Raw genomic sequence first — 121,896 nt, 5'->3', positions numbered from 1 at the left:
AAGAGATGACACAGAGAATTGGAAAAGCCCAAGAGAAAAAGCTCATAATTATACAATGGAAGAGAGGGGAAATGGAAAGGAGATGTTCATAAAAGAATTGCAAGGCTGTACTCACTTCTTGGACTAGGGTTTGTAGAAAAACTTGGTACCTTAGCTTGATAAGAAAAAGAGTCTTATAACTCTGATAAGAACAATACTCAAGTTTCGGCCGCTTTCGTTTTGTCAAGATACTTCTTTAAGGTTTAAGTTATTTCAGTTCCATGCTCTTGAGAGAATGCTAAAGATATAATAGCCACAAGAGGAAAGCCTAGAAAAACCATGTAGCAGGATAAGGGTGAATCAATCACTTGTTTCTTGTTTCTTGTTTCTTTATCTCACCAGAATATGATGGTCCAATTTGTTGAAAGTAAAATCCCAGAAATAAAGTAACGGTTCAGACTAAATCACATTAAAGATATAAAGAAGCACATAAATTCCATACTATCATATGGCAATCAGCACCATTACTATAATATATAAAAGCTCATGATGCTAGTTACATTGTTCTCCACAAGCCAGTTAATTACTAGTGACGGATACAACAACAGCAGTAATGGTTCAGACTAAATCACGTCAAAGATATAAAGAAGCACATAAATTCCATACTATCATATGGCAATCAGCACAATTACCAGTGACATACATGTATATTATTGAAAACACACATTCGATTGAAAAATCTATAGCTGAATGCCCCATACCAGTAGCCGCATTACAAACCATTCGTTTACACTCTAGAAACGACATGAATGTTTGTTAGCACAACCCACTAAAACAAAAGAGCCAGCAATCTTCTCAACTTAAAGATAATCCATCTTGAAAGCCATTTTCAGTTCCGTAAATTGTACTCCTGCATTTAGCATAACCAAAATGAAGAATCAATTACAATTTTCTTTCCTTGAAAATTAAAAAAACAAATAGATATGTGGAAATTTTGATTCATTAGAAAGCTAACACAGATGTCAGAACAAATAAAAGAAATCCTCCAGTCAAATGGTACAACTTAAAAGATATACAGTCATACAGCAACAATTAAAAACTGGACAACAAAACAGCATACATGCAAACATTTCACAGAAAGATTTTATCTTTAGATAGTTAAATTCTAAATCATTTTTTAAGGAACCTTTCAAAAGGAACAAGCATAATAGATAGTAAGTTAGAACTAAGAACTCAATTATGATTTGGATGGATAACTTACAGTAGGGAATGATCTTCCATCGCTGGTTATCACCTTTGTTCCATTGCCAGAGGACTATAGTAGTGCCATCATGCACACCTCCAGAATTCTTATCACCATGATAAGCATCCATATTAAGATGAATATTATTCACCATCCTTACAGATCTGTAGCTATCACCCAGGTCCTTGCTTTCAGTCCACAGAATAGACTCATCGAGATAGTCTGGCTTGTAGGGTATCAGCCGAACCTACACAAGAATTATGAAAATTCTAATGTAAATAACCAATTACCAAAAGGGAGAAAGGAAGAGAATGGTAGAGAGGGGGTGTTATTTTCTTCCAACCAAATGATCTCTCCTATCAAATAGTTTCCACTAATGAAACACATTACAGGGAAAACTTCACTCTGACACACACCATACATCTGAATCATAAAATTAGAGAATCCATAATATGGAAAGCACATTTATAAGATCAAACTGTAAAATTATAAAAAGAAAAGAAGAGATACTGGCAAACATTATTTTTGGTATAAGGAAGTTCAGGGGTTGGGAAGGTTGTCCCACGGCTTACAATGATAATTAAAGATGACTTACAAAAGAAAGACCAGTAACAGCAATTGATCGAAATACTGTTTAACTGTTTCACTTGATAACATTTTGAAAAGTTGAACTCACTTTTTTCTTTATTATGGAGGAAAGGCAATAGACAAACTATCCCAATAAAGCTTCAAGAAATTCATCATTAAGCAATGGAGAAAAAGTATTGAGAGTAGAGTTCACCATTACATTTTATTTGAAACAGAAAAGTTTGCAGCATCATTCTTTTTATAAGATGCAAGCCGAAAGTAACTAACTAAACATTAAAGATTACAGATTGACAGCCACTTCCTATAAAAGGCAGCACATTCAATCCAATCATGTTTCACCTACAGAAGAGTTGACATCATGGCAGTTCACATATTGAAATTTCACTAAATTTGATCTAAGTGAAATTTTATGTCTACATCTCTTTTTATAGACATTAAACATAAGATCTTATCAAAACTTGTGAATACTTATGAAACAAAATAGACACAAATTTTAACACGATGAAATCACATAAGACATCAACATAAAAGATTGCAAGCACATTAAAGCATTAAGATCATTAAAATAATTACAACTTTAAGAATTGACAATTTGTTATTCCTGCATCCTAAATCCTAATTGTATAATCAGCACAACAATCATAAGCATCCAATTTACTCACACATACACTATGAGTTGCAGGTTCAAACTAAAAAAAGAAAGTAACACTTTGCAGCCTAATCAAATGTGAGTAAAACAGAAGCAGAGATTTTACAGGATGACTTTCACCAATGGAATGCTTAATGGCCTCCCCAGTGGCCTTGTTGACCAAAGAAAATGCAGGGCAACGCTCTGCATCCTTCACCCGGGTACTGTACTTCTCATCCTTGTACCAGAGCTGCAACAAGAAAAATCAGAAATATAAATTAAAAAAGAAGATAAATCAATTACAAGTACAAGAAACATTATTCAAAAGATCAAGTGAATGGTCAAATTGGTCACGAAAGTGTTGGGCGCTGACAACTTGGTAGTTCTTACCAGCATCCAACCCTTTGAGTGAACAATTTGACCATTCACCCGAAACAAAATACCACATTTTCGCATTACCTGGTGCTCATTGTTGGGATTGAACGGTGCTAGAATGACCTGCCCGTGACGAACAGTGAGAGCATAATCAGGGTTTGCCTTGGTGACAACCCGGTAAGTGGGTTTCCCAGAGAGAGCAGTGGGACCCTGATGGCCGACATGGTGAACAGAGTTTGGAAACTGATTAGTCTCGTGAGAAACATGGAGCACGTTGGTGTTGGAAGGTGGATGAACCTCGTGAGAAACATGGTGCACGGTGGCAGCGTTGGGAGGTGGAGGGGCGGAGTAACTTGAAAAGGGTGGTTGTTGTGCTGGTGGTACAGGGTAACCATAGTTGGGTGAGTGATCAGGGTGATGAGATTGAGGAGGATGGGACACGTGTCCATATGTGACGTCGTGAGATGTGTGGAACACGTTGGTTTCTGGCTGAGATGGTGGTGGACGGTGAGGCTCGCCGTAGAAGGGTGGTTGTTGTGGCGGTGGACGGTGAGGTTCGCCGTAAAAGGGTGGTTGTTGTTGTGGTGGTGGGTAAGGGTTGTTGAAGGAGGAGTAAGGGCTGCCGGTGCTGCCTGGTGGAGGAGGGTAGTTGGGGTGTTGTTCTTCGTCGTCGTCTCTGCGGTTGTTGTGGTGGTGGGTGTGGGTGGCGTGAGAGTTGTTACGGCCTTGGTTGAAGGGGAACTCCATGGTTGATGATGAAGCGAGAGGGTTTGAGTTTGAGTTCACTGGTTAAACTAAGTTTGCATTTCTCTGTGTTATTTTATAGAATCGATGTTTACTTGAAAAAGTAGTAATAATAGGGTGCGGGCCAACCACTGCGTAAGAATTTAATCATGATTAATTAATGGGGTGTGGGGTCTGCTCCAACACGTGGCGTTGGTTTGTTTCGTGAGGAGGTGGGGTTTTTCTTTTCTCAGTTCATCGACATCAGAAATCAGAGAAATAAAGGTTTGAAAAAGACTCAGGTATTATTTATAGTATTTTAAAATTAACAGTTCAGACACGTTTCATAGAAGTTTATAGCATCAAAATTTATTGTTTAATGCATTTGTTAGATTAGGGAGAATTCTCAGGTCTAGAATAACAATATGAAAAAATATGATTAAGCTTGTATATAGAGGTTGAAATTAATAATTTGTGCATTTAAATTTGGTTAGTTCGTAGAGATGGCAAGAAAACTCACACCTGTGGACCCAACCCAAACTCAACCTGAAACGTCGGATGAAACTTGATTTCTTTGAGTTTGAATTTCACCTAAATTTTAAAACCTGTTTGGGTTCGAGTGTGCCTAAACCCAGACTCGAACTAAAGCCTTATGCATGTAATTACTAACCCTTATATATATTACGGAAGATGGTCTATTAGATTTTTTTGTTAATTTGTTATATTATTTGTGGTTTTTGTTGTTTGTTGAAGACTTCGACTAAAAGTTTAATTAGAATAATATTGAAGAATGAAGTTTAATTAGACATTTAGAATTGTGATGTTTGTAAATTTATGAATTATGTTGTTTATCAGCTTATGTTCATAATTATATTTTTTTCCTTTGTATTGGAAAGATGGTGAGGTTTAATGAGCTTATGTTCATGTTATTCTCTTATATACATGTTGTTTCCGGTCGGATTTTGAGTTTTATGCGGGTTCGGTGCTCACATTGGGTTTTTAGTAACCCGAAACCCAAGGGTTTGGGTTTAACTTTTGCACCCATATTGAGTTTGGATTCGCATGCTAAGTTCGGGTTCGAGTGTGAGAATGACCAAACCCACATCCACGGGACCGTTACCAACCCTAGTTTGTTAGAATGTAGAAGTCTTTAGTTTGGTAGTCCTAGTCGGCCATCTTGGCAATCACATTGTCGTGTTACTATTTGGATAGGCCAGAACGGTGATGGACATAGGAGCCATTTGGCTCGACCAAAACAATTCTTAAATAAATTTAAGGGTCCCGCTACGGTGGAGCCCTATTTTTCGGGCTCCAATTTTGGAGCCTTGTTTTTAAACTGCTATCACTCTTCACTTTTTTTTTTAAAAAAATTAATTATAAAATTATAATAAACGGTTTAAGTTAATAAAAATTTAATCTTCTTCCCTAACTCAAATTCAGAAATTCATTCTCATGATTCACCTTATCATCTTCTTAATCAGTTTCAAACATAGATCTTCTTCTTTATCAGATTCAAACACAGATCTTGGCCTTAGAAGAAGAAAGGTTCAACCTTTTGAGGCTTGAGATCTGAAATGCAGTAGCGGCGCGTGATTTGAAACAAGGGAGAGTGTGGTGGTGGCGTGAGGTGGTGGCCCGGGTGGAGAGCGAGCGGTCGGAGGGGATGGCGGGGAGGAAAGAGAGGGCGGTAGCGGCGAAGGAAAGAGAGGGTAGGAGTAGTGGTTTAAGTGGAGAGGGAGCGATCTCCATGTTTTTCTTCTCCCTCTTCTTGTAATCAACAGAATAAGCAAGTCTAATGCTTGGCTTTTAATATCTCTTGTTGGGTTTGCTCATAATCAAAATGCCACTTATTGGTTAACAATGATTTGGCTTTTGATGATTTATGAGCGGCGGAGGTTGAACAAAAAGGAATCCAACCTTCCAGAAGAATGGCTTTTGATGGGTATTCTACGATTTAAAAAAGAAGAAATTCCATGGTTGAGTCATGAGTGAGATAAATTGAGTTGTGAATGAGGATGAACAAAGTAAAATGAAAAAGTAGATCTGGAGATGGACTCTTGAATGGGTAGTTAATGGGCAGTTGAATGAAGTTGGTGAGATCCAGATTTGTATGTTTGTTTAACCCAGATTTATTTTCCTAAATGAAAGAAAGTAGAAAGGTTTTTTCTGTTATTGGTCGGAGCACCGGAGCCGCCGCGACGGAGGTAAGGCGGTGAATGTGCGATAATGAAATGAGCTTCAACAACTGATTAATTAAATTAAATTGAGATCTATTCATTAATTAAGTTTTAATGTAAATTTATAATTTTTAGAAAAAAAATTGAAAAATAAAATTAAGGTTGATCACCGGTCAAACACAGAGCTCTAAATTTAAATGTAAACACACCTCAAAGTCTCAAACCTTTATGGTATACAGTTTTTTTTTCAGTCAAAGGATATAATTGTCATTAAACAAAGGGCCTTAGGCCCAAAGTACAAGTTAGGATAAGACTAAGAGCAACTCCAATGGAGGTTGCTTAACCTAGTTGCTTAAAATAAGATGTGTTCCTTATTTTTTCTTCCATTGGAGCTTGCTGAGGTGGCGTTGCTAACAGCTCAAAGCTAATAAGCAATGTTGCTTAAATAAGCAACGCTCCTTAACTTGTAGCCTGATTTAAAAAATTATTTTCTCACTCATTCAGCAACAGAATGAATTGCAGTTAAAACAAGATGGAAAGAAATATCAGTGAAGATGCAGAAGCAAGAAACAGAGAAAATCCGGAAAATTCACAAACAAAAGTCAAAAAAATCAGAATTTATTACGGACGAGAAGGGAGATGAGTACAAAATTAATAAAATTAAAATACAAATTGTTGAAAGCCCCAAACAGAAAAAAAAAACCAAAAAAATTAGAAAATTATTACAATAGAGAAGGGGGAACAGCAAGGACGGAGATGTGGATATGAGCATTGACGGCGATGGTGTAACATCGACTCCGGCAACGGCGATGGCCTATTGCATGTCTCCGATCTGTTCTTTAAACCCACAATCTCGAGATTGAACCTCCGATATGGGTGGGGGAAGCTTTGATCTGTTGCTGGAAGCGTTGATTTGAATCTCAGAGAGAGATGAGGGACGTGAGACAGACGAGGGACGTGAACGGTGGTGAAAAGAGATGAAGGTGTGAGGTTGAAGAGAGAAAGAGATGCTTGGATGGTCGGTGAGTTCTGCTAGGGATAGGAAATTGATTTGGGAGAATGAATAAAAAAGAGAGGCTAGGGTGGGGAAAAGAAATTGGGGTTGTGTCGTTTTGACACATTTTGGGCCGTTTGGCCATATTGCCCATATATAAGTTTTTTTTAACTTTGATCACATTTAAAAAAAACCTTTGATCACAAAATCAATGCCAATGGCCTATCACAAAAATCAATCCGACCGTTTAAGCATCACTTTGGTCTAAAAAAATTACAAGATCAATCACCAATCATTTTTATTATTGTTTCTATCTGATTTTTTTCATTAATATTTAAATTTAAATCATGCTTAGGTGGAAATATAAAATATAAATATATGAGGTATGGTGGTGCCCAACTAAAAGTAAAATAAGCAACTGTCACTAGAGCGAATTCTGCATGGGTTGCTTATGAGTTACTTAAATCCTATATGGCAGTCTGGACCCACCGAAATAGTGTTTAAGCAACCCAACTAGTAACCATGCATTGGAGATGCTCTAATAAGCACAGTTTCTGAAAAGTAGATTCTCGGCTACTGACTCTCTGGTAAGCCACACAACGAATCTATCTCTAGAGAAAAAGAAGATCTAGCAAATACACACAAGTCACAACGGTGACAAATAAGACTAAAGAGGAAGACATTTATTTGTTTTTTTTTTTGGTCAAACATTTATTTGTTTTTGGTCGACATAACTTTTCTATTCTTTAAATAATTTTTGGTCATGGCCCAATCTTCCTTTTTATCAAAGGTCAATGAACATTTATTGATTATTGAGACAAGCCCAAAATAGAGGGACGAAACCCAAGTTCACAACCATTCAACAAGACTATTTATCATTGACCAAAATAAAAAGACTACTTATCTAAATAAGCCTTTCTTCACCATCCTCATTTTATCAAAATGACTAAAATAACTTCGTAGAGAGATTCAAAAACACCTTTAATTAACGGATGTTGTACTCTTTTTCATTAACTAGATTTTTATCTCATTTGATTTTTCCTATGATCGTTTTAACGAGGCACGTTCGGTGTGATATTTGGGATGGTTTGATTTGATTGGTTTATGTTGTTTTATCATATTCGTGAGAGATTTGTTCTCTTGAAATCTACTTATCCAATAATATATATATATATAGAGGAGGACTCAGTTTACACTCTTATAAATCTTACACTTTTACACTAATTTTCCATCATTGATCTAATTTAATCTAACGGATCAAATATGTTGAGATTAGTGAGTCACGTGACCTTCTTCCCTTGTTAATGAGCGTGAGCTGCCACCCTTCACTTCAGTAGGGGGAGTGGTGGGTCACTTGAACATAGAACCAATAAGCACTGATATCCAATAAAGACAAAATCAAGACATTCATTCCCCAATTTAATCTTCAAAAACTGACGTTCATGTAGTCACAGGCAATGGGCGTGACAACCTTATTGCTTAAAAGTGGTTTAAAATTGGAGTAACAAGTTTACATTTTTAATGATTGAAATGTTCTTCTCATAGGAAAACCTTTAATCAGTTCATCTAATAACTGGAGAAAAGCAAATCAGGATGTGCCTACTTCACAGATTAATTAATAAGATCGAACAATTCTTTGACCACTTGCCATCACCGTTTCCTTCTAATAGTATTGAAACATAGACCTTGGGATAAAAATCACGACGGTCAACGACGAGCTTCCGGCAGCGAGAAATCCTCAGTGAGGGGTTTTGGGAGACAAATGCAGCGATGAATAAAGCTCGAGTCAGAATCAAGAAAGGAGGACGCAGCGATGAACATGGTCGAGAAAAAGCACCTGTTGGCGGCGCGCCGCTGGTGTTGGCGTCCAAGAGAGGGGACTTGGAAAAAGGAATCAGAACGACCAAGCAGTAGCCAGTTGCTATGAGGGGTTTCAGGAAAGGGAAAAGGAGTAGTTGTTTGTCACGTGACTCACTAATCTCAACATATTAGATCCGTTAGATTAAATTAGATCAATGGTGGAAAATTAGTGTAAGAGTGTAAGATTTATAAGAGTGTAAACTGAGCCCTCCTCATATATATATATATATATTGATGTCGGGAAAAAAAATTCTCTCACAATATATCACAACTTAATTTGCAAAGTTAAATAACTAGCTACCGCAAGCTATAATAAATTTTTTATTTAAGTTACATTAAACTATGTTATTTTAGTGCGCGGTATGTTGCTTTCAGAAAAAAAAGAAAAGTGCGCGGTATGTTGAATCAAGAGGGGGCAACTACCCCCCATCAATTTCATTTTTATTAATATCATACTATATATTACTATAATATAATGTATTTAACTTCCCTGCGCCAATGACTTTATAATTTTGTTTACAATATTGTATATAAATTGATATGTTTGTTTTTAAATTTGACTTTAATTAGTACTACCAGTTGCAATTATAATAGTTGAAATAATTTTTTTCTGAATATTATCAAGAGTCAGATGTGAAATTGTATGAAAGACAAGTGGTTGAATGAGTATTTAGCCATTTATATATAATATTAAAAATATAAATTTGGGGAATTTTTTCATTATAATTTGAAAAAACCGACGCGGTTTGAGAGACGGGGTGAAGACAGGTATGAGGTGCGAATACCTGCCCTTACCTTGACTGTGAACTAGTTGTGATCTAATAATTTGACCATACAAAATATAATAGTAGTTAAATTATAATTTTTAACTAATATATTTTGCTAAAAAATTAATTTTTTAATTTTCTAATTATACTTATTACGTAATATTGTTTCCATATATTTTTGTAAATTATTTTAATTGAAATATATTTTCTATTTTTTAATCTTAACTTAGGTATCATCTCACATTGCGCACAAAGTGACGGGGCCGCTCAGTTAGTTTTTTTTTTATTCACAAGAGTTGAGAATTAAACTCTTAACCACTTACTTAACGGTTGAAGTGTTGAACTATTATATCAACTCATTTAGTTAATATGTTTTCTATATGATTTATTAAAGAATATAATTAAGTGAAAAACACTAAATAAATAAAATTTATAAATATTGAAGTTATGGGTTTCCTCCGTGTTCTCACAACCCAATGGGGATGGATTTGGGGAGTTATATTTATGGAAAATTATGTGTTCACGTCAAATACACTCAAACTAATAGAAATAACTTTCATCTTAAAACCAAAAAGAAACTAATAGAGAAGTGAGAAAAAAAAGAGAAAAAAAAATATAATATGCGATATAAGTGAAAATGTGATATGTATTTATCAAAATCAAATTTTATCCACGCCTTCCTTAAGTTTTATTTTGTCAATAAGTGGAAAATAATATGTAGAAAAATTGGACTTGGGTGGGCATTACATGAGGTTCCCAAGGAAGTGGGGAAAAACCAAAATTGGACTTGGCATCTAAAGTTTGGAGTCAGTTCACATTTTGGAGGAATAACAATGGAATAAACGAAGATGCCGGGAAAAATAATAGAAAGAAAATTAAATTCACATGTATTCAGTTTTTTACCCTGTTGATGTATCATTCCTATTTTTATTAATTAACGGGTATTTTAATTTATTTATAGGTTCAATGTGACTTCCATAATGCATGACATGGTTCAAAGCATCTGAATGAATAATCACACCAGGATAAGAAAGATGTAAAGGTGCACTATTGGAAAATACTGAAATAGCAAAAGGTTTCAATCCAAATCCGAAAGTAAAATTGCAAGCTAACCTTTCCAGGAAAAAGAATGAGAACTATGACAAGAAACAATCATCAGTATTCAGTACAATAATGCCTTATCTACAAGAGTATATCATAAAGCTACCCTGCCAAACCAAAGAAGTACAAATTCACATTTTGTACACTATTTGTTTCTGATTGGTCACCAAGCTTAGATATTTTTGTATGTTCGCAGTTTATTGAGTCTTCGAATGGTGGAATCTTTCTTTTCACTTCCTACCAAACAGTTTCCTCCTTCCAACCTAACCTCTTCTTAATTCTTCAACACAAATTAAGGTAAATAAATAAATAAAAATAAAGCCAATTTTTTCTGTGTACTAATCCAAACCTATGATCAAATTGGTGGTGTTCTTTGTGGGTTCCTAATCCCAGTTCTAGATATTTTCTTTTCCTAGTTTCAAGTCTTTTTTTAAGACTTCAATTTTTTTTTAGGTTTTTGATCTTTACTGCTAAGAAAATGTTCCCGGTAGTGCTGTATAGTATATGTCACATTTAGACAATCACTTATGTAACAGTTTTTACCGTCACAAAGTAGAAAATTACTATGTTTTCTACTTTCAACTTAGCAATAGTAAAAAACTGTTATGAATGTGACTGTCTAAACGCGGTCGTTACTATGCAGCCATACACATATTGGGATTGTTTGGACTATCCTTGAAAATGCAGATGAGGACCAAGTAGCAATTGCTGATTCAGCAAAGACTGCTTCATGAGGTGGTTCCATTGTGGATTCTTCTCAAGTTGGGCATTGATGTTAGTGAAGTTGCAAGAAGAATTCAGGTATTTCTTCGATGGATAAACCGTTTCCTCATCAATGTTTGAAAGCTCACGCTTTGGCCTGGTGTTTTCAGTGTTGGAAGCTGAATGGTTCAATTGGGTGTTCTTCATCTGAAACATGTACCCATTGGTGGTGTTGATTGTGGAGGATTGCTGATCCAAATTGTTGAAACCCGCACTTGATCCAGTCCCTGTTTGGTTGTAATGATTCTCTGATAAGAAACTGCTCAGCATGGAGTAGTCCATTGCATCCAACAGATTGGAGAAGGACACAGATTTCTGAGAAATCAGTGTGTTTGGGAAAACAGTGTCGTTGAGTAGTTGCTCTTCTGCTTGATCCACCTCACCTACACCAGTTCCTGCCTCTGTTGGTGATAGAGCACATTTAGACTTCTTGTAAATGCGGCACAGCACCCAATCGTCTAACTGCACGATCACAATAGATTCTAAAGTCAAAATCAATCTTGAAAAAAAAATCAACAAACAAATTCTTGAATTGATTTTGAGAAAAAATAAGCTAACAAAGTGTGTTTGGACTTTGGAGTTGGGATGGGACTCACCCTCATGGATGTGTCTTTGAGCTTAATGGGCTTGTTGTGGTCAACAAGGCGATACTCATGCATGATCCAATTGGTCTTGACACCCTTTGGGGGTTTTCCTTTGTAGAACACAAGAGCCTTCTTCACACCAATGCTATCTTGGGCTCTTCCTCCTCCTGGCAGTGAAGCCACTATGGTCTTGTCTGTCCCAGTGGCCTTCCAATACCCTGAAGCTGCAGCCCTGTTTGGCCTGGCACCATTTGGGTACTTTCTGTCTCTAGGACTGAAAAAATACCATTCTTTCTCTCCAAACAAAGCCTTGCCTGATCAAGAAACCACAACAAAACAAAAAGTTAATATTCCACATCACACAATAGGTTGTAATATATTATAAGTGGGGTTGAAACCAAATTTGCTATTATATTGCAAAATTGTGGAAAAAAAATGCATATTGCGGCTACAATTGAGGTTGGTGACTGCAATTTAAAACAATATTCAAAGGATACACATCACTTACCATGACTTGACAAGGTATCAATTATCATACATATCTTAATTTGTTACAAAATTGCACAATTACTAACCTGGTAATTCCCATGGATCCAACTTGTATATATCAACCTCAGCAATGATGGAAACTGGCAAGGGTATGGAAGCAACCTTCTTCCTGAGGTAGTGAAGGATGAGTTCTTCATCAGTTGGGTGGAACCTAAAACCTGGTGGCAAATTGGACTCTGCCATGTGCTTAGTTGGGTATAGCTAGTAGCAAAATGTGGAGAGTTTGGTGAGGGTGGATGGAGAGAAAGACAAAAGGCCAATGGAATAGGGGGGAATAGAGAGGATTGAAATTTTTGGGATGGCAAGAAGGGATGGCATTTTATGGTTGTGGGAATTTGTCGCCATGCGGAAAGAGATTAGGACAAGAGGGGCAAGGGGGTATGTATGGATGAATGAGAAAGAGATCAGTTTCAATATTGAATATATTTTCCAAAAGTGGGGTCCATCTGAAGCCAGCAATGCAATGTGAATGAGAACCGGTGATGGCTAACCATACAGTAATGATATATACACACCTCATTTTTAAAACACTTCATTTCCACCTTTTTTTGTTTCTATCTCTCTCCTCTTATCATCTATCACATCTCATACTTTCTCTCTCTTACTTTTTTCTTTCTTCCTATCTCTCTTCTCATTCCACCTCTTACACCTCAAAGAGAGGTGTGTATGTAACATTATTCCTAACCATATCCACGTAGAGAAAGAGATTGGGAAAATGGCTTACTAGAGTGATTTTCTATGAATTTATTGCCTACAAGTATAATCAAGTTTTTTTTTTTCACTATTAATCAAGTTTTTATCTTTGGATATATGTGGATTTCCATATTTTCAATTCTTCAACTACAATATTCGTCCTTATATATAGAAAGGTGTCTTCTTTTTTAAAGTACACTCATAACCGTGAGATTAATTCAATTGAGTCTATTAATGAGTAAGTCTTTCTTAACAACTCATTTTTCTTATGCACAATCCAAAAATTGAAATTTGAACTAAATGTTTAAGGAGCTCAATTATCTACCCACTATACTAGATTTTGTTGGTATAGAAAAGTGTCTCTGAATGAGAATTCTTTCATTTTATTGCATGTTAACTTTATAACATACGCTAACCAGTAGTTTAGAGGCCTGTTCAAAAACACCCAACCTGGTCTGAAAACCGAAAAAACCAAGTTTTTTTTTGCGCTATCGCATGGGTCAGTTCGGGTGACGAGTGTTGCAGGTGATGAAAGCTTGTTTTCTGTGGTCTGGTTTGGTCGGTTTCAATTTGGAATAAAACCGACCGAAATAGCAATAGAAAAAAAATTTGGGCCAGGACAGCGAGAGAGCATATTCACTTAACCTTTCCTTAGACATTAACCTTAATAAACAAAATGCTAGCCTCTCACTCTTTCTATAGACACCTCTTCTCTCCCTCTTATCCCATTCGAACCCTGGATTCACCACCATCACCACCAGTCCATGTCTCTTCTCTAATCCCCTCCTCGACCATTGCAAACCCTAGCCATTGCAACATTCTTCTTCTTTTCTCTTCTCGTTCTCCACCAACACCTTACTGATACTCTCAAACCCTAGTCTCTGATCTTCTCAATTCCTAGTCGCACTGAGCCCCATCTCCTTCTTGTGATGCAATTCCAATTTTTGGTGGTGTGATTCCTATCTAAATGGGTGTGATTCTAGTTTATGGAGGCACGATAAAGTCTCTCCAGCAACTCGACCCACCAATATCAAGTGTCTCATTTGCTGACTCCTTCGTCGAAGAAGATGAAGCCTGTTGCATGACATTCCAGATCGAAGAACCTATGGTGGATGTGCATGAAATCTTCGTTCTCGCCTCCGATCACGTTGTTGTCATCCCAAGTTTTTAACTTTCTCTTGTTTCTCACTCTCATTTACTTTTTTGTTGGTTCTGGATATTGTAATATTGTTTTCTTATGTCCAAATTTCTAGATCTTTGTTTTGGAATTGATGGCTTAGACTTTAATTGTTTGTTAATGTTTTTTTTTTGGGTTGATTTACTTGAACTCATTCTCTCATATTCTCTGTTTGTGATTTTTTTTTGGATGAATAACCTGCAAGAACCCACCCGGTAAAATTGAATCTGAACAACTTGTAAATTGTAATCACTAAATGAAGAGTAACAAGACTGATGATTTGTACTCTTCACCTGAAGTAACCAACATTCGTGGTTCAAATCCGACTGGTGGAAACCCAATTTAGAACTTTGATTCATCACAATTTATCTCGGAAACCTTAAATTAATTGTAATTTTACATATCGTTTCATAGACAAGCTGGTAAATATCATATCAATATTTAAAAAATATGACCGATCAGGTAAATGTAGAGATTCATGAATCTTAATTTAAAATGTGTTTGGTGTGATGTTCCGTTGAGTAAAATGCTAAAAGTTATTACCTCCTTTCACATTTTCTACATGAGAAAGTGGGATGATTGAGGCTGTCAACAGATTAATTAACCAAAAAAAATTCAAACACGCATTTTTAATGATTCAACTACTATTGTAGAACCTCAGTCAAACTGCAAAGTAATTATATATTTTAATTTCATATATTAAGTAATGAATTAAGATATGATATAAAAAAGCTTGAGAAACTAACTTTTTAATCACTATAAAATGATTATATTACATATTAATTTTTTTATGATACAAATAATGATAAATAAAAAACTCATGTATATCTAGACAATATTAAAATATAAGTTGTCATTAAAATTTTCTTGATTAAAACAATATTTTAAAATACATTTTTAAGTAAATTTTGGTTTTTAAGCAAGACATTACTGTATGTGAGATTGATGAGAATAAAGTGTAGTTTTTAGATTTGATTGAGTCAAGATTAAAACATAACTTGTATGATTTTTTTTTTAAGTTACATAATATTTTTAAGTGGTAATGTAACAAAAAATTATTTTAATCTTGACCGTTTATAATTAGATGTAATAGTCATTATTTATTCCTACTATTCAGCCATAAAAAATATCTTGAGCTGGTCATGTGAAAATGTAAATGTATTTTTTGTCGTTTTCTGACCTTAGATATCTCTCATGCTGATAGTTGTGAGACTAACTCCTCATCCCTTAGTCAGTAAACTAAGTGGTGGAGGTGGAGCATGTTTTTTTTTCATTTACAAAAGTTGTTATGATTTGGAGATTTTCCTTGATGATGTTTTACGTTCAAATTAAATAAATAAAAACAATTCCACCTCGTTTTTTCTCTCAACACTTTGATTAATATTTTTTCCTGATTAGCACCAATTTTAGAGCACATGTTCTCATTCCAACAAGTTTGGGTACGATATTAAATAGTACTATGATATAAAGACTTCCCCTTTAATTTGTCGTTTCTCACAAATCGTGGTCCATCTCTAAGATTATCGTTGTGTAACTAACGGCGGCTGCTCAGTGACATAATCGTCATTCAGATAAGGTGGTAGCACGTGTCATGCAAGCCCCACAAAATATAATAATTGACCACATTTTGTTGGCAACAATGTATTTCTGCCGACAGATATGAGACTAATATTATCGAAACTTTGAAAGGTATTCTTCATATACGTTATTCATATATCGAATCATTAACTAAATACTTAAAAAATTAAGGTATTTTTCAATTGTGCTGAGTTTTGATTGGCGAATAATTGACGGTGTTAACTGGGGAATTAAGAAAGATGCTGGTTTTGTGCTTGTGCTTGTTATTGGTCCAGTTCCAGTCCTAGGAAATGCAATAAAAAAATAATTTCGAAAGATAGAACAGGATCGATCTCATTCTCAACAGAAAATGTATATATTTTAATGTTAGTTGCCGTTGTCATCGTCGTGGATTGTGGCCTAGGATTATCATTCATGCGTGTGCCTTTGACACTTTGACTGGATCCCCAATGTTTTATACTATAGGACCGGTCCCACTTTCTAGCATTAACAATAACCACTAAAGGAGCCAAATTTTATACAACTATTTTTAAGTTTGTTTTAAAGAAATCTCAAATTTCATTAAAATAATCCGGAACATAGAAACCAATACATGAGTAGAACTAGGGACTCTATTTTCGGCAGTACCTCTTTCACCCAAACCGAGTTTAGGTAGCAAAAAGTATGCCTAATTAAATAGTATGCAACAGAGTTATCAGTATGACAAACAATATTTTTTTACCTTTTACATTTTATTGGATGCTTGACATTATTTTAAAAGATTTTTTTGCCAAATAAAATAATCGATCAATGGATAAGTTCATCTAGTTTTTTACTAATGATGCATTATCAGTTACTAAAACAATTAATAATTAATTCCATCTAGTAAATTGGATATGCACCATTTTACCAACATTTTTTTCCCACAACAATTTAATGTAAGAAAAAGGATTAATGGTTTAAATATGTTTTTAGTCCCTTTAAAATCAAGGTTCTTTGATTTAGACTCTACAATATTTTTTGGAAAACACCTCTAAGTAAAAAATAATATTGGGGTTTCAGCCTTTGCCATCACCTCCCGTCCTTTAGAGGGACCCAAACTAAATAATCATAATTTTAGAGGGACCTAAGACTGTGATATAAATTGAGTTTTAGGTCCCTAAAATCATGACTCTTTGGTTTAGGTTCCTCTAAAGTTATGATTCTTTGGTTTACGTCACTCTAAAATCATGTCACGTCAGTGTCCATTCGGTGATTCAGTAGATAATAGACGGAAGGTGACGGCAAGGGCTTAAACCTCAGTATTATTTTTCATTTAAGAGTGTTTTCCAAAATAAAATAAAATAAATAAAATTAGAGATGTCTAAACCAAATAACCCTAAATTTAGAGAACATATTTAAGCCTATATTATATGGATTTAATTTATATGCATGAGCGTGGAAAGTTTTCTCTATACATACAACAAATCGATCAATTTTAACATTTTTAATTGTAAATTTCGTTAAAAAAATTTGTAACTTTTTAAAATATTTATGCTCATTTTCCTTAAGTAAAATTTTAAGCATGAGTCTTGTGGAAGGAAAAATATTTGATGAGAGAGTTAGCCCCCACTAAGATGTGACTGCATGTTCTCTGCTCGAACATGATTGCACATGTCTAATATCAAAAAATTATGATATGACAAATTGATAAGTTCTAATTTAATAACTATGTAAAATTAAACCTTTTAAAATTTTATTGATTTAATTTATATGTAAACATTTTTTTTTGTTTTTGACAATTGTTACCACCCGTTCGAAAAAGATGACATAGTCTCTTCCAACAAATATTTTTCTCAAAATCACATAAAATGCTTACAACAACTTATTAATTAGTATATTTTTTTACACACGTAGCCATATTAATCTTTATGAGACCTAATTCAAGAAACGGCCCTGAGAAGTGAATAAGTGTAACAAAATGTCTTGTGACTTGTGAGATTCATGAAATATATTTTCTTCGTAACTGAATATTACACAAAAAAAATCAAAAAACTAGTATAATAATAGCACAGTGGTACTACAACTTAACTCGTGGACCCAGTTAACTGGCCCATATGTCAATCGCAAAACTAAAGGGAAAGAAATGTGTAATAATCCAAACTTTTGGAGAACTTTGTTATCGTCATCTTTATTGGAAAATTGTAGCGTCCGAACTCCAAAGTATACTTTGTTGACCGAAACTATCCTTAACTATAATAAAGGAAACTTTTATAAATGGGAGAATTTTTCGGTGCGCAATAGGATGAGCAACTTTAAAATTGATCCATCGGTGAACCATTAAGTAAATACCATTAGATTCAAGATTCCTAGAATATTCTTCAAGTGAATGACTAAGATTGAATCAATAAGAAAAGGGTAAAAATGTAAATGGATCACCCCTCCTTCAACCAACAGGCCCCACTGCCATCACTGTAGAGTCGTTGTAGAACCAGAACTGGGCATGCTCAAGAGCAACTCTGCTTCCTTCTGAGACTGAAATCTTCAAGCATGCAGCAGATCAGCCCATCACCACCACCTCCATCACAGATCCTCAACTTCTCCTACATCTCTGCTCCCAGATCCTCCATCTCGTCGCCTCCCTGAAGACTCCGAGACCAAGCGTCTGCGGTCTGTCGTTGTCATCACTCACCGCTGCGATGGTGGGTTTTAAATCACGGCGAGCAAGTCGATCTGGAGAAATAGAAACCCTAGCCGATCCTGAGTCTCCACCAATGGTTGAAATCTTGACTGAGCTCCCACAAAGTTTCGATCTTTATCATTTTGTGGTCAAGTTCCAGAGTCCTGTGTCCTTCCCACAACCCCGTTTGGATCTCCTGCCCTAGAAACTGGGGAGTACGCGTGGTGTGAAGATGGTAGACAATGTCCTCATAGAGACCCAGAACAACGTCAGATCAGAGCAGGGTCTGGGTTTGTTGGTCGTTAAGGGAAGCGGCAGAACCGTTGTAGGTGTAGAGAAGTGGATCATCGGAATCGGTGGAGTCTGAGTCGGTTGTGAGAGAAAGGGATCGAAGACTGACGTTTTTCCCTTGTAAAAATCTGATCTTTTTTTAATCTCTTTTCAATTTTTCTGTTATGTTTTTTATGATGGGGAAAATCAGCGTTCTTTGTCTACTGGGGAAAATTGAATTGGAAAATCTAGCAATGATTTTCAATGTAATACTTTAAATAATAAATGGTAGTAAGTAATTTGATTTTGTATAAGTCTATTTTTATGCGATTTCACTAAATTATCCTATCTTTTTTTATTGAGTATTGAGGAATGTCATCTCTAGTTCTGGAAGCCTCAACCTATTTGCTATTGGAAAATGTTGATTTTTGTTGATGATATGATATATTGCTTTGTGCTTTGTTCTTTTCAAAAAAGAAATGGAAGGAAAATCACCATCGAAAGAGAAATTAAAGAGGAAGGAGAGAAAGGAAGGTGAAAACTCATATTGGTTATGGAGGTTGAGAGGCGAGAGAGAGAGTGGGATGGAGAAGGTGAGACAGGGATAAAGTCTAAAATATCCCTTATACAAGGTCTGTAATGCCGTTGGTGCACCGGTGGACCAATTTGAAAGTTGTCCACCCTAGTGGGCACCAGTAACCAAATTTTTCATATATATATATATATATAGATATATTATACTGTATTTCCATTAGGTTGGTTGCTAACTACCTCAATATATAACTTATTAATATACTTTGTTAGTTAATTTATAACTTTAAGATACTTTCATGATTTTTGTTTTTTTTTTAACTTATATCTATCTACCATGTCCTTTTTCTTTTTTCCTGAGGTCCAGTAGGTCTGGTTTGCTTTCCCCCTCGGACTGCTTTGGGATCCTGAAGGTAATTTTTTTAATTTCTTGCTATTGTTTTTGGAGGAGGGAGATATTGTCGTGGTTGGCTTGCTCGTGTATATATTGTAATTAATGTGGTTGGGAAGCCAAGAATGCTTGCTTATTTTGTGGCGACCCTTTCACTCTTGGGAGGGTTCTCACCCAAGTCCAGTCTATGTTGCCTTTGTTAGAATATAATATAAAACCATTAAAGTGGCCCTTACCCAACAGCTTAAGCTTTTGGGTTAAGTGGTTATTTGACATGGTATCAGAGTCTCTATGACCGAGAGGTCTAGAGTTCGATCCTTGCTCCCCTCACTTTCTAATTAAAAAGTGGAATTTAATTAAGCACATGGTAGGTGGGCCTGTGCATTTATCCACGCTTCAAGCCCAAAGGGCTCTTGCGTGAGGGGGCGTGTTAGAATATAATATAAAACCATTAAAGTGGCCCTTACCCAACAGCTTAAGCTTTTGGGTTAAGTGGTTATTTGACAGCCTTCGGCGATGACACATGCAACAATGGTTGCCCCTACCGTCCTACGTCTTCTCTCCTTAGTGTTTAGTCTCGCCCGGATGATGATGTCGTGAAGATCAACTTTGACGCTTCGCTCCTTTCTTCAGGGATGGTGGGGATGTGTTTTATTGCTCTTGATGGATGTGGTTTGGTTTGACTGCAACAACCTCTTCCCCAATGGAAGCCCTCTCTTTGGTGGTGCGAAGGCTATGGAGTTGCGATTGGCTTTTACTCTGTCCTCATAGTTGGTTTTTCATTCAGTTTGTTTTGAGAATGGTTGTCTCCAGTTGTTTGAGAGGTGTTGTCGTCTTTTCTTTTGTGTGAGGTATTGGTAATGTAGTTGCCAATAGCTTGGCAAAACTTTCATTTTCTATTGGTTTTAAGGTGTAGACTGAGGAGGTCTTTGATGAAATCGTTCCGTTGGTCCATAAAAATGTAATGGTCTTTGCGCTCGTCTCTTCTTCTTAATATATGCAATTTGCTTCTTATATACTATTTCCAAATGCTGCATCTCTTTTCATTCTAACGGAAATGCACACCATTAAACCATAATGAATATTATGTTAAAAGTCATTCAAAACTAAGTAACCGTACACTAAATGGACCAAAACCAAAATTGAAAAACAATAGTTAAATGACAATAACTCTATTGTTTTAGTGACTAATAGCATAAATAAGATTTTAAGAACTTCTTAAATGCCATTATTCCAACAATTACTAAGAGATTTTTGGAGTATTTTAAGAACTTGATTTGAGAAAGATCTCTTCCTTAAATAATTGCTTAATTAGAAAGTCATTACATTAAATCAACTATTACGACAACTCTAGATCTAATATATATCTATTTGAAGCAGCTAAATTTCTCCCGAAAAATCAATTGCTCAAAACATAATACATGCACACTTCAATAATATTTACGTACACCTGGCATTGTGGTCACTGGTCAGCACCCCAATTGATTTGCTCGATCAAGATAGGTTAGACCTATTCCCAATAAGGGACAAGAAACCATAATAAACACAATAATTTTAAAAGGTAATAATTAGCCAAGAAATTAGTCACGCCACCTCCTCTGATTTCCTCCATATATCATTAACTTATAAAATCAACAACGTTATGTACTAATCTTTTATTCTTAACCATAGACTTGGCAGAGTATAATTATCACACACCAATACCATACTTCAACTATATATATGTGTCACTCCCACAACGACCCAAATGGCTAACAAAAACTAGTTCCCTCTGCTGCCATGTGGTCCAGGTCCTGAGGAAGGGTGATATTGCTCTTCAAACTAAAAATCAACATTTTATCGGGTAAATGGTCACATTGGTCCCTGGATGTTCGCACCGACTTCAGAATCGTCCCTGGATGAATTTTATTAGGCTCGCGGTCCCCAGATGTGGCAAAAAATAGTCATATTAGTCCCTGACGTTAAAATCCTTTAACGTCCGTTAACCCAATTAATAAAAGTAAACATTATCTTTCTAATTTTCTTTCACTTTGGTCCCTTTCTTCTTTCTTCCACCCACTTCACCCCCCTTCCATCATTTTCACCAAAACCCACCCCCCATCATGCTTCAGAAACCCAGAACGTAAACCCACAATCTTCACCTCCTTCATCTTCATCTTGTTCATCTTCACTTTATTCATCTTCATCCCCTTCTTCCATCATCTTCACCAAAAACTCCTCTCCTTCTTCATCAACCCATTCCCTTTTTTTTTTCTTTTTTTTCATATCATCATCATCAACACTCTTCTTCTCCTTCTTCAACCAACCATGCCCAAACCTTCTCTCCCAGATTTAACACAAACCCAACTCAGATTTAACACCAAATTTACCCTCCATAAGTAAAATCTCCACCTCAGCTATTGCTATAAAATGTCAAGGGTGACAAGTTCCTATGGTCCTTTGGCTTCATCATCCAGTAAAACTAAAGTGATTTGAGTGCTTTGGTTCATGGTAAAGATCCGAACTTTGATTGACCCTGTCTTTTATTTTCTTTGTCATCACTCTTCTTATTCTAATATCCATATATAACACACACTCTGCATCTTCTTCCACCTCTTCCCATTTTATGGATCTCAGATTCAGTGTCCTTCTTCTGGGGTCCCCAAAAATTGTTTACAGTTACACCCCAGTTAATTTTCTTTCTGTTTTCTTCAAATCATGGACCAAAGCTACCAGCTTTGTAGTCAAAGACTGAGGAACACACATCAAGCTAGTTTTCACCATTGAAAAGCACCCTTTGTATATTGCTTTGGAAGATTTTCTGTAATTTACAGATACCCTTTGGATCACTTTGATTGAATCTTCTTTCTTATTGAGAAGTTTTTTGCTTTCAATTTTCAAATCTCATTTTGATTCAAAAGGGTGCTATAAAGTTCTGATTTTTTTCTGTTGGGTTTTGGAGATTCTGTGTTGAACATGGAGTGCAGGATCAGAAAGAAGGAATCTCCAGAACCAAACATCTTGAACCAAGCTTCACCTTTTCCTGATGAGGTGTTGGAACGAGTTCTTGGCATGGTGAAATCACGCAAGGATCGAAGCTCGGTTTCTCTGGTTTGCAAAGAGTGGTACAACGCTGAGAGATGGTCAAGGAGGAGTGTGTTCATTGGAAACTGTTACTCTGTCTCTCCTGAGATCTTGACCCGCAGGTCCTCTAACATTCGTAGTGTTACACTGAAAGGGAAGCCTCTGAAGCATGATGGAGGGTGGGTTTTGGTGAAAATGATGGAAGGAGGGGGTGAAGAGGGTGGAAGAAAGAAGAAAGGGACCAAAGTGAAAGAAAATTAGAAAGATAATGTTGACTTTTATTAATTAGGTTAACGGACGTTAGAGGATTTTAACGTCAGGGACTAATATGACTATTTTTTGCCACATCTGGGGACCGCGAGCCTAATAAAATTCATCCAGGGACGATTCTGAAGTCGGTGCGAACATCCAGGGACCAATGTGACCATTTACCCACATTTTATCTCTTTTTTATGAAATTGGTATGTACCTAATGTTCGAGGCTTTTCTTTTGTGATAGAAAGAGAGCCAAAAGTAGTAATATGCAGGTCAAATCTCTTCTGGGTTTGATATATATGTCTATCCATGATTGAATTACTTGTTGGGTACGTTCTAATTTGTAGGGTTTGATTTTTTAATGATTGTAAGTACAACATGTCAGTATTTAGAATTGGGACTTCATTTGAACTCCTTTTTACCCCCGAAGTTTGCTTATAATAACTGAGAGTCTTAACTCTTTAATTTAGGGGTGAACATGGTCGGGTAGATCCAATGAATCCGTCCAACCCAATCCGATCCAATAGAAAAAATATAGGTTGGATCGGGCAATCGGGTTAAACTAAGTTCGGATCGGATTTCGGATTCAGTTCAAATTCATCCAACCCAACCCTGAATCCATACATATAATAATAATTTTTTTGTAATTTTACTCATACTTTGAGTGCTACTGTTGGAGTGATGACTTTTGAAACTTTGAGACTTAAGTATTTGTAGTTATTTGTCATATTAGAACTTAGAGAATTTGTTTGTAGTTATTTGTTACATGTTTATATATAGTTATTTGGCATGTTTGAGACATCTATTATTTAAGTTCTAAGTATCATGTCATGACATTTAGTGTTGTTTTTCATTTTTTAGGTACTATTTACGTTAGATTGTTTCATGTCATTTGGTAATGAAGTTTTTTATTTTCATGATATTTGGCTATATGTCATTTATGTGATACTATTTCATGCTATTTGATATGAATTTTTGTGTCTTTTTCATGTTATTTAGTATTATAACATATTTAGTATTTTTTATAACTTTTTCTGAATTTAAAATAATTTTTGCAAGATTTTTTAATATTTCAGATATATTATTATTATAATATAGTGACCCAATCAATCCATCCAACTCAATCCGAACTTCGTCGGATTGGTTCGGATCGGGTCCGAAGAAGAAATTCGTGAAATCCAACCCAACCCAACCCAGACAATTTTGATCGGTTCAAATTTTATTTTGACAAAAATTCATCCAACCCAACCCATGTGCACCCCTACTTTAATTGGTGTATTACAAGGGAAATTGAGTACATCAAATTTTGCTTCTTCTTTAACTAGAAATAACCTTCAATTCACCTAAGGGCCTGTTTGGTGGTCAGGATAGGATATGATAGGATATGATATGTGAACAGGATATCAACAGGATATGATAAGAGCAGGATAGACTCTTATCATATCCTGTGTTTGAGGTGCACATGATAAGGACAGGATATGATAAGGAAAAATGTATCAGATTTATATTTGAATAAAAAATACATTTAAAATTGATCATTCTATTAAATTTAATTTATTTACATTTTCATGAATGAGTCTATATTTTAAAATAAATAAAATTAATTTAAATTTTATTAATTAGCCTATTTTATTGTTTTGAAGATGCCCTATATTTTAAATAAAACTATGCAGTTAACCGATTGGTTTTCACTTAGTTGTGACACGTGATAATTAACAATAAAAGTTAATTAAATTAAGAATATTATTATTTCAAAAGTACTTTATATTTGAATTATAAATTGTTATATAAGTAGATAAGTAGTTTTAAATAATAGGAGATGAAAATAAAAAATTAATCTATTACTATTAAAAAAATCAATATTTGTAATCAATGTTTTTCACTTAGTTGTGACACGTGATAAACAATAAAAATTAACTAAATTAAAAATATTATTATTTCAAAAATACTTTATATTTAAATTATTATATAAGTAGATAAATAATTTTTAAATAATAGGAGATGAATTTTTTTTTTTTGAAAGATAGGAGATGAAAATATTGAATTAGTCTATTATTATTAATAAATCAATATTTGTAAGTAAGTAGTCTATTTTACTATTTATGAATAATAATTTTATTTATTTTTTATTTTAGTTAAATTAATATTTTTATATTTATTAATTAATATTATTATAAATTATAAATTATATAATATTAAAATAAATTAATTTGGAGTTAGGATACTGAAAGAAAATATATAACTGGTATCCTATCCTGCTCTATCCTAGCTCCCCCCTCAGGATAACTTTTACACATGATTGACAGGATAGGATAGGAGACAGGATAGTGTTATCATATCCTGCTGGCGCAACAAACAACAGATAACAACATGATATGATTATTATCCTGTCCTATCCTATCCTGTCCTGGCTACCAAACGGGCCCTAAGATATGAGTGTGAGATAAGATTAGAAAGTTGGTCGCCAAAAAGAGAATAAAGAGCAAAACTTCGGCAACAATTGACCAAGCTCTTCAAAGCAACTTTATCTCTTTTTTTTTTTTTGAACTTATAATAACTTTATCTTTAAAATAAGAAAATAAATGTACTATTATTATTTTAATTTTGATCCATGAACATTTAAAGATATATAGAGACTTATATATTTACTTAGTTGCACATTTTTTTTTCCTTCTAGCTTGTATTGATGTAAACTCATTCAGAAATTACAGCAGTTTCTTCATTACCGTTATAATTAAAGATTCAACTTACCTACGATTGGCCAAATCTTGTCGGTACTTTACTCATAGAATTTATTTTATGTATTAAATTCCTAAATTTTAACTCGGGTGTAATAAAGATTAAACATCTCCCTAAAAGTGCGGTATACAAATGAAACTTTCAATCTAAAGATTAAACAAACACATACCATTGTGACCACACTCATTACATACTTTACTCATAGGTCTAATACGTACTAGAATATATGAGATTTTCCTAGAACAATAAAGAAATGGCTCAAAACTTTGAATTAAATTAAATAATATTTCCTACTTGGGTAAGGTAAAAACTAAAAAAGACCTGGGAAAATTTTTACTAATAATTAATATGGTTGAACTAAGGGTAATTGCACGTGAAGGGCTAGAGTTCGAACCCTGATGAGAGATAATTAATATAATTTACCAACAACTAATATTTGCCTATAAAAAAATAAATATTTTAAAAATTATACTTTAATTAAATTATACTACAATTTATATGTTGTATAAAAAATAAAAGTATCTATTTTGTATAATAATTTCATATATGTAAAATATGATTTAAATGCCTGAATGCAATAAATCATGTTAATTAACTATAGTGAAAAAAGTACTCTTAATATGTGCGGTGGGGGCGAGCTAGTCATATATGCCAAAAGAACTAAAGTAAGTACTGTGAACATATATATAAAAGGTTGATGATTATCCAGAACTCAAAGACTTCAATAATTATCCTTCAAAGATGCTTTTATTCGATCGAGATACCGGTGAAAGAAAGTTGCATCCATACCAGTTTGGTTTTTCATACATGAATGAATACGTTTGCTTCCTTGTCGACGTGTGGTGTCAGCTATGATGTAAGAAAAAGTAACGGGTTGATTTGGCAAAAATTAAGAAATGACAGTAAATATTGGTCAGGTAAAATTATAATAGAATAATGGGTTTAATTTTCATTTTTTATATTTTGACATATGTAGTGCCCACTAGCCACTAGGGTAGGCATTTTATTTTTTGGTCCACCCATGGATCAAGACTGTTTAAGTAATTTACCATTATACAAAAAAAAAAGTTAAACCCTAATTTCACACCTTCCACTATTGGAGATCAGACCCCAATCTATTCATCATCCTGTATCCCAACCCTTTTTATTCCTAGCCAACCAACCATAGCAGAGATTGAAGATGAGATTGAGTTCATCCAAATTGGTAGCTCCCATTACACATGGGTACTCATTCAATTCCTATAATCCTTTAAATATAAACACAAGGGAGGGAGAAAAGAATCAACCATGTGAGAGTAAAGGTGGTGGTGCTGAAACGAGATGGAAGAAGAAAGAAAACTCCTTGCCTTCTAGATGTTGACTTGTAAGTGCTACACGACCTGGAACAAGAACTAGGCTTCCCTCAGCCCTCATCAAGGTCACGGAAATTCCATTCCCATGACAGAGACGGTCCCAAAAATCCCAATTCTGAAAACTTGCAGGTGAAGCGTCGCCAGAGAAGACGCCGATGTTTACACTTTAGCCTTTGCATTTCCTATTTTTTCTATTTAGCTTTTGTTGTTCTGTCTACTTTCTTTGCTTTTTCCTTTTGTATTCCCTTTAGGGAGTTTGAACATTTGCCTATTGCATGACAAGGTTGTTCCCATGTTTTTTCTCATTAATAATATTTCTATTCTCTCGGAAAAAATATCATTATTAAAAATTTAAATGTGAAAATATAATAAAATATAACATTAAGTTAACCACATTAATAGTTATTAACCATTTGTACCAGTAAAATGTTGACTAATTACTTCTAGAGTTTAAATATTTCATATACATACACCAACTTCCATGCACCATTTCTCATCGTGTCTTGGTTTTCTTCAATAGAGAATAAATTATGACTTAAGTTAAAAGTTTTAACTTCATAGATATATATATATATATATCATTATAAATTTTTAAATGAAAAAATATGTTTATAATATAATTAAATATAATGTAATTGGAGAAGATTTTGCTCCATTTACTTTTAAAAAAAATTATATTTTTTTAATTGTATTTTTGAATGGGTTCTATAGTATCTCCTATCATCAATATCAATCAATATATATTAGAAAAGAAGAACTTCTATTAGGCTGATTTAGTGACGTGACGTGACACTCCTAAAAAATTTGTTTGATTGAAAATAATCCTTATAATATCCTCAAGTATTTTTAAATATTTTTTATCCAATTAACCGTCCACGTGGCAGTCCTAGTTAAATATGGGCGTCGACATATACTTTTCGCATCGAATTTAATCCTTTCAAATTATATTTCATTTAATTTAGTCGTTTTCCATTTTCCGAGGAACTACCATACTCAAAGCTTCCCTCTGCTATCCCCCAAACTCCTCTCTCTCCTCTCCTCCCCCATCTTCCCTCAACACAAAAGAGCCTTAAAGAAGCTAGTTTCCACCCCTACGTAAAAATCATTTCCGCCTCTCTTCTCATACATTTTTTCTTCTTCATTTTCTTTAATAACCTAGATCGATGTTTTTTTTAAATCACATCAATGTTATACCCTCCAAAAAATATTCAAAAAAATCTCTATGCTTGGTAGAAAGATCCAAAAAAGCTTTCAGCAGTAAGATTTTGAAATCAACCCTAATTCTCTACTTTCTCAATGTAATGAAATTATACAGACACTTCTGAAACAAGGAGCATAATGCAATGACAGAACAAGGGGGGGGGGGGGGATAATATGCATTGAAAAATGCATGCTTTGGACAATTTGAATGAAAAAAAAAAACAGAGCCTAAAGAAATTTACTGAGAATAAAGAAGAATCCAATTTCATATTATCCAAATGGGCTTTAACCAATTAAATATAAAAACTTTAACAAAGTAATCTTCCTTCATTTGGTGTAGAATCATCAACTTCAGACAGCTTACCAGATGCCCTTTCAGCCAGTGTCTCAAGGTCTACCATGATGTTTTCTATATCAGTGCGCCAGAATGTTAGGAATGTACCTTGTCTCCTCCTAGAATTTCATTTGAAGTAACAATTATTCCACTTCATAGTCATACACTTCATCAATTATTTTAGGAAAAAAAAAACCAATACCAGATTTCCCTGCACTGGGAGTAGCTTCATTCCCTATCAAGCCATGGTCATGGTTAGCCAGGAGTTCATCTACAAGCTCATTATCTCATGTTGGAGGTGGTGAAGATGATGGTTTTGAAAAAAGTTCTTCTGCATAAAATGATGTTTGTTTTTCAATAGAGAGGTGAAGTAGGTTCTCAATCTTAAGTTGTTAACTAATATTATTTTAAAAAACTTTACCGGCACTTTCAGTCCATAAGTCAAGAAGAGGTGCTGGAAAATGTACATCCTTCTGACCTCTAAAAAAATTCTCACAACGCACAACCGATGGTAGCTTCATGAGGTCAGGTATCTTTGATGAACCAGCCTTCTAGGACAAAGTATATAAGTAATTTCAGTCACTTTTCTTTTTCTGATTTTTATGACATTAAGCTCTCCATAAATATCATTGGTTCAGAGATAGATGCACGCTTTAAATGAAAAAAAACTAGTCCGGAGTTGGACACTTAAAATTTGAGGGGTGATAAGTGAACAAGATATACAAAACCTGTTGTTTTCGCTTTCTTATAGTTGAAGGGTGAGGCTTTCTAATCCAGCTGTTGTATACATGATCAGGAATTTCAGTGTGCTTATCAATTATAGTTGGAACTGGTTTCCTTTTCTTTTTGTGTATAGCTTTCATGTCTTGGTGTTCTTGATCTTGCTCCTTATCAATATCATCTGCAATGCATGTAAATATTTGGAATTTATTGATTAACAATGTTGAGGAAGAGTCGAATATAGAATAACAAGAAACCGTTTAATTAGAAGGGAGAGAAAAACAAGTGTTTACCTTCCTCGTAGGAAGAGGCCATGGCTAGCTTGATTGGAGGACGTGTTCGTCGGGTGAATAGAGACGATCAAGCTTCTGGAGACCGGAGAGACTAGGGTTGAGATCAGGTGTTTTGGACAAAGATATAGTTGAGGGCTTGAGGCTTCATTTCAAAAGGGCCAAGCCCAAAAAGAAACAAGCAAAGGGCAGAGCCCAAATAACATCAGCTATTACACATGGCCTAAGCAATAAACAACAGCTGTAATGGGAAAGAGTCCCGTCGGTTGGAGCATGCCTAGAAGGAATCTCTAGGACCACCCACTAGTCAAAAAGACTAATTAATATTACCAATGCATGTTCCACTTTCCTTCTGCACACAGAGAAGACGAGCTGCTAAGCATGAAAGACAGCACCGACTTGAAGGAAACTTCAGGTGTTGTATTAGGTTGGAACTTGGAAACTCTCCTGGGCCATCTCCAATAGCATATAGCACATTGTTTTTTATGGGCCCAAAATGTCATGCACATACATATAATATAACCGACCCATTAAGCAATTGTGTTTTGAAAAAAGAAAACCTATTGGGGTAACCCTGATTTGTTATTTTATTTTCTACTTCTCAAATATTCCTCCTAGAATTGAGAACGGAATCGAGCGCCACTCTTCTTTGTTAGAAGTTTTGCTGTAAGTGATGTTTTGCTGTAGAATGACTTTTTTAAATTAAATTTTAAGACTTCCTTCTTTGAATTTGCGCAATTCAATTTCATGGCTGATTCCATTTGTATTCTATCTCTACTGTAAGGTGTTTTTCTTTTAGTGACCTAAATTTCAAAAAATAAAATTGTTCACAGTTCACACCTATTAAGTGAATCAATCATAGTTATTCTTGTAAATTTAATTTGTGACTGCAAGTTTTGTAATTTTCTTGACCAATTTCAATATCTTTAGGTTCACGCAAATGGTTCGTCCAAAATTAATTTTGTCACGTATCTCAAATGAGAGAGAACGTAACCTAGCTTTTGACAGGAGAAAGAAGGAATTACTGAAAATGATTTCTGAATTTTCTGAAATGTGTGGCGGGGAAGCTTGTTTGATTATCTATGATGGTGACAATATTGGCAATGCTCCACCAGTGACATGGCCCCAAGACCCTAATGTGGTGCAGCAATATCTCATTGAAAAGTATGAGCAAGCTAAGGAAAAGAATCAAACTCGTGTTAAGATCTTTGATCTTGAAGAATTTTTTGAGACGAAGAAGCACTTGGTGGAATCTAAGATTTCCAATGTGAGAAAGGACACCTTCAACACCAATTGTCCAATTTGGCATCAAAGTCTCAATGGTCTAGGACAAGAGCAGCTGAAGAATTTAATTGTTGTTTTGGATACAAAGATTGAAGCTTGTGATCAAAGTATTAAGATGTTGAAGGAGGACAAGCTAAAAGCTGCACAAGCCAATTTTCTTATGATGCAATACTTATCTCAAAATCAAGCTATCCATGGTTATAATCAGCTAGCAATAGCATCTTCCCTGTTTGAGAATGGTGAGGGTTCTTCTCAATCTCAAATGCTTCAATTTGATCCAAATCCTATGAAGATGGCAATGAATAATAATGGGTTGGAGGAAGATATGACTAATCAATTTGATTTCCCTATGGATTGTGCAAACCAAACCTTTGGCATATCACCAAATCAAGTACTTGATGTGCCAATGTTGATCAGTGAGAACAATTGGGTTGTGGTTGGTACAAATCATGAAGCACTTGGGGTGCCTTTGAATTGTGCAAGCCAAATCAACACCTTTGGGGATTCAACCAATCATCTTGATGTGCCTGTTTTGATGGAAGAGGATAATGGGAATATTGTGGATGTTAGCTATGATCAACATGATGTGCATGTGGATTGCACAAATCAAATTGTTCACTATGAAAATTCAACAGATGATCAATCTGACATGCCAGTGTTGATGGAAAATAATCAAGGTATGATGAATATTACTACTCAAGCTGATTTTGTTTCTGTGGATGGTACAAATTCAACTAATCAACTTGATGAGACAATATATTGGAGTACTTTAATTGACGAGGCTGTGGATGGGGCTGGTCTAAGTGATGAGGATTGGGCAAATTTTTTTGATGATGATGAGTATATAACTGATGAATTTTGTTTGCCAGAGATAGGGACTAACCACATTAGCAGTTCTACCACATCCATGAATGGAGCTTCTAGTTCTAGTTATTGTACAGATTTTCATGTGTTAGAAAATCCTGGATCTTCTTCACTTTGCAATTATGATGGAGATGCACAACCACGGCAATGCTTCAACTTGGTCCCTGCATTGCAAAATATTGCTTCTCAAACTGAAAATTTTCATCAAGGAGCAGACTTGCATTCCTTGCCACCATATATATGCAGGGACGGAACTAGGTACTTGGAAAATGGGGCAGTGACATCGCGGAAGAGGAAAATCATGTTCCGATAGAATAATATTCAAATATTTATTTGACTATCTAAATAGATATTGTTGATTTTGCTTAATATGTTAACTTTTTTTTTTGTCCCCTTGCCTATTTTTTATGAAAAAGAGAATGTCTTTTTTATTTTTGGAAGGTGCCCACTAGGGTGGGGAATTAACATTTTGGTCCACCGGTGCACCAGAGGGATAATTTAGACTTTTCTCCAACCTTTCCTTCTCCCTTCCACTTTACCCTGGTACCCTCCCTCAACAATCCCAGGTTTCTCTACCACCAAGCAAGGGATACGATGAAGATTGTGTTTCAGATCTAGGTTTTTAGGTGTCGGAGATGTCATCGGCGATTAGATATGCCGCGGTGGTTGCTAGTGTTTGCAGATCTGGGATTTTTCCATTGCTGTTCATGAATGTTGACTTCTCGGTTTCTAACTCATGGGCCTTACAAATATGTATTTGCTCCAGAATGATTTTTTGATTTTCTTTCTCACCTGGTTAATTGTTGATCATCTTGTGAAGAAGAGTGATTGAGCTTGCAAATCTGGGATCTTTCCATTGATTTGAGATTTATTTTATTTTCTGCAGTGGCAACCCAAACCCTCTTTTTCCTACATCCGCTCAACCACCACAGTTGGTGTAGCATTCAATCCATTGACTCTTCCATCGTTTTTCAATCTCATTTCTCTGAAATTCCTGATTTCAATTGAATGGCTTCTTCTTCTTCTCTAGCCACCGATTCCGTTTTCTCCGCCTTCCCTCCCCTCAGTCCCACTCCTCCGTCTACCTCCGCCCTCGCTTCCCCAAGAAACTCCGTCAGTTCTCTCCCCCTCCCTCTGTTAATCGCTTGTTTTTCTTTTAAACTATTGCTTTGCATTATCTTTATGTGTTCTCTGATTATTACTATTATGGAATTTGTCGCAATATGAGCGCTTTCTGCTACTAGATATGAATTTGTAACTTAAAATCATGAATGCATTGTTCAGAGTTCTGCAATTGCTGGTGTTGTGTGATTGATGTAAGAATTTTTGGAAGTGCATAGTCATAGATCATGATGTATGAAATTGGATGCTCACTGTTTCTCAAACCAGGAAGAAAGTAAAGATGCTTCTGAATAGAGAAGACACCAGGAACAGGGAACGAAGAAAGAGGAGGGGTTGTCAATTTTCATTTTTGCCCTTTTAATCATCTTCGAATCCTAACCGTTCAATTAAAGAATATTTCAAGATTCTTAGATCTAATGGTGTTTAACCCTGGTGCACCGGTGGACCAAAAAAAAAGGTTGCCCACCTTAGTGGGCACCTTTTTGGGAAAGGTGTTTTTTTTAATTTTTCAACAAAAAATAAACTTGCTTTGATTGTTTTTTATATCTAGCTTCTTATTTAGTTCATACTAATATGTCATGCTCCTGTTCCTATGTAAAAAAAAATACTAATCCGTCACACTGCATTTTAGGCAAAGCTAAATGGTAACCAAACAACTTCGACAGTAAATGAAAGCTAATTTTTACTGGACTTATTGAAGTACATTTGGGCCCAAAAGTCATGTTGGTTTACTTGGGCTTATTAAAATACATTTTGGGGATTTTCTTTTCTCACCATCAGCCACCTAAAATACTCCTGAGACTACACACTAAAATGCCCCTTTGTTGTTTTTACACCAAGCAAGCATTTACAGCTTTTTACTACAAACATTTTAATTGTTTGATACATATAGATTTTTATTATATGCCACAAAACTCTATCTCAAAAACATAGTTACTTTATGTATTTGTAAAATCATCTTCTCAAAATCTTTGCGGTCAGCACAGATCGGAGCACTTCCCCAGCATACTTTATTTTGTCGGATTTTACTCATCTTGAATGAGTCATAAACCCAATTATTACAATGGTTAAATGAAAAATCATCAGTTGTGATTATGATCACATACTTGCACATGTATAGAATATTATAATGTTCTTTAAATCTAAATAACTTATTTTATATTTTAGAGTGAATCTCTCACTTTAGATGAGTTGATGAGTTGAGTTGAGTAAATGTTTTCTTTAGTTTTTAACAACGGATTTTGTAGTCTAACTTACTCATATACATTCAAACTAACAAAAACTTCTCATATACAACATAAATTTTTTAAACCTTTTTATTTTTCAGGTAAATCACCGGTCACCACCCTTTCTATATTCTTAGTTTCAGTTACATGTGTACAAATTTCTTTCATAGTAAACAACTACATTTCTTTATTGGGTTATGCGTCACATTTGGGTTTGAAATGGATTGCTTCCATGTACCAAATTTGAAACCAAACCAACCTAACTTGTGAACTAATGTGAAGGGCAGTTGTAAAGACACAAGAAAAACATTGCAAGTAATTTGCTGACTCTGTGCTATTCTATAGTTGGTCGTTAACTAAGTCTCATAACTGAAAACTTTAGAATAAGGCCTTTAATAGTTATTTTGAGGTTATGGGCTTAATGTGGTAGCTTCACGTTAGATATATTTGTATTGGGAAGTAACCAAGAGTTCCATACCTTACATATGATTAGTTTTTTCATCCACAAATCACATTACGGCAAGGTTTGGGATCATAAATATTTCACTTGCTTCAATTTTCACCCATTAATCGCATGCAAATCACATTCTCATATTGCCACAACATGCTTTCTTTCCCATTTTCAGAAACTCCTCTGTTTCAAATGATTAAGTCTAGCTTTATAGTTAAGATTCTTATGTATATTATTAATTACATCTATAAGAAGTCATAGACCTGCAACTAATGGATAAGGAGGTTGTTGTTCCTTATAAGGGAAAATATTTAAGTTAATGCATGTTTGGATACATAGTAAAAAATCACGGCAAAGCCATAATTACGATAGACAAAAACAATTACTCTTAACTTTTTGTGACAATTTGCCATGATTTTGATCTCACCGTGATGATTTTCCACCATGTAAATATGCACTTACCCTTATTAGTGGACAACTACTAGTTCCATATATTTTCTAAATTTATCTTAAAATCAATTCTTATACACAAAAGTTACTGATATAAATTTCTCTTATAATCAATTTATGTTTACAATATGTAATCAATTTCTCTTGACAAATACTCAATTAATCCGTGTACAGCATGAGTTTACATCTAGTTACATGTGTTTACTTAAGCTCTTTCAAAACCATGTCATTGGCATGCGGGTGTTGGCAGGATAAATGATGGGAGAAAATGACTGCAATTAATTGACCGTGATTACTAGAGTCTAGAAGTGTGGCACCTAATGCAAGTGATCTATAGTTAGGCAATTTCTGTGGTGCAGGAAATTTTTTATGGGTATGATACAAAAATGACATGTACCAATTACATATTTACATCTGTAAATATTCTTTTGATCAGTAATTAAGGTCACAAACTTATTATAACTTTAAATCAGCCCCATAGTATTATTATTATTATTATCATTTCAATCCTCTTTTGAAATCACTGGCACATGCAACAAAAGCCAAATGAAATCTGGGTTGTCACGCTGCTGAACATGATTCAGTTTTTCTTGGAAGAGAAGATGATTGATTTAAAATGGGAAACTATACCAAAAAGGGGAATTCAAAGCTCAAATAAAAAATCGCCAATAACGTCCAATATCATCCAATATCAAACTGAAAACTTTAAGAGTGCAGGAAATTGCTATAACATATAGGATGAATCACAACAACACAAACACAATCCAACTAAGAACGAATGATAAAAGCCGATAGAAATCCTGGGAGCAAAGCTAAAATCATCAACAATTTCTTTTTTCAGGGAATTCCGAAGAAAAAAAAACAGAATCTGAAAAGAACCAACTTTAAAGAGAAAATCAAGAAACATGTTACATGAAATAACAAAGAGTGAGTTTCTAGGGTTGAAGGTACTGAGATCTGTTTTGGGTGAGGGCTTTTGGGTTTAAATGTGTTTTTGTTAAAGGGTTTCTGGGTTTGAAAAGTTTTTGGGTTTCGTTTTGAGTGAGATTGAGAAAAGAGAGAGAAAGTGGAAATGGAAGAGATTGAGTGTGTGGGTTTTGATAATGGGTGCTTGAAGAAGATGAAGAACATTTGAATCACGTGTTTGAAATAAAAGTGGGGTCTTATTGAGTTAGTTCAATAAAATTAGGGTTATTAAGTAAATACTGAAAAGAAGGGGTACAAATTAAAAATGGGGCCAGGTCATCACTCATTTATTAAGTGTAATCATTTAATTGGTACAAGTCACTCCTGTACAATACACTCACCTGAATTTTTGGGCACCAGAGCAAGCACCCTATAGTTATACTACGTAGTTATTTTTAGCAAGAGGTTGATTCCAAGGGTTGGTCTCTTGAATAGGAAAAGTAATGTGATCTAATACTAGAAGAGAGATAATTAAAGTGAACAATTAGGAAGATGATGGTGGAGATACTGTTTGGATAATCTAGAAATCAAAGATGTATACAGTATTTACACAGCAGGAACTTCATCCAATATTGCCCTTATAGTAATGTTAAGTTAATTCGGATAGAGAGAAAAAAGTGTCTCAAGATGTATGCACTATTTGATATGATGTATCATTAGTGTATTCCAAATGAGTTAAGCAACTATGTACATAGGAGTGCCCATGCATTGTAGCTACTAGACTCGTTGAAAAGAAAGATAATTCTGAAGTACATTTTGCCTCTAACTCACAGTTATTATTCCCTCTCTAGAAAAGCAGCTCTACGTTTTTCTATAAGTACATAGCATTACCTCTTCATTTGGCACTTTACCACAAATCTCTTCGACTGCCCTCCATTCATTTATTTCTTTTCAGTTTTCTCACAAAGTGAAACATCAAAATGTCTCCACAAACACCAATTATCTCACTTCTCATCATCCTCACCTCATTACTCTTATGTAACGGTTATTACATAGAGGAACCACTTCATGAAACAAAATATGAACAATTTGGTCACTACTACAACCCTGTGCATGATGAGAGGTTGATCAAAAGAGAAAATGGACATAATTTTGGTCACTACTACCACCCTTTGATCAGAGAAAAGCATGAACATTTTGGTCATGTAACAAGGGCCAATAATAGAGCTACCCCTCTTTCTTCAAGGCCTGGTGGAACAGTTAGTGTTGATGATTTTGGAGCCAAAGCAGATGGAAGAGATGATACCCAGGTAAATATATCTTATCAACAAAAAGGTGAAACTTTTTTTCCATGTGAATTTAATCCATTTTTAATGTCTATCAATTATCTTTTCTTTGAACATTTTCTCATGCACTTCAGGCATTTAAGAAGGCATGGAATGAAGCATGTTCTACTGGGGCTGTCCTTGTGGTACCTGAAAAAAGGGTCTATCATCTTAAGCCAATCACTTTTTCAGGTCCATGCCAACCAAACACTGCCTTTATGGTGAGATACATATTCACAAGTAAATTTCCGTACATGTTTGCATATACTTCTATAATTGATTAATCAATATTTGAGAGAAGCTTATGCGAATAGCTTTTGTGTGCCATAATTGATTCTGGACAAAGAGAAGTTGTTTCAAACATGCTATTAATGAAAAGTAGCTAATTTTAACTTTTTTTTAACTTTCATGTTCATGAGAAATTCATTGTAATTGTTTCTGTTTCCCTAATCCATCATATTAGCTCCATGGGACAATGGAGGCATGGACTCAAATGTCAGCATATGAAGGAGATAGACAACACTGGATAGTGTTTGACAGTGTCACAAATTTCAAAGTTGACGGTGGTGGCACTTTCAATGGAAATGGGAAAAACTGGTGGCAAAAATCCTGCAAAACCAATAACAACCTTGTAAGTGGATGTTTAATTTCACAATTTGCACATAATCCGATGCAAATTTACTCAGAAGCTGAGACACTTAGCTTTTAATGAGAAGTGATTCCAAACTATTTCATCGTAGAGCTTGTTTTTCTTCCAATTCTATTTATTTTAAGCTTTGTTCTTGTGATTCTGAATATTGACCTTCATTCCATTCCTTTTCTTTCATTGATTCACAGCCATGCAATAATGAACCAAGACCAACAGTAAGCTAACATTCTTCAAACCATGAAGTTTTATTTACCTCATAGTAATATGTTACAATGAGCTGATGCAGAGTGTTCTGTTTTTTTAACTGACTTTTTCTTGCTTTTATGGTAAACTTGTTATATAGGCTGTGACTTTCTATCATTGCAACAACTTGAGAGTGAAGAATCTGAGGTTCAAAGATGCACAACAAATGCATGTAACCTTTCAGGAATGCTTCGATGTTGATGTTTCCAATCTTGTCATCAAAGCACCAGGGGATAGCCCTAACACTGATGGAATCCATGTCGCAGAAACACAAAATATTGTCATAAGAAACAGTGTAATTGGGACAGGTAAAATCCAAGAATATCAAAGAAAAAATAGTCAATTGGGTTTAGATTTAGATTTTTAATTTTTTTGTCATGTTGTTTTGAAGGTGATGATTGTATTTCAATAGTCAGTGGGTCAAGAAATGTTAGAGCCACAGATATCACATGTGGACCTGGACATGGAATCAGGTTTATATTCTAAGTTAAGAAATTAGTTTAGATAAATTTGAAATAAATTGGTTAAAATGCTGATATAATAATGTCTTGTTGGTTAAAATGCTGATATAATAATGTCTTGCAGCATTGGAAGCTTAGGAGCTGATAACTCAGAAGCTGAAGTTTCCAATGTGATGGTGAATGGAGCCACCCTAAGAGGAACAACTAATGGGGTGAGAATAAAGACTTGGCAGGTAAGAGTTGGTCTTGAGGTTTTGAAATTTGGTCTGTTAGGCACTCTACAACTTTGACACAGTTGAAAGAATGAAATGGACTAGTGGAGGTTAAGAATAAAATTTGCAAAAAGAAGAATTTCAACTTATCAACTCAATTTATCATTTTGGCTTTGTTTAGAATAACCTAGTTAAACTATTGCCCCATGAACAGCAATTGCCAAATTTTAGGTGCAACACTGATTATACAAACATTGAGAAGTTGACAAATGAAATTGGAATGTGAGGAAAATAGTGCACTCAAGTTTGACAAATTTCCACTTTGTTGGTTGATGTTTTCTTAACCACCCTTTGGGTTAACAAGCCCTATTAAATGCTTTATCTAATTATAGCGTGTATGTTTATGCAGCAGAAAGTCACGTGATCAATTTTAGGGAGAAGTTACAAAGAGTGGGGCATCTAGGATTATCATGTTTTCATTTGTGTGTCCATCAGCAATCCAAACGTGCTAGTAGTAAAATAAGGGAAAATTTAGTGCTATTAAGCTCCCACCATGCTATTTAGTGCTATCATGTGTAAAATAACACTGCTCACTTTGTGTATCTAATGTAGCAGTGTTATTTTACATTTTTGCAAGAGGCAAATTCTGCAGCGCTTGAACTTGTGACTGCAAAATCACATGATAGTAACCTTATTGTTAAGCCAGAGCTCGCCCTCCCAAACATGCTATTAGTATTGCTTTTAATTGGCTCAGAGCTAAAAGATTCTTCATATAACTACTACATAATACATTATTATATGTGAAAAAGTATATAACCAAAGAAAGTTGTGATTTTTATTATGATATCTCATGTACTTTGACTCTATCTCAACACAGGGAGGTTCTGGCTATGCAAAAAACATCAAATTCTTGAACATAAAAATGCAAAATGTAACAAATCCCATAATCATAGATCAGAACTACTGTGATCAAGCAGAGCCATGCCAAGAGCAGGTAACAACCAATTTCTCAACCTCCAATCATGACCCTTTAAAGAGTGCAACCTTTTCATTAATTGTGTGATAATCATAAATAACCATCTTTGATCAAAACTGCAGGACTCAGCAGTGAAATTAAGCAATGTTTTGTATCAAAACATCATAGGAACAAGTGCTTCAGAAGTGGCTATCAAATTTGACTGCAGCAGAACTGTTCCTTGCAGAGGAATCTACCTGCAGGATGTGATTCTGGAACCAGAAGGAAGTGGTGGCACCACTGCTTCATGTGAGAATGTTAGATATGTGAATAGAGGAAAGTTTTTTCCTCAATGCTCTCCTTGAAGAAATTAAGAAAAGGAAGAGTTTAAGTTACTACCCTTCAAAAAAGGTTACAACAAAATATAAGTTACTTAGAATTTTCCATAAAGGTATGTTTCATTTCTACAAATAAACAAGCTATGTTCTTAGTCTTTTACACACTTGTATATTATTATATTTATAGGTCGGTAACTGAGAAATAGTTGAGCAGACTTTTGTGGATGCTGCCATTCCTAACGACAGTTTTGCAATGAATGGAGGCAAAATAGGTGAACCAAATAAACATGTAACAAACATAAAAGTGATGTCTAATGTGTAATCATATCTCAACTACTACCAGTTACTAACAGCACATGAAGAGTTGATTTTCGTATATACTACCATAACTAACTGGACTTTGACTGTTTGAAAAAAACAAGCATAGACTTTTGGGTTCTGCTTGCTATAAATTGGTCAATCTTAATTGTTCATTTTGAAAGGTATTCAACCCTTAAATTGGCATTGCCCTGCTGCAGATGTCAGCACCCAAAAAAATTAAGACTGCATAATTTGATTTTCCAAATTAACAATCTGTAATAATAAGAATGCATAATTTTTCCACAGGGGAAATTATGATATGCTGTTGTATGGAATGCAAGTAATTCACAAGAACTAAGTTCATCTGCAGCCATATGTAAGTGTGCATACAAGTCAATTGAGCATAATGGGGACAATACCAAGGATTAAAACTATCAGCGCAATATTAATAATATTATTCTACCAAATATCCATAAAAAATGCAAAAATTATATACTCTTATATGAGTACAAGTTTGTCTAATTCAATCCCTTCATCTTAAAGCTTTTCAAGGATTCTTTCAGGACCATTCTGATTTCTGAGACCATGTTGAATCGCACTTCCGGTCTTCATTGGACAATTTATCTATCTAATATAGGTGCCCACTAGGGTGCGCACTTTGCATTTTGGTCCACCGGTGGACCAGACTTAAACACTGTTGGATTTAAGAATCTTGAAATATTCTTTATTTAAATGGCTAGGATTTGATGGATGATCAAAGGGCAAAAGAGTAAAAATACCCTTTTTTTTCTGGTTGTTTTGCTACCTAGGTATTGCGTGACTAGTTCAGAGAAAGTGCATTGAGGGTGTGCCTTTGCTGGCCTTACATAATACCAGTTATCCAAGAGAATCAGAACGAAAGTGCGATTGAAATCATTTGAGAACGAGATTATAGAGAAATTTAACACAGACAAACATAACAGAGATTGAAATCATTTGAGATCGAGGAGTAGAAATAATAATTAAGTAATGGAAATTTCAATTTCAATGTCTAGTATATTAAAGCAGCTTAATAATTAGAATTATAGTAAGAGGGCGTTTCATTCTGTTGAGAATTCAAGTGTGAATTGAAGTCACACATTATTTAAGAATGAGTGAATTGAAAACTTTATAAGAGGCGTGAATCATAAAATCAATGTGTTAAGGTGTGTTTGCAGTAGTGTATAATCTTTCACAACATAAAAGAATTGTGATATCGTGAAGGTGTTAAAGAAGAGTGATATTGTGAAAGTATTATTTAGAAATGTTATGACTAGGGAAAACTTGCTATTTAAGTGTGTCGGAACGCTGACATTGGTTGAGATGGATGTAAGTTGTGTGGTGATAGCGCACGAGCATTGGTTAGTGGTGATTCAAGGTGCGTGATTATGTCTAACAGAAGGACTTCAAGAGAAAGCCAACATGGAAGTTGCCCCATAACTATTCAGAATGGTTTCAACATGGATAAATTCTTTGGATGGTTTAGTTCCTAGTGAAATGGAATTCTTGGGATTGTTTAATTTCAAGTGAAATGTACTCTATGTGATAGAGTGTGATAACTTTTTTTGCGATTTAAACAATGAGAATTATGACTGTCGGTTAAGACAATGATAACTATGGTTGTCGGCGTAGATGATGAAGGTTGAGGACCCTTAAAATCAATGGTTTTCTCACATTGCTAATGTTGATTAAGGAAGAAAGAGGTCAAGGAAAGCATCTTGGAGAAGTCTCACATTTCCTAGCCTGGTGAAAGGTGAAGGAGTCCAAGACCGAGACCGGGAAACACACTTTAAGTTTATATTTGTGTTTTCTTGTTCTCTCATGCTCTTGTTTTAGATGGGTGGTTGAGAGTGAAGTTTATATGTCGTAACAATTTTCACAAAGTGTTTATTCTTTGGTTGTCGATTTTGTCAGCGACCATGATTTTTTTTTTGACTTTGAAGTTTTCCACGTCATATTCTCGTGTTGTTGTTGATTGCGCTCCTGCTTAATTATTTTAGTTTTTCAACTGTGTTATTTCTTAGCAATGAGATCATAGCCAATGGTTGGTATAGCCATGCTGATAACTTGTATTAAAAGTATACCTAGCTGACGATGTGATGAAGCAAACAACGGTGCAAGTGTGGATAGCTTCCGCTGAGGAAAAGCACAATAATGTGGTAGTGACTCTCACTTCACGGGGAGAATGGTGAGAATTCAAGTGAGTTTGAGTCCCTCATTAGTTAATAATGAGTGAAGTGAAGATTTTACAAGAGACGTGACCCATAAACTTAGAGCCTTAAGGTTTCGGGTAAAGATTTGGTGTCGTGTTCTCTTGGTGGTCTTCAATGTTGGCCTATGAGCTCCCATGTCTCCTTTATTTAAACTAATGCATTACAAGAAGATGCTCTTTACTGAAAAACCAACATTGCAAATGATTTAGCTTTAGCGTAGCGTTAGGTTCGGGGCAGACGTTAAAGACTTGAAGTTGGGTCGAGCAGGAGGCCGATGCTAAGTATTACCATCGGTTTGGATGACTCTAGATTGAAGCAACACGCTGGAGACGCTGATCGACACAAATTCCTCAAAGTTAGAGTCAGTTGTATATGTCGACGTACTCTATTGAGCGTCCGCCACATCACACGCTAATGTTTATCGTGAATGCAAAAATGGTGACAACTTACACCATTTGATCACAATTTATAGGACTATAAATTGGTCACTTTCGAACATACCAAACACCAAGGTCGTGTATTGGTATTTTGAGGCTTAAGATGAAAATGTTAAAAGTGACTTTCTTTTGACAAGAATTTAATCATATAAATTATCAATTTTTATATTAATCTAAGCTTCTAATTTTATCCTATTTGTCATTTTTCTCTTCAAAGAATAATAATAAAAAAATTATGAAGAAATATAAATAAATAGTAAATAAAATTGATGAATAGAACCTAAAGAATACAAGGAATGAAACTATAAGAGATTTTACAACAGTTTGATATCAAGGCAAATTAGAAACAATGAATACTTTCATTTTTTGGGAGAAGAAACAATTAGTGAAGATCAAACTTATACAATACCATAAATATATAAGTCATAAAAAACTAACTGTTATATGGGTAAGCACAAATTAATTTTTCAATTTTGAGAGTGTAAAAATAATAGATATTTTATTTATTAGTATTTTAGAAAATATAAATTTGTTAATACAAAACACTAATAGAGATAACTGTTAAAGTTACACTTCCCACTTCTCATGTTGTATTGCTCATTATGGCATAATTTTTCATGTTGTTTCTCATAATTTAATAGTAAACACAATAAACGTACTAATTTTTTGGGGGCCTAAGACAATTGTCTCAATTGCGCCCCAATTGCCTTAGGCAAATAACTACCTATAACTTGGAGTTACTATGTTAATATCTCCAAATCAATGATAATGTTTGGCCTGCTCGAGGGCTTCAACTTATGGACATGTAAACCGTTAACAAATGATGTAAATAATCACGGAATTTGCATTGATAATCACAACAAACAATAGCATGCACAACATCAAGCAAGAAATAAAAACAGAAGCTTTAAGCATCCGCAAACCTAGACCATCATGTTGCTTCATTTTTGCTAGTCTTTTCCACTTCATTTGATTTAAATTTCTTTTAGCCACATCTTCTCCCCAATGAAATTTATACAATTTCAAGAAGAGAAATTCAAATCATAAGGGCTTAGCTCAACTTTATTTGTTTGAAAGAAAAATATTTATATTGATAATGAAAATGTTCAGGAGATACAACCCTCCTCAAAAAACCATCAAAGTCGGCGACAATCCAGCCAAAAAAGGGGAGCAACCAAACCTGGCAACACCAACTGAGGACCCAACAACACCAAGACAAGCCCCCTGGTACACCACAAGATACCCAAAGAAACCACCAATACCCACGAAAACTGCCTCAACCCCTCCTAGTAGACCTGCGTGAATTAATCTGACCCCAATCTGGTAGAGGGCAACGCGTCATTTGTGCAGTCATACTTCATGTCGCAACGCTTTCCCATCAAAATGACACTCCTCGCTCTTGTAAGAACGCCATAAGGCTCGAGAACTCCATTGAAAAAACCATCATCTCCCTTCTGCTTGAATCCGCATCAGCATCCAGGTGAAAAAGAACCCCCAAGCTTTATATCACTAGCCCTGGTCTTCTACTTCCTAGGTCGCCCTCGGGGACGAGTAGCTTTCTCAATAGGACAAAGGCCCCTAACAATCCCGTCTCCTGACTCCACAGAAGCGCCGCACCCATCAAACCCTCTCTTGATCTTCTTTGGATGGCCCTGCCTCTAAGGAAAACCAAGAACCCCATCAGCAACATCATACAATTCCTTTTCTACCACCGCTTCACGAGACAAAAAAAAAACATAACAACATCCCCCACCAGCGAAGGAGAACCCCGTATGCAAATCAACTATCCCTTAAGAAAACTGAGAACAAGGATTTGCACTGTCCAAAACAACTCGTGCAATCTCCTGCCCTCGATTCCGTAGAGCCGAGACCTCCAACATCCAAGCGCTACCAGAGAAAACATAATTGAGGGCGACTCTTGCTAAAGGAAGCAAATAATTGCACACCAAAACCTTAACTTCTCTGCTTAAATCTTTAGAACTTCAAACTTCTTGGATATAAGCTCTATAGACTTAGTGAGATTTTATGTTAACAGTTTCCTTCTTCAGTTTCCTCTTTTAGCTTTATATAGTTTCTTTGTTTAATTCACAATGCATATATAAGATCAATTCCTCTTTAATGTTCTTTCAAGTAGTGGATTAATAGTATTTTTCTTCACTCTTCTCTCCGGATCACAGAAGCTGTGTATCAGCTTCTTCTAGTTTTTCCTTCTAGGATCTTTGTTTCATAAGAAATTGAAGACCGAAACCATATAAAATTAAATTTTCTAACAATGTAAGCAAGGAAGAAAGATGCGGCTTTTATTTCATTTTATTTCTTCAGGTAATCCAGGCTTAAGCAGGTACTAGTAGTTTAAATAAAATACATTAATCTCTCAAATTTAGGCAATGATGATATTGCTTCTATGGCAGTGCCTAGAGGCCATGCGGCTTCCACAAGAGCATCCTGATATTCAATTTCATTCGCCACTGTAACCTCTTGAAATGGATCAAGACCTGCCAACAAATTGAAACATTCAATTCAGTGTTAATACACATGCCAACATTTTTACTTTTTGGAGAATAATACGATCAAGCTCATATTAATTGCAATCCTACCAAATCCATCAACAAGCAATGTGTACACGTAGACAAGATCCAAGCACACATATTCAACACTGTCTTTCTCATAAAGATCTGGGTATTTGGATTTTGCATCCTCAAGATTTGTTTTACAAGCTAGTTTAGCTGCAGTCTTCAAATCAACTGGACGAATTTTGGCATTGGGTTTATTCACAAAGATCCCAACCTAAATGAAGAAACAAGATCATTAGCAAGGCCTAAGAAGAGAGTGATATATAACTTCAAAATAAGAAAATTATTTAGTGATTGATAAAATGTTACATACATCTTCAGAGAGGTAATAGAAAGATGAAGTAAGGAAAAGATTTTTTTGACCACTTCCACCTCCACCATTCCATATCCCACCAAAAGTGCAATTCTGATAGGGACAAGGTGCATTCACTTTAAGAGCCTTAAGAGCTATCTTTCTGCATTGATTCAAGTTAGATCCTGAAGCTGGGGCCGAGACCTTATACTCTGCTCCGGAATATGTATATGCCCCTGTAAAGAGAAAAAAAAACTATCAAAAAAACACATGAAATTTAAAGCTTTTTCACCGTTATTGTAGACATTTGCATAGTGTAGACATGCGACAAACGCTCAGAATGAAAAAAGGAAGATATGAGAGAGAAGTTATTGATGTGTGTGTTGTTTGTAGTCTCTTTGTATGTTCAAGCATTATTACTATATTAATTTAGACTACATTTGAATCCGTATCTCTTTCCTCAAATCAATTTTGGTATTCATAATTAAGCTATTCATAAGCTTTTTCTCACTATTCCAAACAACATTGACTAATTACAAGATCCAGGGAATAAAGGGGATAAAAGTTCAAATGATTAACAAGCTAGATGTTCATTACCATCAAAGCCAGCTAAAATGCAAGGATTAGCAGAACCACCAGCGACCTTGAAAATCTCTGCACGAAATGCTTCTCTTCCATAGCGCAAGTAACTGAAATATAGATGTTAAAACCTACATATTAGCCTTGGTGGGAGACAGACACATATATAACATCGATATCTAACTTCAAATTCAAGAATAAGAAGGAAATTGACACCTTTTCATACTGGTAAAGTATATCAAGAGAATAAGAAGGAAATTAACCTGTGAACATAAAGGTCATATTTCTTTCCCTGGAGTACAAGCTTCTTTATGTATGGATCCTCTCCTTCAGGTACTTTTGGAGCATTTTTAGCTGTGTTCCTTGAGACTGCATATGTCATTTGCACTGACCCACCTCCTAGATCAACTACTCCCACTGTCTTTGTAAATCTTTTTCCCAACTTCCCCAAGAGATAGTTAATTGTCACCTAGAGAAATGTTGAAAAAGTTTAAAGTTACTCTTGTACCTAACCCCAAAGGGTGGGTGTAAAGATTCAGTATAGTGATAGTGGTGGTTTAGTGAGGTGTTGTTACTATGTTGTTTCTTTCATAGTTTCATACTTTCATTTATGTTAACATCTTGAGTTCACTTTATTAATCTAGCTTCTAGGTACATCATGAAAAGTAAGTGTACTTAATTTCAGCTTCTATTGGCAAATGAGTAACTGCTATTAAGTCAGTGATCGGACACTTCCCAGTATTGGTAAAACAAGGTGTGAAATGCACACAACCACCACATAAATAAAAGTGCAAGATGTAAGATGTGATAACTATGTGTGACTGTGTGAGGTAGACAATGCTATTTATAATAAAAAAAGTAAAGAATATTATGAGACATATTATAAAATATATCAAATAATAATAAAGGAATATCATGTAGGTTATTATGTCTATTTATCTCTAACACTCCCTGTCAATAGAGGTGGAAATAAGCCAAGTCAAACTAGGCTTTGTGTGGCCCAAGCCTGACCTACATTCTCTTTTCGTGGCCCAAGTCTGGCATGTGGTCTTTCAACAAGCCAAATTTTAACAAACAATTTCAAATAAAGAAAGACTAATTAACAAATAATTTCAAATAAAGAAGACCAATAGGTCGGCAGGTTAATAGGCCACAGGCTAAAGAGATAAGCAGACTAATATGTCTTTTTATATATCGTTGCATTGACTTTTCAAATAATAAAACTTGTATATCATTGCTCTCTAATAATATTATCTATATTATTAGTAAAAATAATATTACATAAACAAGTCAGCTTATTAAGTTAAATAAGATTTTTTGATTGGATGAGTCTGACCTTTTTAGTGAATCAAGCATTTTAAAAAGCCTAGGCCCAACCTTTTTAATAAACAAGCCAAACGAGACCTCTGACGAACAAAGTAACAATAGCAACCAACTCACAAACAAAGTGACAATCCAAGTCAATGTGTTTGACATGCTTATGAGCAATAGGATTTAGATCCATAAATAAAGCACTCTGGTTGTCACTGAAAAGAGGAGTCGCCGACAATAGAAAACGAAGCTCATGAAGAAGATTAAGCAACTAAACCAGCTTAGAAGCAGTATTGGCCATAGCTCGGTACCCAGATTCACAACTAGAGCGAGCAAAAGTAGGTTATTTCTTGGCACTCCAAGACAAGAGACTATCACCAAGAAAAATAGTGTAGCCATAAGTAGAGCGGTGAGTGTCCGTGTTGCGAGCCCAATCAGCATCACTATAACCAAGAATAGCGGGGGAAGAGGTATGAAGAAACGTAAGACCGAAATGTTGCGTTCCACAGACATAATGAAGAATACGTTTGACAACATGAAAATGATCCACGACAGGAGTCTGAAGGAACTTACTCACCATGTTAACAACACATGACAAGTCAAGACGAGTAATAGTCAAGTACTACAAGGCCTCACCCAAAGAGCGGTAGTGTGCAGGATTTGAGTAAGCCTCACCAGAACTGACAAGATGACTATCAGCAACCAAGGGTGTCGAAACAGGACTGACTCAAGCATCAAAGCAGGAGAATCAAATCATTAGCATATTTGGCATGTCCCAAGAACAAGTCATCAACAATATAAGTGATCTCAAGACCAAGGAAGTAGTCAAGCATACCTAGATATTTAATGGCGAAAACATTGAGACGAGCAATAAACTGAGTCAGAAGAGAGGTAGAGGTATCTGATCAAGATGATCCGTGGAAAAATTTGCATATGAGGGGTCAAAACCACAAAGAAACTAGTGAACTTTGTCATCACTAGCCACAAGGGAACAAATAGCCGCCAACTGATCACAAATGGTGCCGAATTTTCGTCCATACTCAGAAACAAAGAGAGAACCACGACGCATGAGTTGGATTTCATCACAGAGACGTAGTTCACTTGCCTTACTTCGTGAAGCATAAGCAGAGTGTAGAGCAGTCCAAACATCACCAACAGTGGTTGCACTGAGCATCATGATATTGCAATCGCAAGCCTGCCAATGAGCAAAAGGAGGGTTTGGAATGGGATCACCATTACGCAAAGCTGGGGAGACAATTTGTGCAAAATTCTGCTGCACAAACTCTGGTGGAGGATCAACAATATCAAACAGATTCAGATTCAGATTATGAAGTAGAGCAGTAACCTGTTTACGCCAGGGAAGAAAAGTATTTGGTTTAAATTTCAGTGTGATCATGTGCTCCAAGACGGAAAATGGTAGAGACGGGGGAGTAGAGTAGTGTCAAGCTGCTAGCCATGCTGAAAAGTCAACTACTGAAAAGTCAATAGCCCAGAATAATAGGCAATGATCAACTATGACCGTTAAGTCATCGGTTAGCGTTTTCTGAAGATGGTTAAAGTCAATGTTGACTCAAGAAGGTCAAGGTCATCGTTGACTGCACAAAGAACTAGGGCTAGAACGGATCCCGAGTGGCGGCTAGCTGCGCACAGAATCTGACACGACTGTTTGCCGGTGCCTGGATCCTTATGGGAATATGTCTAACGGCGCACGGAATTAGGGGCGACTATTTGGCGGCGTGCGGATTCTGAGGGAATTTGTCTAGCGGCGCACAAGGGACAAATACTGATAGCTGTCGGCGGCGGGACGGACAAGACTGACGACTGCCAATTGCACGAGGATAATGATGTTTGGTTTTTGGGTTGCTATCGGTGGCACAGGGGACATGGTCTATCAGCCTGTCGGGTGGCTGTCGGCTCCACGGGGGACAAGATCTATAGGCCTGTCTGACGACGCGACAAGGATTTTTAGGCAGCAACGAAAGAGGAGAAGAGAACGGTGGCGACACAAGGTTTGGAGGATAGGGTTTGGAACCTAAACCTGACACCATGTAAGATGTGATAACTCTCACCATGAATTGTATGTGAGATAGACAATGTTATTTATAATAAAAGAAGTACAAAACATGCTAAGGAATATTCTGAGATATATTACAAAATATATCAAATAATAATAAATGAACATCCCATATGATATTATGTATATTTATTTCTAACAGAAATCAACTACGTGCAAAATGCAGTGGTCTAGGATTTTCTAACAAAAATAGATCTATAGCCATGAAAAATCAGTTATTCCTTCGTTGAATAAGACTTCCTTATTTTCTAAGAGGCTGAAATTAAGTATACTTATTTTTCATGATGATAATGCTATCTAAGATTTTCTAAAAAAATATATATGCAGCTGATTCACTTAAGTATAGCTCACTAGATACCACGTAACTCATTTGAGAATGGTGAGATAAATCATGTAACAATTTAAATCTAATTCAAGATTAAAATTATTTAATAGTCGCGTGATCATTTATAAATATTATGTTACTTTCTTAAAAAAGACAAAAGTACATGACTTAGTGTGTTTTAATCTTGATTAGCCATACCCAAAGATAAGAACCTTCTTGGGTTCCATCAAGAATAGATACTGCATCTGATTGAACATTAAGGGCACTTCTGTTGCTGAGCATATCCCTGACCTAATTAAGGTAAGAAAACGAAAGCTTTAATCATCAACTGAAACCATATGATCTATAGCTGCAAAAACAGTGAAATAGATAACAAATTATTAGTTACCGCTTGCAATATATTTTCAGCAGCATTCCCCTCCAAAAGCCTTAAACCTGCAGTTGCCTACATTTGCATAGAGAAATATATCGGAAAGACATTATTATGTACTAAAGCCGTTTACACATTGATAGTACAAACAAAAGTGATGATAAATTAGTACTTTTTTTAAAAAGTTTATGTGCATCTTTAAAATCCACATATAACTAATTCTGAAAACATAATCAAACTTGATTTTCATAATAGAAAAACTAATTGAAACATGACACTTCCTAATTATAAAATTTCATTGAGACAATTACGTTTATTAAGAAAATATATAATGAAGTTATTAATGTACTGGACTTTAAAAAATCTTCCACAATTTTTGCTTAAATGCAAAATCACTTATCATAAACCAATGGGCTCATTACCTTAGCCATATAGGATAAGATACACATAAGACCCCGATGCATATTTCGCTTTAGTGGTTAAGATCTTATTTTAAATTTAGTTGGACCCACAATACCTATATTTACATTATTTATTTTCACCTGATATTAAATTAAACTTAATTTTGAATTCAATACAGCTTAATTAATATTTAAAACAGATATAAATATAATAAAAATTCACATGTTTTGTGGTGAAAAGGGACAAAAAAAGAAGGAAAAATAGGCTTCAAAAAGGGGGAAAATTCAAAACCTAGCAGAAAAGACAAAAATTTGACTGGATCACAAAAAAAAGACCCAAACGGGCGAAAAATGACCACCGTTCAACGACCTCTCACCCCAACTCGCATCCTCTCTCCATCTTCTCTCTTTCTCGCGACCTCTCTCAATTCCAACTCGCAAGCTCCGCGTTTTGCTCCTCCCAACCATTCTCCTCTCTTTCTCTCGGCCCCACCTCTTCTTCATGTGGCAAATCTAACACTTTAAGGGAGTGGAGGTGGCAGATCTGCGACGGTAAAGAGTGGTCGACCTATGAGAGTTTTGGCGTCTTCTCTCTTTGCCCGTGGCAGATCTTGAGCTTCTAGTGGTGTTTGATGTTAATTTTTCTAGGTTCGTTGTAAATTTTTGGGTTCTGATTTGGTTGTAATTTGCTGGATCTGTGACATATCTTTTTGTTGCTGAAATTCACATCCTTCTTCACATTCATTTCTTCCTCTCCCTATTTTCACTTGGATTTTAGTATTGAATGAGAGAGAAGCAATGATTATTTTACTTAAAATCCCACTTTTGATAGTTGTTGAGCTAAAGAGCAAATCTAAGTTCTCATTTCATATATATCAACCAACTCTAATGGTGAGATCTTGTTAGGTTCAGATCTTATTTTTATACCTCAAATTTAGATCCCCATTAGAGATGCTCTTATGCGTTACCGAACATCTCAAACAGTAAAACACATTTTGAGCAAAGAGAAATGCCACTAAATACACTTTTTGACTGTCATTTTCAAACACGTACACTCTCTCTCACTCTTTGATTTGTCAAATTCAACAAAGAATCTACTAAATTATATGAATCTCACTCCCAATTTGGTTGAACCTACATGAATTTTAACTAATTAAAGAGGGGTTAAAAAGATAGTGGTGGTACGAGATCAATTGTAAAAAAAAAACAAGAGCAAATAAGTAAGAGAGTAGTCCCACCCCAAGCTTAACGGGTGTGTTGGGTTGCTGGCTCACAGGAACCACATTTTCTGCTTCTTTTAGAAGTGGAATCAGAGATTCTGCAGCTTCTTCAGGATTAGCAGCGTATGAACTCAAACCGGGTTTAACCTTCATGCATCAAAACAATTGATATTAATATCTCTCTATATATGAAGGATGATTGAAATTAATTCAAAGCAAGTTATATAAGCCAAACAGATCATCATGTCTCACTCACCGAATCATAAAACTCAAGTTCGTTTTCAACGGGAAGGAGATCTAAGTTCTGATCAAAATTGTAGACATGGACTCTGCTTCCAGTGCTACCAGCATCAAATATAACAGCGTATGATGTAACTGGTTCCTGATTTTTGGGGAGTAATATCTTACGATTCATGAGAATGTTGTTTCCGAGATATTGGGAGGAAGAGATAGCAGGCATTAACATGAACACAAAGGTCATGAGACTAATTAAGAAGTCCATGGCTTTAGTCCAATGCAACTAACTACAGAGAGAAGAGCACTTTGATTTTGATACACTAGACTAGACCTACATATAACCAGACTGCCAGACATGATGTTTTGTATTTTTATAATGTCACGTTAACCATGTGCGTTGTAGGGCTTCCGAAAGATGTCCTAACTTCTAACAAAGTCTAATAACTATAGTAGCAATAATTATTTATTCACACCACAAAATGAGGTGGAATGAGGTGGAGCAAGAGAGAGATAGGAAGAAAAGAAAAAAGTAAGAGTGAGAAAGTATAAGATGTGATAGATGATAAAAGGAGAGAAATAAAAATAAAAATAGGTGGAAATGAAGTGTATAAAAAAAGAGGTATGTATATATCATTACCCATTGTAGTAGTAATTTTTAAAATATTTGTTATTTATTATTTAATGATTTTGGTACAATTTTTATTATTAATGTAATGAAACGAACCCTTAAACCAGTGGTTTGGAGTTCATTTCCTTATGGACAAAAAACTTATGAGACACTTCTATACTGTTTTATGCATTGACTGTGGAATAAAGATAAATTTGATGAACATCGAATATTAGAATACATTAGGATCATTAGATTTGACACCCTACTCATTAGAAATGACACCCCACTTATGGAAACTTAGTAAGTTTCCGAAATATTTCGGAAATAAGATTTCCGAAGCATTTTTTCACTCAAAAGTTGGGTGTTACATGTATTTTGCACTACAAATCACGAATTAATTTTGAAATCTAAGATTCCGAAATAATTCGGAACTTGAAAATCAAAAAATAGGGGGTGTGAAATCTAATGGTTACGGTGGCAAATCCAGCTCTCATACATTAGGGGTCACCAATCCACACAGCTGCTTACCCTATATTTAATTTAATTATTATGCCTCGGTCATGATCATTTTCTATAAATATTTCCTACTTTTATTTTATTACTCTCTCTATTTATTTATTCTATCTACAACATGGTGGCATGCCACATCCACCATTTCTTGAGTTTTTTTTAGTGTATATTCCTTTTCTTGTTCTCTATTACATGTGAAAACGCACAAGATAGAGTCCCCTATTAAGCTACTGTGATTATCTTACTCCACAATAATTGTACGTAATGTAAAATTGGTAACATCAACAACTATTTCCTTTTCCTTAATTGTGGTTTCTATTCCTAATATTAGATATATACTCTATCATCAAAATGGAGCAATTTTAAAAATATCGTAATGATATGTACTTTTGCGCACCGCGTCTACACGTTCATGATTACCAGGTAGCATCAATTAATTACTTGTTGGACGAATTAAAAAATGCAACTAAAGTGAAAGCAACATGTATTAGACAGTGTTATTAAACTTGGACCGGATCGATTCGGTCGAGGTACTGGGTCATTGAGTCAATGGTTCAACCACTGAGTCATTAGTTCGATTGTTTGACTCGGTTCACATAAAAAAATTATATAATTTATAATACTAACCTTAGCATAGCATATATATAAGATCATATAAAATAATATGCATTTTTTGTTATAAGAAGCAAAGTGGCGTAGTGAAAATTTAGAAAGTGACCATGAAATTCGAAATTTTACAGTTTGTTTGTTTTCCATTTATATTTATACATTATTAATAATTTAATGTGTACAAGATTCACCATAGAGCAACTTGGTCAAGTGGTTATGTATCTTGCCTACATTCTCATGCGACTGAGTTTGAATCTCATCTGTGATACTTTTTGTTAAATTATATTTATCACAAGGAAAAACAGTTTTGACAAAAAAAAAAGCAAAAACAGAAAGAAAAAAAAAAAAACTCATCGGTCCAAACAAAAACCGGCCGAGTTGTCGGTTTACACCTTGAACCGGCCGGTCCAAACCGGTTTATACCAGTTGAATTGCATGGCCGATCCATTTAATGGCTCGGACCGGTCAGGTTCCCGGTTCAATCGCTCGAATCGGCCGGTCCGGTCCGAGTTTAATAACACTGGTATTAGAAATTGAGAGGTTTATATTCAACCATAAAAACTAGCTCAAGAGTTGAGGTTTACAACAAATGGATCTAGGATAGACTCTAATATCATATTAGAAATTGAGAGCTGAGACCTATACTCAACTACAAAAGCTAACTCAAGAGTTGAGGTTTGCATTCTCCTTATAAAGACTATCTATACTCTATCTCTAATCAATGTGAGACTTCTAATAAATGTGATACTTTTAATAAAATAACAAATTTCGATTGCTCCGGATTAGATTTTTAAGAATAGATGAATGTGAACCTCTCAACTTTTTGAGTTTAAACATTATTTTTAAACTTTTTTAAAAAAAACTGCTTGGAAGAATTATTTTGAGAAGTTTTCTTTTTTCAAACCAAAGTTTTCAAACCAGAGTAAGGAGAATCCCTCAAGTTATGTTACAGGATTAAAAACATCAGCATTGATTTACGCACCACTTTTTTTTATCACAAAATGAAAAGTTTTATAAAATACGGTTTGTGGTGATCTAAAACTGCCACAAAAAGAGGTGTCGCGATGTGATTTTTACTGTACCTTAGTATTAGCTTGAAATTTTACCAAATTTAAGTTCAGGATAAAAAAAACAAATTCAAGAGTGCTGAAGGAGATTGTGTCTACTCCTGCTACTTCGAAGGAGAATCGGTTGATGGTTATTTCCTCGGAGCTTCATGAACCTCAGGGTATTATGACAAGAGCAATGAGAGCCTTAGTGACTAGTATTACATTGGGGCTAATCTATGATTGTTCAGATGAAATGACGGTTCAAGGCATAACAACTAACATTGCTGCTCGAAGATTAAAGTAAATCTCGCATAACTCTTCTTCTCTGCCTCACAGGTTTTTTGGAGGGTAGTAAGAGGTTGTCTCCTTTGGTTTGTTTCGGCGGGTCGATCTTTGTTCTTTAGTTTTCTTAGCTTTTAAGCTTGCCTCATTTAGTTGTTGGGTTGGTTTTGGGTTTGGTAGGTTTTTTTCGTATATTTATGGTAATATTGTTTTGTTGGCTTTCTTTCATGGTTCTTTGAGGACTAATTTTCACTGGTTGGTGGTTAACTTTTTGTTGGCTTTCTCTCATTGTATCTTTTTTAGCTTTATTCCCAAAGTTTGTGATTAATATATTTTTCTGCTTTCTAAAAAAAATCATGGAATTGAATGATATTTCAATAAAAAAGGTTATAAGTGACCCTAAGATGTGCTAAATCTTGCTAAGTGTTGAGTGAGTTGATAGTCTCATATTTTTCGACTTTATGGTGTTAGGTCTGAGTTATGGATTATAAATTAGCCAAAAATTGGTTTGTTAAGAACCATTTGATGTTGATCACGAAATCATATTTCGACCAACAATTATACAGTTGGAGCGGTTGAAGGTAATAACACTGGAAGACGAGAAGTTTTTTCACAGAGACACGCCAAATAGGATATGGGTCATCTCCAGCGGATGCACGGTCCAGCAGTGGAAAATGGTAAATGGAGAATAAAGTAACAAGTTGGTCTCTCACCTTAAGTTAATCATAGCCCTTAAATACATAAATCAATGGACCAGATTTTGCTGGAGGGATGATGGAGAGGGATCTGTTGGAGAGGATCCATTTCCCGCCAAATATTACGTGTTTTCGTTATGTTAGCTAGCCATTAGAGACAGTTAGGAATTTTGCATATAAATAGAATATATGACAATGTAATCGAGGTTCACAAGTTGTTGCTTGAAAAACTCATTATATGCTTAAAAGGTCCAAGCGAACGTGACTAACACCACAATTTCGTGTTCCTTTTATTTGCTTAAACTTTTTTGGTTTTTCTTTCATGTTGTCTTTATCTTAATTTCTAGTTTGAAATCATTTTCTCCCTTTCGTAAATTTTTTTTGTTAGAGACAACATTATGACATTTTTTTATTGTTTTCTTATGCTTCACTTCATATATCTTTGTCCACCAGTCGGTATCATTACGTCCTTTATTACTACCTACGTCCTCACGTTTTCCACGAGGGCGAAGCTAAAAGGACAGAAACAAAGGTATGAACAATAATGCTTTGTTTGGATAGGAACAGAGATTGTCAAGAGAAGATGAGAAGATAGAGAACCAAAATATTCATATGCTTAAAAAAAAACTATTCTACCCACATGTTACCCTCATAATTATATATTTTCGAAGGTTAGCTTAAGTGGTAAGAGATAGATGACATAAAATATTTGGGAGGGTGAAGGGTCCAGGATTCGATTCTTGAGGAAGACTGATTTACTAACATTATTAACAACTAACATTTGACTATAAAAAAAATCATCATAATTGTTAGTAAATAAGTACAAATTATCTCTCTTCAGGGTACGAACCCTGACCTTTCTTCTGCAATTACCCTTAACTCAACCATGTGAGCTACTCACCCCACCCACATGATGTCATGTGTGATATTTATCTTGAAAAAGATGTCATGTGATAGAAAGAAAATAGAGAAAATTAAGTATATGAAAGGTATCACGATTGTTGAGTGATTCACGTATCAACTTTCGGGAGATTAATCTCCTATTTTTAGGGTGTGTTTAGATGAGCATTTGTAGAATTGAGTATGAGAGAATTGGATCTAGTAGAATTAAGTCTGATAAACGTGAGTTAAAAGTGATGTGATTTATGTTTGGATACACCTAAAAAACATTGTTTGAATAACTTAGTTTTGGGTGTGTAAAGACCAAAATGGGTATAAATTATTAATCATATAAAATAAAGACGAAGGATGCATATAACCACCCTTTGAGATAATTGGGTGTAATACATGGTTGGTTGCATGTTGGTGGGGTGCGTGCTCATTCTCTACCACTACCACTTATCAGTTTTTTTTAATATGCAAATGTTGGTGCCCACTAGGGTTGTTTTTGGTCCACCGGTGATCCACACTTGCATACCGTTGGATTTAAGCATCTAAGAATATACTTTAATTGAATGGGTAGGATTAAGTGAATGATTAAAGGGTATAGATGTAAATTAACAATCCCTAGTCCCCTCTTCTTCTCCATCTTCTGGCTTCCAAGTTACACTTCTCTTCTCTCTCTCCGTCGCCGGTGCTGATACTAATGGTTGCCCTCTTATGTTTGTTGATGCCTTCGTTCCTGGTCCTGGTCCCGTCGTGAGCGACTCCGATTCTCTGTTGAGGACAACGAGCGGATCCTAGATCCAGATCCGTTCCTCCGCCAGAGAGAGAGAGAGAGAGAGAAAACGTGAGAACTTCGCCTTCATCGCCAAGCTCGCCACACTGCTCACGAACCACAACGATGTTCTCGACCAAATTGCATCTTCGCCACCTGCTACTCTGCACTTCACCACCTTCTATCGTTGATGGACAAAGGGGTTAAGGTCGATGCTGGTTGCTTTGATCTTCTATTTAATTTGTACGGAGGGCGTTTGATGAGGTGGTTAACAATTCGTTCTTGTTTATGTACTACAAGTTTGGGGCTGATTTTACAATTTTGGGACTTGGCTGGGCATTGTGTTGGGGCTGATTTTACAATTCTGTTTTGCCTTCTTTTTTTTTCTATCTTTTGATGTAATTGTCTTGTTTCTTGTTTTTGCTTTTCTCTTACCCCGCTTGTATTCCCTATAATGCAAGCTTTGTTCTATAAAAAAAAAAATGCAAGTTTGGTATGTTAAGTTTTGAGGCTTTTTCACAGGTGTTAACAGAGCATAGAGTGTTGGAACTTCATGGTTTCTGGATGTGGTATAATAGCAGGGAGATGCAATATTTAGGTATTCATTCTGAATTAATCAGTGTAGGTTGGGCAATTGCTTCATGTGCCCAGTTAGAAGCAACCAACTTAGGAAGGTGAAGGTCAATTTATTGCAATGTGATAAAGGGATTTATGGATCACAATATCTCAGTTAGCAATTCACGCCTAGAAATGTATGGAAAATGTGATATGATGACCATTGCTTGGAGCCAATATTTAATAGGTTGGAGAGGGATGCTGGTTAACTAATGCACGGAGGGAGGGCGTTTGAAGAGGTTGGAGGGTGTAAGTTATAGAATTAGTAGAGGGTGATTTCAGATTCAGATATGTGGTGAGGGTCAGAGATTGGTTGGTGATGAAGGAGATAAACCAGACAGAATTATTTTGGAGTTTTTTTAATATATTTTTATCTATCATAATTTACTAATATAACCCTAGGTCCACCGGTGGACCAATAATGAAAGTGTCCACCCTAGTGGGCACCCAAATGTTAATTGTTAGAAAATTAGTTCCTTCGGCAGGGTATGAACCTTGGCCCTTCACCCTGCAAATCTCTTAATTTCCCTTAGCTCACCAAGTAAGCTATCCCCCACCACTACCACTTATTAGAAATCACAATTTTTTTCCGTTTTTTACTGGTTAAATGAACAAATGGATGGGGATCAAAGTCGGTTGAGAAGGTAAAGGTCACCCCGACCCATATTGGTTTCACCATCGATCGCCAGGTAGTATTTTAACAACAATTCCTCCAAAATCCTTTCTGTCATCCGAAACGCGATCTACCTTCATCGTCAACAAGCTTTCTCCCTCATCGCAGAACCAACAATCTTTTAGCGAAAACATGGAAGAAATTGGAAGATGATGGGGTATAGAGGGAAAAGTGAAAACTCTTGAGAGAAAACGAATTCTCTCAAACGAAGAAGCTACTCGCACCTGCTTCATTGAAATGTGAGTCTAGTGCCAAAATCAATCTTGGAAACAGATTCAAACACCTTAAATTTGCTGCAAACTCACGTTTGAAGGCCTTGATCCGATTCTGCTGGGAGGGAACGCAGAACCAAACACACTTAGATCTATAGATTTGTAAATAAAAAATACATTTATTTGAGAGAAAAAATTGCAATAGTTTTGAAATTTTATGAATAAGTTCCTATACTTATTTCTAAACATATTAAGATATTTATCAACTAGAAGAAAAATAAACTATATAGATAATAAAATAAAATAAGAAGAAATTAGGTAAAAATTTACCTTGAAGACGTTCACAACCGCGCAGACCTCCTAAGAAAAAATTACCATATACTTGAGTATTCATTAACGTCCTCGAATAATAGCTCAAGTGATAAGAGCTAAGACATAAGGATTGTGTGGGATAAAGGGTGAATGGTTCGAACCCTGAGGATGACTAATTTACTAACATTACTAACAACCAACATTTACCTATAAACAAAACTTCATTACCTGGATCTTTATCAATGTTAGCATAAATTACATCTAGGTTTCACGGCATAGTTCTGGACTCCACCTAGCGATTGTGCGTTCTTCAACAGAATAGTTTGCCAAACATGATGGAGACTCATCACTGCTACCATTTTTATTCACATACATAACCAATAAGATTTTTGCAACACTTCCTAGAAGCCGAGTTATGCAATGAGCATCAGACCATACTCCCAATCTTCCATTTAGATCTTTTTTATCCTCATCTGATAGAACAAGTATGCCATACTCAGAATGGATGCGAGCCGGATGATGACGATAGACTACAAAGTCTACACCATACTGAGCCCCTGATTTCACTACCCAATTTTTCATTCGAAGGTGAGAGTAAGCCTTGTAGAAACAAGGGAATGCTTCTTTCTTGGACTTCATGTAATGCCATAGCTCTTCATCATTTTGAGGACCCAAATCGCCACGAATAATCTTGAGGCATTTTAAGGAACAGCATAGGAAGAATGCTTCCTCGAAGCTTAATTGAAACAAGTGTTGATCCTTTTCAACTGTTCTCACCGGTTGACCAAAGCATGCTTTATCGAATAGGTCAATTTGTTCTGCTCCCACTGCTAAGTGTACACTGTTATCAGAGAGAAATCCACAAGCATCTGATTGAACTAGAGAAGATTGGAGATGAGATATTGTCTTTGACATGGGTTCTTTAAGAGCTTCAGCTTCTGCGTCCTTTTTAGATTTTGCATCTTTTCCTTTCCATCTTGGCGCCATTTGGCCTTACAAAATGAGTGAACAGATGAGTGAATTCCAAGTCCATGTAGATATACCAAAGCTCAACCATAAAGTTAATGAAAGAATAAAGGAAAATTCTTGCAAGAAAAGGGGGCAAATTCAACTTCCCACCAATAAATACCCAAATTGTATTTGAAAATGTCCATGGTATTTGTGTGCCCAACTCAGAGACTACAAACCCCAAAAATGAGAAATTTTGGGCATTTACTATTACGTATGCAATAATCAAATAGATTATAAGACTCAAGGGCCTCATAAGAATTACAGTGATCTTAAATTATGCTAATGTCTCTGAAAAGTATCAAATATTATACAGAGGAACAAGTAAATGCAAAAATTATATCTAATCATAAGCATACTACAGATAAAAGTCACAGAACTAATTCTTCAAATAAAATTACAAGCTTAACTAGTACAGAGCACTTTTAATATATATGCTGACATTGATATTATAATATCTCATTTGTCTTTTAAAAGAGCCAATTGGTGTCAATTGTACCATATGGTCCAGCAACAAGTGAGTGAATCGAAAAAAGGAAAGCAGTCACCCCCAACTTCTAATACTTCTAGCTTTATCATTATAATACCAGGTTCATTTCATTCATTCCAGGGATTCCCAACCAAACAGTTGAACTCCTACTTTTCCAAATTTTTTGCCAAACATATTTGGAAATAGAAGCAGTGTTAAACAGACTATTGAAACCATTCTCATGTGTTACTCACGACTATTGGCTCATATAAGAAAGTAATTAGGGGAGAGGAGGAAAAGAACTGACAGAACTGCAAACACTAATAACAGGTTCAAAAGACCTGTGCAAGTTTATTTTCACAGACCCAAGAAGCACAAAGGAGGGGGTTAACAGCCATGGAGACCGTTATGACAAGAACCATGGTAGAAATATAATATAAAATCATTCACGTAAATGGTTTTTTTTGTGTGGAGGACAGCTCAAATAGTGTGGTTAGTCGTGGGAAGGGGGTACAGATTTGTTTTCATCTTCGTGCCTTTTTTACGAAAATGTGCTTGCATCTCCTTCTTCAGTCATATAAAACTACATTAATTGATCACCATATCAAACTTGAACTTCTATTAATCCTGTAATTATCTTGTTGCAGTCAAATTGGTGAAGAAGTTGAATTTCCAGCATATAGCCTATGTAACCAGACAAAGGTGAAAAAGCACAATTGTTCTACTCTTATGCAAGAATGCTTGTTTTCTTGCACCTATGAAATCAGGTATAATTTCACAAGCACATAAGGATTCTCAGGAAGTCATTCTATCAAGAATGTCAAATTAACTGTTTTATTATCCTCAGACTAATTAAAAGCCATTAGCTATCTATTTTACTGAATTTAGTTTCCATTTTCCACAACTAATGAGCTAAACAATCAACAGCCAACACAAGAGCGGTGCAGAAAGGGATTCAACCAGTCAACAATGTCAATTGCCGCCAGCTGACATACTCAAGGTTTCAAATCGCAGTTGCGATTGCCGCTGCATCGCAGAATTACGACAAATGCATGGTGATGAGGCGGTCACAATGCTTATGCAGGGACTCCAAACCCCGTTACATTGCGGACTGCAATTTGAAACCCTAAACACACTAGGCACCAATTTCAGAGCCAAAGTTTCATCATTTTCATCTCTAAATTGCCTATCAGTCTCAAATGAGCATAATTTAGCCAAATAACAGTAGCAGCAGTGACATCACATGCATGTTCCCCCACAATTTAAAACAATATCACTCAACGAATCTTCAATTAACAATACAACTCATCCAAAAGCTAAAAGTCAACAAATTCCTAACTTGGGGGAATTCCCAAATTGGGGAGTCGTGGATTTCAGTTAGGAACTCATTCCTCTTACCTGAATCGAAGCTTGCTTGCGGTCTCTTCCTTCTACAATTGTTTTGCAGCAAAACAAAGTGAACAAAGCAGTGACTATAATTGAAGCAGTGATGATGAGAGGGGGCGATAGCAGCAGGTAAATAGGGGCAGGAGAGGGAGCCGAAAAAGCGAGACTGAGAGAATGGAAGAGCGACGGTGAGGTTTTTCTTTTTTTATAGGCAAATGTTAGTGGTCGGAAATGCCAGTAAATTAATCCCTCCTTCTGGGTTCGAACCAGGGACCCTTCACCCTCACTCACCCAACTTTTATGTCTTTAACTCTTACCATTTGAGCTATCCTTTGGGATGAGCGACGGTGAGGTACTCTTATACCATGTGATTTTTTTTCTTCCTACATGTTAGAATTATTATTAGGGATTTTTAGTTATTATCTTCTCTTCATCATTTCTCCAATAGTATGTGGTAAAACAGGTATTTCCTCTACTTATTGAGAAGTATTTCTCTTGAGGAACAGGCATCCTTAGTTTGGCAGTCCTGTGAATATGATGGCAGAGTTTCTTCCATGGCTTTCAACATCTATTCCGCCTGATGAATCTCAGGATTTACGAAATTGCTTGATCAAGATAGTGCCAGAGATAAAGCTTCTTCAGAAGGTGTAATTTTAAAATGCTGTTTTAGACCATTGTTTCATTTTCTTGTTAATGATATTTAATGGGTTGAAGCTGATGACCCAATTTATTGTAAGCTGACCACCAATAAGGAGAGTTTACATTTGGAAGAGTAAGAGGAAGGGTAGTGAATGAGAGCCTTAAGCTCCTATTAATACAAATAACACAAGTTGTTCCTAATAGATGTATTAGAATAGCTGTAGTACCTGCTTGGTTGGTCACTATGAAGAGACAGTATCTATAAGGCAGTTAGTGAGCATAATTTGGGGGTATCCATTGTTTTGAGAGAGTGCAAAGAGGCCAGGAGGTTTCTCAAGTACCAAGTGAAGGGAGAGGGGGGGTATCCTTCTATGTTCATATTGATGCTATTGCAGAGATTGATTGCTTGCTATGAAGTTATTTGTCTCATACTAGAATTTTACCCGTGCGATGCACGAAACCTGCTCATTTTATTTATTTAAATGTTTTGTTCTTAATACATCTTTGACTATGATATAAATCATTAAAAACATTGGAGCATCAGTTGAATATTAATCAATAAACGATTATCAAATATTAAAGACGACTTAATATATTCCCTTACGTCCATTCTTCAAGAGCATTAAGAAAATAATTCTCTGATGTATAAAAAAATGAGCATTTAGCATAATAAAACCCCCATGAGTGGCATCTTCATTAACATAATATATTTAGAAAATAAAATTTCATGTGATAAATTTATGCAAAAGAGGAGTAATTGTTAATGAAATTCTGGAAAATAAATGTGGAACATTGCAACCGCCATAGTTTAAACGATACATAAGAGGTCCAGTAGCTCAAATACATCAAACTTAACAGCAAAATCTTGAAATTTAACACTAAAATTTTTTATTCAATTTTTTTTGGGTGTTTTCTTTTTTTAATTCGTGTTATTAATTTAAAGATATTTTACAAATTAAAAGAAAAAAATTTATTTTAAATATAAGAAATCATAAATTTTTAAGTTTTTTTTGTACTATATGTTTTTTTTGTTTTTTGAGTTGCTATTTTTTTTTTATCTTTTATATTCGTTTTTGTTTGTCACATGAATTCGTTAAAAATCTGTGTTATTTTTGTTATGTTTATTAAAAGATAAGTTATGAATTAAGATAATAAAATAAATTTTAGATATAGGAAAACAAAAATTTGTAAGTGTTTTTGCTTGATTGATGGTCATGTCAAGTATAACACTTTTTTGCATCTGGAACATTGAGAATAATGATTGCCCTGATGATTTTTCTGAAATAAAGAAAATAAACTGTGAAAAATAATATGAAGTCATAATATGTAACCACTAAGTTTTCTAAATGCATAAATAATCATTCAAATTCTGACATAAAGTAGGTTAAAGTGTGTTGAATTCACCTCTTTATTTAAAATTGTGTAACTGGTAACCAACTATTCAAAACAATTTAGAGTAAAGTATACTCACCCCCCTCAAGGTTTATTAGAATTACACTCCACCCCATTCTTATCTAAAATCTACACCCCACCCCATTTTATATAGAGGCAAATTTAGTGACGAAAAATATTCTTCATTAATAATTAGTTATTATTTAAATTGTTAATCAATAATTTCAAAAAATATTTTCATTATAATCCAATAAATTTAAAAATGTAAACATTACAGTCCCCCTCACTCTCTCAATCATGTTCTTCTTCCGCAAATTCACAATGCAAATTTTTGCAATAGCACACCTGACCGGTTGACAAACCATATCTCAAACACAGTGAAACATGCTTGTGTTTTCATATTTGGTAATAATTCAATTTGAATTAAAATAATCTCTTTATACCTCTAATTTTCAAAATTGGATTGTAGACCCTAAAAGCAACACAAATGGGTGAAGAAAATTGAGAAACAAAATTAAGAAATATGAAGTGGATCAGAGGTTATTAGAACCCTCAACGGTGCGGTGGAGCACCGTTTTTAACAAAATCCAACAACATCTTAAACCAGCAGAGCGTTCACTCACAACTTAAAGGGGTGAAGTTCACAAGAAGTAGTTGAACAAGTGACTTTGGGGATGTGCGATTCACGTTCTGGGGTTCAGGTCGCAACAAAACTTTGAGGCATGGTGGTGCCATGGGGTTTCACATTCTGGGACGGTGGCCACCGTGTTAAAGGGAGCAAAGGCTTGGTGGTGAGCGTTTGTGGTGAGAAATATGATTTGGAGATAGATGAGACGTGGACTCAACAGACAGAGTTGATGGTTTTTTTAAATTTAATTCAGTAAAATTATTTTCATAAATTAATGTATGATAGTGTATATGCATTAAATTTATTTAAATTTTAACTAATTAGTAATTATTTTTTATTAGTGACGAATTTGTTTTCATCACTAAATTTTGCCTTTATAAAAAATAGGGTGGAGTGTAGATTTTAAAAAAGAATGGGGTGGAGTGTCATTTTTGCAAACCTTGAGGGGGGTGAGTGTATTTTACTCAACAATTTAATATCCACTTGCGTGTTTTTCTGAAATTCTATGGCAGTCATTTGCTCTTACTTTTTATAACATATTAATGGATAATAAGAACCAAGGGAGATAGTTTTGAAAAATCCGGCAGGTTCTAAATGCATAATAACAATCTTTCAAATTCTGTCTTAAATTGGCTTGAAGTGTATTGAATTCACCTCTTCAACTGAAATTCTGTAATTGGTAAATAACTATCCAAAATAATTAATTCTCCACTTGCATGAGTTTACTGATAGTAGTGTGATCTATACATTCACATTTCATATGGCCAGCGGTCACAACTTAGGCATTTGTCTGCTGCAACGGTTCCTCTCATCTGAACAGCCATGCTTGCCAAGAGGAGTGTTTACTTGGAGAAGCTTTCGCATGCAAAGTCCATCTAACATATACAGTATTTCTCGGGCTACGGTCAAAGAAGGGATTTGATAATGTGCATGTTGAGGAGTTTCAATTATGTCATCTTTCTTTTCCTGCAGAAGAAAAAATAGAAAGCTTAAACTACTAAAGGTAGGTTTGTAGTAAAAAGCTTATTTAGTTTGCTAGAGATTATATGTTCAAACTATGCTTTAGTTGTAGCTATTGAAAAAGAAAAGGTGAAAGAAAGTCACTAAACGGGATAGATCACATTCTGCCAATTGTGAATATTCACTGTAATTAGCTTCTGATTTGTATAGTTCCTAATCTTCAAATTATGGCAAGTGTAAGAGAAAAAGTGATAGACCAAATGTATGAAACTTTGACAGAGAACTCATCATTTTTCCAATTCAAATAATTAGATTACAAAAACCCTTCAAGCGCTATGTGAAGGGTCAGACTCGTATCTTTGTGTGATGGAATTTAGAGGAAAAACAGGAAAATTGTTATAAATAGATATAACATAAAATGGACATCACAACAAAAAATATTTCAAGTTAGAAGTGACTTATCTACGAAAGCAAATAATACAAAATAATACAAAGCTCAGTACTTAAAATTGAAAGAAGAAAATACCCTACAACTCAAAAGCTTACTACCCAAGCACTCTGTTATAGATTACAACTAATAGAATTTACTTAACAAAAGTATGTAAACAATAGCAATGACATCAAAATATTATAGCAAAGAGAAAGAATAGAAATGATAGCATAATCTTGATAAAAATTTATACATTGTATGTTACCTAGCAATAATAGCAACAACCAAGGATCCCAATTACCCCTCCAACCCACTGATTCATGCTGGCCATTAAGCCAAAAGCAGAGAACCTGTAAGTGTAAACAGTGAAAATATGCTTGATAGTGTGTAAGGAAAAGTTTGGTTTACATTTTATGATTTTTCAGCTGGATTCTTGACTTTTATGTTTTCTGCAGCTTCACTCAGAGGAGCAAGGCATGGGTTCTCCTGCAAATTCAATAGGTTCATTTTTCTCACTTAGACAAAGCATTTCTTTTATCTATTTGTGTCAGTTCATTTGTTCAGTGATTAGTATGGTCTATATTGTCGCGTCAAGTAAGGGGAAGAAAGGAGAAATCCTTTTGCTTTTAATAATTGGTTGAATTTAATTTTCTGATGCTCAACATATTTAGGCTACTCTTGAAGTCCTTATGTTCTTGCTATGCAGAGATAGACTATCCTGGTTAGACTGTCTAGTTCAAGATGTTTCAACCAGTGCACCATCTCCAACTGCAACTTCATATTTTCAGTCTTTTACCCCTCATAAGTCTATACAACCAAGAACTTATGGGATGCCGAGGCATCTTTTGAGGGTATTAGTACAGAGATCAAATATCATAGGAAGACATGGTCTTCTGGGAAACTGGCTACCTGCCAGATACATTATCAATGCATCAGTTGAACTGAAGACTGGCAATGGTGTTGTTTGATTCTCTCTGGATAAGCCTGATGGTGTTATTCTACTAAGGATGGCCAGACAAAAAAGACTAAAAAGGCTAAAGTTAATGAACTCAGATTCAATCGTTTGAAGGCAAAGAAAAAGATGAATTCTCTAAATCCCGAAGTTAGAATTCGATATAAGCTTGAAAAGGTTGGAATTTCATGGTAATTTGTACTTTGCTTCAGCTGCTTGGTTGTTATTGATGATTTACTTTTGTGATTTTTCTTCCTTCTGGTCGGGGTTCATACTTTCATGATTTGATCACTTAGTTTTTCTTCATGTTTCAGTTCTCTATTAAATGTATAAGTATTGTTCTGTTACGTCCTGCATATATTGGCATTGAAATAAACAGAACATTGCCTTATGTGGATTTGTATTTGAAACACCTCTGTTAAGTTTTACTCTGCATTTGGGAAGCTTATGTGAAATCATTTTTTCATGAAGACATTAATATTAATATTTCTCAGTTACCTAGCTTATTAGACATTAGTATAACATCACATTATACATAATAGATATTTTTCTGTTTTTAACTTTTAACAACTTGGCTTTGGCATCTTCACCTCAGTTTACAGGAATAATTTAGTGCCTCAAATAGGCTCGAAAGAGGCATTTTTCCTTTCTTCCTCAATATTTCCTTTTCTTAAACTTGTTAATTTACAGGCTAAGCGAAAGGAGGTATGGTTGATTGAAAAGCTAAGGAAATTTGATATCCCAAAATCCCCAGCAGAAACATTTGATCCTGAAATTTTAACTGAGGAGGAGAGACATTACCTGAAGCATATTGATTGAAAGTTCGAGTATATCTAAATGACATACTAATGTCTAATAAAGTCTACATGAAGATAAATAACATGGAATGTTTGATGAAAAGTAAGGTTTTGTGCACTACAACAAAGTACAAACCAAGCATATTGATTGGAAGTTCGAGTCTATCTAAATGGACAGCCAATCATAGAACATCCCAAGCCAATATGAAATACCCCAAACAACTACACTTGAAAGTGGTGGCAAGTTAATGTTACCTTTCACCAAGCAGAGAAGTAGAGGGTGTCTACTCTTTGGAATCTTCTCCCAATTGATAGAATCTTGAACTCTCTACATGACATAATTAGTTCAATAGTTAAATCTTCCACATACTTCTGATGTGGCAACAACCTCTTCATTTTCATAATAGGTACATCTGAATCAGTCACCAAGCATATCACCTTAAGCAATTCTTCCAATCCTCTACAGTTATCTACAGTTATTTCATCTGAATCTGAGCCTTGAGTGCAACACTTGATTCATCTGCAATACCATGATCCATCTCTTCCACTCTGAGCTATGCAAGTTCAATTTGAAAAGTAGTTTTACTCCCTACAATTTCAAAAAGTTGAGAGACAAATATAGTTATACTGTAAAAAGAAAGACAATTTGTGATGTAAGATCAAGCAACAAAATACCATAATAGTAAGACAATTTATATATACATCATATGTAAATGCAAGTTGATATGCTATAGACAGTAGTGCTGAGGGACTATATAGAAAGAAAAGAAATATGTCAAGTATCTCGTGGAATGATTATGTACTTGATGTTAGACATTGAACCATAGCATTAATAGAAATTGATTTCCTTCAATTTACTGGGGCTGCATCTGAATCTCTAAACCGAGGGAACATATATATCAAAATTCATTCCTTGTGGCTGGCTCTCAGATGAACCTAAAGATTTTCTTAGAGAATACATGACAATGGGAATAAAAACCAACTATAAAGTGAAATTTGATTTGGACATAATTTGGGACTAATTTAGGATACTGAATTAACAGCTTTACATCATCACCAAGGAGATCTGAATGCTTGCAATGACTTTCAGCAGGACTTGGGGGACAATAGCTAAATGGGCATTGGTCTCTCCAATAAACCAAAACTGTTCATTTATCAGCCATGAAATTGCAGTGTCCGGTCCACGCCATAGCTTGATCCATAACCTGTGAAGATTCAGAAAAAGGAATCATGTCAAACTGTAGAAAAGAAGCAAACGGGATGGAACTTTGTAGCAGAAACGTATGAACATCAAAGCACACGATTGTTAAATTTATAGAAATGAATGGAGAATTGAAAATGCTTTGGATCAAATCAAACAACAAATCACACAAGCTGTAAATCAATAAGATTAGATTAGATGATAAGGTAGGTAATAGGCAAACAACCTGTAAAGCATACTCCACAGCTGTTTAGAAGGCTCGATGTAGGTCGACAGTACCATCGTTCAGGGGTACCGCTGGGTGTGGATCGATAATAGATGAGCTACGTAGGGTTCAAAGATCGAAGAATGAACACACTAACAGCTGGCCAACGTACAACTGGGCAGAGCAGAGAAGAGAAAACCGAATAGCCCAGGGAAGGAGTAGAGGATTGTTGCAGAGGCTACACGGTAGAGGCAATGAAGGGGGACGAGCGTTCGTACAAGGGAGACCGCCATGGTGCAGAGGCTACACGGTAGAGGGAGCAGAGGGTCGAGCGTTCGTCCAAGAGAGAAAGCCATCGATAAGTGAATGATGTGACAGCTGGCCGGTGAGAGGGGTCAGCTCCTACCTCTAAGCCTGACGGAGAAACGGCGGCCGGAAAACACGGTAAGAGGGAGGTAGGTTACTGAACACCCTAAACCCTAACCCTAACTGAAGTTGAGATGCTCCAATCAGCCCAAGACTCCAACAGGCCCAAAAGCAAGAGATCTGTAAAAAAAACAAAATTGGCTCTGATGAACAGTGAAATTTCATCTTGCTTTTTAAGTTAGTAGATTCTGCCCAGTTATATTATTCATATACATTTGATATGTGACAGTAATATATATCTTATCCTATTCTTGCTTATTAAAGGTAATTTTCACCTGGATGGAAGGGAGAAGTTGTATTAACAAACTTGAAAGTTGTAAAGATCATTCTTAAGTTAAATGTGGTTCTAGCCCATTAGCCCATCAAGTTGGGAAAGTAAGCTGCATATGTGACCAGTCCACAACAACTGGAAAAAGGAAATTATTTTTTTGACTGGTTACATAGAAATTACTCAGAAAGTTGTACATTAAAACTTAAAATGAATATCAAAATAACTGTTAACCCACAATTAACTCTACAGGACTACAACATTTTACAAGTCATGGACTCAAATAATATGAGCAGGCGTAATGATGACTCATGCTGAACATGAAGTGGAGTCAAGCTCACCAAGAAGCTCCTGAGTGCAGAAAATGAGATGACAGAGTTGTGAGGGTGTCAACCATATCCAAATAATTTTGAAATGCCTGTGCGATAAAAATAGTCACCTACTAATGGTAATACAAAAAGTAAAAGCAAATTCACATGGCTTGGAAGCACAACTTACCAAAACCAAGATAAATATTATAGCTAGCTATTCCAGGCTGACCAAGCCAAAACTTTCCCGGCTTTGAAACTAAGCCTCTGTGATGGGATACTCAAACACAACATCTTTGCCAGGCAGATTCATGTACACTGCGGCAAAAGTCTCCAACTTGTACTCGTTGTTCTTCGTTCCTTTGGGTCCAAGAAAACCTATTCACAGAAGGACAAACATACAAGGAACAAGGAATGAATAAAAACTATTGCAAAGGTAAATTAGTAGCATGTTTGGATCAACTTCTCCCCAAAATTGATTCTAACATAAAATCAACTGTCGAAGGATTTACAAACATGCAATAAGTTGCAAACTTCATAAGCAAATGACAACAAGTTTCACAGACACATGTTTAAACATTGGGATTCATTTTCCAATATAACATGCACATTCATTTACATGGTAAAGAGACATTTTATCCTATAAGAAAAACTTCTGATAGTTGATTGAACTACACGATAACTTTGGAAGTTGATAGGAAACAATAGCTCTACCTTCATAATTTTGGATCCATCAACTCGATACCTCACGCGCTTCCCAACAATCTCAGCAGGAAATACCACATCCTCTAACATTGCTTCATGAACAGCACTAAGGGTACGGGTGTGGGAACATTGCAGAACCTTTCTTTGGTGGTCTCAATATCCTCCGGGTGGCAATCAAGATGGCATCCTACATGTTTAATAGGATTTAGACAGGTCAGTGACAAAAAAACAAAGCTGCTCCAAAGTAAAGATTAATCAATATGAGATTGTTCAACAAGAATTTTCATTCAGGGGTAAATACTTAGTATGAGCTAATACGGAAGGGTCATATTGAAATTTCTCAGGAAAGAGGAATAACAGAAATAATCATGCCAACATGTAGTAAATGAATTGCACTCTCAACTCAAGATGAAGCAATCATGTATTGTGGTTTGTGGACATAAATCACTACTATTTCGTTACCAGGAGGTTTCACCAGTGCACTTCTTCATGATTAGTGTGTTTGAATTTCTGTTGGCAATGGTTAAAAGAACTTTTAACATAAATCCATGCCTCGCAATGGATTGCAGAAAAAGTATTTGGAAGTAACAGAAATTAAAACACACATGGAGTCAGGTTTGATAAAAGATTTTTCAAATTACAACATCAGAGTGAGTGACCGATGCAATGAGCACCAATACAGTACAAAAATGTATTCAAACTAACAAAAAACAATGTCAATGCCAAAAAAGTTAACTGCAATTCTACACAACAAAAATAAATTAAACTGAACTTACCTTCCCACTAAACTTATTTACAAGCTCCCTGACAAGTCTAACATGAATCTTCAGCAAAGATTTCCTGACTTACCAGGATTTATTGACTTACCATTTCAAATGGAGATCCTGAGCAATTTATACTGCCTCTGAATCTGGTGCCATGACAGCAGCTATATTTGGCGACACCCTGCACAATGCTAACAATTTAAAGGAGCAGAAATGGTATGAATACAAAGAAATTGATGTTGACAACACATTCCATAAGATTCCCTAAATAGCTCTCGTTTTCCACGTCTTGAAACTAATTGTCTCTTGTTTGAACTACAACAGAGTCACGTCAGTGTCATTCATACAAAGATTGTGCATATCCAAGTAAACCAACATTTCCATCAGTATATCGTAACCAATTTTTTATAAGCATAATTACATGCTAAGCCATACATGGTAGAATGGATTGAAAATTAGAAAAATAAAAAATAAAAGTTACTTTTGTTGATTCTTCAACTGACATCAGACGGCTGTGCTCTCTCTCACAAAATGTTCAAAAGCTGTAGAGGCAAAGATCTTCCAAACTATCAACATTGTTGAAAATAGACGACGCGCTATATATGTATGGCAACCAATTATCATGAACATCATACAAATTTTTTAACGTACTATTATATGTATCCCAACCAAGTATTGTATGTATCATACAAATTATTCCTATGGTGTTTAAAATTTGACATTAATTAGAAAAATAAGGGAAGTGATTGATGGAACGATTGAAGATAAAAAACATGGTAACCTTTTTTATTCACTTCCACTCCTCTATCGTCAGCAGCATTCCTCCTACTTTTACTCACACATAGACACATAGTTACATTTGCTAATTTTTCAACTAATTTCACATAGTTGTGCTCTCTCTCTCTCTAAATGTCCAAAAGAAGCAGAAACAATATTTCCCACTTATCATGTGCGTCCAATTGATAAGAAGAAACGTCTTAAGGAGTTCTTCTGATACTTCAAAGTCTGCTACAAAATTCAAAATCAATTGAAGATTCAAGCTATATTAAAAAAACTTAAAATGGATTTCAAATTAATTGTCAAAGCTAGTGCATGTTTGGTTTTCTTTTGAAAGTCTAGTGCATTGGAAATCAAAATTGCACATTACGAGGTGCCCGTGAAAGGAAGAAAGGACCTCTATTGGCATTCTGTTGGCATCAACAAAAAAACAAAACGTGCTCGCTAGCATGTCTAAAACATTTGCAAATCATGGACTCAAATAAATATGAGCAGGCTCAGTGTGTTCAACTTGAAACAGAGACAAGCTAGGTAATCAGGACACACCTTGAAATGACACGACAGAGTTGTGGGGTACGGTGTCCACCAAATCTAAATGAATTTGAAATGTCTGCAATAAAAATAATATACTATTAATTAATTAATACATAAAGAAAAACACAAAATAAACAGGAAAGTAGCTTGGAAGCACAACATACCCAAACCAAGGTAATAAGAAATAACATCTTATCATTAGCTGTTCCAGGTTCCCCGAGAAAAAAACTTATCTGGTTTTAAGTATGGTCGTGGCTCACAGAAAAACCATATGACAGCATGTTTCACCTTAGACACGGCTTTTTCCAGTGTGTTCTTCAAGTTCATTATTTGAAACTCTCAGAGCGCTGGAATAGTCATTAACATGCACCATCACCATTATCATCTTTTTCTTTGTTATAAAGAGGGCATATTCCGCACATCTCGGGATATACTTTTAAACCAAGCCACTTCGGAAAAAAGTCAAACGTGAAGTTGAGGGCATGAAAGGTCACTTTGTCAATGCTTGCAAAGTCCATTAAGTAATGTTTCCATAGGAATGTGTGCTTGACATGTCCCATTCGATAACAACTCAAACTCAAAGAATCGTTTAACTGAACATCGTTGGGAATGATATATTTGAAGCCATCAGATTCAAGTGTTAATCTGTATCGAAAACCACGACATCTAAGTTTCAAGAGAGGCATGTCTTCATGACGTAAAACGACACACACAGCAAATCCAATGAGCCTATTATAATTGCATTGATCTAGAGAGCTCTTATTCACAGTAACTGAATTTCCCTCGCCACGATAAGGGAACCAATCAGGAACTGCACTCCCTGGAAAGCAATAGAACACAAACCTATATGCATCCTCAATGATCCTCAGCCTTGCATCGGCCAAAACATCACTACAAGCACTTGGATATTTTTCTTCTTCATAATTGGTGAAATAAAGTTTGAAGGTACCCTCTTTCCTTGGATTTGGCATCATCAATCTTCTAATGGATGGGCAATTAAATGCCAATAGCTGTTTCATAAATGGTGGAAGCTGTGGGATACATTCAAGCATTCTGCAACCACTTACATCAAGTGATTCCAACCTTGAAAGATGAGCAATACTCTCTGGAAGGTTCACAATTGCGGTGTCTTGCAGTGACAGTTTACTTAATGATATCAAGCGACCTATGTCATTTGGGATTTCTGTTAACTTACAGCAAAATGAAAAGTCAAGCTCAGTGAGAAGGTTTAGATTACCAATGCTGCTTGGAAGTGACTCCAGATTACGGCACTCGTTCAGACACAGGGTTTGAATGCCCACCAAAAAATCCAACGATGAAGGCAGTTTTTTAATTGCTGTTTCTGTTAAGCTAATGTGAGCAAAACTTTCTGCAGGCTCAAAGATCTGTGGGAAGGTCTTTAGCTTTGAGCAACCCTTAAAATCAAGTCCTGTCAGCTTCAATTTGAAAATGCTGCTTGGACAAGTTTCAAGTGATTCACAGTCGGTAAGGTCTAACTTGCAGAGTTTGGTGAGTCGTCCAATCCATGAGGGAATAATCTTAAGCCTTCGGCATTTGTTCAAGCTCAGTTCTTCAAGCCCCACCAAACGCTGCAAGGATGAAGGTAGTTCTTGTATTGCTGTTCCATCTAAGACAAGCACAGCTAAATTTTCCATTGTCTTCTCAATTTCAGGGAATTTTTCCAAATTTGAGCAACCACTAAGAATAAGTCCTCTTAGCAATTTCAACTTATAAAGGTCGTTTGGAAGGCTTGTAAGGGATCTACAATTACCAAGATTTAACCAACAAAGCTCATATGAAACTCGTGAGGGCTGAATTTCTCTAAAAGAAAGATTTTTTAAATATTTTTCGTCTAGACCTTTTCCATTCATCTCCTGATAGCCAGAGGGACCTTTTGCATCATCACAAATTTCTATAGCCATTCCATCAAAATGTGGACCACGTGATTTAACCACCTCGGTTCTATTGATTGAAAACGTTTCGAGCTTCCAACAATCACAGAGCCATACTACTCCAGAAGATCTTGATAGAATATTGCTACGAAGATTTAAACTCGTGAGCTGAAAACAACCTATCAACCATACAAAATTGAGCCTGTTGAGGAGCCTCGAGGAGTAAACTTGAGTCAAGCTTTCACAACCACTAAGAGTTATTTCCTCAATATTTGGAAACTTAGAAAGGTCTGGTATTCGAATAAGGTCTGAAGAAAAACTAAGATTTAGCCTTTTCAAATTTGGTAATTCCTGGTGTAAAAAGTAAATGATTAGGTGACAAAAAATGTATGTATACTTAACTCTATATGCAGGGCATAATGAACAAGAGTACCATATTCTTATACAAAACATAAAGAACTAAGTTGTAGCATTCAATTCTATAGTGATAAGATTAAAAATTAAAGACTATTCATAACTAAAAGAAAAAGGTTAATGGTCAAATTAGTCTCTAAGTTTGTAAGCGAGTTTGATTTTAGTCTTTCAATCTGAGGAAAAATAACGTTTAGTGGCGGTTAAAAACCGTCTATAATTGTAAAAATGACTACCACTAAACGTCGTTTTTCCTTAGTGAGACTAAAATCATACTTGTTTACAAACTCGGGGATTAATTTGACTATTAACTCAAAGAAAAATTCTAGTAACACTCACTTTAACGCTCCCCTAGCCTCTTCAACGCTCTCTCATTGTTTGGTTAAAATCCATGTGGAGTCTACTAAAAATATGGACAACCCTTCCAATTAAGTGGATTCACATGAATTTCAACCAATCAATGAAAGAGTTTTAAAAAGAGTGTTGCAAATGAACATAGCATAAAGCTTGAATTACCTGATCATCCTCCCAAAGTTGTTCAAGAGAGCTTTTAAACAACACAATTTCAACAAGATTTTCTGGACAAAAGTCCAACGGCAAAGATCGTAGAGGAAATTCATCCCAATGAAGAACTTTTAAACCATCCGGAAGACTTCCAAAACTTGCAGGAAGGATCACATTCGATTGACCTTCGAAGAACGAAGAATATTTATGAAAATGGAGTATTCTCATATTTGGCATATGTTTGAAAGTTTCTGGATGTAGTTGAACTTCTTTTATTTTGTATATTTCAAGGAATATACATTGTATTGCATGCGTCCCCTATAAGTAAATGCAGGGTGTTATGGATAAATAAACATAAAGGGTGTATAGTTGCAGGAAATTTAATAATTGCTAAGTGCTTCGCAGTATGTGAGAAGTAAATCCATGAGATTATGTGAGTTATCAAGTGGGGGTTGAAGTGCAGAAGAAAATACCTTGTTATTTCTTAAAACATGATAAATTTCTTCATGGTCCCATAAATGACTACGTTTTCCAGGATCATTGACACATTGTCGACGAACAATTTCTAATCCCATTTCCACCATTAGACCATGCACAACGATTCGATCTCTCCAAATTGATATAAAACCCCTATCTTTGAGAACATCCATTCCAATTTGAGCAGAGAAACCACAATTATCTAGTGTGTGTTCTACAATATGCTCCAAATGTCCTCTATAGAAACAAGCTATGTCAAGAAATATTTCCTTCTGTTCATTATCCAGTCCATCATAGCTTAATTTCAACACATTGAAAATTTTATCATCGGGAAACTTTTCCAACTTTTGCAGCCCACTTTCCCATGCTTTCTTTGCTTTACCATAAAGCAATGAGCCCAAAACTTCGAGAGCTAATGGAACCCCTTTAGCATATTCTAATACCTTTTCTACCAAGGCCGTATAACCTTCTATGGGATAGTTTTGTTTAAAGGCCTTCAAACTGAAGAGCTTTAGAGAATCTTGGGAATCCATCTCTTTTACCTTATATATTCCATCAGCTTCAGCATTCCAAAGCACTTGGATGTCTCTGCTAGTCACAATGATCCTACTTCCCTGGCCAAAGTTTCCACGCCCTCCAAATAATTTTTGAACTTGACTCGAATCTTTCACATCATCAAGAATAAGGAGAACCTTTGCTCGTTTGACCCTTTCAATTGCAAAATGTAATCCATTGGACGAGATCTCTTCCTCCAGAAGTTCTGATAAGTATTTTTTACGTAGAGAGTCCACTCCAATTCTTTCAATTTCTTGCTGAGCATTTATAATGCAGCTCCTGGAACTGAATTGTATAGCCAGCTTGTTATGTAATGCTCGAGCAAGTGTAGATTTACCTATTCCTCCCATGCCCCAAATTCCTATGATCCGAACACCTGCTGACTCAAGGTGCAGCAAGGATTGGACTTGTGCAATATGCTTGTCAATTCCAACCACTCCTTGATTATCACTTGAGAAAGAACGATCCAATTTTCTTAAAATATCTTCCACAATATTCTTGACAAGCATAGATTCTGGTCTGGAACACATAAAAGGAACAAAAGCATTAGTCTTTAATTCTCCATAGGAGTTTATATGAACCAACAATCGAATATTATTTGGTAGGGAAACATAATGGTGTCATATTTATTGCTTTTAATCTGTAAAACATAGTTTGTCATATTAGTTCCATTCTAAGGGCTCGTTTGGTGGTCAGGATATGATAAGAATAGAATATGATAAATGATTGGATAAGGAGAGGATATGATAAGATCATGATACACTGTTATGTCTCATCCTATCATGCATTTGAGGTGAACATGATATTGATAGGATATGATAGAAATAATGAAAAATGTATCAAATTTTCCTTTGAAATAAAAAATTCATAATATTCATAAACTGATATCTTATCATGTCAGGATAATTTTTATCATAACTCCCCCTCATGATAACTTTTACGTATGATAGACAAGATAAGATGAGGGACAAGATAGTGCTATCTTATCCTGCTAGCGTAACAAACAACATATTACAATAGGATATGATTATAGATAAGGGACAAGATATGATTATTGCTATCATATCATATCTTCTTATCCTGTCCACCAAACAGACCCTAATTTTATTAATTGACATAGGATATAATTTATTAATATGGAGGTGCCAATTCCAATAATATATTATTTTTTTTACACCAAGAAGATAAATTGCACTTGTCCGGAATCGATTCTTGAACCTCTCCCTTTTTTTTTCTTGAATATCTCCCTACCCAACTCATATGTTCCAGCTCCTACCATTTAAACTATCAGAGCCTCTATGACTTAGCGGTCTAGAGTTCGATCCCTGCTCCCCTCACTTTCTAATTAAAAAAATGGAATTTAATTAAGCACATGGTAGGCGGGCCTGTGCATTATCCACGCTTCAAGCCAAAAGGGCTCTTGCGTGAGGGGCGTGTTAGAATAATATAAAACCAATTGAATTTACCCTACCTTCTTACAGTACGGGACAATTCCAAAAATATATTGATTCAAATGAAAAACATTTATCAACGCATGTATAATTTCAACAGAAAAAAAAAACATGATTAATGGTGTGGAATCAATCAATCAACACAAAAATTACTAAATTAGTCACCTGGTGGTGCGTGAATTCCAGCCAGAAATTCCAGCTGCTTCGGTTAGAGAAACCTTCCACCTCCGTGTTACTTCATCCTTAAACCGGTTTTCATGGTTAACAAATGCATCTGCATAGCTTTCTTTTTGTTGCCTTACACTGGATGGATCCACCTTGTAGAAAACTGGTATCACATCCCTTCCATATCTTTTCCTGCATTCCAGAATCTTTGCAAGCTCATCCAAACACCACGAAGAAGAAGCATATTGTTGTGAGAAAATGATGACATAAATAGTGGACTGTTCAATTGCTTTGTAGAGTTCAGATGAGATCTCATCGCCTCTCTCTAATTTGTAATCAATGAACGTATTGATGTTTTTCCTGCCAAGTTCAGCATAAAGATGACTAGTGAAGTTCTCACGCGTGTCTTCCCCTCTAAAGCTCAAAAACACATCATACTTTGGAGGAGGAGGGGACATAACAGCAGCAGTAGCAAAAGAAGAAGATGAAGAACTCCCCAACATTGGAATAAAAAAAATTCTTCCCTTCTGGTTGGATTGTCTTTGCATTTGGCATTAATATGTCATTATATCATATATATTATTGACCATAAACCTCTGATAGATCAACTATATACTTTGGAAACTTCCACGCGCCATCCAATAATTTGACCAGTCAACTATAGACCTTTGTGATTCATTTTTATGTACTTGCAACTGAAAGTTCTAAATATTTGGCAGGCAATTTCAAATGCAAGTAGCTCAATTATTTACTGCTGGTCACTCTTCCTTGATAATTCAAGTCATTTTTTATTTGTGATCCACCAAGTAGGCTAAGAAACTTCTCGGTTTTTTATTTGTAATTTTTAAACTTCAAGATATAGATTTAAAAACAAGGGTTCCTAAAAACAAATTAACAAACATACCAAAATTTGTCTTGGGGTATATTCAGCAGTCTATGCTTCCTCTATTCCTAACCAGTGGGAAATTCTTGGGAATCATCTCTTCTCGTTACGTGACGTTGTTACTGTCCCATGGCTAGTGGCTGGAGACTTCAATGAAATATTCCTCCCCTCAGAGGTCAGAGGCGGAGCCTTCCTTGCTAATCGGGCCACTCGTGTTGCTTAAGTGCTAGATTCTTGTAGATTGGTGGATCTAGGTGTAGTGGGTAGTCAGTTCACATGGCACATGAAATGAAGGTCAACAACATAATAGTTATGTCAAAGAGATTAGATAGAGTCCTCGGAGATATTAATTGGCGATTGGAGTCCCCGGAAGCCTATGTAGAAGTGCTTCACAAGATTCATTCGGATCATTATCCTTTGATGATTAATTGTGGGGTGGCTCGCCATCAACCATCCTCTAGATCTTTCAAATTCATGGCTGCTTGGGCGGAGCATCCAAATTCGCTGCCACTTGAGGCTTCTCCCAAGCTGACAGAGGTAGCGAAGTTCCTTCTAGTGCAACCGATGACAAAAGAGGAGGTGAGGACAGCCTTGATGTCCATGAAGTCATTTACAGCACCAGGGCCGGATGACTTCCAACCTTTCTTCTACAATAAATATTGAGATCATGTGGGCGAGGATCTTTGGAAACTTGTGTGTGTCACCTTTGAGGAAGGGGGAGTTGATGTGAAGCTCCTGGAAATTTTGGTGGTCCTCATCCCCGAAGTGGACTGACTATCCAACGACGATTAAGAGTTCTGTCCCATCAGCTTATGTTATGTCACCTTGAAACTTATTACCAAAGTCATGGTTAATAGAGTGAGACCATTCCTAGACAATGTGGTCGGCCTGATGCAGAATAGCTTCCTGCCAGGCAGAGGAACAATGGACAATGCCTTCTTGAGGGATTGCATTCCATGGAGGTATTACTTGTTGTTTTGTGCAGAGGGATGTGAACCAGGTAGCTGATTGGCTAGCTAGCGTCGCGTTGCAGTTTCCGCTTGGAATTCACGTGCTCCCTTCCCCGTTTGGAGACTGTCATCGGTTGTTGTCATTGGACTTGGCTACTGGTGGGCGTGTTGCCTAGTTGTTTTCTTGGGGCTTAGCCAGTTAGCCCCCTCCATGTTTCCAAAAAAAAAAGTTGTCTTACTTGTCTTTATTGTATAGAACTCGTGCATAGAGTTTCTTTAATTTAAAATCAAAAGAAGTCCTAAACCTTATATAATCACCTTAGTTGTATATTATTAATATTAGTATTTCTCATATACGTATATTATTTAACAGTGGTAAATTTATAATCATTTTGGTGAATATGATAAATTGGCAATGTAAAATCAGTTTGGAATTTAGATAGTAACTTGACTTTTATCCCAATCTATAAGAAGAAGAATTGTACAATCCTAACGTTAGTTTACACTCGTGTTACGATTATCTAAACATGGGCTCAATTGGTGGCATAATACTCAATTTACAAACTATGCTTTCCATTCTCAAAGAACGTGTGAAAAATGAACATTGTAATTTTTTATTTGAGTAAAATACACTCCCCTCCCTTGAGGTTTGCCAATATAACACTCAGCCCCATTCTTAATCAAAATCTACACTCCACCCCACTTACTTTACCAAGTTAAGTATATCTTAAAAGATGCTCACGGAATATTCTTTTTCATTCCAAACTAATAGATTTAAATTTTCAAATAATATAAAAAATATTTTAATGTTATTTTTATTTAAAAAAGTTTAAGAAATTTACGATTAATATTTTTGTAATAATCTATTTGAAACTATTTACTGTATTATATGTATGTTGAGGAAAGCTACAAATATTCTCACAATATAATTTATAATATTAGATGACTTTTTTCTTCATAAAATTCATCTTGGATTATATAATTTTAAGATATATAAATTATATTTTAATTTTTTATTGGTAAATTGAAAAGATAAATTGTATCATCTAAGACTTCCCACACCCAATTCATATATCTCAAAGCTTTTACCACTTGAGCTATCATTCGAGGACATACAACATCATGTGATTGAGATTATTAAGAATTTAAATCCATTTTTTTTGAGATATGAAACTATACCTTATTCAGTTATTCTAGTAGACCAAACAGTTCAAGTAACAACCATCTCTTATTTGTTGCATTTTCCATTTTATTTGCTAAGATAATATTGCATGTTGCAAGTGCAACCAATCTATGAAGCTAATAATATACTAATTGAGAAGGTGACCAGAACAACATAATTTTTTTTCGGGCTTTTAATTGGAATCAATGTCATCTAATTAATCATGGAATTTTGTTAGTACAATTAATCATGAAAATAGGTTAAAAGAAAAATAGAAGTATTTGTTTAGTCTAAATTTATATTTGTAAACTTAAATGTTATTGATATTCCTATACAATATTGTGAAAATATTTAATTGTAAATATCTTAAACTTCTTGAAATAAAAAATAATAAAGGGATTTTTTTTAATTTATAATTATTTAAATATTTAAATTTATTAGTTTGGAATTAAAGAGAATATTCCGTTAACATCTTTTAACATGTAGTTAACTTGTTAGATTTAGTGGGGTGGAGTGTAGAATTTGGTTAAGAATGGGGTTGGGTGTCATTTTGACAAACCTAAAGGGAGAGGAGTGTATTTTACTCTTTTTATTTTTTTTTATGAAACTATGAACATTGCTATTTGCTACTTGATACTATTTAACATTCATAATATATAGCACTGAAAATGTGTATATATGCCCCGTAAACTAAAAACCAAAGTCAAAGAGTTTGTTTTCAACTCCATAGGGGCATACGGATACCAAGTATGACGCATATGGTTACTCTAAAATCAAATGGGGAAATACCATCTAGCACTCCTTTTGCCCATGTATTGTACAAAGAATGGCCTTCCCAAATGCATTGATAGATACTTTTCACTCAATGAAGGCCTACAAATTGACTGCATTGCTTAGGCCTCCTCAATTAAAATCATCAAAGCATGAGTAGAATCCCTATTCTACCAATTTGAAATGAAATTTTTGTTTAGCTAGGAAAAACAAAGCCAGCCGTTAAATTCAAAGCATGAGTGCATGACAGCAACGACATACAAGTCCAGCTCGTCTAAGCAGCTCCCCTCTCCCTTTAGCTTCTCTAATCCGTACAAGAATCGGTCATTTAGTGAAGCTGCCTCACATACTTCATAGGAAACTTAGGTCGAACATATTAATTTAACTCATTCTGTGCTAATTTTACTTCTGGACTAGATTCTGTGATAATAGGTCCCAGCCAGCAAGCAACTATGAATTCATTTTTCTCTGCAATTGAAGAGATCAAAACAGTTGTTCAAGTTTCTACTAGCTTCACCTGCTCGGAATTTATCCAAAGCTGGTGAACATATACAAGCACCTAAGTTTAGCTCCAGCATTACAACATTCGCCAAGGTTAACCAGTAGCAAAGGAGCAATCAATGACATTTAGATCAGTAAAGATTTCAACCCAAAGTTTCCAACTGTGTTGCAACTAACAAACCTGGTTTCCTAGCTTTAAGAATGGCACCAAGGCTCTTGAAGTCTGGATAAGTTCCAAGAAAAGAGCATGGCAAGCACCTATTTGGAGTACACAATCAAATTTGAAAAGGGTACCGAGAGTCAAGCGTATGTTCATAGTCCATAGATAAAGGAAGTGACATTGGACCTCTTGTTATATAAAAGGATTTACTGATCCCAGAAAGAAAAGCCCCGATCTCTTGTTACTCTTCTGGTCTCGGGTTCGCGAAGAAAAGCTTTTTCCTTATCAAATTTACTGGGTGTGGCCTTGACTTTCTTTTCAACAGTATCATCTTCCAATTGATTGTGTTCTAAATCTGTCACCTGGCCTTCTGTTCCCTGTCTCCCAGAAAGCCATGCCTGCAGCATCTGTTCTGTCTTTGGTTCAGGGAGGAACCCTTTCCTTTGCATCTCTATGTAATAATCGTGTGCTTCCTTCACCTTTCCATTCAGAAACAGCCCATGAATCAGTACAATATAAGAGCTGCGATCATGGCTGACTCCGTCTTCCCTCATCATATTCCATATCTTAAAGACTTCATCCAGCTTGCGCCAGCGGCAAAACTTTCTTATCAACATTATGTAAGTCTCAATAGTTGGGTAGCACCCTAGCTCTCTCATTTTGTCCAGAAGCTCAAATACTTCTTCCTCAACCCTTAATATTCGGAAGAAAGCATGAAAAGTCCGAATTGTTGGGGTTATGTTCCGCTTCATCATATCATTAAAAACTTCTTTGGCTTCATCAATTTTGCGGTTTTTGCAGAGGGGCTTGATCAGCGAGTTGTAAGTAACAACATCAGGAGTAACATTGTTTTTCTCCATTGTTTGAAGGAGATTGACAGCTTCTTTCACAAGCCTACCCTTCGCAAGAGCATGAATGACAGCATTATAAACCTTCCTATCTGGAGTAATCTTCTTGTTCTTCATCTGATCAAACAGCTGGAACACCTTGTAAAGTTTGGAAGATTTTGAATAGCAAGACATGATGCTTGCATAGGACACAACATCATGTTGGATTCCTCTCTTGCTCATCTCATGCCAAACCCTTTCTGCTTCTCGCGCGCTAACAATCAAGTTGCACCATCCATTCAGAATGATGTTAAAGCTCTTGATTTCAAGAGGGAATACATTTTTATTGCAGAAAAGTAAGTGCTCAGCATCCTGCACATTCTTGTACCGGCAAAGGGCAGAAAGAAGGCCTTGAAATTCGTCTATCCCAACTTGAAAGCCAAACCGCTTAAAAGCATAGAAAGTGTTTATAGCCCTCCCAACATCACGCACAGCACAGTATTTCCTGATCATGATCAAGAGAGTTTGCGGGGTGACAAGAGACGGACCAGTTCCACCTCCTCTCATCACCTCAATCAAGTTCCAAGCAGTATCAAACTTCCTCATTTTCCCAAGGATGGAGATCATGGAATGGTACTCACGAACCGAATGAGCATACCCCGGTTGCTTCCCAGCCCACAAGAAAAACGTGAACGCGGCTTCCCAATCGTTGCGAATTCTCGAAAGGACCTCCACAACCAGCTCTGACGACACCCTAACACAGCAAAGCTCAAGCTTATGCTTAATCTCAGATGGTCGAGAACCCGGTTCGTGCATTATATCCAAAATGGTTTTAACATCTTGGGCAAGAACAACATCCCTTATATGTAATCTAGTACCATTCTTATCATTGCCATCAACATAATCATCATCATCATCATCATCGCCATCATCGTTATCCTCATCTGATCCTAGAGCAGGGGAATCAGTTGACACCCCAAGGCTTCTGATTGAAGATGAACTTGAAAAGAGCCTCGGTAAGTAACCAAAATTTAGTGGAGGAGCTAAAGCAGTGTCAAAAACATTGGGATTAACTAAACGACGACGAAAGTGATTCGCGCCTTGTTTGGTCTGGCTGATGCGTTGCAGCACAGAAGATAGCTTAGATCGGATTCTGATCATGATTGAAGAATGTGCAAATCAATCTTTGGAAATTTGTATAGAGCGCTAAAGCAAGATGAGCCAATTTCTTGGGTTCTCAAAACTTGAGCGGAAGGTGTTTGAGAAAATGACTCAGAGAAATGCAAAGCGAATTGATTACATACTTAACTTGCACATCAAAAGCAGTGTGTGACAAGAATCGCAAGTTGTTGTTATACGGAGTGATTTGGAGAAAGTAACTTCAAATTTCGCGGGAATGGAGACAGAGAGAGAAATGACATACCAAATCCTTGTCGACGTTAACTAAAGCAAACACAATGCTACTGATTGAAGTTGGGGCGTTGGGCCATTTATAAAGCTTCCAGAGGAAAAATGTGCCTCTTGTGAAAAAATTATATAAAATTGCTACTAGCAAGCAACTCATGGTATTTAAGAGTCAAACCCACATAATTTAGCCGGTGGTTTATTCAAGTGGTACCTAGTTAAATTTCTTAGGTTCGAATCTCATGCATATAAAAATTTCTTAGGCTCAGAGAGTATAGGATTGAATGACAAAAAAAATTATTCAAATGATTATAATATATATTTATTTCATCTCATTCCATTTCACCCTTTATTTTTTATTTTTATTTTTTTTGTATTTCAGTTCACTTTCAAAAAAAAACAAAAAAAAAAACAATCGCTAAAATAAAAAAAGTTGTCACATAGAAATACTACTTAAAGAATATATCAAAATATGAATGTGTTATACATAAAATCTTTTGCACAAATTTGATTAGCGTCACTAGCCTTTATTATGCTTGGAGGGTTTGTAGGTATTGGTTTTGCATTTATGTGGTTCTGGTACAGTAAGGTGGATCTCGTAGTGTTGCTGGAAGCTAGATTTGGTCATGCTTCAATTTTATACTGTTGGCCAATGTGTATACTATGTGGATTGCAACGTCCTGATACTGATATATTGTGGTGGGCTGCGGTGTGGAATGCATGTGGTGATCATATTGCCATTACTGGTTTAAGTTTGGTGGCTTTTATTTCACTAGTTTTATTTTGATGTATTTTGACTTGTAACTGAATTCTTTCTTGTATTAAGGGTTAGTGTACCCCTTGTACCCCTTTTAATACAAAGTTTTGTCTAAAAAAAAAATGCAATTCACAAACACATTACTTTTTTAAGTACTCTTGTAGTTCGTATTTATGATAAGTGTCTTGAATTTTTTTTTTTAATAATTGTATTGTGAGAGAGATGTACCTTAGGATGAAAACGAAGAGTAACTCAAGCCTTTAGAGTTTAGACCCAAACACTGCATGTGGCATGCTAGGTTTGAGTCAAGAAGAAATGAGAAAAATTAAAGGAGTAGCTTTTGCTGCGAATGTAACCATTTAGAGACAAAAATGAAATGGTGCAAGTATCACCATTTTTGTTCCTTAGACGCACTTAATGAATCGAATGAATCAACCAGAGCCGCAAATCAGATATTTTGTGAATTACTTACATAAGAAAAATAATGAAACTATAATCTCCCCTTATTCCTGAAAAGTAGACCCCGATCCAATTTCAATATAGCCTGAAAGTAATTTCTGATTATCGATAGTATTTCACTGCAAAAATCCTTGTGATAGAACTCATACCCTGAGATTTCGGATGAGGGATCTAAGTGAAGATAACTGTTGCCTTACGAAGATGACACAGCTTCTATGGCGCTTCCTAGAGGCCATGCTGCCTCAACAAGGGCATCATCGTACTTAACTTTCTTCACCAATGTAACCTCTTGCCATGGATATATACCTGTCAACAAGTAAAAGCAATCAGTACAAAAGTAACACCATAACTAAGTGGGTAGTTAGAAATTCTTCTACAATTATTCTTAAGCCAAAATCAATTTTCGGGAGAAGCTCTGTGAGTAGCTTCTAGGTGACAAAATTGATTCTGAGAAAAGAAAGTTGAACCAAAAGTGCCAAGACTTAGTAGAAACATCATTATCATGTATAACTATTCCAACATGGGAATGAAACCTACCAAACCCATCAACAAGCAGTGTATACTGGTATACAAGATCCATGCAAATATATGGAAGGTTCCCATCTTCAATATGTGGATATGTGGATTTGGCATCCCCAAGTTTTGTTTGACAAGCTTGCTTAGCTGCATCCTCAAAATCTGCAGGACGAACTATAGCAACTGGTGCGTTTGGATCAGCAAAACCGGCCTATGAATGAAGAATGTGATTAGGATGGCAAAGCATCAGAGCACTAGAAGTAGAAGCCATCGACACTTGTTCCAAGGGAGAATAAAATGAATAAATAAATACCTCGGCAGCCCGGTCAAAGAAAAATGAGGCAACAAAAAGATTTTTCTGCCCATCCCCCCCTCCACCATTCCATATACCACCAAAAGTGCACTTCATATGTGTGCATGTTGACTCATTTACTTTGAGAGCCTTAAGGGCTATGCTTTTGCATTCGTTTAAGCTTGACCCAGAAGGGTTGGACGAAGCCTTAAATGGCTTTCCTCCATATTTGTATGTTCCTAAAAAGAATTTAAGAAAAAAAAAATCACTTGGTATCAGAATCATAAGGCTGGAAGAAAAAGTATATGGAAGGCTATATTATATTCACTTTAAAATTCAGAACTCTTTCCCTTCAACTGATGCAAGGCTTAATCCTTCAAAATAGCACCAGGCGAAAGTACAAATAAGCACCAAATAGCACTTGGCATACAGAAAGGAAAAGCTATATTTACCATCATAGCCAGATAAGATACAAGGGTTTACAGCATCACCAGAAACCTTTAACATCTCAGCACGAGCAGCTAGTAAACCATAGCGCAAGTAACTGAAAGCAAGATGTAGAAATATATTAGACACAGAAAATAATATTACAGAATATCTATCTATTATCTAACTGAACACTGACTAGTATCATGAAAATGACTACAATGTGGAAGTACTCAACTTCATGAGTTAATATTCCTAAAAGAAAAGATGACATTCATACTGGCTTATAAAGTGCAAGAAGAAAAACCTGTGAACATAGAGGTAATATTTCCTTCCCCTCAGGAACATCTCCTTGACATATGGGTCCTGTCCATCTGTTACTTTTGGAGCCTGGGCAGCCTCAGTCTCTGAGATGGCATATGCCATTTGAACAGATCCACCTCCAAGATCAACTACCCCAACTGTCTTTGAATAATCTTTTCCCAAGTTTCCCAATAGATAGTTAATTGTAACCTTCAATAAAACAAATGACAATAAGAAGGTAAGACAAACAAAACACTGCATCAGTTCTTTAGAGGAGAGATTACACGAAGTTCTTAATTCCCTTCTACTAGTAGTTCATATTGATGTCTTTAATTAACATACACTTGAACGAAACAAAGGTTTTCTTGCAGTGTGTGTGACATTAGTGGGCAAGGAGAAGCTATCCGAGCACACGTTCAGTGTATTAACTTACAGAAAATATCAGATCTGTAACTTTCTAGTGTTCCAAAATCATCCATTTTTAGATTTGAGTTCTAACGAAATTGTATTTTTCTGATACATCTAAGCATTGTTCATAAAACAATCATGTCAAAGAAAACTGTAGATGAAGGAGTTTCATTTATGCCAGGGAACCTAGAAGCTTTTTATGGTTCGCTTGATTCAACTAAAATTTATCCTGTGGAACAATTACTTATGTTTACATTAGTCAGTTCACCAATCAACTATGCTAAAAGCTTAAGCAGGTATGTGAAGAAATATAAATAATTTTATACTATATTTCTAACATGCTCCCTCTTGCAAGAGCCTATTGGGCTTGAAGCGTGGACAATGCACATGCTCACCTACTTTGTGCTGAAATACAACTCCTTATTAGAATAGTGTAGGGCAATAATAATCAAGCTCTAGACCATTTGATTATAGAGGCTCTGGTATCATGTTATGAACCAACTACCCCAAAAAACTTACATTGTTGTGTGAAGACAAGAATGATTTTATATCAAATTTCTAACAGTCAAAATGAGCCATAATTTGAACCGTGTTGACCTTTTTGCATTATGGTGGAATTATAAGCAATTTTTTGGAATCTACCAATTCGATAAAAGAATCAAGCCCCCATTTCTCATATCATTCTTTAGAGTTCAGATCCATCCATACATTAGAACTCTGATAACAATGCCCAATCCTAATTTTAAACTTTATAAATCTTATAATATTGTCCATGTCCATTACTATTAAAACTCTTATATTACTACAAATCATTATTTTAAAGCTATTACAAGAAGAAACTACAAATGTTAACCATCCTTCTCCAGCCTAGAATATTGCTGTTAAGGAACTGTTTCATTCTGATTTTGGCATGTTGCTAGAATTACGATTAGAAAGAAAAATGAAGATATGCAAACATTATATTTTTAGTAACAAATTCTGCGGATGAAGACTACATCTTTTTCTGTGAGTAAAATATCCATGTTTTTCATTCTACTAAATTACGAACTTTTATGTATTTTTGTGAATCGACATATATACAGAGAACAAATTTACCAAGACTATTTGAATGGTTAAATCATAAATCACATATTTTACATGCAAAATCTCATTTCATTATTTATATAAAATGCATTATCCTTTAGAAGTACGTCAAAATTTAAAACATATTCAACCAATTAAATAAAAAGAAGCAAAACACCTGTCAGTACAGAATTCATTATTTGGGAGCATATGCAAGAGGTACAGGGCTACAGGCATTACATTTCCCACCCCATGATACCGGGATGAAAGGCCATGTGATTATAATCCCGTAGCAATCAGAGGTTGAAGTATCATGTAAAAAGTGTAACCAAGATTTTCGCATTATTAACTATATATACCAGTAGAACTTGCAATTATGCAATATATGTACACCAACAATCTCTATGATCAGTCCTTCAACCAAGAGCAGATTCTCATGATCATGAAGCAGACTATAATAATTCAAACTTCACTAAATTGCCCCAAAATTTTAAAGAAACTAAACCCTCCACCCCCATATTTTCTACTAACTTCCCCAAGGAAATCAATAACAAAAGTAATCATAGATCAATTTAATTTTTGACACAACTAGAGATGTTAAGTTGGGGGAACCTGTCCTATGTCACTTTTATGAAATGCAGTTTCAGAAATCCAGCACATCATATGATTTGCTAGCTATGTTCTTGAAAATTTTGAAAGGCATATAGACATTATATATTAAAAGTACAGTAAAGACTAAACAATCATGGTCTCCAATTGTTGTAACTTCACACCACTATGAAATTAGCTAATTTGACATTCCTCAAACTAGAATAGCACAACTAACAAGAGAAGTACTACTAATGATCGTAACTCGGAAACTAGAATGAAATAAATCTGTGTAAGCAAGTTGGTTTTTTGTCCTGTCTTGAATGAAATAACTGTAGTAACTAGTAACTCAGAAAACAGACTAAGAAAGCTGGGTAGTAGCAAATGTAAGAATAAGGAAGTACTCCACTTATGTGTTTACAATAGTCAATTAACAATAGGCACATTTCATCTTGAGTAGTGCCAAACAGCCAGCATGATAGGACTCCACTATGAATCTAGTATGCAAGGAAAGGATCTCATAAAAGAATAAAGATAAGAAGGAGTAAGACTATAAGAACAAGCATACTACTTCGAGCTAACTCCATTTAATAGAAGATAGTTTGTTTGGCCCTATTTGCATAAGCCACCTCCACCCCCTCCCCACCAAAAGAATGGAGAAAAATAAAAACCAATGTAAAATTTCCATATTCCTTAATCACCATAGACTATCATGTTATCTAATAATGGGCAGTTTAAACAATCAGATCAGTAAGTAAAAGCTATTCTCCTTGAGTCCCTACCAATATGTATTCAGTATTCCAATCTGCATATACAGTTTTAACAATTCAATCTATGCTGGTAAAAGATTGTCAATTCTCTTCTAGTCAAGATGTATTATATACTTGATGTATTAACAGTAAAAGCATGTTTGGAACCGAGTTGTTCCGGCGTCCCAATGCGCACTACACTAATGAAGAAACTGTTATCTGTTGGTTTAGTATGAATGCACTTTCAATGGCTACGTGACGCAGCTCCAAAAAATACTAAATGACACAAATCTATAGCCACGCCTTAAAGAAAGGTTCATAAATCATACCCATTGGAAAGCACCTTCTTGTACCCCATCCAGCACAGTAACCGCATCAGCCTCGGATTTCAATGAGCTTCTTTTCTTGAGCAAATCTCTTACCTTAATTTAACCAAGTTCAAAGCAAACAAAAAGTTCAGACAAAACAAAAATAGCACATAGCTGCTAAAACCACTGAAATTGAGAAAGACGTAGCAATACTCACCGCTTGCAAAATCCTATCAGATGCATCCCCTTCCAAAGCCCTCAACCCCGCAGTTGCCTGCATTAGCACACAAATTCAATTCAATTTTCCTTCACAGAAACCCCAACATAGAAATTACGTAAATGCTAACCAATACCTTAAGGACTTCAAATATCATTTAAGATACCAAAACCAGTAAGTTTTCAAGAATATTGATTCTTTAGGTACTTATGTATTCAATACTGTGTGTGTTAGTAGTTTAAGTGTATGTTTGGATTTTTGCTGAACTCAACGCCGATTCACGTGTGAGTCAACGAGGCAAAACCTTGCTTCTCCGTTGATGCGTTAAGATGTGTGTTTTTCTGTTTGTATCACTAAGTAATTCCTTAATCGCTTTTCATCCCACAAAAACTACATTAAGTAATTTCTCCCCAAATCACTTTTTCTCCTAATATGAAAAGCTACCTTATTTTCAAATATACACAGAAAACAATACACACATACACAGACCAATGGAGAGAAAAACACAACCACATACCCCAACTCTAACTTGTGTCTTGGATCGCAATTCGCGAGGAACAACACTCTCCGCTTTATCCAAAAGTGAAACCAGAGATTCAGCTGCCTGCTGTGGATTCTGAGCGTACGCACTCAAACCCGGTTTAAGCTGCAAAACACAAACCAACACTATAAGATTCATATCTATAGCTATATGAACACAATTTTCACAAATATATGTGTAATTGTGTATGTGTGTGTATGAATAATTTGAATGTACCTGCACGAAAAGCTCGAGATCTTTGCCAATGTGAAGGAGATCTAGGTTCTGATCGAAATGGAAGACATGGACGCGGCTGCCAGAGCTGCCAGCATCGAAGATAACGGCGTAGGAGCCACCGGATTTTTTATCGGGAGAAATTTTCCGGTTGACAAGGGCGTAGTCTCCAACGGACTCCGTGGTGGAGCTCGAAGGCATCATGTAGAGGACGAAGGTGATGAGAACGAGCGGGATCGAGATCACAAGCAGAGTCCCTCGAAACCGGTAGATCTTATCGGAGAGAGACTCCTGGCGACCGGGACGCTTCAGCATTTTGCTGGACTCGAACTCCGATGCGTGTTGATCAGCGGCGTGCGACGGCGGGGAGTTGTTGCTGGTGGCCTGACCGTCGAAAAGCTCGGCGGAGGAGGGAGATCGGTATCGGATCTGACCGTTGGTGGCGGCAGCGGCGGGCGGAGCCTTCAATTGCTTGGGATCTTGTAGCGGCTCCAGCTCTATGTCTTGGGATTGTCAATCACCAACTGGTGTTTAAAACGACGACGGCGGCGGAGGATCTGTGAGTGACGGCGGCGTGGTGGTGTTCCGTCGTGTTGCGCCGATGAGGAAATGCACGTTGAGAGTGTCAGTGTGTTGTTGTTGTGTGCGGGAAAAATGGTTATATGGAGTAACTGTTAATTGTGAAGGAAGGAAAGGGAGATAGATTGATTATTACTGAGTTGGACGAACTCACCTGCCGAGTCGGAATCGGTCTCGACTCGGGGAAGAGATAAATAAAGAGTAAAATACACTCACCCCCCTCAAGGTTTGTAAGAATGACACTCCACCCCATTCTTTTTTTAAATCTACACTCCACTCCATTTTTTATAAAGGCAAAATTTAGTGACGAAAACAAATTCGTCACTAATAAAAAATAATTACTAATTAGTTAAAATTTAAATAAGTTTAATGCATATACACTATCATACATTAATTTATGAAAATAATTTTACTGAATTAAATTTAAAAAAACAATCCACTCTGTCTGTTAAGTCCACGTCCCATCTGTCTCCAAATCATATTTCTCACCACAAACGGTCACCACCAAGCCTTTGCTCCCTTTAACACGACGGCCACTGTCCCAGAATGTGAAACCCCATGGCACCACCATGCATCAAAGTTTTGTTGCGACGTGAATCGCACATTCCCAAAGCTACCTGTTCAACTACTTCTTGTGAACTTCACCCCCTTTAAGTTGCGAGCGAACGCTCTGTTGGTTTAAGATGTCGTTGGATTTTGTTAAAAGCGGTGCTCCACCGCATCGTTGGGTTCTAATAACCTCCGATCCACTTCATATTTCTTAATTTTGTTTCTCTATTTTCTTCACCCATTTGTCTTGCTTTTTGGGTATACAATCCAATTTTCAAAATTTGAGGTATAAAGAGATTATTTTGATTAAAATTGAATTATTACCAAATATGAAAACACAAGCATGTTTCCCTATGTTCGAGATATGGTTTGTAAACCGGTCGGGTGTGCTATTGCAGAATTTGCATTGTGAATTTATGGAGGAAGACCGCGATTGAGAGAATGAGGAGGACTGTGATGTTTTCATTTTTAAATTTGTTGGATTATATTGAAAATATTTTTTGAAATTATTGATTAACAATTTAAATAATAACTTATTATTAATGAAGAATATTTTTCGTCACTAAATTTGCATCTATATAAAATGGGGTGGGGTGTAGATTTTAGACAAGAATGGGGTGGAGTGTAATTCTAACAAACCTTGAGAGGGGTGAGTGTACTTTACTCATAAATAAATAAAAACGAGTCGTTCTGTTTCTGAATATTTCCGCGTAGTCGTTGTTGTCGTGTATGTATTAAGTTACGTATAATGTACGGTTTCGAGGAAAAAATGCTTGCAATTGTAAGTTACAAATAATGAACTTTCCACTTTACTTTAGGTGCGAGTTACACTTGTTATACATAGAGAAAGAACTACATCAGTGATAAACGAAAAAAAAATTAAGAAAGTGTGTTAATTGGCTAATTGGATTAATCTAATTTAATTAGAGATTTAGAGATCTTGAGTTCGGATTCAAGTTCGGTTACAAGTTCTTGAGATTGTCAAGTCAAAGTCGTGGACAGCATCATTAGACCTCGATGACCTTAGACTGGTTCGATGTGAAATGAGTGTTGGAATTTTAAGAGATTGGCTTGAATGTATGATGGAACCTTTGAGGATATCTCGGATAATGTTGTAACCTCCATTGTTTCCTAACCCCTACCACCCTCCACCGCCAATTTGCTACCCTCCACACCTTGATACCCTCCATCGCTTTTCATGGAAGATCTTGGGAAATTACTTCTTTGATTGAAGGTGTAGGTAGGGTGGCAAATTGATGTAGGTTGTTGGGTGGTTGAAGGCTTCAAAGTCAGACAATGGTGGAAACTGAGGGTGTCGGAAAACGGGGGGTGGGCATCATGGTTGGAGCAAAGGTGGTGGTGGTAGTGAGGGGTAGAGGATGTTAGGTGGCAATGTCCATGATGGAGAGTGACAACAATAGTGGTGGTGGGTGTGAGAAAGGGGTGACGGTGGGGGTGTTAAGTAGTCAGAAGTGGTGTTAGAATAGTGGGTGACGACGATAGTAGAGGGTGCAGGCAATGGTGGTGATGATGCGTGCAATATGGAGACTATAATTGAGGGTGTTGTGTGGCAATTGGGGGTGGGGGCGAGGTAAAGGGTAGTGTTGGTAGAGTGGCAGTGGTGAGGGTGGTGGAGGGTGGAAGCGACGACAATGAAGAGTATCAACGGTGATGGTAAATGAGGTTGAGTAGAGGTGTGGACAGCAAGGCAATGGTGGTGATGATTAAGGGGTGGTATGCAACAATGGAGGATGAGGACGATGAATAGTGCAACGTGGTGGTAGCGGTAGCAATGGTAGAGGTTGTTTGACAATGGTAGTGGGTGAAGGTACCAGACTACCAGACGACGACGACAATGAATGTTCTTAGGTTATTTGTTGTGCTTTTAAAATAGTGGGTGAAGGTACCAGACGACAACGACAAAGAATGTTCTCATGTTGTGCTTTTAAAATTCAACTAAAATCATTTTATAATATAAGTAAAATACTATTTTAAGTTTATTTTCGCCGAACCTTTTATTTTCAAATTTATTGAAAACCAAAAACTAAAAACTCCCAACAAACTAAACGCACTAAGTTAATTAGTTGCACCTTACTATTAAACTTGAATTGGATTATATGTGTAATCGTGGCGTGGCCTCTTCTCACGTTGAGAAAGACCACAGCTAATAAACCTCTTTATTGATCTTGTGTTGCGCCTGACTAAACATGTTCCATTATAAGCTGAAGGATTGGAGTCTCCAACAGATATAAAGGAGAAAAAACATCTTAATACACTAATATGGAGTAACAGTTGACATAAAGAAATAAATCTAGTGTTATGTTGTCTCTTCATGCTTTCTTCTGTTTTACTTCTACTGGTGGTGGGGGAAAGATAGCACGGAATAGCCAAGCAGCCAATATTGCTCCAGTGAAGGGGCAAATCCAGTATACATAGAACTGGTCCCATGTGTTGTGAATGTTGTTTAAGTATGCCCAACCAAAGGCCTGCACAGATAACACAACCCATCAGAGTTATCTATCAAAGGAATAGATGATGGATAAATCAAATTTCTGTTTTTCTCAACCAGTATAACAGAATTCTGCTGCACAATATTCAGAAAAATGGGATAACGAGGCAAATTATGCTGACAAAATATTTGAGGTATTGCGTGTTGAAAGGTTCGATATGGGTTTTGGTATGGTTCACTGGGTACGGGGTTAAGTCCTCTCTCAATGAAGAAGGGGCTGCAACTCAACTCCTAAAGAAATCCAAAAGTTGCCTTCGTGAACCAGCAAGAAATAAGGCCCAATCAAGAGCCAGGGAGCACTAATTTAAAATGACAGGAGAGTTAAGAGTACATGAATCTGACACTAGCTATCTCTCACTGTAAAAATAAACGACCAAAAATGGGATAAGTAGGCAAATTGTGCTAGCAAAAATATTCAACACAAACAACCCCATCAAGAGGAGTGCATGGATCTGGCATTAGCTATTTTCTATAATACAAACTCGTTAACTGTAAAAATGAATGAACCACTTGCAGTTACTTTGCATTACTGGTTAGTGTTCAGTCAACATATGAACAACAGCATGCATTCTAGGAAAAAGAAAAATTGGTAATGTCTTTTGCATCATTGTGACACAACCAGAACATAAAAAAGGGGACTGACCATTTCAATCACAGCAAGGTATTATAATAAACTTCAGTTACTCCAATTTACTAACTCTGTTTGTCTAATCCTTTTTTGTTGAGAACAGGAGGCAAGAGCTCCAGTATCAGGTACAGATCAACCATAACGATCATACTCAATTAAATGATATGAGCCTATGAAGTTGTAAGCAAACTGTTAATGCTGAGCAATCAATTATAAGTTATACTAAACTCAAAAAAATGTGGAGTAAGCCAGCAAAGAGTATCCATTACAGATAGCCGTTGAACTGAAGGTGATAACAATTGTTCAGACCACGATGCGTTGTGCTCAGGCCGGTAAAATAAAAGGAGGTTGATACATAGTACTAGATAGTGTTATCAAAAGCAGCAAAGCCAGTTAGATCGTTTTTAGTGTGAAATGGGCAGTGGACTTTAAACCCATGGTCTCATTCTATATCTTTCACAATTAAAGAGTGCTATTACGAATCAAAGTATAGAGGAACAGAAGGTCACATTAAAGCCAAACTGTAATGGAGGAGTAACTGCCACAAAAGTGAAGGAACTTTCACATTATCCCCGGATAAATATAAAATATTGCAATTACACAAGGTAACAAAATGAAATATGGAATGACAACACATAAGGGTGAATTGTGATCATACCACCACTAATGTATCATATCCCACCAAAACTCTACATTTAAGCATGATTGAGCAGGAGTAATTCTAGTTGGACTTGAAAATGATTTATGCAAGGCCATTAATCGTGTCATTAGATCAATGGAGCATACCCAATCTAGGAGAAGAAGGTTTCAACTGGTATGGAATGATGACATGCACAAAATGAGAAAATGGTCCAAACTTTTTATATGAAGGCTGAAGAGGATTTGATCATGGAACGAGATATCATGATGGACAATTATTTTCACAAGTTACTTGGTGAAAGAGAGGAAGAGGGATAGGATGACAAAAACCATGCCATTATTGTAGAATTGAGAAATTTGAAGTATACGAAACACTAAGATATGGACAGTGGGAAAGTGATTGGATCACGTAATACCTATTAAAATATGGACGAGCCTAGGGAGAAAGGTATAACTTGGCTTACATAGCTGTTTAACTGGATACCTAGGTCTAAGAAAATAACAAATGAATGGAGAAAAAGCACTTTGATCCATATTTATAAGAACAAGAGGTATATACATAATTGAGCTAACTACAAAGTGGTTAAAGCCATGAACAAGCTAAGACACAGTGAGAAAGAATAACTAAAATGGAGATTAAGATAAGATAATCACATTTCAGAGCACCTATTTGGCTCTGTCTAACGATGGAAGTAATAAACGCTTTAGATCTAAATAACCGATAGAAACAATTTTTTTTGATAAAACATAATGATGTCATTTGATTTATGTAGTTGATCACACCTTGTAAGAAAAGCTTATGTTGGTTTTTCAAATGTAATTAAAATCACTAAACTTTGAAGTGCTCATTTTGCAGTAACTTTGAATGAGTTTAAACTTCAAAGTAGTTGTTTTACATCTCTTCTTATGGGAGGTGGTGACAAGATCTGTTTCATGAGGACCCTGATAGTATTCTATCCTTAAATAGATATCATAGGTACGTAATTACCTATCCTAGTTAATCAACCTCTCCTTGAGAGCATGAAAATATCATGATTGGCTTGGATGTGTACAAAGTATTTAAGTATTGTACTCCAACTTTCATCTATGTAGCTAACAGAAATGTTAATAAAGGTAAACTCTAAGTCTCTAACATGACAAACAAGTAACACAAATTTCTGGATTAAGCATAAATAAGTTCATGAGTTTGCGAGAGGTTCTCGAAACACTTTTTGAAGGGTTTTCCTGTTTAGCCACTTTTTCCTGATTTCACATCCTTTCTCTGTCTCTTATTTAAGACAAATGTTCCTTCCTCTCTCTCACCACAAACACAGAAGAACCTTTTTATCATCCTTATCAACATTTTAAAGAAAATAAGTAAGAATGCCTGAATTCACAAAAAGCAGATGATTTGAACTCTCCTTACCAATAAGATCTCAGGGATACCTCAAACAAAAATTATTTTGGCCAGTGACCACTAATATTCTTCATCGTTACAGTTCTTTGGCTCATCAGACATATAATAAGTCTGTATTTGAAACAACTTGATGCAGTATTTAACATAGAGCTTATCAAAAATAAAAATTAACATAGAGTTTGATATAACTGGCATGTGGAAGAAAACAAAATTAGAGGACCAGAAGAGGAATAGAAGAGACAGCACCTCAGATTGCCATGGACTCATTTGTGATTAATTATCATAAAGAAGAAAACAATTTTAAACTCTAATATCTAAGAACCTACCAGGCTGCTCTCTGCTTCTAACAATTTCCAACAAGTGCCACTTAATTGTATAGGCAACACTTCCAACAACATAGATGAAAGAAAACAATTTATAAACTAAAATGTATTAATGAACTTGTCTTATTCCAGGAATGTTGAGAAATACAAAAGCATATGATATCAGAGAGCAAGATAAAAATTCATATCTAACAGAATAATTATTATTTTAAAGGTCAGCAGCATGAATCATGTCAGCAGCATGAATCATGGTAGACATAATAAATTACTATTATTTATTTGAATGTTGTGGTATTATCATCTATTAATATAAAATTGAAGAAAAAATTATAATACAACTACATGTGTACATCAAGTACTCAACACAGGTGCATCCAGCATAAAACACCACGCCAAAACAATTTTTATTGCATGTGTTCACTTGGATGCAAGTAACATACATTTCATACATGAAAGAATAATGATAAATACAAAAAAGAAAGAAAAGCATAGAGTAACTTACATTGGCAGGATTCATGGCTGGCCCGGTGTAAGCAGATCCAACCATGACCAAAGTGACAGTTGACATAGCCAGCAACCAAGTCTTCATCAAACCACTACGAGGTCCCTTGAGGATTATAAAGAGGACAGCAAAAGTGATCACAAATGTCAACAACCCTTCAGCCAAGGCCCCAGTATGCAAGTCCACTTTCAAAGAAGGACCCCTTATCATGTGCTTGTATTTCAATGGAATCACCTCCATAATGGCCATTGCACCACCTGCAGCACCAAGCGCCTGCAACAAACAACCATTCACCAAACAAACACCCCTTAGCCAATTCACATTGACCCACCAAAAATTTCCTCAAAAATTTCAAACTTGATGAAGGCTTGCCTACAACAAACAAGCATTCACCAAACAAACACCCCATTAGCTAATTTACATTGACCCCCCACCAAAAAAATTCCCAAAAGTTTCAAACTTCATGAATGCTTGCCTACAACATTCAAGCATTCATCAAACACCCTATTAGCTAGTTCACATTGACCCACCAAAAATTTCCCCAAAAGATTCAAACTTGATCAATCACAACAAGAAATTTCAAAAAATAAACAAAAGGGCACCCCCAAAAATGCCATATTGGACAGTGAAAGCATCAAAGCAAGCAAGGGCGTAACCAGAACGAACCTGGGCAGGAAAACGGAGAGCCATTGAGATGAGGGTATCGGAGCCGAGACCAACAGCGTAGAAGGCAGCAGTGCCAGTGGGGTTGAAGCTGGCGCCGCCAATGGCATTGCCGATAGCGGTGAAGAGGAAGACGAGGAGGAAAACAAGGGTGGTGGTAACAAGGAAGGAAGCGTAAGGGAAGCCATTGTAGGAGAGGTTTTGAAGGTCAAGGGCTCTGGTTATGGAGCGAGAAGCTATTCCAAGCGTGGAAGAGCAGAACACCCACATGAAAGTCAACACTGCATCCCCAATTGCTGACTTTATAGCACGAAGCATGTTTGCTTGTTGACCAAAGAAGCAGAAGATTGAAAAGATTGTTGACTTGAAATTCTCACTGGTGAGTCTCTCTATCTTGATGGGTTGTTATAGATGGATCATGGTGACAAGAGAGGGAGAGGGAGGAAGACAGAGAGTTCTTGGTATGAAGAAACTAAGAAAAAATAGAGCACGAGTCTTTGGTGTTGAATAGACAATGAGGAAGAGAATGCGAATGATTCACCTAGTTGATAGCTGACAGGTAGGTGTCAGCATCCACTATACAAAAAGAAAAACACAACAAAACAAAACTATTAAGTGTGTCTTTGGATTAGCGTTAGCAGAATTGGATCTGATCAGAATCGGATCTTGTCAGAATTGGATCTGGTAATGTGAGTTTATGTGACGTGATTTATGTTTGGATACATTTACCCATAATTGATTTTCGTAACTAAATTATAGTACAAATACTCAAATCGGATCAGCCAGATGGAGAAGCTACTCCAAGTCAATTCTGCCTGATCCGGATCAAACTCGTAGAATCAATTCTAAAAACTGGTTTCCAAACATCTTCAAAGCATGGAAGATCCACGTTTTGGACTCAGATCCAATTTTGTGACCCAGATCCACGTTTCAGAAAATGAACCAAACACACACTAAATACCACACATTTATAAATCATTGCCCAATCGCCATCTACCGACCAATGTGTGGTTGTTTGAAGTCCTACATGCTTAATTCTCATTAAATAAAGTTTCGGGCTCGAGTCTTTTGGATGGAAAAAACTTCGCTGGAAGAGTTAGCCCCCGCCAGATGATGTCCTCAACCCAAATGGAATTGCCTCCAAAAAAATACACTTGTATTACACCCAAAAAAAAATCATCGTCGTCCTCTTTTTAATTTTTCCAACAAAAACACCCAACAACCCTACCATTCTAACCCTTTCACCCTCATTCTTCTCAACCATACCATCTTTCAACCCTTTCATCATCTTCTACACACAATCTCCATCGGTCGCCATCCTCACATTTCTCATCATCCTTCTCATCTTCCTTGAAGTGGAGACGAACATGAGCGTCCGCACGTGACAAAGTTCTAAGCTATTTTGGTCAAGTATGAGTTTTACACTTTCCGCCTCATGGTTAGAGATATTTTCTAATCTCATCTCGATCTTCTCAATTGTTTTCTTACTATCATGCTTATTGTGTATAGGATTCCAATACTTGAAATGACGGGTGTCACATCAATCGATGTCACTTTCTCTATAGCTTCTGCTTAGACCACTTACAATGGTTGTTGAATGTTTGTTGAAAATTTGTGTTGAGGATTGTTTAGACCTTGTAGTGGTTGTTGAAGAATGTTGAGGGTGATGTGGAGGAGAGAGGGAGGGGAGAAATGTTGAGGAAGCTCAACAATGTTGAGAGACCTACCGGACGCCACGTGGCGCGCTCCGGTTGGGCACCTACAGGCGCGTGGCCTGCACGCGGGGACAAGGCGCGTGACGCGCCTGGGATAAGGAGAGAGAATCTGACGGAATTCCTTGGACTGCCACGTGTTAGGATCTGATTGGGTCGCCAGATTTCTTTTACCCTTATCTTTTGAACTCAATTATTTCATTCAAAAAAAAATTTCTGAAAAAAAAATTTATACCAAAATTCATGATTTTTTTTTCTCTATAAATAGAGACTTAATTCGTTTGATTTGGACACAAAAAAAAAACCAAGTTTTTCACCATGTTATTATCTCTCTCACCATCTTAAATTATTGTCTATATTTAAAAAAAATTAAATTGTTAAGTGTTTATTGCTTTAATTTAATTTAAAATAATAATTGTAATTTTATGTAAATAATAAAAAAAATAAAATTAAATAAAAATATGAAATAAAAAAGTGGTAGGGTAGGGTGTTGAATGAAAACCATTGGAGTTGGTAATTGTTGAGAGTTTGTTGAATTGGAGAGAGAAGATGATGTGGAGTGTTGGGAAGAGAAAAAATTGTGTTGAGAGGGGGTAAACTAAACAAACCATTGTAGATGGTCTTACATGTCCACGGAGCATAGAGATGACGTGCTTTAACCATTGAATTAAATGAAATTGTTGACGGATAGAAACGGTGCATTGATAATTGTTGTAGAAGAGGTTTTCCTATGTCAAAAGACTTGTTATGTCAATTACACATTAAAAATGTGAAGGCAGAATGCAAGTTGCATGTCCATCCAAAGGACTTTTGAGATATAGTTATGGAAGCATGAAATGTTGTTATGAATTCTCCAACTGAGGACGAGTATGGTAGCCGACCGAAACGCTTGCAACTAATGTGTCGGCGTTTTCCCTTTACATGACATATCTTAACAACACTTGGACTGATTCAGCCATGTATCTAGGGAACACAACAACAAATTGCTTAAGATAAATTTTATGAATTGCTACTGACAAAACTTTTTGTTATTCTCACAGCGTTGAAGGCGCACATGCAATTGAAGATGTTGTTTACAACAGCAATGATGACTTGTATGGTTCTTTGAGATATCATGAACAAGTTAATAATTTTGCAACACACAAAAATTTCTGTAACCTTAAAAAAGTTTAAAATAACTTCACAGTAACCTTGGATAAGGATACTTGAATAGACATCACCCAAAATGTATAGTCTAACTTGGATCCAAAGCGTACAAAAAAACGAAGAAAAGATATGTGTGCTCTTGCTATATACTCATTGCCCATCACATTCAAAGTCTCTCGTTTCATATGGGATAGGCAGCTATATATATAAATAAAAGTTTCTAAAATCTTCACCGGGGCCACTACACCAGCTGGCCCCTGCTGTGGCTCTGCCACTACACTCAACTAGTATCTAAACACACTCAATTAGTTATAACTTATAATATTATGTATACAACAATAATATTGGACTACCTAAACATTAGTTGATTAGAGAAGCGTGAGCTAACTTGTTAAGAGATTTGAATCACGAGTCACTACTTTATATGAGTTTTACCTAATCATCATTCTCAATTAGAGAGTTTATCCCAAAGCTATGTATTTAGAGATACCCCATGTGAAATTAGACTCCAAAAGCAGTAAGTTAAAGACTTGGTTTACAAGCGAAAATCTAGTTGCTGATTCAAACAAATGATAAAAAATGTAAATGATCTGAACGTAGAAAAATTTGCTTGGATTTGTCATTCTCAAGGCACTCTTAATCACTTTAAGTCTTTTCTAACTATAGTAAACTTTCAAATTACTTTAAGTGCTTCTAGTTAGAGTGTTAAGAGAGTTTTAAATCTTTATGTAGCCCTATATATACCCTGTCTAGTTATATCTCTTCAGCAAACAAAATCTTCGCACAGAAATGGCTATCCCTGTCATAGATTTCAGCACTCTCAACAAAAGGGGTGAAACCATGGCACTTCTGCATGAGGCTTGTAAAAACTGGGGGTGTTTTCTGGTAAAGAGAATAAGTTTTTTTATTGTAATCTCTTCCAAGTTCAAACCCCATTCCCTCCTTTCTATCTAGACTTAGTTAAGTTTTCTACTTAACACATTGTTTATGCAGATTGAAAACCATGGAATTGACAAGAACCTGATGGGGAAGGTGAAGCAGCTGATTAACACTCACTATGAGGAAAACCTGAAGCAAAAGCTTCTACGAGTCTGAGAAAGCAAAGAGCTTGGAGAAAAAACAGAATGCTTCTGATATAGATTGGGAAAGTGCTTTCTTCATTTGGCATCTTCCTACCTCTAACATTAAGCCGATTTCAAACCTCTGAGGAGCTTCGGTTAGTCAACTCAAAATCTCTATCTCTTTCTCTCAAACAAACACACAAACATAGTAGAATGCACAACTCTCAATATTAAGATGCACATGCACATAACCTGATACAAGGATATGTAAATGCATGTAGGCAAACAATGGAAAGTAAATTGAAAAACTCATTCAACTGGCAGAGGACTTATCTGGGCTTATGAGTGAAAACCTTGGTTTGGAGAAGGATTACATCAAGAAAGCATTTTCTGGAAGTGATGGTCCTGCAATGGGAGCAAAAGTAGCCAAGTACCCTCACTGTCCAAACCCAGAACTGGTGAGAGGACTCAGAGAGCACACAAATGCTGGTGGTATCATCTTTTGCTCCAGGATGATCAAGTTCCTGGATTGGAGTTTTCCAAAGATGGCAAATGGGTGGACATCCCACCTTCAAAGAACAATGCCATTTTTGTCAACACAGGTGACCAAATTGAAGTGTTGAGCAATGGATTGTATAAGAGTGTTGTACACAGGGTCATGGCTGATAAGAATGGAAGCAGACTTTCCAATGCATCCAAGTAATTACCGCTATGGAGATTATTTGGAGCTTTATGGAAAAAACAAGTTTGGTGATAAGGGTCCCAGATTTAAGTCCATCAAGAATATGGTAAATGGGAGCTGTAATCTTGTACCTTGATCCTTAAGAATAAAGAGTATACCACAAAAAAAAAAGGCAAGAAAGGAAAAAGTAAGAGGAGGACATGTTTCATTTTTGCTTTCCCTATTATGTTTTTAAGTTTTTACAAATAACAAACACATGTTTTTCATTTGATTCCTGGAAGGAAAATTATATATGATCCTCTTTCTTGATCATCTCTTTCCCTTCTTATTCTTTCCTTTTTTTATTTATTTGACTCTGCTTTCAATTTTTCATTAAAGTGGTACAGGCATTACACCAAACAGCAGTTAAAATCTTCCTTCTAATCTGATATTCTGATAGCACAAACCAGGAGTATAATAGCATTGGAAATCCCATTAAGGAACCAATCAGTTTAGGGTTAGAGGAAAATTGGAGAGGACAAATAAAACTGGGAGGCAACCTCATTTTTTGATATTTTCCTCATTCATCAGAAATTACACTTTATTGTTAGGGTAAACCCATAGTCTAAGGAGAGTCATACAAGAGACATCATTCTACTAGTAGGAACATTCTGGAATATAAAACATCAAAATAAAAAGGCTTAATCCTCAAATTAATCCTTGTCTTTGTCTCGCCGTCTGATTTAAGTCCCTCACCGGAAACATTTGTGGAAAACGTCCTCACCTTTGCAAAATGTCTGGAGCAGGTCCTCGCCGGAGCCCCGAGCTCCGGCGAGTGATGATTTGGATGGCTGACTGTGGTAATGATGCTTATGTGGATTTTAAAAATAAATAAAAATTATAAATAAATTACACATCAGATATTTTAATTTAATTAAAAAATATAATAAAATAAAATTAATTGAAATCCCAAAAGATTTCTTCTCTTTCCACAATCATCTTCATCTTCTGTATCCCAGCCCAGAAACAAAGAACTAATACTTTGTAACATCCAAACTTATGAGTACATGATTTGAAAAATTCAACACTGCAACCGTGGGATGGAAAAAGACTAGGCAAATAGCTTCCAACATAATAGGACCAACATCCATCTTCAATAAACCCAGCAACCCCAACCTCACCCTCCCACCATCTTCTTCTTTATCTTTCTAAACAAAAAAACCACCGAGGAACCCAAGCAAAAGAACGAAAATCTAGAGAAAGAAATAGAGATTTGAGAGAAAGATAATCATAACCCAGATCTTACACAAGAACCCAGATCGCTGGAGAACCCAAATCGCGAAAAGAACCCATATCCTTTGCAAACGGCGGTGCCTTTCTTGCGATCGGTTGCAGGTGGTGGTGGGGTTGGGGTTCTGTGGTGCGAAAACGGTGTTCGCAGATCCAATCACAGATCCACTCTCTCACCCTTTTTTCCTTCTCCTTCTCTCATAAACTGAGATTTAGGGGTTTGTGGTTAAGGGTGGCGGTGGGGAGTGGGTGGGTATGGTGGGAGAGGAAGGAAGATGAGAAGACGGAAAAAAATTGTTTCTCAGAAAAGAATCTATGAAGATGGTAGAAGATAATGATAATGAAGAGGGTAGAAAAGTGATGATGATGATGGTGGGGTTGAGGTTGAGGGCTCCATGGGTTCTGTTGATGATGATTTAGATTTTTGGCCAACAATGGTGGTATGTGACACCATGAAAGAAATTGAAGATGGGTTGCAGAGGAAAGGAATTGATTGTGGTTAATTGCAGTGACTGATGATGAATGGGTTTAGTTGATTTTTTGGTAACAATGGGTTTAGTTGATTTGTGGTAGTTTATGTTGCCATGTCCTTTGATTTTAATTTGTAAATAGGTCGAGATTCTCTGGACAAATGGCAATGTATAGATCCCATCATATATGAAAAAAGATTAAGTAATACTGGTTTTTTAATTTGAGTATTGAGAAAAGAGGATGAAGATGATTGGATGGAGAAGATGAAGATGTTTGTGAGATGATAAAGATGATGAAGAAGGAGATGAAGATGTTTTGATTTTCTGGAAATAGAAAAAATTTTATGATGTGCAATTTAATTTAATGTAGTTTGGATTTTTAATTGAATTTAATTTTCTTAATTTAATTTAATTATCTTATGTGTAATTTTTGTTTTTATTTTTAAATTCCACGTAGGCTTCATTAACATAGTCAGCATGCCAAATCATCACTCGTCGGAGCTCCGGGCTCCGGCGAGGACCTGCTCCAGACGTTTTGCAAAGGTGAGGACGTTTTCCACAAATTTTTCCGGTGAGGGACTTAGATCAGACGGCGAGACAAAGACAAGGACTAATTTGAGGATTAAGCCAAATAAAAATTACTAAACATAAATAACAAGACATATTGGTCCATCCACTTAGGCCAAGTAGAAATCACATAAGGTGGCCCAGTAGTTGCTGGTATATCAGATTAACCCAGATAACATAAGTGTGTGTTTGCTTTTACATTCAATAAATTAACACTCCGAGCCACATCAACCCAAATCTACACTATGGAGCCTTCAAGTTAACCTTTTCCACCATTAACTAAGTGCTTTAGAAACGTAGTGAAGAGTATTAAAGAATATGAAACATATTGTTCTCACAAATTAAAGACTATATGGTGTCTTGTTTACCAAGGAAGCATAAAATTCAAATAGAATTCCACCATTAACTTAGTGCTTTAGAAACGTACTGAAGAGTAGTTAAAGAATATGAAACATATTATCCTCACAAATTAAAGACTAAGAACGGTGTGTTGTTTACCCTCCCCCTCCCCACAACCCACTTTTCCTTTCTGATGTAAACTTCTTTAGAAAATTGAAGACCAAAATGCTAACAAAACAATCAATTTATCAAGTACAAACTTGTATTTAAAGAGACTACCAACGTTATATAGAAACAATATACTCTGCATCAGATCGCTAAGGTGGAATCACCTTCAAACCGCCATATGAGCCAGTATTCAGCAGCCTTCTCTTAATAGAGCTCTGCAACAATGTTTGTATTTGTCAGTAAAAAAAAACATAGTGTTAAATGATGTGACCGAGAATTTGCTTGCCCTCACCTCAAGAATAACAATAAAATCTGCAGAGGTGTTTGCACAAGCTCTACTCACTCATTTATCTAAATTTCTACTGCACCATATTCCTTTGCCTTCTTCAAAAGTAAGACACCTTTCATTCGACTTAGTAAAACCAAAAGAAACCCCATCAATTACAATTATACAATTCAAACGGTAAAAGACTGAAATCTCACAAGCACACATGCCATGTCCAGATGTAGGTTTGATTTTTGATCCTAAAACCAAAATATTCTAAGCAACAGAAGTATGAAAACACTAGTTACAGATATCAAAAGTTTAAAAGTGATGTCAAGTTAATGTAAGTAGGTCTGAACAACCTTTCAGCAAAAGCATACACAACACAATCATGTTAAAGAAAACAAAGGCAACAAGGGTCCACAATCGAAATTAGCATTCTCGCAACTTTAGGGTCATCGTTCACATGATTAATTGTCTCGTTTTAGGGACTTGCATAATCAAAAAGGGGAAGCCTTTTCGAACCCCAAAAAGGCACAACCCTCAAATTACTATCATCCGAAAGTATAAAAAGCAGGGACAGAAACAAAGGCAACAACAGTCCATAATCAGAATTAGCAATCTCGCAACTTTAGGGTCTTCATTCACATGATTAACCATCTCTTTTTACGGACTTGCATTGATGATATCAGTCAAATGTTAAATGTCATTATTCAAACAATTTACTGGAAAAAGGGAAGCCTTTAGGCACCCCAAGAAGGCTCATCCCTCAAATTATCATCATCATCCGAAATGATAAAAAGCAGAGGCCGGGACAAAGGCAACAAGGGTCCATAATCGAAATTAGCATTCTCGCGACTTTAGGGTCATCGTTCACATTAATAACCGTCTCATTTTAGGGACTAGCATACTCAAAAAGGGGAAGCCTTTAGGCACCCCAAGAAGGCTCAGCCCTCAAATTACCATCATCCAAAAGTATAAAAACACAGGGACAAAAACATAGGAAACAAGGGTCCACAATTGAAATTAACATTCTCGCGATCTTAGGGTCATCGTTCACATGATTAACTATCTCGTTTTAGGCACTTGCATTCTCAAAAAGGGAAAGCTTTTAGGCACCCCAAGAAAGCTCAGCACTCAAATTACCATCATCCGAAAGTATAGAAAGCAAGGACATGAACAAAAGCAAAACATTAACTTCAATAACATAATTCCACATACTAATAGAAAGTAGTAATCTTTCACATTTAAGTCATGTTTCATTACCTAAATTCTACAATATTGATATAACAGAGATTGTAAACCCATTATAGTTGATAGTAACTTTAGTAATTGATAACGATCATATACAGATAAAGGAAATAGAAAGATCTGTTTAGTTCAGAATCATAACTTCCTTAAGGAAAGAAATTTTAAAGATAAAACGCATGCCAACATGTCTTTCCCGGTAACAAGGAATCGTACTGCATAATCCATAAATTGCTAGGCCAAGATTCCATAATGTGCACAAAATTCAATTACGACACAGGGTTAGTTGTTCTTTATGTATGATACAGGAGTTGTTCATCTGTCAGAAGCTTCTTATTTTGCACAAACAAATTTACAACACACTGAGGATATTAAAGCAAGTTAATTGCTTTGAGGGGGAAATGTAATCATAATTCTTCAATCAACTTACTCATGATATCGCTGAAAATCCTCCTCCTTGAAGGGGAACTGCTCTGGCCATTCCACATTTTTAAGTATCTGCAAAATGTGAATATGGTGCAAAGAATTAGAAAATAAAAATACAATTAAATATTCATCAAATTTCAAGCAACAAGTGGAACACAAGACTTTAGCCATCATGTTGACAACATAGCAGATGGATCAGTTGAGCAAAAAGAGTGCAGCACTAGACAAAATAACTCTTTTGCATTGCTTGAATTGTTCTAAACACCAGTCCATATCAACCTTATTTCAGAGCTTGAATAATGAGGCAAACATCACCTCTGTACTGAGTATATGACCTATTCATTATCCAGTTATCAACACCCAAAGACCATCAAACTTCTAATTAAGGGCAATGAGGCAAGATTTTTAATTATATAATAAATACTGCCAGTTGATTAAAGGAGCATAAACATCATTGGGTTTGAGTTAATAACATTTTTTCTTAAGTGGAGGAAGATAAACACAAAGAAAAGTCTACCAAACTCATATTTAAAGGGGGAATTTTGAAGAAAAGCAATAAAGGTAAAATATTCCAGAAAGATAAGAACTTGATATATCACCTCATCCACAGAGGGACCACCCGTTATCCTTGCAGAAGCAATGAAGGACTTGCCACCCACATCACCAGACATGTTCATAGACTGAGACAGGAATGAAGCAGCCCCAAATCCCAAAAGCATGCGGCGAGGAGCTCTTCGGTTCTACTTCTACACTAGATTAGCGGCAGTGCACGAAATTCTATTACAACATATAGCACGCTGTTATTTATGTATGATCCAGGAGATGCTCAACTGTCAGAAAATCCCTATTTAACACAAAAATGGGATACACAGTGAGGAAAGAAATTTTCTGGCCATTTACACATTTTTCAGTATCTGCAAAATGGGGATATGGTGAAAAAATTTAGAAAAACAAATACAATCAAGTTTTCAGCAAATTTCAAGCAAAAGTGGAACACAAGACTTGAACCCATGAGAGTCATGTTGGAATCAGTTGAGAAGTGTAGCACCAGACAAAATAACTCTTTTGCGTTGCTTGAATTGTTCTAAAACATTAACAATATCCCCTATTTCAGAGCTTGAATAATGAGGCAAACATCATCTCTGTACACAACCTATTCATTATACAGATATGCAGAATTTCATATTTTAAATTTCTTGAACTTGCTACTTCTATATTTAAACCAAGAGTATGAATATGTTTGAATCATTCAACTTCAAAACATCATTTAGGAACATAAAGCCCCCCCCAGCGCTTTCCAGTGAAACAGGTACCCCCTATCCCCGAAAAATATTCATTTATGGAAAAAGAAAGGGTTGCCATTGCACAAAATATCATATAAATCTTTGGTACTGCTTCACAGTTCTCAACATACTGTATCAATTCAGAAAGTCAGCAATCAGTATTCCCAAACCCTCTTACAAGTTACAATTAGGCACCAACAAGCCAGCCATTAGAGAGAACTTCAAACTACCTCTTGCATCTAGACCTCAGAACAAGGAACATGTCAACTAATCGAGCATAAAAGTATATGCAAAAATCTCAGCAAGTTTTTTTTATAATAATCAAGTATAAAAGTACATGCATAAATGTTATGCAAATGACATGGTAATAATATCATGAATAAAAGACATTTGACAATGAACCTCCCATGTTACCGGATGGACAGCTGCGCATTACATAATAGTAGTTAGTATGTGTCTACATGATAATAGTGCCATGCCCCAGATGGGAAAAAACTCATTTTGGTCCCTGAAAGATACACTTGTTATTAATTTGTCCCTGATACTCTCCTTCATTCTTGATTTTCAATTAACAGAAACACTTTTTTTTTGTTCCAACTTCAATCTTTATTCTTGGTCTCTCAATCTCCCTATGTCTAGCAATTTGATCCCTCAACTTCTGACTTTGAAAATTGCATTTGAAAGAATACAAATGTCGGAAACCGTTAAGTCTTAGCAAGTGAAAGAAAGAGACAAGTATGAAACTGCTGCCAACATTAAAATCTTACTTCTGGTCCAACCGTGGCACTTGCTCCTCTGCAATGACAAGAAACAGGGGATGAAGCTTTAAGTAATGAAATAAAGAATGTTGAAAAGTGAAGAGGCATCACTATACATACCCTTGCGGGGTGAAAGAACTTTTCATCTTTTCCAATCGAATCAAGAAAGCCATCACTGAATATTGTGTGGGAAATTGGAAAACGGACCAAGAACCCTAATGTTAGGGTTGAGATTGAAGGTAGAACCGTGAAAATGAAGGAAAACAAAAGATGAAGGTTGAAAAGTGAAGAGGCAGCATTAGCCTCTGAAGAGAGACGGGTGAAAGCAGCGATCAGCGATTAAGAGTGAGAACGGCAATGAGATGCCACCGGCGGAAGCATCATCTACGATGAACCCGTCGCCGCAATAATCATCTCGATTCTCGGTTCGGTGGTCGCCGGAGAAGCACTGCAGTGAGTGAGTGAGTGAGGGGTTTGTGTGGGTTTTGGAAAGGGAAGCATTGACTGTGCATGCCATTTATAGTAATAAGTACAGACTTACTTTTCACGCCACGCGCTTCTTCTGTGCTTTCTTTTCACGCGACGCGCTTTTGTTAATCATGTGTCGTTTTATGTTGAAAATAAATGTCGTTTAGTCATAAGTAATGACTTACTTTTCACGCGACGCGCTTTTGTTGTTTTATGCCCAAAACAAATGTCTGTTCCTTTCTTGCGGCAAAAAAACAGTACAATTTTTTTCAGCTTTTAATTTTTCAATTTAATATATTTATTTAAAATAATTTTTTTTTGAAACTGCTTAATGTATTTTAATACAAAGGTAAGTAAGTTTCATTGCTTGATATATATTTTATACAAAATTTAAGTGAGTTTTATATATAAAAATCAATAAAATTTAAATAAATATAAAAAATATATTTTATTATAAATATTAAAAATTGTGTTAAGACATTTTAATAAATAGTATTAGTTTTTTCTTTGTGTAAATAATTAATATTAATAAAACTTAATAATTGATATTTAATAATTATCATTGAAATAATTTTTAGAATTTAACAATTTATTTATTTAATAATAAGAAAATTAATTAAGTTATTTTGAAGCATTTTAAATTAAGTAATAAGTTTTTCTTATCACCAAATGAGTTGTAATAATATATTTTTTATAATTTTATCGAAAAATTAAAGTAATTTGTTATGAGAGACAATCGAGTTTTCCAAACAGGCTTACACCTATCCAGGCCAAGAGTAATTATGTAATTTTAACTTTTAAAATTATAATAAATTATTAATTTAATAACGTAAAATATTATTATAAATTTATTCAACTTTTGTCATAGTTATTTTCCTATGTTATGCTCCCTCAAGTCAAATTTACTAATATATAATAGATCAATTCAAGATTATTTTTCAAAATTCTTTCAAATAATACAGACATACGTTATGGTTAATAATAAATACCTTATAAAGATATTTTTTAAATTTTAATTCTATTTTTTCTAAATTCTTTATTAAAAGAAATTATTTATTATTAATTAATTTTGAATCTTAATATTTGTCACTAATACAAAAACCAAGTTAGTTTTTTAAGTTATAAATGTTGTTATTTAATGTAGATTTTTTTTGGATTTTCTTTTTATAGTTTTTAATCTTATTATTTAATATATTTATTACAAAGGACATTTGTTATTACTTCATTTATGTTAATGCAGAGGTAGTTAAGTTTTTTCCTTAATGTATTTAATGTTAAACCTCAAGTCTCCTTTATATATGTATATAGATAGATAGATAGATAGATATAAATAGATTAGGTTCTCATAAAAGTTAATGGATAACGTGAAATATGATTGATGATTAAGAATTTTAATTTAATGATAAAATTATTTTTTAAGACAATGATAAAATCCTTTTTTTAAACTAATGATAAAATTCTTAAGATAACTTATATATGTAAAATAGATTAGGCTTAAAAGCACTTTTGGTCCACCACATATACTCTTCGCGTGTAAGTGGTCCTTAACAAAAATCAATAACGCTTTGGTACCTCGACATTAACCTTCGTTAGCAAATTTGGTTTTCCATCCAAAATTCGTCAAAAAAACTAACGTTTCTCTTTCATGTGGCACATGACTTATGATTTTTGACCAATTTTGGACGACAAACCAAAGTTGCTAACAAAGGTTAATGTCAGGATATCAAAATGCAGTTAATTTTTGTTGGGGACCATTTGCACGCGAAAAAATATAAACGGGGATCAAATGTGTTTTTTTTACAAGAAGAAGGCATCAAATGTGTTTTTAAGCCAATCAATTATAAAATTACTATTTTTGATTAATAATTCTTTAGTTATTTCTATATACTTTATTATAGTGTTAGATAAACTGAATCTAATAAAGTGTGTTTTCTTATTTTATCATTTTGTTCCTTAAACAATTAGTGGTTGAAGGTTTGAATCTCAACTTTTGTGAGTGGCATAAAACATTTCCCAACCCCTATTACTTAGTACGATAACCTTAAGGTGAGAGATTAGTCTCACATCTATCACTTGTGGGATACCTTGAAAAAAAAAAAGAGTCTAGCACTCGTTTGATTTTTTTTTTTGTTACAAGAGGAAAATTTCAAAACACGAAGGCTAACTAAGGATATCACAACCTGAATGTTCTATAGCTGTAGAAGGCGGTAAACGCCACACACACTGCGAAGAGCCGTCATGCGAAGCCTCTCGCGCCAAGAAGTCTCAGCATTATTTCTTTCCCGATGCACCCATTCCATAGTAACACTCCAATCCCAAATGAATTTACTCTTTACTGTAACAATTGTCTCCCTCTCCCAAAAAGTATCAGCAACAACACCCTCCTCCGAGGGAGCCAGGACAACTACCGTTTGGAGGCCCGTGACCGGCGCTGCCATTGCAGCTTGGTTTAAAGGCACCATCTACACCCCCGAGCCATTTTTCCAGCTCGAAATATCATATAATCAATCTGGCGAAGAACTAGATTCATCAGCCATTGGCTCATACCAAACATAAAATCATTCCGCCACCGCCACCCACCATAGTACAATGATTGGTAGCAATTTCTTTATTTCCTTGAGGACACTGGCAAACCACTCCTGGAACAGAATATGACAAAGGGAGGAAGATTCGAACAAAAATGCGATCACAAACACCTAGAATTTGGGCAAATACGAAAAATGTGGTCTTCATCTTCGGGTGAGCAACATTGGCGCTCAAGTGGTGGCTCTTCTCATGTTTGGTTTGCTAATTATATTTTCTAAATTTAAAAAAAAAAATCCAGAAAATGATTTTTAAGACCAAATTAAACAAGCCTTGATTGTTTTGTTGTTGTTAGAACTTGGATTTTTTTATTTTATTTTCCAATTTCTAAAAAAAATTGGAAAATAAAAGTTCATCTTATCTTATGCAAAACAAGAGTTTTTTAAATTTAAAATAAAATATCCGTAAAAAAAATCAAAATTAAAGCAAACCTGTTACAATAAAATGCTTTTATTAAACGCTGATAGATAAACAACAAGGCTTAATTGCAACTTTGGTCTCTGACGTTTACAAAAGCCACGATTTTGGTCCCTCACCTAATTTAATTACATAAATCGTCCCTCACCTAACACTCTGTGAGCAACGTTAGTCATTTTGTCAATTTGCTAACGGAAGGAGGCTGAGGTGGATTAATAATCTAACGTGGACGACACTGGGGAATGAGAGAGAGTCACATGGGGAGCACGTGACCTCCAACGGTCACCTTCTTTCCTTTTTCTCCTATAAAACAGAGGCAGCTCGCGTGTAAGGGTAAGGGTCCTTCTCCAACTACTGCAACTTGCGTGAAAGACGAAGAAGCTTCTCCAACTGCTGCAGGTCCTTGGGTTCGACAGTTATGGGGGGATTTAGCGAAGGTTCATCTGCCTGTTCTGGATCTGGAAGGCGATTCCACAAGTCCAAGCCACTGAAGATTCTTTGTGATTGCGGAGTTGAAGCTCTCCTTGTAGCATCAGGGACACCATACAGTCATGGAAGGGTGTTTTATGGCTGTGGATTGTACAAGGGTCCTCATGTGACTCTCTCTCACTCCCCAGTGTTGTCCACGTCAGATTATTAATCCACCTCAGCCTCCTTCCGTTAGCAAATTGACAGAATGACTAACGTTGCTCACGGAGTGTTAGGTGAGGGACGATTTATGTAATTAAATTAGGTGAAAGACCAAAATTGTGGCTTTTGTAAACGTCAGGGACCAAAGTTGCAATTAAGCCAAACAACAATAATATTATCTCAGATCTCCTTTCACACTACCCTCTCCTTCCTGATCTGCACAAACCTAAGAGCATCTCCAATGGTGGGATCTTATTTTGGGACTTAACTCACTTTTTGTGGGCCCAGATTGCCACATAAGATTTAAGACACTCATAAGGTCCCAATGCACATTTCACTCTAGTGGTTGAGATCTTATTTTATTTTTTACTGAACCCACGGTACCTAATATATTTATATTATTTATTTCTCTCACTATTTTTAACTTTGGTTCTGGTATTGAAAGGAGAGAGAAAAAAATATTATTTTATTTAAGATCCCGGATTTGAGAGTACCTGAGCTAAGGCACGGATCTTAGCTTTTACTAAGATCTCATGCCATGTAGGATAGCTCCAATGATGAGATCTAATAAAATCCGGATCTTATTTTAAGACCCCAAATTAAGGACTCCATTGGAGATATGCTCTAACATTTTAACCTCCACGAACCCTAATCAGAGATTCAAACGAATCAGAACTAGTTATCACCTCACCCTCGATCGCGTCCTGATTCTCCCTTTGTTCGCATCGTTTTCCCTTCCGATTTCTCCAGGTGCTTACCTTTCTCAGATCTACGATCGAACACCATATTTTTAATCCGTGTTTTCATCTCATTTTCCTTGATTTTATCTATGGCAGAGCGATTCGTATCTTGCACGGGACCAGTGGATTCAGATCAAGGGCTGTTCCGGTTGATTTGATTGATATTCAAGGTTTGAAACATTGAATTTTTTCTTAGCATTTTAGGATTTCTTACTGCTCCATTGCTAATTGAAATTATAGTATGTTATGCTTGATTTATGTCAAAGGGGAATCAGTTAGCTATTTTTGTGATTACTTTAATCAAGGAGAGTTGGATGTTTGGGTGATAATGGGAATAGGAATTTGATGCCTAATTGGTTAGAAGACAATCCAACCCTTTTACCCAACATGATCAATCAATCACACACATATTTTAAGAGTAATTTCCTCAGAGAGGCCTTTTCATTGGTGCACATTAACATGCTGGTGAGCTTATTGAGAAACAGATCTATCTGTACTGTAGAACAGCCTTGTAAAATTAGGAGACGAAAGGTAGTTGCGGCGGGAATGATCGAAAAACATTCCTTTTACAGCAGTTCCCATTTTCCTAACCATTAATTGAGTATGTTGACAAACCAAATGAAGCTACTAATTAATGAATTTTGCTGTAACTTCTGTCGCAACCTATGAAGCATGAGTCATTTTGGCTGCTGTACACGTATTTAGTATGGATGCTTGGATACTAAATTCGTGTTTCTTTTCTTGCTTATTGCACATTTTTCAGTTCTCTTGTGTGTTTCATTAGTTTTTTTAGAACAATGTGTGTGTGTGTATTTATTATGAAGATGCTTTGCTGACTTTTTCAAAATAAAATTTCCTCTCTCTCTCTCTCTCTCTCTCTCTCTCTCTATATATATATATATATATATATAAGTGCTCCCTTACCTTAGTGTTTTTATAAAATCCAGTACCTCATGCTCATATCTGTGCAACATAAGTCACAATCCAGTACAAGATTCTGCAATTCGATAATAAATGTTAAATAATAGCAACAAAATAGATGCTGTTTTTCTGCCCGGTCATGATGTGATATGCCTGCTCTTCAATATGCCATGTTAATACTGCAAGGGTTAATTGGTTTCCATTAAGTAGGGTCAAAGGTTCACTAATGTTGGTGGGGTGAAATTTTCTGGAGGAAGGGGCTTAGGACAGTATTTTCTGGGGTTTGCATATTTCATGTGTATGCGTGACTTATGAGAATGTTCAGCTAGTATTGTCGAATTTAAATTATTAGCGGGAAAAATACGTGAGGATGCGACAATCACTGACTTGTTGACTGTTACTCTGATGCTAATAATATATTTGGTAATCAGAAAGACACAGTTCCTAAAATTTTGAACTGTTAAGTCACGTGTTCATATGGAATATATGCTTTAATTTATTGGTATATTATTGAAAAAGTTAGTCCTGGCTCCTGAGTAAGTAATTCTGCTAGTTTGGTAGGTGCTGTGGGTATATTACTGTTCCTAGCTATGCTAAGTTCCATAACACATGTTGTTATCGCCTAAGAAAGTATCATAGAGAAGTTATACTGCAAAACCTGGAAGTTGATTATTTATAGCTATATTTTATGAACAGATTAATAAGATAATAAACAGGTGGTGAATTGGATTCTGGTTACAATAAATAATTCTTGGGCTGTTTTGTATTATATCATATAATGATAGCTGCTGCTATGTCCTTGCGATTTGCATCATGTTTCTATTTTCTGAATTTGCAGGCGTTATATTTAAACCTAAGACTTGAAGGGAAACTGCCGTTCTTGGCCCGGTAAAAATCCAACTATTTTGTAGTAAAACACTGAAGTTTTTATCTTGATTAGGGAATCAATTCAATGTGTCATCTTAGAAAACTCATTCTTGAAACTTGGTTTTCTTATAACCAAATTGGTTTGAGGATTTTATGCTTGACAGCATAACAGTAAGGACAAGTCCCAATTTTCTGTTTGTTCTTTTTGCAAACAACACATTCTTTTGCTGTGATATGTGCATTTTTTCAAACATAAAATCGAGGAATGAGGATCCAATAAGAGCAACTACGTATGGATTATAGCCCTCTAACTCTACTTTCAAGGAATTTTATTCCTCTTAAGGATTTTTGTTTGTTTTTAGGATTTTTGTTTTTGTGCACACAAATTTTTCTGCTATTCTAAGAATATATGATTCATTTTTTATATTTTTTTGTATTTACAGGCAGTTTAAACAATTTGATCCAGATTCAAGTTTGCTTACTCTTTTTCTCGTAGATTTTTCTATACTTCCCATGGCATATCCCTTCTCAGATTTCAAGTACTCAGATGGCCTCACTGTGGTGGGTATATCCTTTTGCACAGCTATTGTTTGTGAGGCCATCTCATGGGTTCTTATCTACCGTACCAATTCGTACAAGAACCTTCGGTCCTCCATAGACAAAGCCTCTAAGAAACTTGAGACAATGAAGACAGACAGCCAGAAAATTAACATTAAGAAGTCGAAGACCAAAAAAATTGACCGTGTTGAGACAAGCCTCAAAGAATCAAGTCGTGACTTGTCTCTCTTCAAGTTCAAGTCTGGGGGTGTGGTAGCTCTGGTTCTCTTTGTGGTTTTTGGGCTGCTGAATTCACTCTTTGAAGGAAAGGTAGTTGCTAAATTGCCCTTCAAGCCTTTTGGTCTTGTTATGAAGATGAGTCATCGAGGGTTGCAAGGTACTGATCCCACTGATTGTTCCATGGCATTTCTATACTTCTTGTGTTCCATTAGTATCAGAACAAATTTGCAGAAGTTCTTAGGTTTTGCACCGCCAAGGGGTGCAAGTGCTGGCCTCTTCCCCATGCCAGACCCGAAGACCAGTTGATTGGATTTAGTGTTATATTTGAGCTGTTTACTTGTTATTTCTAGGTTTAAGATAATTTTGAGCTGCATAACCTTAATCAACTTCAGTTATTTGATTTGGTTTGGTTCCCTTAAGGATGATTTAATCAGGTATTAACTTCAGTTTTTCAATTGTGATTTGCTTGTTTTTTTTCCTTCTTAAGTCCAATAAAGAGCCCTTATCTATGTTATTGTGGAAAAGGAAGTTCTTTCATTTGTTCCCTCTCCATTCCCCATATCCAATATTTTCTCACAAGAGTAGATAAAGTTGTAATTCTAAATTAGTTATAAATGTCATATTTATTATTCAGTTATTTGTTTCTAAATTATGCTCGTCAATTTTCATTTGCTAGAGTTTTTCATAGATTTTTCACGAAACTTATCCATTGGTTTGCTTGCTATGATTCTTTTGACTTATTTTAATCTAGAATTTGGATCTCTGGAAGAAAGTAAGGTATATTTTAACCCGCCATTCGAAAATTCTGGATGTAACTTACCCATGGTCTCTCTGATTTAATGGGGCATATTGACTATTTTCTTGTTACTTTCTCCACTATTCCATAACTTAAAGAATAAGCGTGGGTGCAATTTGAAAACACACTACTTGTCTTCGTGCTCAATCAAATCTTCACCGTCTCTCATACTCCTTCACATTCGCCATTCATGCTGTTTTGAACTATTAATGTGTTCATGAACTGAATTGAATTATCTCCCCTGCTCATCTCATTCACAAAGGTTTCACCTATTTTCATCATTTTTTTCGTGAAGTCTAGCAAGTCGCCAAAGGAAGGACTTCTTTCCATTGTGGTTTACCACTTGCAGCTTTTCATTCTATCCATGCAAAAACTTCCAACTTTTGAACCACCACACTATTTTTAATTATGGTCACTAATTCAACTAACCAAACGTTGAAAACAACCATTTATTTGGCATTTACTCCAACTCTGGATTTGCTTTAGACCATCCTGGTTTATTAGCAGAAACATTAGTCAGCTGATAATAAGCAGCAACAACTGAAGATTCATGAGATATTATCAAGTGATCTGCCCTATTACCTTTAAGCTTATGAGGAAACTGCTGCTATATGTTACAAATGTGTAGCTTGCAGTATTATAAACATTGCAGCTTTTTTTTTTTTTGGGTCAATGAACATTGCAGCTATATATCATAAAAGCTGCTTGTCCCAATTTGTTGACCATAAAGAAGGGCAATGTGGCTTGGATTTTAACCAGTTCCTTACAAAATAGATTAGTGGCTAGTTTGGTTTGCCTTTTTTCCATTTTGAACAATCCAATTTTGTCCTTGTTTGCTGCTTCTTTCCATCTTCTCCTAAAAATCTCCACTTCAATGTATGATTGCATCCTGACATGCAAGTAGTAGGTTACTTTGTTAAACCACATGAACCACTTAATCATAGTCAGTTTAGCCTCCTGACCCTGTGCATCGCGCCGTAGGACTCCTATCCTAAAAAAGATAGGTCCCTCAATGAGCTCCATCTGTATGTGGTTCCTAATAAAACGCGAGACGGTATCCGAAGTGACGGTGTTCGAAGCAATTATTTCTGATTCGCTTAAAGTGTGTTTGTATTTGTGTTACTTTTAAGGTCATGTACTTTCAACCCAATGAAACAAATACTCACTTCTACTTTTTGTGCTTTGAAATGTGTGCAAAGTGAGTTAGAAGCAAATGAATTGAAACTCAAACACAACCTTAGTGGTTAAGCTCTCTGCTCTTGTTTCTAAGATAGACGGTTCAATTCTCTTTTGTAAAAAATAAGTACTTTAGAATTACAATTTATGATGTAGTTATTTATTAGGTTATGAAGAATTTAGATTTTGCCTTAGTGGTAAAAAAAAAAAATCAAGTTTGCAACATAAGTATTGAGGCTCAATCCAACGGTCCACTCAAAAGTTGATTTTAAATTGTAACCTATAATTCTTATGGTACATCGGAAAAATAAATGATATCTTCCGAGGTTTGAATCTTGAACCTCTCCCTCCCAACCTATATATCTCAAACTCTTACCACTTAAATTATCATCCGGGGACACCAAATGTAATTATGAGCTCATCGCATAAGATGTTGGCTGTGCAATTAATGTCCACTGAATAAATGTAGGTCTATAGGGAAGATTAAAGATTCAATAGAAATACTCTCTCAGTTCCTAAATAATTGATACCATTTCTAGCTGAATTTTGTTCATAATGATATGTCATTTTACAAAGTTCAAGAGAGCATTAATTGTGTTTTACCAATAGTACCATTCATTTATGGGTGGTAGGAAAATTGAAAAGTTAGAATTAATAAAAAAGATAAATGGTATAATAAGAATTTAGATTGTAATTTTAATAAAACAAGAATATTAATTGCTACTTCTTAATACTACTTGTGTAACAACCTTAAAGTGTCTGTTATATAGGAACGGAGATAGTAATATATGATGTGATACAAAATTACTTTCCCAATTGCTGTCGACTCAAAATTTCAACCACGTGATGAAACGAAACCTGTTGTTTTCAAGCAGAGCAACAGCAAGTAGAAGTAGGACTAGTGGCAGCATAGCACT

General features: G+C 35.7%; 11 protein-coding genes, 1 long non-coding RNA gene and 1 pseudogene across 18 annotated transcripts; 4 read left to right on the top strand and 9 right to left on the bottom strand.

The window, feature by feature from the left end:
* Window positions 1-486: 486 nt before the first annotated feature.
* On the bottom strand, window positions 487-3,636 carry LOC130729844 (ricin B-like lectin EULS3). The gene is made up of 4 exons (XM_057581684.1): window positions 2,898-3,636; window positions 2,566-2,688; window positions 1,241-1,469; window positions 487-889 (listed from the first exon to the last, which is right to left on the bottom strand). Coding segments are annotated over exons 1-4 (1,017 nt in total). The 5' UTR covers window positions 3,561-3,636; the 3' UTR covers window positions 487-887.
* A 6,835-nt stretch (window positions 3,637-10,471) lies between these two features.
* On the bottom strand, window positions 10,472-12,667 carry LOC130729845 (NAC transcription factor 47). The gene is made up of 3 exons (XM_057581686.1): window positions 12,357-12,667; window positions 11,794-12,095; window positions 10,472-11,659 (listed from the first exon to the last, which is right to left on the bottom strand). Exons 1-3 carry the CDS (start codon window positions 12,511-12,513, stop codon window positions 11,105-11,107), a joined length of 1,014 nt encoding a protein of 337 aa, XP_057437669.1. The 5' UTR covers window positions 12,514-12,667; the 3' UTR covers window positions 10,472-11,104.
* Window positions 12,668-30,121: 17,454 nt separating this feature from the next.
* On the top strand, window positions 30,122-32,920 carry LOC130732540 (uncharacterized). The gene is made up of 2 exons (XM_057584565.1): window positions 30,122-30,227; window positions 30,492-32,920. The coding sequence occupies exon 2, from the start codon at window positions 30,502-30,504 to the stop codon at window positions 32,020-32,022; it is 1,521 nt and encodes a 506-aa protein (XP_057440548.1). The 5' UTR covers window positions 30,122-30,227; window positions 30,492-30,501; the 3' UTR covers window positions 32,023-32,920.
* Window positions 32,921-36,749: 3,829 nt separating this feature from the next.
* On the top strand, window positions 36,750-40,530 carry LOC130732539 (polygalacturonase QRT2-like). The gene is made up of 9 exons (XM_057584564.1): window positions 36,750-37,174; window positions 37,285-37,410; window positions 37,653-37,820; window positions 38,027-38,053; window positions 38,182-38,389; window positions 38,473-38,554; window positions 38,667-38,775; window positions 39,632-39,748; window positions 39,853-40,530. Exons 1-9 carry the CDS (start codon window positions 36,845-36,847, stop codon window positions 40,072-40,074), a joined length of 1,389 nt encoding a protein of 462 aa, XP_057440547.1. The 5' UTR covers window positions 36,750-36,844; the 3' UTR covers window positions 40,075-40,530.
* A 4,760-nt stretch (window positions 40,531-45,290) lies between these two features.
* Window positions 45,291-52,728, bottom strand: LOC130729840 (nucleoside-triphosphatase-like). The gene is made up of 9 exons (XM_057581681.1): window positions 52,417-52,728; window positions 52,179-52,307; window positions 50,558-50,614; window positions 50,368-50,460; window positions 46,723-46,928; window positions 46,478-46,569; window positions 45,902-46,116; window positions 45,613-45,802; window positions 45,291-45,510 (listed from the first exon to the last, which is right to left on the bottom strand). Exons 1-9 carry the CDS (start codon window positions 52,660-52,662, stop codon window positions 45,368-45,370), a joined length of 1,371 nt encoding a protein of 456 aa, XP_057437664.1. The 5' UTR covers window positions 52,663-52,728; the 3' UTR covers window positions 45,291-45,367.
* Window positions 52,729-59,576: 6,848 nt separating this feature from the next.
* LOC130729842 (tRNA-splicing endonuclease subunit Sen2-1) lies at window positions 59,577-62,817 on the bottom strand. Its single transcript, XM_057581682.1, has 2 exons — window positions 62,497-62,817; window positions 59,577-60,613 (listed from the first exon to the last, which is right to left on the bottom strand). The coding sequence occupies exon 2, from the start codon at window positions 60,606-60,608 to the stop codon at window positions 59,883-59,885; it is 726 nt and encodes a 241-aa protein (XP_057437665.1). The 5' UTR covers window positions 60,609-60,613; window positions 62,497-62,817; the 3' UTR covers window positions 59,577-59,882.
* Window positions 62,818-71,521: 8,704 nt separating this feature from the next.
* LOC130729837 (disease resistance protein RPV1-like) lies at window positions 71,522-79,473 on the bottom strand. 4 transcript variants are annotated; one of them, XM_057581676.1, is made up of 8 exons: window positions 78,926-79,473; window positions 76,751-77,828; window positions 76,290-76,595; window positions 73,635-75,713; window positions 73,483-73,546; window positions 72,641-72,701; window positions 72,263-72,340; window positions 71,566-71,582 (listed from the first exon to the last, which is right to left on the bottom strand). In XM_057581676.1, exons 1-4 carry the CDS (start codon window positions 79,471-79,473, stop codon window positions 73,830-73,832), a joined length of 3,816 nt encoding a protein of 1,271 aa, XP_057437659.1. In that variant the 3' UTR covers window positions 71,566-71,582; window positions 72,263-72,340; window positions 72,641-72,701; window positions 73,483-73,546; window positions 73,635-73,829. The 4 variants fall into 4 exon arrangements, with proteins under 4 accessions (XP_057437658.1, XP_057437659.1, XP_057437660.1 ...); XM_057581675.1 differs by lacking the exon at window positions 72,641-72,701 and having other exon boundaries at window positions 71,522-71,582; XM_057581677.1 differs by lacking the exons at window positions 71,566-71,582; window positions 72,263-72,340; window positions 72,641-72,701 and adding an exon at window positions 72,709-73,167.
* A 3,132-nt stretch (window positions 79,474-82,605) lies between these two features.
* LOC130729838 (pentatricopeptide repeat-containing protein At5g15010, mitochondrial) lies at window positions 82,606-85,703 on the bottom strand. Its single transcript, XM_057581679.1, has one exon. It carries the CDS (start codon window positions 85,338-85,340, stop codon window positions 83,559-83,561), a length of 1,782 nt encoding a protein of 593 aa, XP_057437662.1. The 5' UTR covers window positions 85,341-85,703; the 3' UTR covers window positions 82,606-83,558.
* Window positions 85,704-86,678: 975 nt separating this feature from the next.
* Window positions 86,679-93,113, bottom strand: LOC130729839 (apyrase 2-like). The gene is made up of 9 exons (XM_057581680.1): window positions 92,426-93,113; window positions 92,186-92,314; window positions 91,669-91,725; window positions 91,473-91,565; window positions 88,341-88,546; window positions 88,060-88,151; window positions 87,629-87,846; window positions 87,337-87,526; window positions 86,679-87,105 (listed from the first exon to the last, which is right to left on the bottom strand). The coding sequence occupies exons 1-9, from the start codon at window positions 92,735-92,737 to the stop codon at window positions 86,993-86,995; spliced, it is 1,410 nt and encodes a 469-aa protein (XP_057437663.1). The 5' UTR covers window positions 92,738-93,113; the 3' UTR covers window positions 86,679-86,992.
* Window positions 93,114-95,663: 2,550 nt separating this feature from the next.
* Window positions 95,664-100,770, bottom strand: LOC130729836 (aquaporin SIP1-2-like). The gene is made up of 3 exons (XM_057581674.1): window positions 100,214-100,770; window positions 99,548-99,820; window positions 95,664-96,036 (listed from the first exon to the last, which is right to left on the bottom strand). Exons 1-3 carry the CDS (start codon window positions 100,526-100,528, stop codon window positions 95,881-95,883), a joined length of 744 nt encoding a protein of 247 aa, XP_057437657.1. The 5' UTR covers window positions 100,529-100,770; the 3' UTR covers window positions 95,664-95,880.
* Window positions 100,771-104,428: 3,658 nt separating this feature from the next.
* Window positions 104,429-105,252, top strand: LOC130722200 (1-aminocyclopropane-1-carboxylate oxidase 1-like; annotated as a pseudogene).
* A 2,248-nt stretch (window positions 105,253-107,500) lies between these two features.
* On the bottom strand, window positions 107,501-112,077 carry LOC130729835 (uncharacterized). The gene is made up of 6 exons (XR_009016136.1): window positions 111,725-112,077; window positions 111,614-111,641; window positions 110,163-110,407; window positions 109,568-109,635; window positions 107,917-108,036; window positions 107,501-107,839 (listed from the first exon to the last, which is right to left on the bottom strand). It is a non-coding gene; the product is annotated as an uncharacterized LOC130729835 (long non-coding RNA).
* Window positions 112,078-116,291: 4,214 nt separating this feature from the next.
* Window positions 116,292-119,640, top strand: LOC130729834 (uncharacterized). 4 transcript variants are annotated; one of them, XM_057581672.1, is made up of 4 exons: window positions 116,292-116,452; window positions 116,539-116,612; window positions 118,202-118,251; window positions 118,727-119,640. In XM_057581672.1, exon 4 carries the CDS (start codon window positions 118,744-118,746, stop codon window positions 119,311-119,313), a length of 570 nt encoding a protein of 189 aa, XP_057437655.1. In that variant the 5' UTR covers window positions 116,292-116,452; window positions 116,539-116,612; window positions 118,202-118,251; window positions 118,727-118,743; the 3' UTR covers window positions 119,314-119,640. The 4 variants fall into 4 exon arrangements, with proteins under 4 accessions (XP_057437655.1, XP_057437656.1, XP_057437653.1 ...); XM_057581670.1 differs by having other exon boundaries at window positions 116,293-116,452; window positions 118,674-119,640; XM_057581673.1 differs by lacking the exon at window positions 118,202-118,251.
* Window positions 119,641-121,896: the final 2,256 nt, after the last annotated feature.

Source organism: Lotus japonicus, chromosome 1, assembly GCF_012489685.1.
Source record: "Lotus japonicus ecotype B-129 chromosome 1, LjGifu_v1.2".
NCBI classification, from domain to species: Eukaryota; Viridiplantae; Streptophyta; class Magnoliopsida; order Fabales; family Fabaceae; genus Lotus; species Lotus japonicus.
This window is presented reverse-complemented; position numbering and strand designations above follow the sequence as displayed.

Coding starts and splice junctions, on each gene's coding strand:
- LOC130729844 (XM_057581684.1), bottom strand. CDS start 3,560: ATGGAGTTCCCCTTCAACCAAGGCCGTAACAACTCTCACGCCACCCAC. Junction 2,689..2,897: donor ATCCCAACAATGAGCACCAG/GTAATGCGAAAA, acceptor TTCTTGTTGCAG/CTCTGGTACAAGGATGAGAA. Junction 1,470..2,565: donor CCATTGGTGAAAGTCATCCT/GTAAAATCTCTG, acceptor ATTCTTGTGTAG/GTTCGGCTGATACCCTACAA.
- LOC130729845 (XM_057581686.1), bottom strand. CDS start 12,513: ATGGCAGAGTCCAATTTGCCACCAGGTTTTAGGTTCCACCCAACTGAT. Junction 12,096..12,356: donor GGATCCATGGGAATTACCAG/GTTAGTAATTGT, acceptor TTTCTTGATCAG/GCAAGGCTTTGTTTGGAGAG. Junction 11,660..11,793: donor TCAAAGACACATCCATGAGG/GTGAGTCCCATC, acceptor GTGATCGTGCAG/TTAGACGATTGGGTGCTGTG.
- LOC130732540 (XM_057584565.1), top strand. CDS start 30,502: ATGGTTCGTCCAAAATTAATTTTGTCACGTATCTCAAATGAGAGAGAA.
- LOC130732539 (XM_057584564.1), top strand. CDS start 36,845: ATGTCTCCACAAACACCAATTATCTCACTTCTCATCATCCTCACCTCA. Junction 38,054..38,181: donor ATAATGAACCAAGACCAACA/GTAAGCTAACAT, acceptor CTTGTTATATAG/GCTGTGACTTTCTATCATTG. Junction 38,555..38,666: donor GGACCTGGACATGGAATCAG/GTTTATATTCTA, acceptor AATGTCTTGCAG/CATTGGAAGCTTAGGAGCTG.
- LOC130729840 (XM_057581681.1), bottom strand. CDS start 52,662: ATGGACTTCTTAATTAGTCTCATGACCTTTGTGTTCATGTTAATGCCT. Junction 52,308..52,416: donor AACTTGAGTTTTATGATTCG/GTGAGTGAGACA, acceptor TGATGCATGAAG/GTTAAACCCGGTTTGAGTTC. Junction 50,461..50,557: donor CTGAAAATATATTGCAAGCG/GTAACTAATAAT, acceptor TACCTTAATTAG/GTCAGGGATATGCTCAGCAA.
- LOC130729842 (XM_057581682.1), bottom strand. CDS start 60,608: ATGGCGCCAAGATGGAAAGGAAAAGATGCAAAATCTAAAAAGGACGCA.
- LOC130729837 (XM_057581675.1), bottom strand. CDS start 79,473: ATGCAAAGACAATCCAACCAGAAGGGAAGAATTTTTTTTATTCCAATG. Junction 77,829..78,925: donor TGGAATTCACGCACCACCAG/GTGACTAATTTA, acceptor TATGTGTTCCAG/ACCAGAATCTATGCTTGTCA. Junction 76,596..76,750: donor ATGTTTTAAGAAATAACAAG/GTATTTTCTTCT, acceptor ATTTACTTATAG/GGGACGCATGCAATACAATG.
- LOC130729838 (XM_057581679.1), bottom strand. CDS start 85,340: ATGATCAGAATCCGATCTAAGCTATCTTCTGTGCTGCAACGCATCAGC.
- LOC130729839 (XM_057581680.1), bottom strand. CDS start 92,737: ATGCTGAAGCGTCCCGGTCGCCAGGAGTCTCTCTCCGATAAGATCTAC. Junction 91,566..91,668: donor CTGATAGGATTTTGCAAGCG/GTGAGTATTGCT, acceptor GGTTAAATTAAG/GTAAGAGATTTGCTCAAGAA. Junction 87,527..87,628: donor TCTTTGACCGGGCTGCCGAG/GTATTTATTTAT, acceptor CTTCATTCATAG/GCCGGTTTTGCTGATCCAAA.
- LOC130729836 (XM_057581674.1), bottom strand. CDS start 100,528: ATGCTTCGTGCTATAAAGTCAGCAATTGGGGATGCAGTGTTGACTTTC. Junction 99,821..100,213: donor CTCTCCGTTTTCCTGCCCAG/GTTCGTTCTGGT, acceptor TGTTTGTTGCAG/GCGCTTGGTGCTGCAGGTGG. Junction 96,037..99,547: donor CAGCCATGAATCCTGCCAAT/GTAAGTTACTCT, acceptor TTATCTGTGCAG/GCCTTTGGTTGGGCATACTT.
- LOC130729834 (XM_057581673.1), top strand. CDS start 118,744: ATGGCATATCCCTTCTCAGATTTCAAGTACTCAGATGGCCTCACTGTG.